The sequence below is a fragment of the Lemur catta genome, chromosome 10, assembly GCF_020740605.2.
Source record: "Lemur catta isolate mLemCat1 chromosome 10, mLemCat1.pri, whole genome shotgun sequence".
Taxonomy (NCBI): domain Eukaryota; kingdom Metazoa; phylum Chordata; class Mammalia; order Primates; family Lemuridae; genus Lemur; species Lemur catta.
In genome coordinates, this window is record NC_059137.1 from 15,111,197 (window position 1) to 15,224,141 (window position 112,945).

The window sequence follows — 112,945 nt, forward strand, 5'->3', positions numbered from 1 at the left end:
AGCACGATGACAGCAGGTGAGGTGGGCGCTGGGGTGGGGGTGGCAGGTTACTGGTAGGTGTTCCCCACCCTTACCCCACCAAGAGTGGGTCTGGGTGGGGTCATGTCTGCCTCTTGGAGTCATGACTGCCAGGGCAGGGACCATATGTGACTGGAGCCAGGCCCACTGCCTCAACCTGCTATTCCTATGTCTGTGTGTCTGTTGTCTGTCATTGTGCGCCATTTCTTTATATGAGTTGGTGTCTGTGGTATGTTTGCGACTGTATCTCGTGTTTCTGTGCACTGTGTCTGTGTGCGATTTGTTGTTGGTGTACTCTTTCTCTTGTGTGTCTGTTATGTCCATACTGTGTACACTGCCCCTCTCCCTGTGTGGCTATGCCTGTGGCCTGTGTGCACAGTGACTCCTTCATTGTGTTTGTGTCCTGCATATGATGTGCTGTGACTTGCGTCTGTGCTATGTGCCGTGTAACCGTTCCTGTTGTGCGTGTGCTGTGTCTCTGTGCAGCGCGTCCACGCTGTAAGTGCAAGGTGCTGTGTGCCTGTCGCGGGGGCGTGTGTCTGCGCAGCCCCGCTGTGTCTGTGCCAGCTGTGCGCTGCCTTGCGCGCAGAGTCGTGTGTGCGAGCCCGCCGCGGTCGCCGTGCGCGCGGGGCGCTGTCCGGTGTGTGGCGGGAGCCCGTGCCTCGGGGCCCGCGTCCGGGGGCGCCGGGCGCGCGGTGGCCGCGGAGGATGCGCGCCGAGGGCGGGCGGGGGCGGGCGGCGCTGCGGGGCGCGGCGGGCGCGGGCTCCAATGGCGAGGCCGGCGCGGCCCCCGCTAATTACATAAGCGGGACGTCAATAATTCGCGGGAAAACGCGAAAAAGATGGCGCCCCGCGCCCGGGGGGCCCCTTCCTGAGCGCCCCGGCCCCTCCCTCCGCCGCCTCCCCCTCCTCCCCGCGGCGCCCCCGCCCCGCCCCGCCCCCGCCGAGACCCCGACCCCGGCCCCGCGGGCGGACACTCGGCCGGGCAGCCGCGGGCCGAGCGCAGCCGCCGCCGCCGCCGATGCGCCTGGTGGCCAGACTCCAAGTGGGACCGGCAGACACGCAGCCTGGCGGTAAGTTCCGCCTGCGGGCGGCCGGCCCGGCCGGGGACTCCCTGCCACACTCTGCTCTGCCTGCGCACGTCGCTCTCCTTTCGAAATCTCCGGAACTCTGGCGGGTCGGACGCCCCGGGTTGGAGTCCTGCGGGGGGTGTGGATTGGGGGCGAACAGTGCCCGCAGGGCAGCGGGAGCCCCACCCGGGTCCCCGAGCCTTGGCAGGCGTGGGTGACAGGTCGTTGTTCCTTGCCCCGAATCTTTACTTTTGCTGTTGGGGTGGGGGGAGGCCAGACGGGCTTTGGCGATTTTGCTCACGTCCGAAGTCCGGCTGCGGCGGGATTGGGATGGGGGGAGCGCGGCGTCGGCGCGACTGCGGAGCGGAGCGCCCGAACCTGAAGGGTCCTTGTGCAATCTTTTTTCCCCCTCCTGAACACCCTTTTTAAAAAGCCAACGGCCGCCCTGGGAGAGGCCCCGGCGCATGAATCATCCTCGCTTCCTGCCCCCGCCCGGCCCCGCGCTCCGGGTGCCGCGGATTTGAACTGGACGCGGACGGGAACCCGCAAACAGGCATTTCTTTGCAGATGGGTTTGAATCAGCCAATCACAGCCCGCGGGGGCCCGCTCCGGGAGGACAGAGGCGGGGGTGGGGGCCACCAGCCGGGGGCCCCCGCCCGGCCGGGCTGGAGCGGGTGCGGCGACCGGGCCCGCTCCCAAAGGCGCAGCGGGGGAGGAAGTGTCAGTTAGTGAACCTGCCGCCGCCTCCGCCTGGCCCCAGGCCCGGCGGGCGGGGACCTCGCAGTGCCGGGGGAGCCAGGTGGCAGGGAGAGGGCAGGGGTTCAGACTGCATCCCCTGCCCGGTGCCTGTGCGCTATGGGGGGGTGGGGAACAGGGTGGATGGGGACGTGGCCAGCCGTCATCTGTGGAGCCCAGACCCCTGCAGTGCCCTGCTCACCCGGGCCACACACGCACACGCATGTATGTGGTTTCACATACGCACTGGCACACTGCTGTAGACGCCGTCCTGCGCGGTCTCACGGGAGTGCACGCACGCACTCCCACGGCAGCAGGCACGGGACCGTCTCCTGTCAGCAGATAGTCATAACGCCAGGTGCCCAGGGCCGTGCGGAGAGGGGGGAGACCAGAGTGGCCCGTGCAGGGAACAGAGGGAGGCTGTGTCTGGCCGTAGTGGAGTGTGCGGAGGGGCATGGAGCCAGGTGAGCCCGAAGGGGGAGGAGGAGGAGAGGATGTTGGGGGAGGCTCTGGCCACCACTGAAGGCACCGGGGAGCCCCAGAGGCTTCTGGAAGAGAGTTGGCGGCCTGATGAAGAGTGTGGTGAGAGGTAAGAAGGCAGGAGTGGCCTGTCCAGCGCTAGGCCTGGCGGTACCGTTCCCAGCCCAGGTGTCTGGCCGAGGCGAGCACAGGCCCGGGGAACGGTTACTGAGCGAGTGGTGAAAGAATGGCTCTAGCAAAAGATGAGGCCTGAACTGAGACCCAGACAGGAGGATGCACGAGTGCCAGAAGCCATTGCGCTTGGAATTGGCAGGCCGTGGCGCTCCTTGATTGGAGACTCCTTGGTACTCCTGCCGGGGTTTCCCTAGCGGGGAGAGAGGAAGGGATGGGAAAGCCGCACACCGAATAGCATGGTGAGAGGTATGGAGGGGCTGGCGTGGGGACGACTCCACGGCTTGGAGCAAATGTGCATCTAGGTGAAAGCATAAGTGGATTTAAATGTCCCAGAATTGGTTTCCATTAAATCTTCCCATAATTGAGAACAGGAAAGGGGATTACAAAGACACAGATGGCCCAGTCTACACCAGTTCACAAGCCGCCCAGGAGTTTTCCTTTCTAGGTGACTTTTCTCTAGACAGATCTCAGGCAAGGGGTGGGGGGTATAAAACCGCGCAGTGCCTGTGTGCTGTTGTGTTTGGGGGGAGGTGGCCCACCACCACCTGGAGAAGGCCCTCACCCAGAGAACACGGAGTGTGTTTGCTTAAGGGATAAAGGGATAAAGCCTCCACCTCCTGAGGCAGGGAGTGTGGCTGAGGCCCCCGGGGAAGGGGACGTTGCTCTGTGTTGTTGAGAGACCCATTCTTTATGGAAGGCAGCACAGTGAGGGTGAGAAGAGACAGGACTGAGCTCCCTCAATTATGAACCGTGGCTCTGCCTCTGGTCCATGAGCCTCTTCTTACCAAACCTCGGTTTCCCTTTCTGTAAAATGGGAATACTAATGTCTTCCTCATAGGTTGTCATGAGTATTCAGTGAAATAATAAACATGTCTTGTACCTAGCACAGGTTACAAATGTGGACGTTTCTTCCCTTCTCGTGCTGGGCTTTCTGGAGCAGGGGAGCAAGAGGTAAAAGCTCCGTTCTCTTTCTCTCCCAGTGTCAGCGGAAGCTGATGGAGAATCGAGCTCTGGATCCAGGGACTCGGGACTCCTATGGTGCCACCAGCCACCTCCCCAACAAGGGGGCCCTGGCGAAGGCCAAGAACAACTTCAAAGACCTGATGTCCAAGCTGACGGAAGGCCAGTATGTGCTGTGCCGGTGGACAGACGGACTGTATTACCTCGGGAAGATCAAGAGGGTAAACCTTTCCTCTCGGGCCCCTGCCCATCCTCCAGCCTGGCGCTCAGACCGGTGATGGGGGGATTGCTGGGGAATTCCTTCTGGTCCCTCACCCGCAGCCGCTGGCAGTGAGAGAAGCCAGAGCCTGGTTTCACAGGTGCCGTTCTTAGAGCCAACGTCATCCAACCAGCTCTTTAGAAAAGTGCTCTGAGGGCCTGCAAAACAATGAAATCAGGTTGGAGAGGATCACAGATGACCACCTGGCCTGTTCTGTCCTCAACATTCCCACCAAGTTGGCATCCCCAGTCCCTGGCTGGATGACTCCAGTGACAAGGAGTACAGCACCTGTAGGAACAGCCACCCCGCTTACCCCTCTAGGCTCGCCCTGCTTTCTGGAGCCCAAGGAGTCAAAAATGGGGGAGGGAGACCATGTTCCAGTTAGGCTTTCCCCAGCCCTTCCTCACATTGGCCCCTCTCTGTTCCCCAGGTCAGCAGTTCTAAGCAGAGCTGCCTTGTGACCTTCGAAGATAATTCCAAATACTGGGTCCTGTGGAAGGACATACAGCATGGTGAGTTTGCCTAAAATCCTGGGTCCCCCACCCTCCCCAGGCCCTCTCGCCTCCACCGCCTTCACTTTTTCCTTCTCTTACTCCTGGCATCTGCCCCTGTCCGTGGCCCCCAGGCCCACCTGAGATGATGATCAGGTGACCAGTTGTGTGTTTACTCGGCAAGGCACTTAGGACATCTGTCAGCCCCTTGAGTGCTTAGACTTTGTGACTGGGCCAGGGCAGGTGGGGATGTGGCTCAGAGAGGTGCTAGGCGGGTGGGACTGGGTCTCAGGCCTGTGTTTGCTTCCTTGCTGTGTGGCATCTGCTGCCTCAAAGCTCTGGGTGTCTGGCTCGGAAAGGGGAGGGCCCAGGTGCTCAGAATTGTCACCTCTAATTGCCAGCATGGCCCCGATTAACACATGAGTAAAACTAGTGGAGGCGACTCTATCCATGGGGCAAGGAGTAGGGGAGTGGGGGAAAGACCCCGAAAGCAGAGATGGGCCAGGCAGGGTGAGGATGGAGAGGCCTGGCTGGAGCTAGACAAGCTTCAGGGTTGAAAGGGAGCAGAGTCAGGTCTCATCTCTGCCCTCAGAAAGCTGGCATCTTTATCTTACAGAGATGGCAAATCGGGGACCTTCTTTCCAACATTCTCCTTCCCCATGCACACGACAGGCATTAGTCGTCAGTCACAACACTCATATGCTTCCAACATGGAGCTCCAAGCGGCCAGTACCCGTCAATTAGAGTTGGCATGAGAGGAAAAACCTGTTTGTTGTTTATGCTCTAACAGGAAAAGAGACACAGCCCTAGCAGAGGGAGAGGCTGGCTGTAGGGTCAGATAGTTCCAGCTCTGCCACTTACTAGCTGCATATTCTAGGGCAAGTAACGTGACCTCTCCGGGTCTTAGTCTCTTCATCTGAAAGGAGATAATGAAGGCACCAGCTTCACAGGGTGGTTGGGAAGATTATTAAATGAGATAATCCACGAAAAATGCTTAGTTCAGTGCTATTGAGTCATAGAGAAGTAGTTCATCAAGGATTTGTTACCATAAGAGATGATTCCAAGAAGCCTGCCAAATAGAGGCTGCAGAACCCAGCCAGTTAGTAGCACTTTCAAATTGCCCCTTTCTCCAAGAACTTGTGGCCAGTGTAGAGTGATTCTTCTCCAAGCCCCTAAATTTATCATATAAAGACCCAAAGCAATGAGGATCTCCTCTCCTGGTCTTATAGAAAGCATAGGAGCCAGATGGAAAAGAATGTTTACCTTAGCAGACCTTGTGCAAAAGCCCACCGTGCACCAGCCTGTGCTGGGGACCGGCTTGTCTCCCAGCCAGATGACTGCTCCGCCCAGACAGAATGATGGCCCCCTGGCATCTCCCAAGAAGAGAGCAGAAGGCTGGGCACCACCGTAGTTATTGATCCATTGCTTCATTAAGCCAGTGAGAACTTACGGAGACCCACTCTGGGCACCAGCTTCCTGGGGACAGATTCAGGAGTAAGAGACAAGGTTCTTTCCTGGCCACGTATTTAACCAACATGTCTTGGAACACTTGTTACACGCCACACTCTACATGAAGTCCTGGGGACACAGCGATAAAGGGATACCATTTCTGCCCTTATAAAATGTTTAGTCTGCTGGGGAAACATTAATAAGACAAAGTGTTTAATGTGTTTAATGTATTCATACAAACTTTTCACACATAGAAACATATTTATTATTCAATCAAAAAATGCAAAGAAAAAAAAAAGAGATGGAGAGGGAACCTGTAGATTAAAAGCAATTTTAAAAACATCAGCCAGTCACCATGTGTGGACTTTATATGGGTCTTGATTTAAAAGAACAGACTTAAAATTCTTATGACATTTTTATTTAGGGGACAGTTAGAAATGTGAACACTAACTGAATTTGTAGATGTTATTAAGCACCTGCGTTAATTTTTAGGTGCAATAAAGTTGCGCAGTTATGTTTTTAAAAGAGAGTCCCAGTCTTTCAAAGATGCGTACTGAAATCTTTATGGAAAAATAATTGGGTATCTGGGACTTGATTCAAAATAATTACAGGAAGGAGAAGTGGGTGGGAATATAGTTGAAACAAGATTGGCCATGTGTTCATAATTGTCGATGAGAACATGGGGTTTCATTTTAACATCCTATTATTGTCCCATAATATAATTTTTTAAAATTATTTAACATAACTGTTTAACAAAACAAATTAAATCAGGCAGGAGAGGCAGTACGATGTGGTTAAAAGCACAGAGGATTTGATGTCACACAGCCATGGGTTTGAATCCCACATCTCCTACTTACTAGCTAAGCAAGGTACCTAACCTCAATTTCCCCATCTTTAGAATGGGCTAAAGGTAGGTTGTGGAGATGCAATGAGGTAGCACAGGGGGCCCAGCGCTAAGCCCAGCACACAGGAGCGGCTCAGCACCTGGACCAATTGTAAAACTCTCCTAATTCCCGTGAGCTGGACCTGACCCTACAGGGCCTCTCTTTCAGCCGGTGTTCCAGGAGAGGAGCCCAAGTGCAACATCTGCCTGGGGAAGACATCAGGGCCGCTGAATGAGATCCTCATCTGTGGGAAGTGTGGCCTGGGTGAGTGGAGGGAGCAGGGCACTGAGAAGGCCCTGACCTGTGAGTTCCCCCCACACTAGCCACTAAGGGCACTGCTTCTGACTGCTGGGGCCTCGGCTGGCTTCCTGTTTCTCTTGGAGCTCTAGGATAAAAAGGGGCCAGTCTGTGTGAGTCAGGGCCGGGGAGGAGACCTTGGGGAAAGCTGGGAAAGTACAATGGGGGTGTGCAGTTTGGGGCCCCCCTAGGTGGAGAGGTTGGGTGGGAAAGATGGGACACAGGCACCGAAGCCAGACCTTGCTCCCTCCCCCACTGGCCAATGCTGTCATTTAGTCCCCAGCCAGGACACCGATTTGGCTGCCTTGGTGGGCCTCACCAGCCAGTGCCCTGGCAGCTGGCAGGCAGAACTCCCAGGATTTCCCGCAGCCCTCCCAGCCCTGCCACCTTTGGGCAGCCTGGCCTTGGGCCACTGCTTCCTATGGGCACTCACTACCCGCTCCTCTGCCGTAGGTTACCACCAGCAGTGCCACATCCCCATAGCAGGCAGTGCCGACCGGCCCCTGCTCACACCCTGGTTCTGCCGACGCTGCATCTTCGCGCTGGCTGTGCGGGTGAGCCCTCCGTCCCTCCCAGCCCCTGCTCCTCCTGCCTCCTCCAGTCGGGCAGCCCAGAGAACCCCTGTGCTCAGGCCCGACTCCCCATCACAGAGCCTGAACTCCAAGCCGAAGGGCCACACCTGGGCTTTGGAGACAGAGGGCGCCTCTGCCACTTACCAGCTGTCTGTCCTTGGCCAGGTTCCATTGCTTCCTGAGCCTATTTCCGCATCTGTAAATGGACACGGATTTGGTGTCAGAAGTAGGAGGACCCCAATAAATGGTGTTTTACTATTAAAAGAGAAAACCCATGTAATGTCCACCCTCAATACATATTGAAAATTGTCACCTTTCTGTGCTTATTACTATTAATACTATTATTAATATGAATGGAGATCTTTCAGGGATAGAGGGGATGGTTTGGAATTGGTGAGAAAAAGCTTTGTGTCTCTGACTACATTGGAATATCTGCGGGTACCCCCAAACCCTGGGCAGCATTTCCCTTGATAGCCGTGTGCCCGGGCGTGTGGCCCGGCTGGGACCCGACAGTTGACTCAGGTCCTCATCTCCCCCCAGAAAGGCGGCGCGCTGAAGAAGGGCGCCATCGCCAGGACGCTGCAGGCGGTGAAGATGGTGCTGTCCTACCAGCCCGAGGAGCTCGAGTGGGACTCGCCCCACCGCACCAATCAGCAGCAATGCTACTGCTACTGCGGCGGGCCCGGAGAGTAAGGCCGCGGGGCCGGGGCCCCAGGGAGGCGGGGCAGGGCCGGGAGAATCAGGCGGCAGGGCCGGCCCGACAGAAGCCAGCCGGGAGAGTCAGGCCTTGGGGACTGGGACTGGGCCTCGGGGGGGCGGGCCTGGAGTGTCAGCCGCGGGGCGGGGCCTGGGGGAACAGGCCTGGAGTGCCAGCCCTGGGGGCGGGGCCTCGGGGGGCGGGCCTGGAGTGTCAGCCGCGGGGGCGGGGCCTCGGGGCGGGTCTGGAGCGCCAGCCACGGGGGCGGGGCCTCGGGGGGCGGGTCTGGACTGTCAGCCGCCGGGGCGGGGCCTCGGGGGGCGGGCCTGGAGCGCCAGCCACGGGGACTGGGCCTCGGGACCTGGAGTGTCTGCCACGGGGACCGAGCCTCCGGGTTCGGCCTGGAGTGTCAGCCGTGGGGCGGGGTCCGGGGGGCGGGCCTGGAGCCCCAGCCTCGGGGGCGGGGCCTCGGGGGGCGGGTCTGGACTGTCAGCCGTGGGGCGGGGCCTGGGGGACAGGCCTGGAGCGCCAGCCACGGGGACCGGGCCTCGGGGGCCGGCCTGGAGTGTCAGCCGCCGGGGTGGGGTCTCGAAGGGTAGACCCGGAGAGTCGGGGCGGGCCTGGCGGGCCGGAGTAGGGCCCCAGGGAGGCGGAGCAGGTTAGAGAGCATCCGGTGGCGGGGGGAGGGGGTAAAGAGGGAGGGCCCGGAGAGTCGCCCGGGGAACAGGATCCGAGGAGGCGGGGTCTCAAGGGGAGGTCCCCTAAGGTAAGGCTTACGGGGTGGGGACCGAAGGAGCGGGACCTCACGGGGCGTGGGGGGCGAACCGAAGATTAAGGCCCTAGGGCCGGGCTCCTGGTAGTGTCTGTCACTCTAGAGCTCTGAGGGTAGAGGGCAGAGGTGTGGCCTCGGGGCACCGTGGGAAGGGAAGAAGTATTGAGTGGTTAAGAGCTTAGGCCCCCGATCGGTCCAGATCCTCCCAGGACGTCCACACCCTGGCTCTGCCCCTCAGCTGGCAACCCGTGAGCCTCAGTTCTCTTAATCGTTTCTCCGTCTTGTGGTGGTTTGTGAGCAGGGCGTGAATTATATAATTCACATAAAGGTTCACACAGTACCCGGCACTTGGTAAGCACTTTAAAAATGTGATGGTGGTCGGGCTACTAATGCATGGAAGTCAAGATAATCTTTCATTGTCAAAGCAATGTAACAGGCTATTGGTGAAATATTAAAATCCTTTTCCTTGGAGAAGTGCAAACAGGGGCTGGGGATCATATATTGGGGATGCTGTGGAGGGGATCCTTGCCCTGGATGGGGCAAGAGTCTTTGATCCTTCCGTGCCAACTGGGCCTCCATGTAGCCATGGACAGTTGAGCCTGCTCCCTTGGGCTGACTGCACCAGGCATTGTGGAAGGAACCACAGATGAAAGAGGTAGGGTCTTTGCCCTCAGGAAATGCAGCCTTCGGGACCCTCTGAAGTCCTGAATCTCAGCCCCAGGCTCTGTGGATAACCAAGGGTCTGGAGGCAGGACTTATAGCCCAGCTGAGTAACTTGGGTAATCACTTGGCCTACCTCATCTCTCACATGGGCTTAATTACCTCAGCTCCATCAACTTCCCAGAGTGTTGGGAGGCCTAAGAGATAACAGATGGAGAAATGCTTTCAGAAACCTTTGCAGCCTTAAGGCAGTGCTTCTCAACACTTACTGGGCAGAGTTGCACAGGGTGATTATTAAAAATGCATCCCAGAGGCTTCCCCAAAGATTGAATAGGTCTGGAGTGGACCAAGGAATCTGCATTTTAACCTGTCAAGGAGTGAACAAAGCGTTGATAGTTATCAAGGGAATAACTTTTTACTCTTCATTCATATTCAGTGAGTAGTTTGCTTGATGGCCATGGTAAGGTAGATTTAGTCCCAGGTGGGAAGCACCAGATGTCCTGCCCCCACGTAGCTTTCAGGAACCATTATTCTCCCATGAAGTCTCCTGGGCAAACCTTTCCCTGTCATTGGTGTTTGGGAGGCAACGTGTCCAGAGATGGGGCTCCAGTGTGGCATGGCAGGGGAAGTGATGGCTTTGAAGTTAGGAAGACTGGAACTCAAAGCACCATCCTCCACTTGCCTTCTGAGTGACCTTGAGCAAGGCATTTAACCTCTGACTCATCTGTAATATGGGTACAGTGGCCCATCTTTTGCCAAATAGTGAGATCAGAAGAGATAGTATGTGCCCAGCTCCCAGGTCCTCCCCTGGCACAGCCTAGGTGTTCAGTAACTGTGAGTTCTCTTCCTGTTCTACTGGGGGAGGGCAAGTCTATAGTGGGAAAGGTTGCTGAGGCCCACGCTTGCCTGGGAGTGTGGTCCCAGCTGATCCTGGCTCCTCTGTCTCTCAAGATGGTACCTGCGGATGCTGCAATGTTACCGGTGCAGGCAGTGGTTCCACGAAGCCTGCACCCAGTGCCTCAATGAGCCCATGATGTTTGGAGACCGGTAGGTGCTAATTTGGTCCAGTTGAGCCTTGGGGAATGGGATGAGGGGCCAGGGATGGCAGCAGCAACTCTTTCAGATGGCCTACCAGGCCCCAGACAAGGAGGGGTCTATGGTAATGTTTACCTACCTGTCTATGGGAGGCAGTTCAGGGTAGGGGAGCCCCTGGCTATTCCAGGCAATAAAGAAACATGCAGGGCTACATTCCCTAGTTGCCTTGATTAGTGGGGTACCTTAAACAAATCCCTGCCTTCCCTAAGTCCCAGTCTCTTAAGTGTGTGGGGAAGGAGGGGAAACATAGTCCCCACCTCACCCCTGCCCAGGGTTGCTAGAAGCCACTGGGGAACTGGATGTCTTGATCCAGCTTCTAACCCATGGAGCTAATGGAGGCATTATGTATGTCAAACCAGATATTGTATGTCTTTTGGTTGATGTCCCAAGTCATTTGTGATTGTGTGTGTGTGAGTCTGTCTCAGAGGGGAAGAGGGCGACCACTGCAGCCAGTCTAGCTCAGCTCACTCCCTATGAACTTAGCCATACTTCAGAGCAGTATTTGGGAAGAGGGTTGGGGTAGGGTTTAGAAGGGATAGGGGAATATTTCTTCATCCTAGTCCTGCCGGGTCCTTACCCACTAGAGGCCACCAGTCCCAGGAGTGAGAATGCTGACTGAGGGAAGGCAGGTCGGCAGGGAAGGGTTGGACCGGGGTGGGGTGTTAGAGCCCCTCCTACCACAGGCCCCCTCTCCACCCACCCACAGGTTCTACCTGTTCTTCTGCTCCGTGTGTAACCAGGGTCCAGAGTACATTGAGAGGCTGCCCCTGCGATGGTGAGAGAGTGGGGCTTGGCCCCAACCCACCCTTCCCCCTCCCAGCTCTTGCCCTCCCACTTCCCTCCTCCCTCCTGGAACAATTCCATTTCCAGCTGCCTCCCAGCCTGACCCAGGAGGCTCAAGCCCTAGCTGGGCAGGCTTCTGCCTCACCTTGCCCCACCTCCTTACCCCCTTGCCCAGGGTGGACGTGGTTCACCTGGCCCTCTATAACCTGGGGGTGCAGAGCAAGAAGAAGTACTTTGACTTTGAGGAGATCCTGGCCTTTGTCAACCACCACTGGGAGCTCCTGCAGCTTGGCAAGGTATGCAGGGCCATGGGATGTCAGAGTGGCAGGAGTCAGAGAGGTGTGCTCAGGGTTAGGATCTAAGTTTCTGAGTTCTCATCCTAGAGTTGCTGCATCCTTGAGTCCAGGCCTCTGAGCCTGTGCCCTCTTAGGGCCTTCCTGAGCCCAGATTTCGACAGTGGGCGATTGGGGACTCACTGACTCAGCTGTGGGGAGCTGGGGCCTTGGATCACATCTGGCTGGAGCAGGGCTCTCTGCTGAGCATTTGACCCACTCCAGATTTCCTGGCTAGGATGGAGAGTGGAGAAGGTCTACCCCTGCTGAGCCTGTTCTGAACAGTGGGTCACCAGGGGCCTGGGAGCCCCGGATCCATGGAGTGAAGTAACACACCAAGACTTTCTCAGAATGTCAGAGGTCGAGAGTGACTTGCCTGTGCTCAGCAGAGCTCTGGGGCTGAGCCAGAGCTGGAGCCAGGCTTTCTGAACCACCCCCTCAGCACAGCTCTGCCCCTGTCCTAAGGACACCCTTAGAATCTGCCCCACCACATACAGAGTGATGCAGCTTCTCCACTGACTGCCCCAGATCCCTGTTTGATAAGACAGGGATTTTTGTTTCTGCTTTTGTTTTGTTTGTTTGTTTTGTTTGTTTTGAGACAGAGTCTCACTCTGTCGCCCTGGGTAGAGTGCAGTGGTGTCATTGTAGCTCACTGCAACCTCAAACACCTGGGCCCAAGTGAGCCTCCTGCCTCAGCCTCCCAAGTAGCTGGGACTATAGGCATGCACCACCATGCCCGGCTAATATTCAAATTTTTTTATAGACACAGAGTCTCACTCTTGCTCAGGCTGGTCTTGAACTCCTGACCTTAAGCAATCCTCCTGCCTTGGCCTCCCAGAATGTTAGGATTACAGGCATGGGCCACTGAGCCTGGCCCAGGGATTTTTTTTTTAAAGTAATCTTTATGCTTTGCAAAAGGTTTTATATATAAAATGTCTTCATTTACAGTGTTTGATAATTTATAAAAGATATACATAATATAAAGTCTTAAAAGATTGGTAGAGTTGGTATTTTTTAAAATAACTTTTTTGTGTGATTTATTAAAAGAAAAATCATACATGTTCCTGGTAGAAAATTTTTAAAGTATAAGGAAGTGTACTTTTTAAAAAATCTGTATTCCTGTATCACACCACTCAGAAATAACTAGAAATAACACTAGAAAGAACAGAAAGGAAATAGGTACATTTCCTTCGATTCTTTTCTATGCATATGTTTTCATTTTACATGCTTTAGATGATACAGCATATACAATTTTCTATCATTTTTTTGAGTTTACATTATAGGATACTTTTCCATATTATTATAGAATATTCATAAACATTTTTAATGGCTGCACTGGTTTCTACCAGTTTACTTGTTTCTTCCTGTTGGGCATATACTTCCTTTGCCATTTGTCCACCATTAGAAACAATGCCACAGGAACATTTTTGTAAGTGAAGTTTGTTCAGGTTTCATATTGTATCTGCAAATACAGATTCCATGATGCAATCCATGGAGTGCGTTACTGGGTCAAGGGTATGGACATTGTTAAAGCTCTTTGATACACTGAGGTCAGGAGTTATTCTCCCATTTACAGATGGGGAAAATGAGCTCAGAGAGGTGAAAAGACTTGTCTGAGATCATGGAGTGAGTCAGTGGTCCTCGCCTGGAGGACCAGAAGCGTCAGGAGATGGAGAGGAGGGAGGGACAGGGGCTGGGGCTTCCCCCACGCCTCATGCCTGGGTCTGACTGTCCTGCTGGCCTGTTCCCCTCAGCTCACCAGCACCCCCGTGACAGATCGAGGACCGCATCTCCTCAACGCTCTCAACAGCTACAAAAGCCGGTGCGTGTGGGGAGGGGAGGGAAGGCTGAGGCCCCCCCACAGGTGGGATGTCAATCTAAAAGTTCTTCCTACCTCTTAGACTTTGCACGAACTGTGCTTCCTGCTTGGGTCCCCCTCTCCTTCTTCTTGACTCCATAAACCCTTCCCATCCTTCAAGATCCAGGGAGCCCCACTGCCTTTGTGGAGCCTCCCTGACCACCCCTGCAGCCTGGCACATTTGGCTCTGGGCTCATCTCCATAGGGGGGTGCACCCCTGCTCTCTGAGGGCCCCTCCTGCTCTGGCCACCTAGGGTTCTGGGCCAGGCACTGAGGGATCAATGCATCGTTTCTCAGGTGGGCTGCGGCCTCCTGACCCGTCCCCCAGCGCATGTCCTCCTATCTGGGGTTCTCGGCACACACAGCCGACAGCGTCCCTCACCACCATCACAGCGGGGTACCAGGCTCCTTAATCTGGCATTCAAGGCCTTTTAAGATCAAGCCTGGCCCATGTCTTCTGCCACTGTCCCTTTGCTTTATTTATTCTGGGTGCCAGCCACACTGAGCCCTTGCCCACTCGATGCTTTTGCTCGTACTCTTCCCTTTGCCCAGGTGACTCTTTTATTCACCTGTTCCGTCAACAAGCATTGAATTGCTGCTCTGTGTCAGGCCCTGTCTAGGTGCTGAGGCTGCAGTAGGAAATGAGAAAAGGTCCCTGCTCCCATGAAACCTTTCCAGACGCTTCTAGGCAAAACTGCTCACCCTCCGTTCCACATGCTCATGGGTTGGGGCCCAGACTCTTCAGTACATGAGGCCTTCAGCCCTCCCAGTGGACTGTCTCCTGAGGGCAGTGCTGTGTCTGAGTCACCTCTGCAGTGTGCAAGGGAGGAGGAAAATGCCTGGAGGTGCTTTGGGTCTTCTGGGGAGAGGCGAGAACAGAATGAGGTAGAATCTAGTATCAGTTCTGCTGTGAGCTGGAGGAGGCCTTCCTGTAGGAGGTGGCCTTGGAGTTGGTTGAGGCAGAGAAGGACAGGGACCAGAGCAGCAAGACCCACAGTAATGCATGAGGGACAGGGGAGCCACCAGCTACAACCTCAGTTACCGGCTGCGACTCCTCATCCCAGCGTCTCCAGAGGCTACTCTGGATTTTAGCTCTGGATCCAGGGAGGCAGGGGGCTTGTTTCAGGCTTGCTCCACTCCCTAGGAGGATGCGCTGACACACTCCAGAGCTGTCTCCTCCCCCTGCCCACCCTCAGGTTCCTCTGTGGCAAGGAGATCAAGAAGAAGAAATGCATCTTCCGCCTGCGCATCCGCGTCCCCCCCAACCCGCCAGGGAAGCTGCTGCCCGACAAGGGACTGATGCCTAGCGAGAGCGGCGCCTCCTCCGAGCTGCGTAAGAGAGGAAAGAGCAAGCCTGGGTCAGTGCTCTGGGCCCGGGGGCTAGGGCTGTGGCCCAGCTTGGTGTTTTCTCTGCTCCCAGCTCCCCAGAGAGTCTATGGCATCCAAGGAAGCCAGGAGGACCTGGGCCCAGCTAGCGCAGCGGCAGGCACCCCGAGCGCTAGTTAGTGGCTGGGCGGGACCTGGTCCCAGACCCCGACTCCTTCCACCACAGCCCCTTGTTGCCTCAGGGAGGGAGACCCAGATCGTGGGGCCCAGCCTTGCTGGATGAGGACTTGGGCACGGAGGCGAAGGGGAAGGCGACGTGTGTGAGGGGTCCCTGGCCCTCCTGGCGGAGCAGAGCCCCTCATCCTGGCTAGGGGGCAGGGCGTCTGGATGCACGCGCGTGGGGAGGCAGCTTTTCTTTTTCTGCCCACTGTGCCCCCCACGACCCCCCTGCGCCCCAGGCCTCCCTGGGAGGGTGCTGCTGTTGTCTGGAGCCCTGTCCTGCCACTCCTGCGGCACCTCCCTCTGGGCCCTCAGGCTCTGACTGGGCCACCCTCTCCCTTTTCTGTCTCCACAGTTTGTTGCCTCACGAATTCCAGCAGCAGAAAAGGCGAGTTTATAGAAGAAAAAGGTCAAAGTTTTTGCTGGAAGATGCTATTCCCAGTGTTAGTTCCTTGTTTTCTTACTTTCCATACTCGCACGCAGGGTCAGCACATATCAGGGATTCCTGTGCGGAAAACTCCGACCCCCAGGCCCAGGGGACTCTCCCACGTCCCTTCAGGGAGAAGCCAGTTCCTATTACAGCTAAACAAGGGAAAGCCCGGCACTCCAAGACCTCTCCTTTATCTCCCCAAGTTCTCCCAAGAACCCAAAGTGGGGGGGGCAAGAGCAGGCAGAATTCTTTCCCTCACTGTCCAGATGGGGAAACTGAGGGCAGGGTGGAGCAGTGACTGTCCTGAGTCACCAAGGCTCCGGAACACTTTTTTTCCTTCTTCAGTAGCCCTGCGTCCTGACTGGAGCCCTCCCTGTGGGCAGAAATGCTAAACACCACCTCATCTCCCAGCACGCTACAGTCTGCAAGGCACTTTTACAATTATTAAATTTTACGTTGCTTCCCGACACCTCTAAGAGTGAAGCAGGACAGGGGTTATTGTCCTCATTTTGCAGTTGAGGTGACTGAGGCCCAGAGAGGTGAAAGTTATACAGTCGACTAGAGGCAAAGCCAGGACTAGGACTGGGGAGACTTGGCTCCCTGGTGAGGACTGGGAATAACAAGGAAGTGACAGGCCTTACCCTCAGCCCTGGCTGGACAGCAGGCAGCCTGTGTGGCCCTCAGCTGGGTGCTCGTGGGAGGCGGACTTGGTCCACACTAGCTGACCACTCCCCTCTCCTTCCTGTGTCCACAGAGTGACTTCACCTCTGCCTGGAGCACCAACCACCACCTCGCCAGCATATTTGACTTCACGCTGGATGAAATCCAGAGTTTAAAAAGGTATCAGTGAGGGACCTAGTGGACAGGTGGCTCTGGAGACTGGCATGGAACCACATGGGGAAGCTACCTCCATTCCCCAGCAGTGCAGGAAGGCTCTGGAAGGGGCAGAGCAGAAAGCCTTCTGAGGGGGTGGGAGCACCCGAGGGTCATTCTGAAACCCCCAGTTAGAAGGGTCCTTGTGGCATGGGTCTGCCTGAAGGGCCTTTTTACACTGGAGCTTTCAGTATAACATCCCTGGGCCCAGGGCAGCGATGAAGGCCTGCCTTGCCCCGCCCTGCCGCCCCCATCCTGCCCCCATCCTGCCTTACAGTTTCTGCCCAATTTGCTGTGGTCACTCCACACTCACTGTGCTGCCTGATGCCTCCTCACCTTTGCTCATGCTGTTCCCTCTGCCTTGAATACCCTTTGCCCCACCTTACCCCATCTAAAAACTCAAGATGACCCTGGCTCATCCAGGAAGCCTTTGCTAGCCCCCCAAGTCCCTTCCAAGGGGAGGGACTGCATCTTCCATCATTTTATTTCCCATATTACTAAAGGTCATTCAGTGCTTTCCTGAGGGCTTGGAGGAAGGAGCGAGGGCTTTAGTCATACAGACCTGAGCTCCAGAACCAGTTTATCAGTGCTAGCTGTGTGGCTTTAGCTCAATTCCTTAACCTCTCTGAACCTCTTCATCTGTTTTCCTCAAATAAGCTATGCAAATGAAAGTACTTTTAACTTGTAAAGCGTCACACCAGTGCCCCAGATCCTGCTCATTAGTTGTCACCAGTGCTTCTATCAGCACCAGGGGAGGGTGGTCAGGGAAGGCTTTGGAGGCTGGATGGGTAGGAAATGGACAGGCAGGTGTGGCAGAAAGGCGGCTGATAGCTCCCAAGGGCCCCTGAGGACCAGCTTGGCAGGACCTTGCTGGGTGGGCCAGCGGCAGGCTCACCCTCTCCCCCTTCTCAGTGCCAGTTCAGGCCAGACCTTCTTCTCGGATGTGGACTCCACAGACGCCGCCAGCACCTCTGGCTCCGCCTCCACCAGCCTCTCCTATGACTCCAGGTGAGCTCCCTGGAGGTCTGGCCTTCAGATTTTACAAGTACCATCACTCCTCCCAGCCCCTCCACCTCCCGCTTCCATGACATGTGGCTCATTCTGTATATCTGAGTCTCGGCAGGGGGACCTGGACTTCTGTGACTGTGTGAATCTGGCTCTGGGACCCTGTGGTTCTGAGTCACTGGGGCTTAGATGGGGGCTAAATATAAGCATTCAGTTGCTGCGCTTCTGCCCCTATAGGGTGCTCTTCACCTGCTGCAGAAGGTTGTATGACACCTCTCGCTGGACAATTCCAGTTCTGGGATTGTCTGACCAGAGGTTCTTTCATTCCGGGGTTTTTGGCCTCTGCATGCCATGCTTTTGCATGTCTGTGCCTCTCAGACTGCAGGGTCCCCTGACCTTGGCTCTGGGCTGCCTGAATCTGGTATCTGTCTTCTGGGGACTCTAAGGGAAAGAGCCATTTATTTGGAAGCCAGATGGAAGGAAGATGGAAGATGCCATTGTGTAGGGTATAGGGTCTGGGAGAGGGGACAGAAATCCCTGGGGGGGGGCCTGGCCAAGGGTACAGCAATTTGGCAATAGCCGGTCCTCATGCAGCACGGACGGGGAGAGCGGTGCTGCAAAGCATGAGGATTTCTTCTGAACTCTGAGGCTCCTCGAATTGTATTTTAGGATATGTGAGGCACTTACAAAGGTAGAATTAAAAGTATAATGCTGGGTACATTTTCTTGGTGCTTCTTGAACACATGTGCTCCAGGTCATCAGTCACATACGCTCGGCTCTTTGAATTATTTTGCAGAGTTTGAGTTTTTTCCGTTAACAGAGCAATGGGCTATACTGTATAGCCTAGGCATGTAATAGGCTGTACCATCTAGGTTTGTGTAAGAACATGTTATGATGCTCACACAACAACAAAATTGCCTTTTCTCAGAACATATCCCCATGTTAACGGGAAAAAACCCAAACTATGTAAAATAACTGAGGGAGGTTTAATCTTAGCTGAGTGTGTGTGACTGACAACCCGGAGGACGTGTTTGCAAGAGGTTCTGAGAAAATGTGCCTTAGTAGCTGGGCTGCAGTTTGGTTTTGTGCATTCACGGAGACAGGAATTACACGGAAGATCGTGGGTCAGTATGTGGAAGGTGGCATTGGTTTGGCCTGCAGGGGTGGGACATCGCGAAGCAGGGGGCCTATAGGTTATAGGTGGGTTTAAAAAAAAACCATAATGCCTATAGAGGTATGTCTCAGAGTCCTTCCGAATCCTGACATCTGTCTATGTTTCTCTGTGGTTGCATCTGTATTTCCGTTTATTTCTTCCTGTTTCTTTGGCTCTACTAGTGCTTCAGGTCTTGGTTGCTGCCCCCGGGCATCTGTGAATGTGCACCTTGTCTCAGGTGTCCATTTCTGTAACGCCTCTGCCTGTGTGTGTGTGTGTGTGTGTGTGTGTGTGTGTGTGTGTGTGTGTGATGTCCGTCAGTCTCTCTGTTCAGGCTCTGGGGTACAGGGTCCTTCCATCCACAACCCGCATGCCTATCTCCGTGTGACTCATCTGGCTCCACGTGAGCTCTGGTGAGGGGCAAGGCGGTGTAAGCAGGGCCTCTGCACTGCACGGCTTTGGGAGGCTCAGGGAAGGTGCTCCTGTGCTTGTGCGGTGCTGGGGTCCTGGCTGTGAAGAGCACGTGGCTCAGAGTTGGACATACCTAGGTTTGAATCTTGGCTCAGTGTCTCCCCAGCTGGTTACTTCTCTGCAGCCTCAGTTTCCCTCCTCACAGGGCTGCTGTGAGGATCCAGTGAGATAACCCATGGCCAGGCTTGGCACAGTGCCCGGGACCTGCGAGAGTGCTTAGGGAGAGGAATTTATGATCACTCGTCTCATTCCATCACTGTCCCCTCCCCCTCCCGACACAGACGGACAGTGGGCAGCCGCAAGAGGAAGCTGGCAGCCAAAGCATACATGCCACTGCGGGCAAAGCGGCGGGCGGCTGAGCTGGGTGGACACTGCCCCTCGGACAGCAGTGCAGAGGGGGCTTCAGGCCCCGAGCGGCCAGAAGAAGGCATTGACAGCCACACGTTTGAGAGCATTAGTGAAGATGACTCATCCTTGTCCCACCTCAAGTCATCTATCACCAACTACTTCGGCGCAGCTGGGCGGCTGGCCTGTGGGGAGAAGTACCAGGTGCTGGCGAGGAGGGTCACGCCTGAGGGCAAGGTTCAGTACCTGGTGGAGTGGGAAGGGACCACCCCTTACTGACTAGCCCTGGGGGGAGGCCAGGAGCCCTGAAAACCAAAGGAGGGACAGCAGAAGCCATAGGCTCCAGTTTTCTCCGGGCTGGGGTGGGAGAGGGAAGCAGGACAGAGCTCCAAGTGCATGGCCAAGGCCCTGCCTGCCTGTCTGCCTCTCAGGCCAAGGCCAAGGCCTGTGTCTCTGCTGTGCCAGTTCTGCTCTAGGGCCTCCTCAGGCTCGTCACCCCTTCGCCTGTGTCCCTAAGGTTCCACTGGCTATTTTCCAGTGTCTCCACACTCCACACCCCCAACTCTTTACGCGTTCCTCTGAATTTGTGTCTCCCTGGCTCTGTGACCCTTTCTCCTGAGGCCCGAATCTTTGTCACCAGCTCTGTCCCTTAACCTCTCTCTTCCCTTTTGGGTGTGTTTATACATCCTATGTGTGCACACTGTCCCTCCAGTGGGTATCTTTACATCTGACCTGTGGGGCAGCCGGTCCTTCTAGGACTACGTTATGAGGACAGGAACCTTTGAGAGAGAATGGGAGGAGGAGGATAAGAGGCTGCCTCTTGGAGCTTTTCCCTCCCACTTTCCTGCCCTCGGAGAGAGGTGGTGGGGGTGGGAGAAGGGCCCCATGAACACCTATGAGGGGGGAGAGACTCCGAGACTCTCGGATGTGAGGGGCAAAGAGCTGGGTCTGCCTCCGAAGGCCGGGGCACCAGGGCCCAGGTATTCGGGCTGAGTGAAGGCTGCGGGAGTCAGCCGTGGAGCTCCCAGAAGTTCTTGGTTCTCTGGCCACACCCCTCCATTGCCACAGACCTGGGCCTAGCCTTGCTGGAGTGGAGGCAGGAGGGAGGGCAGCCATGTCGTGCTACACCCAGACTGTTTCCGGTGCCTCCCGGCCCTAGACCCACCACGGACGCAGCCAGACAACACACATCCACTCACACGGAAGTTTCCACACACGCCTCCACACCACATGTGCACGCGCGGCACACATTCCCTGTGGGGCCAGCCTGGCTCCCGCCCTTGGCCCTCTGCAGGGCCCTCGTGCTGCAACTCAGTGTGCGAGCTCGGCTCCTGCCCCTCCTTCAGCCCCACAGGGAAGCACAGGGGACTCACCCTCTTCCATATCCCCTGCCCTGCCCAGAAGTTCACCATCACTTTTTGGGACAGGCTGCAATTTTTAAAGGGGCTGTATCACTCAGTTCCCTCAAAGGGAAACCTTTGCCAGTGGGGGTAGTGTTCCCTCATCTGGAGGGAAACCAAAATTGGGAGGGGGAAGGGGACCCCTCATTTTTGCTGCTTCCAGAGATGTTAGAAACTGACTCACTTGATTGGAAAATGAAAAGAAGTGCCTTGACTTGGGGGGTGGGCACCAGATGGGGACCAGCCTTGCCAACTGCTGCTGTGGCCTCCAGCATGGGTGGGTTCTGCGGGCCGCCAGCGGGAAGGCGAAGGTGGGTGGAAAAGTGAGAGGTAGGGGGACCGAGGCCTGAGAAGCTGGGTTTTCCATTACTAGGCCTGAGTCCCCTCCTCACCTGTGAGCATTCACGGGGTCCCTAAGGTAGTTGAGATGCCCCCTGCCTTAAACCTCTGCTGCCATCGTGCCTTTCAAAGGGACTTCACCCTCTGTGTACAGCCCACCTGCCTCCCTCTGCTCCCCTGGCAAGGCCCAGGCAGGGACAGGCTGGCTTGGGCCCAGTTCTTCCCCCTCTCAGCCCCACAGCTGCTGCCACTGGGGCCTCCAACTGGGGCCAGGTGGAAGGGGAGCTGAGAAGCCAGCCCCCAGCCCAGTAGGGGTGTGGGGCCTGGGATGCAATCTGTGGCTTCCTGCCTGGCTTCAGAGCACACAGCAGCCTCCCAGGCCTCCTTTCCAGACTTCTGAGAAAGCCCAGGATGAGCATGGCCTGTTACAGTACAGCTGCACCTTCCCTACTCAGGCTCCAGAGGGCTCTGGGCTTCAAGAGAGGAAAGGAGGGAAGGTGGTGTCCTCCCTACCTGGGGAAGCAGGAGCCCTAACAAGGTGGCCCCGACTCCCCACTCCAGCATTTCATTCATACCAGATCATAGCTGCATTACTGCCAACTGACCCCGTAACCCTTTGCACCTTCTAAAAGATTCATGGTTTTGAATTGCTGCTTTTAATAACATTTGTTACATTAAAGTTATAATTAATGTGTCTGATTTACAATTTAAAAGCTCCCTTTAAAAAAATCACCTATCTTCCCCAGAGTGAATTACCAGAAGAAACTGGCTCTGGCTTCTGCTCTGGGTTTCCTGGAGGTTGAGGAAGAAGAATGGTGGGGCCCATCCTCTGGCCACCTTGCAACTTACTCTTACCACTGCCTAGAACATTCTCTCAGCAATATTCTCACTCTTACTGCCAGAAAGAATGGGGAACCTTTTCTCTACTGTATGTACCTGATCCACGGGGGTAAAAAACAGCTGAGGGCCAACCAGAGGTAAAAGATAGGAAATGAAATCGACCCTGTCAAAATACTTAAATGCAGGTACTAGAAAACATTACTCAGTACACATGGGCACACAATTCTAGAAACATGAAGTGAGCTCCACACCTGGCTCTGTTAGTTATAACCTGTACCACTTTGGTCAGGTTCCTTTGCTTCAGTTTTCTCCCCCTTCAAATGCCAGTAATAATCCTGCCACCCCCTGCTCCCCAAGTGTCGGAAGGGAACTTTTCATGTATGTGACTGATTATTACTTTAAACTTCTCTAAATTCAGGGCAGTTTGGAGAGGAAAAAAAATAGATGTGAAGGGACAGGAAGAAGGTCAGCTGTATGGGGAAGACCATGGGTTCAATTGAATTCTACCGTTTCAGGGGTAAAGTGTAGCCTGTTAATCCCCCGAGTGAAGGGCTCAGTTGTGTTAATGTCTGCCCTTCATTTACTATTAATACTTTCTTTCTACTGCTCCTTCTGCTTCAACCTTTTAGCTGCCCTTGGCATAAAAACACAATGGGAGCCCAGGGTGGGGGTAGTGTGGGCTATTCTCTGGGCTGAAATAAATGCAATGGTATGAAAAGTAAATGGCACTAGGTGTGGAAAGACAGGGTTCTAGCCCAAGCTCTACGGTGAGTGCAATACACTGGCCGGCCCTCCTAAGCTCAGTGGGCCTCCTAAGCAAGAGAGTGTCTGGTTCTCTGCAGTCTAGGTTAATATTTCCAAATTCACAACAAACATTTACCTTTAGAGTTTAGGAATAAAAAATCAGAATTCTCAGAAATTCCCCAATTCATAAGTTATTCTTAAAATCATTCATACTCTTTTTCCTCATTATTATGGGTATCTGGAAAATTTTTAATAGGCATATTAAGCATAGTAGTATTTAAAAAGAACTGTAGCTTATACGGAATAGTTAAAGACAGGAAAATGCCAGGGAACATTTATTGGATATATTCAATTAACACTTGAATATCCTAGCAAGGTTAACAATAGTACACACAATCACGTGTCTAAATTGCCAACTTAGAAATGTATTTTGTTTCCAAAGTTTACTTCACAGAATACCACAGTATTTGTATAAAATATACTATGTTTATCAAATTATTTGCAAGAAAAACTCACCATTAGCAGCAGACAGGAACAGACACACTTATAACATGGCAACAACCAAAAGCAAGACTGACTCATTCAATGGTGACCATTTCTCTTTTATATTCGCCCGTCTCGGTTCTTTTAACCTTCAACTTGGCATGTTAGTGTGTTAGTGTTTCCTGCTCTTATTTTTTATTTGATGAAGTTGGGTTTCTTTAAACCAGAAATGTCTGTAGTCACAAACTTTAGTATTAACAGGGTATTTACAAATACCTTTCCTCATTTCCTCAGCTGATTTTTCTAGGAATTGTGGAGTCAAAAACCATAAATATGCTAAGAACTGCTGGGAAGGACTTCCCACACGGAAACACTGGTCTAGGTCCTAGCCCTAGCTCCCACAGCATCACTGTGGGAGGACAGTTTGGAATAGTGCCCAGACCATGAAAGATGGAGTTATACAGACCCTGTGGATCACTCAACTCCTCTAAACCTGTTCCCTTATTTGTAGAATGGAGATACTGTCACCAACCTCCAGATCTGTGGTGAGAAGAAAACAAGACAGTAAGTTTTCAAGTGCCAGATCAACTTAGCACACAGATGTTTTAAAAACTAACAACGCTCTTCCTTTAGAGTTGGCCACAGCAGCCAACACTCTATAGGATCTGTGGCCTATAAAGGGACTTATCAAATGCAAGGGAGGTACAGGGATTTGCAGCGGACCAGGAGGCAAAGACAGGAGGCATACAAAGATAGAGGCTGTGACAGCTTGGCAGAGGGCACCATATGCCCAGGTAATTTAGGGGCACCAAAAGGTGGAACTGCCGCCGGTGGGTGGGCATCTGCTGGGCGGGCACCAAGGGCCACCTGCCACCTGTGGCCTGCCCCCTTGCCCTACCCACCCCACCCCAGCCAGGCTAGCCAGAAGGACTGGCAGTGGAGGGAGAGGGAAAAGAGAGGGAGGAATTTTCACTGGGCACCCCTTTCCCTTGAAACATACAACCCAAGCAACACACCAGACCGAAAACACTTGCAAAAATATACTATTTCCCCTTCCCATTCAAATATACAAAAAATCATAAAATCTCCAGAGACGTCCAGATGAAAAGACATAAATTTTTCTTAGAAAACAAACCACATACACAAAATTCTTCCAATTTAAGGAGACTCAACCCACCAACAAAAACAAGTGACACACACACAGCTGTCTCTCTGGCCCCTACAGCACCCATTCCTCCCAGGATCTCCCCTCTAAATTCTCCTTGGCTTGGAACACTCTTGCTTTCTATTTCTCTCCCCAGCAAACCCATTCTTTTCCCCAGGATGGCAGCCCCAAGCGGCCTTTCCCAGAGTTACTCCCACAGTGCTCTTCCCCGAAGGCACTTTGCACACACTGCTGTGGTAGCATTTAACTTAAGCTGCAGGGAGCTGCAAACAGGTAAGAAAAGCAGCAAATTAAGTGATTGTTGCCCTTCTGGAATGCAGACTCCACTGTGGCCAGGGTTCCCAAACTTTTAATTCAGCTTTTTAATGCAAAGTATCCCAATTTTAAAATGATGACAACTCTTGGGGTGAGGATAGAGAGAGGCACAAGTAAACTGTTTAAGGAAACCGTTGTATATTTTAATTGTGGTGGGAGTTAGAAAAGTGTTAAAAAATTCAACTATACACTTAAACTGGTGAATTTTATTGTATGTAAATAGTATCTTAAACAGAAAAAGAGAAGGTGAAATGCTGGAAACCCATTCAAAATTGTTTTAAACTAGGCAGACCAGACAAAACACATCTGTTAACCAAATCTGGCCTGCAGATTGCCAGCTCACAGCCTCTGTGTTCATTGTCATTACCTGTTCACCTATTTGCCATTTGGGATTATAAATTCTAGAAGGGGTGATATACTTCTTAGCAAAGTGTCTGATAAAATATAGTAATCAGTTTTAGCCTTAGTCCTGTCATTTACATAGGCAAGTTACTTAACCTTTCTGTGAGCTTTTGGGGTTTTTTTTGGTAAAGGAAGGGCTAACATCTCCTTCGTAGGTCTTAAGTGAACATTAAAAGAGAAGATGAATGGTAAGAATGCTTATAAAATATAAGGCCATGTCACCATTTCAAAAGCAAGTAGTCTCTTGTCAATTACCAAGGTAAATTCAGAAAATTTCCATTTGTAATTGAAGATCTGTAGAAAAAATATGGTTAGATAAAATGAGGTCGAGTGGTCCTAACAAAACCTTTACATTTTAAGTTCACTAAAACCAAGACCATGATCTTCTCCAGGGGTCCCCAACCTATGGTGAGTTGTATAATTATTTCATTATATGTTACAATGTAAAAATAATAGAAATAAAGTGCACAATAAATGTAATGCACTTGAATCATCCTGAAACCCATACCCCCACCCCCACCCCAACCAACCCTCATACATGGAAAAATTGTCTTCCATGAAAATTGTCCCTGATGCCAAAAGGTTGGGGACCGCTGTTCTATACCTATTACCTATACATATACCTATTACCTATTACATTAATAAGTACTGTTAATGACCATTTACCTCAGATCCAGAGATGATATCTTGAGATGATGGCCCCAAGTTTAGCTCGACTCTGCATAATTTAAGCTCAATGTTTGTTGAATGACTAAATGATATGGATGTGTGGCTGGTGATGATTAGGATGATGGCAGTGATGAAGGTGATACGTTGGGGTAACAAGGGGCAGGAGATGAACTATTATTTGGAAAACCAGCCTCTGGAGAGTAGGAACCTCTACTCTCTCCAGATTCAGTTTCAAGGTTAGAGTCCAAAGTTCAATTCTGTATTCACTGCTTGAGCATCTTCTTCAGATATATCAAGATCCTGAGTGCTGCTGCTGGAGGATCCAAGCGCTTCTTCTTATCGTCTACCTTCTCCTGTCCCTTATCCGATTCTGATCGGGACTCAGACTCAGATTCTGTATCCACCTCCTTCACCCACACTACTTCCTCTTTATCATTTGTCTTCCTTCTTTCTTCAACTCTTTTGCTTTATTTATGACCAAAGATTGAAAATTGCGTAGCTCATTAATTTCACTTTCCTTGATACTGATGAATTAAAAAATCTGTTTTGCAAACACTGTGACTTTTCAACTTCTTCATCAGTTCTAGAAAAATATGCATAATCACTCACAACATCCTCTCAAAGTTTCCACCATGCTTTATTAAGAGTAGCTGGCTCTCTACCATCCATTACCTCTTTTATCACTACCAAAGCAACAGTAATGTAATGTTGCCATGTTTCTTTCAAACTAAGGAGAGGGTTTTTTTCCAACACAGTTAGCAAGTGGTCAAACATACATGCTTGGTGTAGTATCTCCTGAATGCTTCAATTATACCCAGATCCAAGGGCTGGAGAAAACTAGTGCCTTCCTGAGGGAGAAATACAATATAAACATTAGAAAGAGCAAAGAATAATGAGTCTGGATGATTGGGACCTCTGTCCACAATTAGCAGCACTCTGAATTCCAGACTTTTTGTTAAATAACTTCAGACTTAATAGAGAAAACAATTATGAAAACAACCCAAAAAGAAGGCAGCAGTTACTGATACTATGGGGTGTGATCGCCAGAAAACAGGAAGGTATTTTTTAGCTTTTTCCAAAAGACAAGTGGGATTATGGTCTTTGTAAAGCAGCAGCAGTTTTATCATTTTGTCACCTGAGGCACTGGCACCAAAAAATGAGGGAAATCTTGTGCTTAGCTTCCTCTAGTCTTTCCGGATTTTTGTCTTTTTCCCTAAAAGTACGCGAAGGCATGCATTTCCAAAATAGGCTCATCTCCTTGGCGTTGAAGATCTGCTGAGGCGCAGAGAGCCTCTAGTTTCTCTGATCAGTCTCTCCAGCTGCTTGGAATACTGGGATGCCAACTCAGCATTTAACTGTCCTTCCTACCTCATCAATCTCGTCCTTCACAGACAGTAGCGATGTTTAAAGTTCTCAAGCCATTCCTTGCTCGCATGTAACTCATCTGGCTTGCCCTCCCCAGAGATTTCCACGACTTCCTTATAGATGTTTGGTCTAGTTGCAACTAGCCTTTGGGGTCAGATGCCGGCCTCCCACCCCCACCCCCAATGGTCTGATGGTACACCCAAAAAGTTAACGGAGTCTCCATCTTCTCGATGTTTACATCACAAGGAAAGCACAGCAGCTTGGAGCAAATGGGTGACATTCTCTCCACGCTGGCCCGATGGTCCTCTCGTTTTTCTAAATGGTGCGCACGGTCGACTGATTAACGCCAAAAAGGCAGTACACTTCCCCCTGACTCACGCCTTTGTCCAGCTTCTCGAGAATACTCATCTTGTCTTCCAGAGGCATGACCCTCCGCCTCCTCTTGATACGTCTCTGGCCCGGGATCAAGATTCCACCAAGGCCTCCGCTCCGCCTACGGTGGTCTAAGTTGCTGCCCTGGCCAAGGCAGCCTCCGCAACTGCCGTTGTCGCCGCAGCTGAGAGCTCGGTTTTGGAGCTGGGAGGCCGCCGGGGAGGCCGTTGACTTCCGACTCACTCTCGCCGCTCCGCTTGCCGGGAATTTGGCAAGGCTTCGACTGGAAAACCACACCGTGCGACCAACTGTGCGGCGCCCCAGATGACGCCACACCGAGGAACCTTCAGCCACTGGCTACCGTTGTCTCGGCCCTAAATGGACCTTTCTCGCGAGGCTTGCAGCTCCGTAGCACTCTCGGGGTCAGGGAGGCTGGGATCAGCAGATCTCGCGAGACTCGAAGAGGCGCCCCAAGAACTGGGCCGGCGGGTCAGCCCTCGCGTGGGCGGGGGGAGGGCAAGATGGCGGCCCAGGCTTTGGCGCTGCTGAGGGAGGTGGCGAGGCTGGAAGCGCCCCTGGAGGAGCTGCGTGCGCTTCACTCGGTGCTGCAGTCGGTGCCGCTCAGCGAGCTTCGCGAGCAAGCGGCGGAGCTGCGCCTTGGTCCGCTTTTCTCCCTGCTCAACGAGAACCACCGGTGAGAGGACCCTGGAGCTTGAGCGGGGACAGAGCGGCACCCCTGTGTGTGGCCAGGAGGGTGGTTGGGGGCGAGGGCAGTGCTTTCCTCAGTCACAGGGAAGTTGGAAAATAGCCGAAATTGCAGAGAGCGAAGGACCCTGGGCTGAGAGACAAGAGACGGGTTTCAGGCCGAGCCTGTGAGGGTGCCCCTGGGTCAGTTTTCTCCCGTCGCCTGGCCTTACTGCCTTCTCCTTGAAATATGAATTGGAGGAGGATGGCAAGGTTGTCCACTTACAAAAAAGACTCCACATCCTTGCGTACAAGTTCTTGACTGTTTCTCTCTTCTAAAGGGATCCTACCCTGATAGTGTGGCAAGAACCATCAACATTTTAAGTTCGCATACCTTTTGATCCAGTCACTCTTGTTACAGGGATTTAGTACAGGTATTCTTACACAAAATGTACAGTCTTGTCCTTTGGAACCTGCGGCTGGAATCGCCCCAAAAGCGGCGGCAGGGGCGTTCCCACCAGGGAGTGCTCCAGACCTTCCCTTGATATGGCGGCTTGGGGTTCTAAAGAAAAAAGCACTAAACGCCAGGGTGATCAGTGCAGAGCATTTACTAAAGGAACTTACTAACAGAGGGCTGCAGCAGTCCTCGGGACAGCGAGAGAAAAGTGATGTTCTGCCCTGGTATGTCCGCAGCGAGGGGGAATATGGAGTTTATGTGGCCTTAAAGGCATTTGGCTTAGGGCTGGGGCCAGTTACTTTCAGTGTTTTGAGCAACAACCCAGATACCTTTATTAGTGCCTAGGAATGTTCAAGGCCCAGGTTTGGGCTCAAGCTTGCTGGCTGTGTCCATAGTAGTCAAGGCACTCTGTAATTTTCATTCAGGACACAAAGAGGAAGGGGACTAGGGGACCCTACAACAATATATACAGGAATATTCATAACAGATGGTATGTGACACCAAAACACTAGAAACAATCTAAAGATCCGTTAACAGGGGATTCTAAACAAATTATGGGATATTACTATGTAGCATGATGCAGTTATTTAACATACTGAGGTAGATCTATATATGTTGACATGGAGAAATCTCTAATATATGTTGAATGAAAAAAGAAAATTGCAGAAGTTTATGACTCTATAATTTTATCTTGGAATTTTTAAAAAGGATTATAATCCTCCACCTTCACACAGACACACAGAGGCATGTGTAACATTGGGAATACCTACAAAGATACACCAGAAACTATTAATATGGAAGTGGGTCTTAAACTGGTAGGAGAGTAACTTTTACCTTTGATTTTTTTACACATCCTTAGTGTTTGATTAAAAATACTTTGTATTTGATAATTTGATCATTTCAAAGAGTTTTGAAATATTTCTGATCCAGAAATTTTAAAATGACCTTATTACTTGAAAAAATAATGAAACGTTGGATGATTTCGAAGGGCTTTCTTGGGTCTGACCTTCTATGAGTACTTCCTTTGTCATAAGTGTTCTCCATTCATTAAATCTATTAGTTAACATTATTCAGATCTGCCTGTGAGATCTTTATTTGCCCCCTTTTTATTCAGGCCCTCATTCTTTCCCTCTTGCTAGTTGCATAATATTAGTCTGACTTCTCATTACCTCTTAGGGTCCTTTTCAAGTGAGTCTTTCCCACCCTGCAACCACAAACTTCTCAGGTCAGGTGGCACACATCTTTTCCATGGTTTCCCGTTGCCTGTGGTGTAAAATTATGACTTTTTAGTCTGGCATTTGGACCCTTTACAGTATATTCCATCCTACTTTTCCAGCCTTATCTTTTTCCTCCACTCCACTTCTTTGCATCTGCTCCAGCTACCATGTGACATCACTTACTTTGCCTTAAGTATGATTTGCACTTTCCTAACTTTATTCATACCAGTCCTTCTAACTGAAGTGCCCCCCCATCTATCCGTATTCTATCCATCCTTTTAGGCCCCAGTGATGTGCCATACCCTCCAAAAAGTTTTCTCGATTATTCCAGTTGAAAGTACTACTCCTCAGATCTCTTAAAGAACATTATCATTATTTCTGTTGATGATACTTGGCACTATTGTCTTGCATTATAGCTTTCTGTGTGTTTATTTCTAGTTTGTAAATTCTGTGAAGGCAGGGGCACTTTCTGTCTCTATGGATGTCTATTCTGGACATTCCATATAAATAGAATCATTCTAAACGAAGCCTTTTGTGTCTGGCTTCTTTCACTCAGCATAGTATTTTTAAGATTTGTTCATGTTGTGGTATGTGTCAGTACTTCATTCCTTTTTATGGCTGCATAATATGCCATGGTGTGGGTATATCACATATATTTATCCATTCATGAGTTGGACATTTGGGTTTTTTCCACTGCTGTATTAGTGTACAAATTTTTGTATAAACATGTTTTCCATTATCTTGGGTGGAAAAACATCCTTAATATTCCCTTTGGCTCAGTTATGCAATGTGGAATCCGTAAGATAAAAGGATATGTTCAATTTTAAGGCCTTTGATTTGTATTGATTAATCACCTTCTAGAAAGATTGTACCAATTTAGTTGTATGCTCCTATTAGCAGTATATTAGCGCATTTGTTTGTACTGTCTGTTAAGAGACAAGGAAATTGTTCTTTTTTTGTTCTTTTTTTTTTTTTAAGGAAATGGTTTTTTCTTTTATTCCGACTTCAACAAGCATCAGAAGGGGAAATGGTTCTTGAAACATCTGTATCTACAACTAGTAGTCATCAGGTTCTCTTTAATAGCTTTTGAATCTTTTCCCTCTTCTTCCCATCCCCATTGCTACTCCTCTGCTTCTCTCTTTTATCACCTCTCACCATTAACTGTCTTATAGTTGAAAATTCTTTCTCTAACATTTATGCAGAGTGATTTCTGTAAGTCATATCTCATCATTTTACTTCTCTGTTTAAAACCACTTCATGGTTTGCCATTGATTTTCTGGAAAAAAAGTCTAAATTGCAAGCATGACATAAAAGACTTGTCAGAATCTGGCTTCTGTGCATCTTTCCAGTTTCATTTCTTGCCATTCATCTCACTCTTTCACCTTCTCCCCCCATCTCCTTCATTCTGACCCCAGTCATGTGGGTTCCTTGAAAGTATAGTACTGTGTCTCATTCCTCTGTGCCTTTTCGTCTGCTTCTACTCCCTTTACCTGGAATACCTTTCTTCTAGATAACTGGTACTTTTTCTTAAAATTTAGCTTAGATGTTACCCTTCTGGGAAGTCTTCCCCATACTTTGTGTTCTTTTTTTCGTTGTTCTTTTTTTTTTGGAGATAGGGTCTTACTCTGTCACCCAGGCTAGAGTGCAGTGGTGTTGTCATGATAGCTCACTGAAACCTCAAACTCATGGGCTCAAGCGATCCTCCTGAGTAGCTGGGACGACAAGCATGTGCCATGACACTCACCTAATTTTTCCTGTGTTTTGTAGAGATGGGGGTCTCACTCTTGGTCAGGCTGGTCTCCAACTCCTGACCTCAAGCTATCCTCTCGCCTCCATCTTTCAAAGTGCTACGATTATAGATATGAGCCACTGTGCCCAACCCCTTATCTTCTTTTTTAAGCTCCCATAGCTTCTAGCCCTAGCCTATAGCATTTATCTACCTAGAGTACAGTTACTTTTTTTACTTTTCTATATTTTTCATTAGACTGAGCTCCTTGAGGCTAGAGAATATATCTTATTCTTTGTAGTCCCAGCATAGGCGTGGCATGTAATAGGTACTTAGGGAATGTTTAATAAGTGTGTAAAGGCTGCTGTTTTTAAAAGAAGTCTGTATGGAGGAGATCCTCATTGAGCTAAGCTTCAGATATTATTAGATTGTTACTTCCTATCTGGCAGGGCATGAACTAATGAGATCTATGGTGTCTCCTTTAGGGAAAAGACTACTTTGTGTGTATCCATTCTGGAGAGACTGCTCCAAGCTATGGAGCCAATTCATGTGGCCCGGAACCTCAAAGTTGACCTGCAGAGGGGATTAACTCACCCCGATGATTCTGTAAAGATCCTCACTCTTTCTCAGGTATGAAATTTTACTAGTACATACAAGAAGGAATCAACATTGATCACCTGCTGTGGGCCAAGTTCTGTGCTGGGTGTCAAAGACAGAGAGACGAAGAGAATACAGTCTCTCTCTCTGTCCCTGTACATAGCTGACTATAACCTGGGAGATACAAGCTGAAGTAAGAAGTTCCATTAAGTACCATCTGAGTTCCTTTTACATGCCAGGTATGCTGCCATATGCTGTTGGAGTTGCCAAGATAAATAGAATATTTTGCTTTCCTTCAAGGAGCTGCTAGTCTAGAGGAAAAGATTCTTGTATATTCAAACAGCTACTCTGCTATGTTAGGTCCTCTTACAGTGGCATGAGCTAAGTGCTTTTGGTCATAAAGTGCTAAAGGTCAGTAAACCAACAGTTAAGACAGTAATTCTTATCAACCTGGTAACCAAAAACATCCTACTATTTGAGTGAAGAACTGCTGGTAAGGATTATCTTGTTAAAATGTTAGGTGCTAGGCAGTTAGTTACCCAGTAGATACTGAACTACTGCTTTTCCTTTTCTCCTCTAAAATGTTTTCAATAAAAAGGTGGAAAGTATTGATTTATTCATTGACCATTTATGTGTCGAACACTGTAGTACTTGCCTTACCTATTCAGTCTCATTTAATCTTCATAGCCATGGTCGAATTAAGTATTGTATTCTGATTTTACAGATAAGAAATTAGCCTCAGTGAAGTTATTTAATTTGCCTAAGGTCAATGCAACTAGAAATAGACAAAACTAGGGTTTGTATTGTTTTCACTCAATGAGCTGTCTCACCTCTTTACCCACTTTTTTTTTCTTTCCTTTTAAAAATGTAACTACACCACATGTGTGTTTGGCTTAGTAAATTTGGGTCATTTTGAATTTTTAATGACTTGTCTTATAGCTGTAATCACTAACTCCTAAAAGAACTGCACTAAGGAAATCTGACTACCATGTGTTCACATGTTGCCCTACTTTGGAAGAATGTTTCTGATTGATTTTTTTCTTTCAGGTTGGAAGAATTGTTGAAAATTCTGATGCTGTTACTGAGATTCTAAATAATGCTGAATTACTAAAACAAGTTGTTTATTGCATTGGTGGAGAGAATTTATCAGTTGCTAAAGCGGTAAGTCTGCTAGAATCATCAACTTGAATATGCAAAGACCTCAGTGTCCTAAAAGACATAGAAAGGTCTGCTGAATTGAGGTAAGGGTTTAGAATGAATGGTTTGTGTAACTGAATTTGCAACCTCATGTATATGGTATCAAATAAATAAATGGTTGTCAAATTTTAATAAACCCCTTCTATTTTCTAGGACATAACATATCTATAGTATCCATGATAGGGCGTACATTGGATTGCTTGATAAGAGGCAAAACTTGCATAATCTATATTCTGTCAGGAATACCTGTATCTTGTTCAATTATAAACAATAGCTAAAACATAGTGAATGCTCATTGGGCAAGGTGCATTCGTGCACGAATTTTCATATCAATCTTAAGTAGATATTAATGTTCTGTATTTTTGTGACTTAGGAGATATTTTCTTTCCTTATAAGGCCATCAAATCCCTGTCAAGAATATCACTAACCCAGGCTGGATTGGAGGCTTTATTTGAAAGCAATCTCCTGGATGATTTGAAAAGTGTAATGAAAACAAATGATATTGTTCGATACAGGGTATATGAGGTAAGACTAAAAGCGTACTTTCTGTTGCTTACAAAGCAGTTTTCAGTAGGCTTACATTGGCAGGCAAGACGGCTCGTTTAACATGCATTCGTTGAGTATATGATCTGTGTTAGGCCCTATGCTAGGTACTGGGAATATAGGGATGCATTCCCAGCTTAGTGTGTGAGATAGTCATATAAAAATATTCACAGCACAGTATAAGTGTTACAACAGAGGAGATAACATTGAAACCAGACTTTGAAAAAATTAGTAGTAGTAGTAGTAAAAAGAAGAAATGGCTCTTGTTTGCACCCGCTTTGTACTAAGCACTATTCTAAAATCCTCACATATATTGTCTTTAATTCTCACAGTAAACTTTATGTTATAATCATTAACATCACTATTGATGGAGCAATTGACCCAAGTCTGAACACTTAATAGGTTGCCTATTCAAACTGGAACTCTCTGCATTCTAATTCCCCCTTTAGAATACTTTCTTACTTTGCATGTCTTGATACCACACTACCCTGGTCTTCCTTTTTCTTCTGTTTCTTCTCGGTCTCCTGGCTCATTATCCTTTATTGAACCTTTAATTGTTGGAGTTCATGAAGCGAAATTCCAAGCCCTGCTTTCACTGTACTCTATACTCACTCTTAGGCAATTTTATTCATCTTAGGATTTCAGTTCCCACCTGTGCTGATGATTCTCAAATGCAAATTTCCAACTGAGACCTTTCCTCTGAGCTCAGACCTTTATATCCAACTGCTTACTCACTCTTACCCTCTTGGACCTATTCTAGGCCCCACACACATGTTCAAAACAAATTCCTGATCTTTCCCATTCACCCTGTGCCTCCAATAAAAAATAACAGCAACAAACTGGCCGTGTCTTACAGTACACGTAGTTGGATATTAGACCTTGTCCTCATTCTTTCGGAGGCTTTGTTTTTCTGCCACATATCCATTCAGTCATCATGATTTTACTCAAACCCATGCGTTTCTCTTCATTGTTATAGCTACCACCACCCTAGACTAACCTACAAGTGTTACTCACCTGGATACTGTATTTGCATCCAAACTGGTCTCCCCTTATCCACTAAGATAGATCTTTAGTCTGTCTTCACGTGCAGTCAGAGTGATCTTTTAAAAATCCAACTCTGATTCTGTCACTTTTTTGCTTAAAACCCTTTAGTGTCTTCCTATATTTCTCAGTAAGCCCTCAGGCTGTGCTTGCTGAGTGAGTGAGTGAGTGAGTGAGTAACAGAATGCATGAATTAATGAACAGTGATTGAGTGAGTGACTAACAATGCATGAATGAATGAATGGTAATTGAGTGACTTAACAGAATCCATGAATGAATGAATGGTTTTTAAAATCGGTTTGTTGTTGCTGATTCAGTTTTTTGTACCCTGATTGATGGTTTCTTGGGGGAAAAAGTGCTGATAAACCCAGATATAATGCAACATTTCTGTGCCAAAGTAATTTCTTACGTGTTCAGTGAAGTGTTTGTACTTGAAGAGACAAATAACAGATTTTTATTATAAAAATTCAATTATATAAAGTATTAATACCTAGTCCTGCATTTAACTTAAAATGAGATCTATCAGATGTGGAGCTGTTTTGACCTTTTTTGCTTTTTCTGTTCTTTTCCTTCAGCTAATTGTAGAGATTTCTTCTGTGTCACCAGAATCTTTAAACTACTGTACCACAAGTGGATTGGTAACCCAGCTCCTGAGAGAACTGACTGGTGAGGATGTGCTAGTCAGGTATGTTGACTTAGAGAGCTCTTAAAGCAAAATGTCCTCTTTTGAAGGGTCAGGAAGCAACCTTGGGACTTACCATGGTTTTCCCTATTAGAGCCTGTGCCTGGGTTGTCATCTCATGACTGATGTGTGTCCTGAAGGAGGGACCTTTAGAAAGTTGCTCAAGTTATATCATGACGACATATTGGAACTTGGGAAAAACCCCACAATTCGCTACTTTCAAGTGACTGTGTTCCCTGTCCCTAGACATGTGTGCTCTTAAAATGTTGCAGTCACATAGTAGATGCGATTTTATATTACTTAACATTTTATCATGCATTTTTTGGCATTGTTAAATAGCAGCACTATAGCATGATAGAAAAAAACATGGGCTTTTACAAACGAGAAAGACTTGGGCTTACATACCTCTCTGTTACTTATTAGCTGTTTGACCTTGAAAAAATTATTGTAATCTTTCTATACCTTGGTTTCCTCATCTCTCAGATGGTACAATAACAACTCTACAACGAAGATATTGTGAGGATTAAGTGATTTGACCATAGAAACCAATACAATGGCTAACATAAGTCCTCAAAGAAATGTTAATTCCAATATCTTCCAGCGCTTATTCCCCTACCTCCCTAAATCCCCTGTAATATCTGCCAAATATTTCCTTGTTAATATAACACAGCTTATTAATACTTCCTCACTCCTGAACACTTGGCTTGCTTCAAATATTTTGCTGTTATAATAGCGTTATAATAGTTACCTTTATGTATATAGTTTTTATTTTTCTTAAATGGTTTTCGGATTATCCTATGTTCTTTACATGTGGCTAATTTGTTAAATCCATATGCATAAATCAGACACTAGTTTACATTGTTTCAAAGCATTTGAGTATCTTAACCTAATGAGAAAATTAATTTTGTCAATTTTTTTTAGCCTTATATTAAATTTTGTGATATAGGAAAATACCTGCAAATGGTCAGTTAAAATGCTCCAGGATTAACTGTAAAAATACTTTTTAAGATCATTATATTTGATCATGGATGTTAGATATTAGATGATAGTAAAGAATTGTTATTTTCTAATATGTGATGGTGGCATCATAATTATGTGAGGAAATATTTATGGTTTTTAGAGATGCATACTGAAGTATGCCGGGGTAAATGAAGTGTGCAAGATGACTAGGATTTGCTGTAAAATAGTTCAGCACAAAATGGGAAAAAAATATGAAAGAAGTAAAGCAAAATCTTGATATCTATAAAATCAGGGTTATGGGTACATGGGGCTTATTGTACTATTCTCTTTACTTTTTCATATGTTTGATATTTCAAAATAAAACAAAATTTTTTTTAAATCTAGGAGGCAGCTGGGTTATAGTGGAAACAATACTGGGCCTCAAGTCGAAGGTTAAGATTTAGGTCTAACCTCTGTCTATAATAACAATGTGATTCCAGATAAGTCACTGCAGCTGTCTACCCTTATGTCCTCATGAAAAAGTAGAGCCAAGATTATTGACCTTTCAAATTTGGTGGGAAGAATTAAATAAGACAACCTATATGAAAGCAATTTGTAAACTATGCTAATCATATGCAAAATCCTGTTTTTGTTCTTCTGACATTTTAGAGCCACCTGTATAGAAATGGTGACATCACTGGCATATACTCATCATGGACGACAGTACCTTGCTCAAGAAGGAGTAATTGACCAGATTTCTAATATAATTGTTGGGGCAGATTCAGACCCTTTCTCTAGCTTCTATTTGCCAGGTAAGAAACACTGATGCCTGTGTAAATGATGATGCATGTTTTATTTCTGAGTTATCTCTGATAGGGGAGGCCAGGGGTTATTTGCCTTTGAGCCGATTGCCTTTAAAAGATATCCATAGCTACCAATTCAACAGCACATTAAAAGAATCATTTATCCTGATCAAGTAGGATTTCTCCCAGGGATGCAAGGATGGTTCAACCTATGCAAATCAATAAATGTGATACACCGCGTTAATAGAAGAAAGGACAAAACCATATAATCATCTCAGTAGATGTAGAAAAAGCATTTGGCAAAATTCAACATTCTTTTATGATTAAAAAGTCTCAACATATTAGGTATAGAAGGAATGTATCTCAGCACAATAAAGGCCAAATATGACAAACCCACAGCTAATGTCATATTCAATGGTGTAAAGTTGAAAACTTTTCCTCTTCAGGAACAAGACAAGGAATGCCCACAATTACCACTTATATTCAACAAAGTACAAGAAGTTCTAACCAGAGCAATTAGGCAAGCAAAAGAAATAAAAAGCATCCAAATCAAAAAGGTAGAAGTGAATTTGTCCCTGTTTGCAGATGACATAATCTTTTATATAGAAACCTAAGACTCCACCAAAAAAACTGTTAGAACTAAAAAACAGGCCGGGTACGGTGGCTCATGCCTATATTCCTAGCACTCTGGGAGGTCGAGGCAGGAGGATTGCTTGAGCTCAGGAGTTTGAGACCAACCTGAGCAAGAGCGAGACCCCATCTCTACTAAAAATAGAAAAATTAGCCAGGCGTCATGGTGTGCACCTGTACTCCCAGCTACTTGGGAGGCTGAGGCAGGAAGATCACTTGAGCCCAGGAATTTGAGGTTGCAGTGAGGTAGGCTGACACCATGGCACAGGCAACAAAAGCAAAAATAAGCATGGGATTACATTGAACTAAAAAGCTTCTGCACAGCCAAGAAAACAATCAGCAGAGTGAAAAGACAACCTATGGAATGGGAGAAATTATTTGCAAACTATATACCTGATAAAGGATTAGTATCCAAAATATATAAGGAACTCAGTAGCAAGAAAACCCAATTATAAAAAGCACAGGGATCTGAACAGACTTTTCTTGAAAGAAGACATACATATAGCCAACAGATATATGACAAAATGCTCAGCATCAATAATCATCAGGGAAATATAAATTAAACCATCCCATTAGAATAGCTAATATCAAAAAGACAAAAGATAATAAGTATCAACAAAGATGTGGAGAAAAGAGAACGCTTGCACACTGTTGGTGGGAATATAAATTAGTACATAGCCATTATGGTAAACCGTATGGAGGTTCCTCACAAAATTAAAAATAGGACTACTATATGATCCATCAATCCTGTTACTGAGTATATATCCAAAAGATATGAAATCAGTATGTCAAAGACATATCTGTACTCCTATGTTTATTAGAACATTATTCACAATAGCCAAGATACAGCATCAGCCTAAGTGTCCATCAGTGGATGATGAATGTGGTATTCACAACGGAATACTATTTAGCCTTATGAAAGAAGGAAATCCTGTCATTTGGAACAACATGGGTGAACCTGGAGGACATTATGTTAAATAAACCATGCACAAAAAGACAAATACTGCATGATCTCACATGTGGAATCTAAAAAAACTGAACTCATAGAAGTAGAGATTAGAATGGTGGTTACAGGGCCTGGGTTGGGGGATACTGGATAGATGTTGGTCAAAAGATACAAAATTTCAGGTAGGAGGAATAAGTTCAAAATCTATTGTACAACATGGTTACTATAGTTAATAACAGTGTATCATATTTTTGAAAGTTTGTAAGAGTAGATTTTAAATGTTCTCACTACAAAAAAGATGTGAGATTATGTATATTTTAATTACTCCAGTTAGCCATACCACTATGTATACATACATTGTACACAGTAAATATACAATTTTTTAATTTGTTGATTTAAAAGATTAATTTTATAAAAAAGAGGATAACCCATAGCCCCTTCATGAGTTAGAATCTATTGCCCTGGGAGCCATGTGCTATTGACGCTGATTTTCTGGAAACCTAAGTACCGTTTAGAGCATTAGGGTATTTTTCTTTTGAAGGTCACTTAAAAGAAATATAAATAATACTACTAATGACATTTACAGTATATTTCAGATTCATCAAACTTCTGAGTTGGAATCTTTAACATAGGAACTACTCCAGCCATTCTATTCTAGGATATGCTTGAGATTCATCTTTCTTGAATACTTCCAGAAATTGAAGATTTATTCCTTCCTTAGGTTGCCTAGCTTATTTTATTGATGAACGTATCTGTTTAAAAATTTCTTCCTAATAATGACTCTAAACCTGCCTTTCTAGAATTTGTATCCACTGGTCCTTGTTCTTTGTTCTCCCTCTTGCCTATGACAGTACTTCCATATTTGGACCCGGCTCCATTGGCACCCCGGGATTTCTGTTCTTTTAGGACCACACATGACAGGTCCTTCATTATCTCCCAGTGGTCTCTGATTTTCAGGCAACACAGTATTTTAACCTTTCTTCTCCTTCTGATCTGCAGCTTATTTCTATTCCTATGAAGACATAAGGCCTACAATTTGTGCTGTCTTGCTCCTCTACTAAAATATATTTTTGTAAATATCTTTAGGTTTTGTGAAATTTTTTGGAAACCTGGCTATCATGGATAGTGCTCAACAGACCTGTGAGCGTTACCCAGTCTTTGTGGAAAAAGTCTTTGAAATGATGGAAAGTCAGGACCCCACCATGATTGGCGTAGCAGTAGACACAGTTGGAATCCTAGGATCCAATGTTGAAGGGAAACAGGTTTTACAGAAAACAGGTTGGTATGACTTGTCTTGGTTTTATTTAGGGGTATCTTAATTTTTCACAAGGGTTCAATATATAAATTTATTTGCTGGTGGGTTAACTATATTGTGGAAACTATTTTATGGGTGGCAATCTTCTTAACCATGGCCTTGGACCCATCTCTAAAAGTCTTCTAATTATTACTACTGGAAACCTTTTCTTGTTACTTTTCACTGTTTAGGGTTCTACCAACCAATTTGGACCAAACACTATTTCCCCTTTATGTCTTCCTTGAGTAGTACCCATGGTACAGGAGTCGGAAGATTGGATTCATGACTCAGGTCTAACACTAGTTTTTGTTTTTATTTTATTTTTTTAGTGATTTTTGTTTGTTTGTTTGTTTGTTTGTTGGAGATAGAGTCTTGCTATATTGCCCAGGCTGACCTCGAACTCCTGGGCTCAAGTAATCCTCCTGCCTCACCCTCCCAAGTAGCTGGAACTACAGGCGCACACCACCACGCCTGGCCCTGACTTAGCTTTTTGAACTTCATTTACTCCACTTTTCTAGGCCTCATTTTTGTCATTTATAAAAAGTGCATAACAACTACTTCTCAGGGGTGTGAATATTTAATGAAATTTTGTTTTATATTTGTCATGTCAAGGAAGGAAAAGAAACAAAAGTTTGTAATAAGATTTTATGTTAAGAAAGACACTTTCATGGCACATCTGTGACTATCTTAACAGTATAATGAATTCTACATACAAAAAAAGTACATGCAGCACTATTTTTAAAACTCTTGTGAAATATATGTTGAAGATTAATATGCTGTTGTGTATCACATCTAATATTCTTGTTATATGCACTTGGCTAAGTGCTTTTATCTATGACATATAATCCTTTTACAGTCCTGCGAAGAACATACTATTGTCAATCTCATTTTACAGATAAGGTAGATGAAACTCAGAGAAATTAAGAAAATTTTCTAATATCATACAAACAGGGCAGCTGCTACTCAAATCCAGGTCTTTTGATTCTAGTTCTACATACTTTTGCCTTATATATGCTGCACTGCACATAATTTTGTGTTTTAGGCCTGTCACTTTTTCTCTGACTACATGCTTATTTTTGTGTTGATGTAGGTTAATAGAGATCATAGTGTATGAAAGCATACTTCTAAAAATCTCATTTTCACTTCACACCCATTAGAATGGTCATTATATTTTTAAAAACAACATAAAGTAATAAGTGTTAGTATGTGAAGAAATTATAACCCTTGTGCTTTCTGGTGGAAATGTGAAATGGTGCAACTACTGTAGGAAACAGTATGGCAGTTGCTCAAAAAATTAAACATAGGATGACCATATGATCCAGTTATTCCACTTCTAGGTTTATAACCCAAAAAACTGAAAGCAGAGACTCAAACAGATGGTTGTACTCTATGTTCATAGCAGCATTCATTATTGACAATAGATAGAAAAGGTGGAAGCAACCCAATGTTCATTGACAGACAAATGGATAAACAAAATGTGGTGTATACAAACAATGGAATACTACTCAGCCTTTAAAAAGAATGAAATTCTGGCACCTGCTACAGCATGGAGGAACCTTGCCAGCCATATGCTAATTGAAATAAGCCAGACACATAAGGACAAATGCTGTATGATTCCACTTAGATGGGGTACCTAGAATGGTCAAATTAATAGAGACAGGAAGTAGAATAGTGGTTACCAGGGGATGGAAGTAGGGAAGAATGGGAGTTATTATTAAATGGGTACAGAGTTTCACTTTGGGTTGATGAAAAAGTTCTAGAGATGGATGGTGGTGATGGTTGCACAATAATATGAATGTACTTAATGCACTGCACTGTATGCTTAATAAATGGTTAGAATAGTAAATTTTATGTTTTTTTTTACCACGCACACACACAAATCTCATTGTTATCCTTCAAAGGAACTCGCTTTGAACGCTTGCTCAAGAGAATAGGACATCAAGCAAAGAATGCTTCGACAGAGCTAAAAATTAGATGTTTAGATGCAGTTTCATCTCTTCTGTACTTACCAGTAAGTAGATTGGTAAATTAATGAAGGACGGTGGGGTATGTTTTGGGGAATAAATCTGTATGAGTCAACATAATTCTAGTTAATATAAACATTGACCAGGTGTCATCTTTCTTTTAATAAAAGAAGATAACCCTCATATATCATTAGTGACGTGACAATTTTAAGTTAAAATGGAATCATAAAGTGTTAGAAGTGAAGAGATCCTAAAGATTGCTTAATCAACCTCACTGGAAAAAACTGGGAAAGGTCTGGGCTGGGTTTGAGGAAGAGTGCTCCAGACTTAGCCAAGATCACACAGCAAATTATTGACAGAGTGTTATCAGAACCCAGGTTTCCTGACTTCCACATGAATACTTTTCTCCAGATAAGTTAACCTTGTGATAAGATGTTCCTTTTCTTTCCTGTAGCCTGAGCAGCAGACTGATGACCTACTGAGGATGACAGAATCCTGGTTCTCCTCTTTATCTCAGGACCCACTGGAGCTCTTCCGTGGCATCAGTAATCAACCCTTCCCTGAACTGCACTGTGCTGCCTTAAAAGTGTTCACAGTAGGTATTCTGTCCTCATCCATAGGTCCTTCCGGGACTCTGCCAGTTCAACACATGAGTACTTACAGTGAGCCCATCCCCGTGCCATGCTCTGGGGATACACATGTGCGTAAAGTATAATTTCTGCCACCTCAGAGACTAATGAGGGAGTCAGTGTGTAAACATACTGTGTCAGTAAAAGATTAGTTGCTGTTGGAAGTTTGAACAGGGTGCTGTGGAATCATAGAATTAATTCCAGACTCCTTATCTGCCACCCTCTATTGACCCAGCCCTGGTCATCTTCCTGAGCCTTAATTCCTGTCATTGCCCCCCTGGCACTTAATGCTCCAGTGATACTAAACTGCTTGTTTCATGTCTCTGGACTTCTGCTGTGCTCTCTGCATCTAACGCTCTTCCTTAACTTTGCTTTTTAGCCTCATTTATTCTTCCAGTACTAGCTCAGGTATCTCTTTTGCGTGCTTTGCCCAAACTGACATGGTTGAGTTAAACAATATTGCCTTTCGTATGTTGCATTTCTTCATTCATTCAGCAAATGTTTGTTGAGTTTCCCTTCCTGCTCAGTACAGGGGATACAACAGTGAACAAAACATATAAAAATCTTCCTTTCGTGTAGCTTCCTGTCTATTGAGGGAGCCAGGCAGTGAATATAATTGCACAGTTCCCTTACATAATTATAGCTGTGGTAAGGATTATACCTCTGTGTTTTATTTATTATAATATGTTGAAAATGTTTATTTATTGACCTGTCTCACCTGTTAAGCAGAGTTTGTTGAAAGTAGGAACCATATCTGATTTATCTTTCTAGCCCCAGCACATAACCATGGTGCCTGGGCTCATAGAAGTGTAGTAATCACTTTAGTAATCTTATCAATAATGGGATCTCGGGCAGCATACTTGGCTTAGACTGGGAGGGAACAAGGAGAGTGGCAGGGACAAGAGCGAAGGCTTGCTGAGGGTGTGATACATGGGTCTTGAAGGATACAGATATTTCTATCATCTTCAAAAACATAGTTTTTTTAGACTGCTTCAGCCTTGTAAATAGTCATTGTGTGAGGTGGCTATTTGGCTCCTGCTTGGTATTTTCATTATTAGTTTACTTTGTTTTTGTTCTTCTACCTTATCCTCTGCTTAGTTGGCTGCAGTTACAGAGATAATTTTTTATTTTGGGTTGGGATGACTATTTTTATTTCAACCCACCCTTCACCCGTGGCTACTAAGTAGGCCAGTGTTTCTCAGGCATTACTCTTAGAGATCTTGTTAAAATGTAGATTCTGACTCAGTAGTTCTAGGATGGAGCTTGAGGTCCTGAATTTCCCAAATTTCTAATTTGTAAATAGTATCATGCTCTTCATATCATCCTGCAATTTGCTTTTTCTTTTTGACGTTATATTTTTAAAATATATCTATATTCAAGACGCAATTAGAAAGTGAGTGTTTCATTGATAGCCACAATGTATCATTCTCCTATAAATAAAGATTTAGATAGTATCTCACAAATGATACTATGATGAATATTCTTGAAAATATCATCCTGTGCACATGTATGAGAATGTCTTGAGGATAGTCTTTTCTACTCCAGTATTTGTTTTTATTTTTCCACTGCTGTAATCATGCCTTGTATTTAACTTGGATCTGCTTTATTCATATAACAAATGTCTTTATTCTTTGTAAACATTATTCTTAATGTTTGTTTATTTTTTATGGCTATATACCATAATTTACTTAACTATTCCCCCATTATTAGACATTTATATTGTAACTTTCATACTATGATGAACATCTTTGTATACAAAGCTTTTTAATATTTAGGTTTATTTTCTTGAGTTAGATTCTCAGGAGGGAATTAACTTAGACAAAGTGTAACATTTTAAAGGTTCAGTTGCCACCTTTCTTTCCAGGTATTGTGCCATCCCACTAACACACTTAACCTCTTAAGACTCAGAGAATTGTGTTTTTTCTGCCTTCCATTTCAGGCCATTGCGAACCAACCCTGGGCTCAGAAACTTATGTTTAATAGTCCAGGTTTTGTAGAATATGTGATGGACCGGTCTGTGGAGCATGACAAAGCTTCAAAGGATGCCAAATATGAACTGGTGAAAGCACTTGCCAATTCTAAGACAATTGCAGAAATCTTTGGGAACCCAAATTATTTGAGGCTCAGAACTTACCTAAGCGAAGGTCCATACTATGTGAAACCTGTTTCTACAACAGCAGTAGAAGGAGCTGAATGATTTCTTCTAGAGTGTGATATAGAGGACCGTGTTTTGACCAGAATGCCTCCTAAGGCATTTGACTCCAGAATTATCATGGAGTGTCTAATATAACTTTTATCACCAACATTGTTGTATTTCTACATGGAAACACAAAGTGGAACCAGGAGTTTGGAATACATTAAGAGCAGGCAAACTTAGTCATAAAAGTACCAATGTTTTTCAGATTCCTTTGACTGTCTTAATCTTTGCAACAAGATGTAAGTTTTGTTCTTCTCTCAGAAAATTTTTATGGACACACGGTCTTATTTAAAAAATCTACTTCAAATAAAGTGGAACCAAATTGTTTCCAAATTCTCTTTATCACACTTTTTTTTTCTTTTTGGTCCTTTTTCTGTTTCTGATTCTACTCTCAAAGTCTTGGATATAGTCTTTAAAAAATGAATAGTGTGGAATCTTAAAATTATGTTCTCTATACTAAGAATAATCTTTTTATAAGGTCTTTTGATTTTGTTGTTAATATTATTATTTTGAAAAATAAACATAAAATCTCTAAAAAAATGTTTATAACGTTCATTTGATGCCATTTTTTTTTTCTTTGTCAATGAATTTTACCCTGTTTTGGTGGTTTGGGAGAAGAGAAAGTGATAACATGCTAACCAGAAAGGTTTTTAAGCTGTCATTTTATTTATTGGTGTGTTTTTACCTTTAATTTTTCATATCAATAAAGTCACTTTTTTTTTTTTTAAGAGACAGGGTCTCGCTCTGTTGCCCAGGCTGTAGCATAGTGGTGCAATCATATCTCACTGCATCCTCGAACTCCTGGGCTCAAGCAATCCTCCCACCTCAGCCTCCCAAGTAGCTGGGACTACAGGTGTATGCCACCATACCCAGGTAGGTTTTTATTTATTTTTAGAGATGGGGTCTCACTATGATGTCGAGGCTGGTCTCAAACTCCTAGCCTCAAGCAATCCTCCTGCCTCAGCCTCCTGAATCACTGGGACTACACATGTGAGCCACCATGCCCGGCTTCATAAAGTCAGTCTTGAGTCAATTAGAGAGAGGGAAACTTACTCCTGTTAACCAGAGTCAGAACAGGAGGGACAATATGTATAAACCAGGATGCCATCTCATTAATTTACAAAGGATGATCTTTCACTGACAAAAACTATACCCACCTCTGCATACCAGATCACCAGTTCAGAGGTTTTTGTGTGAACATGTTGTCAGAGTGACATGTTCAGAATTGAGAGATATTTCTTTTAGGCCATGATGAAGTTGACAAACCATCCCTGCTCTGTAACAAAATCGTTTTGAAGTGACTGGAATTATCTGATCCCAAGACTGATCATCTTTCCTCTGCCATCTCTAGTAACTCTGAGTCTCCTTTTTTTGTGTTTCAATATTGACTTTTTCCCTACTCTTAATATCACTAATTAGGCCAGGTCTTTCATGGCCTGAGAGATACTCTATCTCTTTAAAAATGAATTTTGCTTTAATCTCATTTATGATGTTGATTTTTTTGTCCATTTTTTTCAATGTGTTGAAATATACATAACATTAAATTTGCCATCTTAACCATTTTTAAGTGTACATTTCAGTGGTATTAAATATGTTCATAATACTATACAATCATCTCCAGAATTCTTTGCACCTTTAAAACTGAAACTCTGTACCCATTAAGCAATTATTCCCCATGCCCTCTTCCCCCCAGCTCCTGGCAACTAGCATTCTACTTCACGATGTTGATTTTATTCATTTAACATCAGAGTTCAGAGGGATGCCCTCTCCTATGTATCTTGATTATAATTGCTCATTCAAATATAATATCAAAAGTTAAATCGTGTTCTTGTGAATGCCCTCTTGCCAGGGCCACGAGGACTATACGTATTGTCAAAGAAGGTGTTATAAATTGTAGTAAGAAATAGGATGACAACCCATAAAATAAGTAAGTAAATAAGTAAATCTCTGGGCAGACAGATAATTGAGATCTCTGAAGGCTAGTTTGACAAGTCTGGGAAAGGCAATTGTCTTATCTAATGCACAGAAATAATCAAGGGAAATAAAGAAACAGGAAAATACATTCTGAATAAAAGAACAAGATAATTCTACAGAACCTAACCCAAGTGAATGGGAGATAATGTGCTTTAACTGACAGCAATTCAAAATAATGGAAATAAAGATGCTCAAGGTCAAGACAGAAATGCAAGAGCAAACTGAAAACTTCAGCAAAGAGACAAAGTATAAAAAAGTACCAAACAAAAATCATAGATCTAAAGAATACTGTAACAGAAGTGAAAAATTCAATAGAGGGGTTTAACAGCAGACTAGATTAAGCAGAAAAAAGAAACAGTAAACACTTTAGGAACACTTGAGGAATAAGATCAGAAGATCTTTTGTACATTATGGTCATGGTAGTTAGTAGCAATATATATTTGCAAATTAGGAGAGTAAATTTTAAGAGTTCTCACTATAAAAAAAACAAAGATATGTGAGGTCATGCATATGTTAAAGAGCTTGATTTAGCCATTCCAGAATGTATACATATATCAAAACATCACATTGTATGCCATAAATATACACAATTTTGACTTGTCAGTTAAAAAAAGATATGGTTATAATGAAATGTAATGTTCTCTCTTTTCTGAAAGAAATATTTTCTTTTGAAAAGAATCATGCTACACCAACTTAAATTTCTTAAAATTGGTTCTCAATAAGATAGAGCACATCAGAGCACTAAGAACATTTTGTACCTTTGCTAAGTATGATTAAAGATTCAGGGAAACTACATAAAACATGGGGAAGAAGGGATGCTTTCTATAACAGGGTAGAAGGTAACTTTAAAATAATAGATTCATAAGGAAAATCAAAGAAATTCTAATCAGCAAAATACATAGCATTGTTTTTTATGGTGTCCATGTCAAAATGTTTAAAGCTGTCAATGTATGTCAGAAGTTTGCAGGAAAGGAGCCCATAGTAAGTCTCAAACAGTGTACATTCTTTCCCATCATTAATTTCTTTCCATGCCAGGGGCATTTCAGCATCTGTAGTTTCTGAGGATGTAAAAATGAACTTATAGCAACATCTGTTGTATCTGATGTGCTTTTTCCCAGAAAACCTTGAACTGTGGATAGGTATAAGGCCAATGGACTTAGCACAAATTCCTACAAATACATCAACAGGCACCATAATGGGTACTTCTTTGAAAACCACATACATCATCCGAGCCACATCTTGGGATATTATAAAGGCTTCACCACTGCAGTAATCTGGGTAGTAGTTTTCTGGGTACTCACTAAGAGGGACAAATTCTTGGCTACGAGGATCTCTGTTGGGTGTAACCTGATGGATAACTCTTCCTACATAGATATCTTCGAGGTGTTCTTTTAGATTGAGAAGATAGTCTACCAAGCTTGGTAGATTGACAAACATCTCTTCATCCACCTTGAGAATGAACAGGGCATTAGGGCAGAAAGTCACAGCCCACTGTGTCATTACGATAATCTTCAGGGTTTGGTTCTCAGAACTGTCCAAGAAGATTCCTTCAATGATATCCTTATTCTTATGGGACTCCTTGTCTATCTCTTTCTGGGTAGGTACCAAAACAGGCATTCCCAAAGCAAACAATGTGAGAATGGGGTGCCCTCGGACACTGGTCACATTACCCCAGGTTTTCCTGATGAGGTCCCGTCTTGTTCCATTTCCTGGGCTACTGAAGATAAGAGAGAGCAAAAAAATGTTCTTCCCTTTACATACCTCTGGCTGGCTTAGGACATAACATTTGGAGAGATTACTTCTTAGGGGCTCCATGTTCAATTTTCTTGCCTTATCCTTAATTTCAAGAACTTTCATATCTATATACGGCAAAGAATGAAGAAAGTATTCTTCCACAAAGTCAGCCCCAAAAAGCAAGGCATGAAATAGGATGACATTAAATAGAATGAAACACCACTGGTGGGTCCGAAGTCTGCAGAAAGTTACCTAAGTAAGAAAAAGACACATACTCATTCAAGCTTCATCCCCATTCCTGTTTTGTTCCCCACTGAACCCTATTTGGACCTCATACAGCACTTTGCAGTATACTCTATGTTTCTTTATTGTTATTATCTATCTCTTCTAGATTGTAGTCTCCTGGACAGCAGGCATCATATCTCTGCCTTCTCAAGTGCTGCTGATTCCAGCATTTGGCTCAAAGCGAACATTGAGTAAAATGTTACTCAGTTGTTTTCTTGCTTGTTTGGATTAAAGCCTACTTACTACATACACGACATTGTATTAGACACTGGGGGTACAAAGACGAACCAGACAGACACATGGATATAATGTAATAAGTGGTTATCATTGTGATAAAATCCTGTAGGAAACCTATATGATGTTCTTTCTTGAACTGAAGCACTTGGATCAGTTTCTTCTCTAATTACAAAGGTCAAGGGCTATTTTTCCATGAAGTGGTTACTTTTGTTGGCCAATGCACACTGCTATTATCAAACATTTAAATTCTTGTAGCATGACTTTCCAAATTCAACCCAATAGTGAATCAGAGTCTTTTTTGACAGTGTCTTTTAATTTATCTGACATGTCTGTCAATATGAAGCACCTCTTCAGGTATCTAGGATGGACCTATGCCAAGCTTACTTCACCTCATTAAAGCAGATGGAAATTTTCTGTCTCGATGGGGCTATGCAGAATTGCAATATGACAGAGGTAGGGAATATTAAATGAACTAAATTCCTATTCATTGGAACTTTGATCAGCAAAGCCTCTCATAATAATAGTTAACTCTTATTGAGCATTTGCTGTGTGCCAGGCACTGTGCTAAGCACTTTACATGTCTTAATTCATTTAACCTCATAATATCCCTTTTAGAGAGGTTATCTTCAAAATGAAGCTCAGCATCTGAATGGTTTAGTAATTTGCCCAAGTGTCCGATTCCAAAGCTCACTCTTAACCCTTGGAGAATTCTAACTCCTATCTTTACTTATCCATGTCCTTTGAATAGTAAAAAACAATAAAACAAAGTCTGGCAATTATAATCTAAATTCCTTTCCATTTTCTCACTGCTAATGATTTACACATAGGAGAAACTTTCTTCTTTCTCAAAGTCTATTTTAGTAGATATCAAATGCTTCAAAGATTATAAGAAACCCACCTGCATCTTGTCTGCGAGCAATTTCAGGGCCTTGGAAGTTACTGAGTCCAGATGCCAAGCTATGCCCAAATGTATCTCAGGATCACTCCAGTCTAACAGCAATTGCAGTAAAGTACTCTGTGCCTCAAACTTTAAGGATAAGGTTTCTTGCCAATCAACCTGAGCTTTTGTCCCAGAATACCTGCTGACTGCATAGGAGAGTGGGTGCTGATCTTATTACAGCTCGAGTGAATCCAGAACAAAGAATAGAAAAAGCAAACCTCTTCAAATGCTTCCAACCTTGTGTACCTCATGAAACTGACCCCTTGTCTTTGTGCTGAGTTCCTGGTAAAGTATGTGTGGGAGTTCAAAGAACAGTTACTCACATCACCTCTCACAGCATCATTACTCAAGGAGAAATATATAGTGGTTTTTGGCATGCATCTCAAGAAACTAAACTCTTGGCGTAATGCCTGCTCCCTGGTATATGCATATGCAAAAACTGTTCTAAACATCACATCAAGGAATATTTGTCATCTCTAGTGGGTGCAATTTTTTGCTTTCCAAGGAAATATACATGGTTAGGTCTGGTGTATATCTCATTGGGAAGGATTTGGAATTCCTGGTATAAGCTATGGAAGAACTTTACCAAATCAATTGTAAGTCATCCAAACTCCTCCCCCATACAAATTTATCTCAAAAGGGAAAACAGCATATAGTCCATTTTAGCCTAAATTGAGGAAACTAAGCATTTGATGTTTGCTGTTTTCCTGGAGCACGTATGTGTTGGAATTATTAAACACCATTCTACCAGCAAGTTTGTTTTAAGAAAAGAAACAACAGTCAACATATTTTCATGTTCCTGTCACATAAGTAGTTATAGTGAGTATTCTGTTCTCATGCCAGGCTGTAGTTCATCTTTTTCCTTTACGTGTTGATCTTCCTACCTGCCATTCACAGTAGTTTTGTGATGATTTGGCTAGGAATAACTCTGTACAATTAAATTTGGCTATGTTTTCTCAACAATCATCATGAAATCTTGGAAATTCTTACAAAGTGGGAAAATCTAACCTCAAAAAATTCAAATGCAAGGAAATTTTAAAACTTTTATTATAAATATGCTAAATTTAATAGTTAGATCTTGTATTTAATTAAACATCACTTCTATTTTGCAATTAAAATTTTTTTAATAGTTATGAATTGTGCTCCTGGATCTTCTCTGGCCTTAAATTTACACAATTTAGTTTCTTTGTCTATGAGAGGTGCAAACAGTATTATCTCCAGGGAAGCTCCATTTAGTCTTTTCAGTTTGATTTATCTAGCTCCTACCCTACTGGAGCTGAGACTGTTTGCTGCAGAGAGATATGGGTGCTTGCTTTTCTTGATTACCCTGGTACTGCCTTCCCTTTCTTAGAAGTTATCCAATCTGTGTATCCATGTCTTCGTAAATGCCTTATAATGTTCTCAGTCACTCTCTGGCTTATAATTCTACAGTGGCTTCTCATTGCCTAACAAATCAAATTTTCTCTCTTGAGATTGGACTTTTAGGACACCATACTTGACTTCTAGCCCACATAATCAATTTTTATTTCCTACATTTCAAATACTCTAGATAGAGTCTGGATGCTTGGAAACTTGGCCGTGCTCTACCAGTAACTGGGTATGTGCCTGTCTTGTTGTCTATGTGTTATGTCTCTATCATTGGACTGTGCTATTCATTTTGGTAGCCATGAGCCACATGTGGCTATTTAAATTAAAATTAAATAAAATTAAGATTTTAGTTCCTGAGTTACATTAGATACTTTTCAAGTGTTCAATAGCCACAAGAGCCTAGTGACTGCCTCATTGGATAGCTCCAAGAGAGAACATTTCCATTATTACTGAAAAGTCTTATTGGACAATTCTGGCATAAGATACATGTGAATGTGTGTGTGTATGTACATGAGGTTTATGAGCCAATACAGAGAGACAAAGATAACTTATGCTCTGAACTTAGTTTGGGTTGAAATCCTATGACAGCCATTAATTATGCCCCTAGGCAAATACCTGAACCTCTTTTGAGCTCAGTCTCCTCATCTCTAAAAATGGGGCTAATAATAATAACTACCTCATAGGGCTGTTGTGGGAATTGAGTGAGATGATACATATAAAGTGTTTAGAAGAATGTGTGGGACTTAGCGCAGTTTTAGTTCTTGGCGCTAACAAATTTGCATGCTTCATCTCCAATCCTCAGAGCCATCACATGAGGATGGTACTCTAACTGTTAAACAGATGAGAAAAAAAGTCTGAGAGGTTCAGTAACCAGGCCACAGACACAGCCAGAGAGCGTAAGTGCTGTGATTCAAGTCTGCATCATCTATTTTGTTGTTGTTGTTGTTCACCAACCTCCTTACCTTGCTTTTTCTCCTTAGCACTCACAAAGGTTTGCACCATGCCTTGCTTAGTTATTTGTTTATCTGTCTTCCTCTTCCCAATAGATGTAAACCCCAGGCGGTCAAGGATTTTTGTGTTTTTGTTCTCTAGCCCTATACCCTAGAACAGTGTTTGGGATACAATAGGTGCTCAATGGATTGTATGAATTTTGACATGTCTCTCAACTTCTCTGAGCCTCTCCTCCGTAAAGGGAGGATAACAAGAAAAACTGCCGCAGCGTCGGTGCAAGATCGGAGTGGATGAGGGACATAACTGTCCTGGGTAAATCCGGACAAACGTGTGAACGAAAGCTTTGGTCGAGCCTCCACCACGTCTAAGCGCAGTGAGGGTCTTACTGCGCGTGCTCCGCCTCCCTCTAGTCTCTCCTCCCCTACCCCCGCCTCCACATCCCCCTCCGGGCGGGGCCGGAAGTGCGGCCGCTTCCTCCGGGCGCCGCGGGGCGGAGGGACGCGCGGAGATGACGCAGACAGCACCGGAAGCCGCTCCCCTGTGAGGCTGAGGCCAGGGAGCGGCGGCCGTAGGTCTAGGTCTGTATGCCAGGCGGGGCCGGTCGGGGAGGGGGCTGTCGGGCGCCCGCGCTCTGCTGACCCGCTGGGCCTCGGGCTGTTTGTCTTTCTCTCTCTGCAGGCGCCATGGCTGCGGAGCGGACCCGGCCGCTGCGAGGCTCTGGCGGCCCGAGCGCGCCTAGTCGGTGTGAGCCCGGCGCGAGGTCCCGGGCCCCGGGGCGCTCGCTCAGGTCAGTGCCGCGCGGAACACGGCTCAGGGAGCGAGGGACCTGGGAGCGACGAACGGGTTGAAGGGATCTGGAGTGCATTTTAGAAATGGGAAAGTAGGGTTTCGGAGTTACTACCGCCTAGTGCCTCAGTTTCCTTAGCTGCAAAATGAGTTAACGATGTCCCAGGGCTTTCGTGAGTCTGAAAGATGATGAAGTGTGGTGAGGTGATTTATGAAGTACAAAGTGCTGTACAGTGTGAGGGACTGCTCCGTAATTGTGGTTATGCCATGGAAACAGGTGTGTATGTGGGGTGCTGTTTGAAATAAAGCAAAGATAACAATATTAATGCTAAATAATGATGGTAACATTTATTGTAGGCTTACAGTGTGCCAGGTACTGTACTAAACGCTTTAAGTGCATTATCCTGTTTAATGCTCACAAAAACCCTTGTAGGTAATGCTGTTCATAGCTACATTTTTGCAAGTGAGGAAATTGGGCTTGAGAAAATAGGTGAAGTGTTTTGCCCAGTGTCACCCAGCAACAAGTGGAGTTGCAGAACCCATATTTTATAAATGTTATTTGTATTCTTTAAAAGTTTTAAAAAATTCATCTTAAAACCAAAGGCTGTTTTTTAATAATGTAGTATATTCACATGGTTTGAAATTCAAAAAAGTTTATAATAAAAAAGGACCCCTCCTGTTTCTCAGCTTCGAGTTCTCTTGGGGGGTAACCAGTGTCTTCAGTTTATTGAATACTCAAAATGTATTTTATGCATATGTTACTTTATGGATATATATACATTTTCAAAGCCTCTGTGCTCTTTAACTGATCATGCTTGATAAGGGGAAAGATGAAGCGTCTTCCTTGACAACAACAAGAAATATCTTGCTTTCACTCTCAACTAGGTTAGGGTCTGGTGAAATAGGAGGGGAAAACACATTCACTGTTTTATCCAGAATGTCTTGTCTCTCATAAGGCCTAGAGGTATAGGTTTGGTTTGGTTTTGGGATGGTAGGGACTGGGCAAGATGTTGAACCTGCTACTTCATGTGCAACTCTGGGAAAGCCACTTCACTTCTTGAGCCATAAATTGCCTCATTGGTTAGTTAAGGGCAGTATTATTGATACTTCCTTGAGGTTGAGAAGATCAAATGAAGTAATGTTTAGAGTAATATTTTAGTCTTTAAAACCAACATAGGTGTGAGAGTTGCCTAAGGGAACATAGGGGGATAATGGCAGAACCAGAGAACAAACCCAGGCTCCCATCTCCCATCTTCCATGGATCACATGGTCCATTTCCTCAGAGCTTTGTGATTGTTAATATTTAGAGTGGGAGGGCATTTGTAATGTTTACTCTGAGGTGGGAAAAACTCGATGTGGGTAGGGTAGGGAGGAAAAGGCACCTAGTGAAAAATCGTAGCCTCAAGACAATAACTGCTCTTAATTATACAATTAAGCCCCTAGAAAGTTTGAGCCCTTGAGTTTTTCTTCCAGATATTTTTAAGAATAACTTTGTAAGGTGATAGTGTTGAAAGGGATGTTAGTGGTCATGTCCATTCTAGCCTCAGTGCCACAAAAAGCTTTCCTGCCAGATATTAATAAGAATAAAAGTAATAAAAAGTACCATTTAAATTACCCTAGTCCGGCCACTGTGCTAAGTAAGCATGTCACTGCTTTATTTCTGAGTGTCACAATCCTCAATGGGTGATAGCTTCCATTGTACAGATAACAAAACTGAAGGTTAGAAGTTTGTTGAACGTGCTTATGATCACGTAGGGAGGGGCTGAATCTGTAGAAGGTTTGACTGCCTTCCAGAGCATTTTCATTTATCACATTCTGTCTCTGTGTACCACTGTCCTTGACTATTCACAGTAATGGGAAGCTCACCGCTCTGAAGGCAGCTATTCCATTGTTGAAAGGCTCTGAAATTGAAAAACTGCTTCTCGTGTTGAATTGAAATCCCACTTCCTGAGGTTTCCCCCTGGGGACCTTGTGCTACCAGTACATACTATTCCTAGAGGCTCTGTAAAAGAGTTCAGCTTGGACCTATGACCTTAAGAAAGTCCCCTCCAAAGTCAGTTGATTCTTTTAGAAGAGTAAAAGTTGGTGTTTTTCAATAGTGCATTCTGCAGAGTTAATGGAAACTGCTTTATTAAAAAAGAAGATGCCTTTTTCATAATCAGAGATGAACTAGAAAAAGCCTCCCATTAGGGGTTAAGCAGCCTGAAGATCAATGTAATGTAAGAGTTGGAAAAAAATTTCTTTTTTTTTTCGTTTGAGACCATGCTTCGCTCAGTTGCCCAGCTGAGATTGCAGTGGCATCATCATAGCTCACTGCAACCTCAAACTTCTGGGCTTAAGCTCCTGCCTTAGCCTCCTGAGTAGCTGGGACTACAGGGTGTGCCACCATGCCTGGCTAATTTTGTTTTTATTTTTATTTTTTGTAGAGACTGGGTCTTGCTATTGCCCAGGCTTATCTCAAATTCCTGGCCTCAAGCGATTCTCCTGCCTCAGCCTCCCAGAGTGCTGGGACTACAGGCATGAGCCACCACACCTGGCATATGAAAATAATTTCTTAATTATGAATTAGGAGAATATATAAATTACAGAAGTGGCTGGGCTTTTTAAAGGTGCTCACTGGGAAGCTTGGCCCATAATCTTCAGTAAATGTCATGGGTACATTAATTTGGCATGTTGTAGGATGTCTGTTAGATATTTGTGAATAATGGGAACCTGATAATGTTGTAATGAGTATTTTAAATTTGCCATGTGGCCATTTAAGTAACAATTCAGCTTACATAAAATATAAGCATCTGTACGACAGATGTGTGTTGTAGTGTTTGAGAGCAGATGTGATAGAGGAAGTCTCCCCCACTTTTCACTGTAATATATAATTCCAGGGCAGGTATTTTGCTGTGTGTTTTTAGTTAACCAGTATTAATTAACTAGCTGTTGTGATATTGTGCAGATGCCCACAGAAAAGGGTTGTTTTGTCTTACTGTGAATGATTAATTTTAAAGTAGAGATTTTCCAGACATGTTTTATAGAGGGTTTTTGGGATTCAGAGGAAGGAAGGGAAAACTTTTAGTGAACTGATTATATTTTGGCAGCCATGTAAATCCTTAATATAAATTAATAAATTGTCTCTAGCCCAAACCCTTCAGTTTCAAGGATATTATCTTGAAGTCTAGGGTTCCAGAAACCAAAAGTAGTAGACAGCAGATGATGTGATTGGAAGGTTTGGGTGCGTCTACTAATACATCAGACGGTTTTTTTGTCCAAGGACATTGTTGGCAAATTTGATATTAGAAACTTAAGATTTTTACTCGCCTTATATTAATGAAGTTGGTGGATGAGATCTTGCTTCTTGTGTAGGCCTGATCTAGGTTACTTGTCTGGAAAGAAATTAATTTTCCTCTTCCACATTAATTTGGACATAAGATTTAAAATGAGTATGTCAGTCTTGTGAGAAACCAAGTAATCAGAATAGAAGGAAGGATTTTTTTTTTAAATCATGGAAATGTTGAAATATGTGAAAATAAAGAGAATAATAGACTCCTATATACTCATCACCCAGCATTAAATTCTGTCAGCACAGGGCCAATCTTGAGAATGGTTTTTAGTGGTTTGCTTTAGTTTTTGTTCCCTTTCATTAGTTTAGTCCCCATTGTTAAGAGTGGGTTGACACCTGTTGACACTAATGCAGGATACTTTAAAACTTTTTTGTCACAGTTAGTTCTGGAGCAATTAGTTATTCTCCTAAAGGGGAAAACGGTCTAATCAGATACAGATAGATACAGTACCCCTAGATCACATCACCAGGTTGTATTCTCCTAGTTATCACTGACTTGAGAGAGAGAGAGAGAGGGAGCAAGCGAGCTTGGTGTACTGATCTGGAGAGAATTGACCTCCAGTCTCTTCTGCTATTTAATAGCTCTTTGTAAGCAAATCACTTACCTTCTCCGACCTGTAGTTTTCTCATTTGTAATGTGAAGATGATGATACCTGTTTCTGGTGTTTTGTAAGCATCAGGATTATTAACTTGTCTTATTTATGCATGCTTCCAGGACCTTCATGGCTCTCTGGGGCACGTGGTTAAGAGTGGTTACTAGCTCATATGAGGCTTATAGAAACAGACTGTTAGGCAAAATAAGGTCTTTGGTAATTCCTGTTCTAAACAGGCTGGGCCATAAAGGAGGTAGAAGAACCAGAATACTCGAAGCACACAACTTCCTACACTTGCTTATCTTTCTGCCCCAAACCTTTTCACCGGAACATCCATTGCAAAAGCAAATAGTTCTTTGATTTTGGTGACAGGTCAGATTGTGCCTAGCATGGTAACTAATGTGTCAGGTTATTGCTCTGGTGACTTGCTTTCTGGTTGTCACATCCTGGTGTTTATTTTTGTGATTTTAGTGCCCAAACAGATTCATTAAGGAAATAGTTTTATAATGATTTTGATGAGGAAGGGATGTATTGAGAACACACTGTTTTATAATGAATGAATACTTTTTATTTTACTGTGAAGATGCATGTAGCATGTGGTAGACTTCGAAACGAACAAGTCACGCGCACCAACCTGTTTCACTGACTTATGTTTTGGAGGTCATGATTTGTTAAAGTATGTTTTCTCAAATGTATTTTCTTTTGTGTGCATGGAAAATTTTCAGATAAATATAGTGTATTAACTGTAAAGTTGTAATAACTAAGCATAAAGTTGTAATGCCAAGTTTTTTACACTAATTTTTAATATTTCATTTGTTAGCAGTCTTGCTTGAACGGTCTTTTTGAGCAGAACTAATACAATATTTTGATGTGCCACAGGTAAATTTTTCCATAACCTTATGGAGAGAAAGGACTTTGAGACATGGCTTGATAACATTTCTGTTACATTTCTTTCTCTGACGGACTTGCAGAAAAATGAAACTCTGGATCACCTGATTAGTCTGAGTGGGGCAGTCCAGCTCAGACATCTCTCTAATAACCTGGAGACTCTCCTCAAGCGGGACTTCCTCAAACTCCTTCCCCTGGAGCTCAGTTTTTATTTGTTAAAATGGCTCGATCCTCAGACTTTACTCACATGCTGCCTCGTCTCTAAACAGTGGAATAAGGTGATAAGTGCCTGTACAGAGGTGTGGCAGACTGCGTGTAAAAATTTGGGCTGGCAGATAGATGATTCTGTTCAGGACGCTTTGCACTGGAAAAAGGTTTATTTGAAGGCTATTTTGAGAATGAAGCAACTGGAGGACCATGAAGCCTTTGAAACCTCATCGTTAATTGGACATAGTGCCAGAGTATATGCACTTTACTACAAAGATGGACTTCTCTGTACAGGTAAGAGACGTTGGAACTGTTTTTTTGTATTTCATAGGGTGCAAACTTAAGAATAAACTACCCCTCAGGTTTGAGAATGGCAAGTGTTGATTATGTGAGGTATCTACAATGGCATTTTTTTCCCCATCCCTGAGTGGATTTTCCTCCTTTATCCTCTTTTTTCCCTCTAGAGAAGACAGTCATTGTAAAGTTTTTTCTTTTACAAGAAAAAAACTTCAGACATTCTTTTAAACATGTGAATCAGAAAGCTGTAGATTACTTTTTTCTATGCTTTTTCTCCATGTACAGTTCTACATGTTGGTTAATTTTGTTTTGCTATCAGCAGTGATTTTGGGGAAAAAACAGTGGAAAAATTGGTGTTAATGGTAGCAAGTAATTAGATCATTTTGGATAAATTATTTGACCTCTCTGTGTTTATTTCTTTGTCTGTAAAATATGGAAGGGAGATATTTCTTCCTTGCTCTGAAATCCTGTGATTCTAAGGAGAAATAGAAGTTGAAAGTTTGGGCATGGGAACAAAGAGAGTTGGATGATTTTAAACTAGGCAATTAAATAACTTTATAAAACAGTATAATAATCATTAAAATTTAAGAATTATGTATGCTAGCTTTCATTTATTATGGGCATATGTTTCTACATATGCTTATGGTCCATGGGCTTAGTGCCCATGTTTTAGGCAATACATTTTGACAGGCAATATAAATAATTCTTAGGCAGTGTTTAGAATGGCTCCAGGCAGTTCTTATCAGTGATCCCAATGCCTATTTACTTACATTCTGTATGATATAAAGGGATACTTGATGTTCTTTTTTTCATCCAAGATAACTTCTAGTAAACATTTGTGTATTACCTAAACTACATAGTTGTCATTTTTAATAAGTATAAACTGTTTCTGTGTGTAATCAATCATCATTATTTAGCCATTTCCATATTACTGCATATTCAGGTTGTTTCTATTTTTATGACTGTCTTTATTTGCATTACTTATTTCCACCTTGAATTATTGGGGATAGATGCCTAAAAGTGGAATTGCCAGATCCAGAAGTATGAATGATTTTATAGCTCCTGTTAGTGTCCTTTCCGGATAGATTGAATTGATGCCATGCCCAGGGCAGACTTAAGTAACTTGTTTCTCCCTCAGAGTCTCAGCAGACTCAGTTTTAATATTTTTAATAGTTAAAAGAGATGTATCATTTCTCAAGATTGTTTTTTGTTTGTTTGTTTGAGACAGAGTCTCACTCTGTTGCCCGGGCTAGAGTGCTGTGGCGTAAGCCTTGCTCACAGCAACCTCAGACTCCTGGGCTCAAGCAATCCTCCTGCCTCAGCCTCCCGAGTAGCTGGGACTACAGGCATGTGCCACCATGCCCGGCTAATTTTTTCTATATATGTTTTTAGTTGTCCATATAATTTCTTTCTATTTTTAGTAGAGACACAGGGTCTTGCTCTTCTTGCTCAGGTTGGTCTCGAACTCCTGAGCTCAAACAATCCACCCGCCTCGGCCTCCCAGAGTGCTAGGATTACAGGCATGAGCCACTGCACCCGGCCTCAAGATTGTTTTAAAACTGCATTTCTTTATTCATTAAGGGTATATGTTTTCCCATGTGGTGATATGTTCTCTGAAATGCTAGACCCTTTGCCAGTTATAGAAAATAAACATTCTTTTTAAGGCATTTCATGATTTGGTTTGTCATCCTGAAGTTACTTCACTCTTACATTATTTTTCCTGTCTTACAAACCTGATTATTGCAGCAATGTCATTGGTTCTTCTGTACTTTGCTATACTTTTCCCAGTTCTGGTGATGGCTTTTCCATGTCCTTTTTGCCTCATGATCTATGGTGGGTATTTTTAAAGATTAAGATGCAGTGTTGTCTTGGAACTGGAGCTCTTTCCCACTTAGGGAAATACTTGCAGTTGACTCATTGTTTTCACAACCACTGTTAGCTTTTTAAAGTTTTTTCCTTCTCTCATCAAACTTTACTTTTGCAATGCAATAAATCCCCCCGTGGAGCAGAATCAAATGGGAAATATTCACTGAATTCTCTAACTACCTGGAAAGGTAATACCTACAATAAGTGGACCCAATCCTGCATTTTAAGTTTATTCGCTAGATGGGTCTGTATGTGATGTGATTTTTATTCTGATTAAATTCGTCAGGTTTGGTTTTTGAGAATTATGCTGTACTGTGGCTATTGAAAATAATCCAAAGCGTTAGTTTAATTTTTCTAACAGCAGCATCCCTGGGACTGTTACTAATGAGAGATATATTCATCACAGAATTATACATGTGTTTGTGTCATCTTGTTACTTAAGAGATTGAATTTTCACTGTGGTCAAATTGGGAAATCCGGAATTTGGCAGTAAACTTACAGTGACTCAGATTAGTGCCTTGCAAGTGATAACACAGGACTACTAAAGAGATTGATGGCTAATGCTAAAAATTGACATGGTGTAGATTGAGGTAGTTATTGTTCTGTTCTGCAGTTTATTTCTGAAGTGGTAAGCAAGGAACAGAACCTTTGTGCTGTTCTACAGATATTTATGAAATGCCTACCATTTGAAAAACAATGTGAGGGCCTACGTAGATGAATTGGAGCAGTTCTTTCCTCAGAGATTGTACATGTTGGGATCAATAAAGTGACCTGACTTATGTAAAAGTCTCTGCATGGACTATGGCAAATCAGAGAATACTCTAGTTGCTATTCCCGTGTCGTAAATTGTTGGCATGTAGGATTCAGGTTGCCAGATCTTTCTAAGAGAAGCCTCAAATCTAGATTTTTGTGAAATAGTCGGAATTTTTAAAACGTATTATTCAGATTTTTTTATACAGTTTTATTTGGAATTCATCATTTTGAGATTCCGTGAGAATCAAACATAGACTGAATTTGACTTTCTTTTCTCCTATTTTTGGGGAAAACAAAAGGCATGCTAAGCAAATAATAATATGTATTTTAGCTAAAAAAAAAAAGGTGTATTTCAACTTCATCAGAGTTGGAGTTTATTCTTCATTTTATCATAAAATGAACTGTCAGAAAAACCATATTATATGGAAAACTAAGGCTTAATACAGTTTTATTTGGAATTCATCATTTTGAGATTCCATGAGAATCAAACATAGACTGAATTTGACTTTCTTTTGTCCTATTTTTTGGGGAAACAAAAGGCATGCTAAGCAAATAATAATATGTATCTTAGCTAAAAAAAGTGTATTTCAACTTCATCAAAGTTGGAGTTTATTCTTCATTTTATCATAAAATGAACTGTCAGAAAAACCATTATATGAAAAACTAAGGCTTAATACAGTTTTACAGATTTTTAAACTATTGTGGTTTGGTCATAGTCAACCTGTGAGCTACTGGATTGTGACCTCTGGCTTATAGTTAAATAACAGAAACAAGAGCTATGAAAGAACTAAAATAAAATGATACAGTTGAACGGGGAAGAAAATCATGGTTGTTCAGAGAAAGGAGTCATTTCTTCATTTTGGAAAATTGAACAGTGTTTATGTTGGGGTTTAAAGAATGGTAGACTTTAGAGAAATGAGATACTGAGTAAGGGCTTTCCAATAAGATGATCAGCATTAGCAAAGGCATGGAAGGCACTAAGCATGCAGCATGTCGGAGGAAAATAAAGGAAATTCATTTCACTTGGACTCTTAGAGTATAAGCAGGAACTCCTATACTATAGGGACTCAGAATATAATCAGAAGAAATGGGCCTGTGCTATGTTAGTACCCTTGAATGCTGGGAACATGAGTTTAGACAATTTTCTGTAAGCAGTAAGAAAGCCATCAAAGATTTCTGAGCAGAAAAAGGGCAAGGGTTAGAGTAGACCAGTGTTTCTTCTTATTTCTGTCAAACCCAGGTCCTCTTTTTATAACATATTTTACACTATCTTCTTACCTTGAATTCATAGAAATAACTTATTTACATATACATATGTTTTCGAGATTGATATAATGCCTGACCTCTGATCCAGAGGGGAAATAAGGGGACTATAATTTAAAATAATACACATTTAAACATATAGTGCAAAAGTACGGCTATGTTTGAAGACAGTAATCAGATGTTTGCACATACATGTAGTGTCATAGTGAACATGACAGCTATAAATGCATGTTGTATTTGTGTCATGGATACCGTCAGTGATATGATCTTCTCAACTGGTGGAAAACTCTTCACAAAGTTCCCAACAAAGCAAAGTACATTTTTCCTCAATTTACCTGATAGTTGCACTTAGAATATTCAGTATATAATTAAACTGTAAATATGCTTTCTAAAACAAATAGGCTTAGATAACTAAAAATAAGCTTTTCATTTATGAATATCTGGTAGAACGATCAAGAATGTCATACAAAATGTAAGACAATTCTTTTTTTACACTGTCCCAAATATTGCAGGTTATCTAGCATTCCTGACCTCTCTGCCCAATAGATGCCAGTAATGCCCCCAACCTCCATCATTGTGACAATTGAAGCCACCCCCACAAATTTCTAAAATACTCCCTTAGGATATGATACTACTCCTATTAAGACCTTCTGACATAGACAAATTAGAGCTTCCAAATTAAAGTACTATCCAGTAGGGACAAATAGGTTTAGACTTAGGATAGTAAGGGTAGAGATTTTAAAAAAGACTGCAGTTCCATGGTGAGCACTCTGGACTCTGAATACAGAGATTTAAGAAAAGAGCAGTTGAAGAACAGCCATTAAAGTAGAATTGACAGGATTTGGCAATGGAGTGTATACGTGGCAAGAAGAGAGATTTCAGAAATGGCTTAGGTTGCTAGCTTTCTATGTCTGGGAAGATAGTAGTACTAATAACAAGACTAGAAAAGGAGGGAATAAATTTGAGAGGATAGATGGGGTTCAACTTGTGATGAACTGAATTCAGTTGCCTATTATATTTCTAAGTGAAGGTTCCCACAGTATTTGGAAGTGGAGAGTCAGCTTTGGAGAGTACTCAGGGCTAGAGAGAAAGTCATCATCACAGCTATGGCTGGAGCAGTGAAATTTTAAAAGGAGATTTAGAGAGGAAAAAGAATAAAATCTAGGGTAGATCCTTGAAAAGTGTACTTGAAGAAGGGAGAGAGGTGAAGGAAACAGGACGATGATGAAGAGAGTTTCAAGAAGGAGAATGATAGCCTGTTCTAAAGAGGCACTGGTAAATGTTTATTCAGTTGGCCAACAGAGTCAAATGCCTCAGAGAAGTGGCTGAGGGTTGAGATATGATTCTTCCAGTTAAATATTTAAACTTAAGTTGATAAGATAGTTTGCTCCATTTGGGTTACAGCTCATTTTTCTGCCTATCTGTGTTACATACCCATCCCCGACTTTTTTTTATGTATCAAAGTAATGTTTTCATTATATTTTCTGAATTGAGAGAGATTTTTTTTCTTTCATGAAATGTAAAGAGTCCACATTTATTTAGTCCTCTTTCGCTTCAGGTTAGTCTGTGCAGCAAATGGGAGTCCAGAGGGGAGGCTGACATAAAGCAGGAAAGGAGCAGAGAACAGTGGCTCCTAAAGTGAACTTGTACCACTGTAAAAGGGAACTCAACCTGATTATTTTTTGATATTTCTTTAGGTTGTAAAACTGAATGGCACAACATTTTCCTGTATAAACTAGTTTAAATAATTAGTTTGGATAATCTCTCCTCTAGTTTTTGTTTTTTTTCCAAATTGTGGTAAAACATACCTGACATAAAATTTACCATTTTAACCATTATAAAGTGTGCGGTCCCGTGCCGTTGGGTACATTGACATTGTTTTGCAGCCATCACCACCATCCATCTCCAGAACCTTTTGCATCTTCCCAAACCAAAACTGTATCAGTTAAACACTAACTGCCCATTCCACCTTCCCTCCAGCTTGTGGCAGCCACCATTCTACTTCCTGTCTATGAAGTTGACTACTCTAGGAACCTCATATAAGTGGAATCACCCAGTATTTGTTCTTTTTTGATTAGCTTAATTCACTTAGCCTGTCTTTAAGGATCCTCTGTGTTGTAACGTGTCATAATTTCATTCCTTTTTAAGGCTGAATAATACTCCACTGTATGTATATACCATATTTTGTTTATCTTCTTCCCTAGTTTTTACCTAGCCGCCTTCTGTTAATAGTTTTGCCCTGCTTCAAACCATTTTTCCATGATATAACCATAGTGATCTTTCAGAAATGCAAATTAGGTCATAGTTAAACATCCTCCTGACCCAGTTCTCTAGCCTAACCTTGCCACTATTTCCCACTCAGACTGAAGTGTTTTTATAACCATGTTCATGTTTTAGGGAATGCATTTTAACAAGCATTGTAAATGATTCGTAGGCAGTTTTTAGAATGTTTCCAAATAGTTCTTTATGAATTGGCCCCAGTGGCTATTCACATATTTTTATGTAGTATATAGAGATACTTAATGGTTACTTCACTAGGTATATACCAGGGATTGGCAAACTATGGACTGTGGGCCAAATCTAGCAGAATAGAGTAATTGCAACAGAGATTGTATGGCTCGCAAAGCCTATATTTACTGTCAGGTCTTTTACAGAAAAATTTTGCTGACCTTTACTATACATTGTTTGTTCCTTATTTTTTTTTTTGGCCTGATTAACTTGAATTTCAACTAGTTAAAACTTAAAAGTATTTTTAAGCCATGAAATCCCTTCTTCAAACAATCCCACGCCAAAGCCCAGCTTCAAAGCAAATAAAAGGGGGATATAGTTGAGAAACCAATCATGCTGCTACTGGACGTGTTCACAGAACACCCACATGTTGAGGAGCACAATCATAAACTCAATAGAGCTTTACCTGAGACATTTTCTCTTTTTATCCCTTCCTTGTATTTGCTATGGGCTTTTGTACTCCCTACTACTTACTGTGCCAAATTGTTATTGCTTATTTAGCCTTTTTGTCTTCCCAAAGTCAAAAAGACTAAATAAAGTAGGCCTGAGCAGACTAAGTGCTATGAGAGAGCAGGAGCCCTGCCTGACACAGAAGTTCTATAAATAACATGTTGAATGAATGAGACCACAGTTGAACACTGGTAATAAATCAGAACCAAGCTCATATAGGACCTAAAATGATTTCTTTTGCTACTCTAGTTCCTTAGGAATACAGTCACAAAATGCCTAATCCGAAGGACCTTAAAGAATATCTAGACCAGTGCTGACCAGTATAGTAGCCACTATCCCCATATGCCTTTTGAGTACTTGAGATGTAAAATACTGGATTTCAAAGACTAAGAATGTGAAAGAATGTAAAATATCTCATTAATAATTTTTATATTGATTTTATATTGAAATGATACTTTTGAAATAGTTAAATTATTTTCACACATTTCTTTTTACTTTTTTAATGGAACTATTAGGACATTTTAAATTACATAATGTGGTTTGCCTTGTTTCTGTGGGACAGAACTGTTTGAGACCACTGGTTCTCAAAATATTGCTGAGGAGGTAGAATCACCTTGCAAACTTTTAAGATTATTGCACACCACCTCAAATATTCTAAATTAGAATCTCTGGATACAGAGCCCTGCTTGTGTGTTTTGAGAAAGCTCTCCAGAATGATTCTGATGTCTCACATGCCCATGTCTACCAACCAAGTCCTACCCCACTTTTGATACAGAGGGAAACTGAATCCTAAATATTAAAGTGAGAACAAATATAGTTATGCTCTCATAGAGTTTTCCCAGGTTAAAATTCATGCTCTTTCTTAAATTATGGCTATTTCTCCATTATCTGAAGTAGTGTCTCTTGGCTAAAGGTGGAATTGTAACTGGCATTATTTATTTAGTCATTTCAGCTTTTTTGAAAACTGGTCATTTAGTGCTTTCCTGGGATACTATGTCCTTATCATAGTGGCTGTATTTAGTCTGTTCTCAAAAATGTCTTTTTCTTTATAAAATCTTATTAAAGGAATATTGTGAGACATGAATTAATTGTGATTTTAAACTTAAAGCAAAGTTCTGAATTTATCACCATGATTAGTACTGAATTTTCATCAGAGGCAGAAATGAAACCTACTTTTTCCTATGGAATCTTAAGAGGCTTTTTACAAACTCTTTGTTGAGTTGTTGTGACTGTCTGGGGATAATTTATCCCTGATTTTCTTTGGGGTTCTTTAATAAATTTCAAGATGGCTCAAAGATTAGCAGTTAGCTTTTGCAGAATTTAGCTCATGATCTGAGGTTTATCTTTGACTTGCCTTGGAGTGGAATACATTCCAGACAGCTTTACTACTATTCAGCGTTCCTTACTTGTTCATAGCTGTTGGGTAATGGACAAGCATGTAAGTGTGAACATGCAATTATAGATAATATCCATCAATTCAAGCTCAAATCGGAGAGCTGTTGATAGCAAAGGATTTATCAAAATTTTCAAGTGGAAGCACCAAGGGATGCTTTAGTGTAATACACTTCTATAACCTGGAAAGTTAAGGGAAAAGGACTAACCAAAAAGCTTGGATTCTGTCCCAGTGCTTTTAATACCATTTTGGTGACTGAGCAAGTCACCATGCTTTGGTTTCCTCAGCCGTAAAGTGGGGGTGCTAGAAGAAGGGACCATTAAGGTTCTCCTTGAAGAATACCATGGTTTACGATTGATTTTCCTTTTACTGCATCTGTTTTCTTATTAACCTCCTTGTTTTTCTCTTGAAGGGTCAGATGACTTGTCTGCAAAGCTGTGGGATGTGAGCACAGGGCAGTGTGTTTATGGCATCCAGACCCACACTTGTGCAGCGGTGAAGTTCGATGAACAGAAGCTTGTGACAGGCTCCTTTGACAACACTGTGGCCTGCTGGGAGTGGAGTTCCGGAGCCAGAACCCAGCATTTCCGGGGGCACACAGGGGCCGGTGGGTTGCCCTTTTTCAAGGGTTTTTATAATTATTTTAGCCACATCCCTTAAAGCCTGGAGCCAAGAATGTGAATTTTTTTTTTTTTTTAATTTAACCTGCCTTTTTCCCCCTTTTTCACAGTCACTACACTTATTTCCCTTTATTTCAGTTATTCTTATTTGGAATATTTTCCCTAATTTTGCTGCTTCTTGGCCCATTTTAAAACTCTTGTATGTACCTTTATGCTGAGAGGGGTAGTTCTCCTCTCCTATTTCATTTATGTCCTGTTGAAGTCAGTCCCCTTTTATCAGATTCCATACCTCCAAATTGAGTAAGGCCTTTACTTTTAATTTAGTTAATTTTATTTGTAGAATTAGGACTGAAAGCCCTTTGGAGTGATGGTGGTTTCCAGATTGTGTGGTCTATACAGATTATATCCAATTTAAGCTTGGTCTATAATTGATTAAAACAAGCTACCACTTAGAGATAAGGTGAAAGAAACAGTTTCCTGATAAATATATAGCAGCCTTATTTTGCAGAAAACTGGTCATTTGAATATAGCCTTGAGACTTGAGCATCTCCCTCTGTTGTGTTTTATTTTGGAGTTTTGTGTAGAAATTATAATGAGCTATTTCTCAGCCTCTTGTGCTGCGGCTCTCTTCCTCCTTTCCCTGTTTACCCACTGCTTTAGCCTCTGAGAGTCATAGTCTCTGCTGTTAGGCATCACACTGAGCAGCCTTCTGGGACTCCCTAAACAGGTTGGGTCCCTCTGCTGTAGATTTCCCAATAACCTGTATTACTGTCATACCACTCATCATACAAGTAAGTGTGATAATCTTACTTCCCCACCAGACTGTAAGCTCCATAAAGACAGCAATCTCGCCTGTCTTGTTCACCCTTACGTCTTGAGTTCTGTGCACTGTACCTAGTACGCAATAATTCTTTGAAGTAAACTTAGCTGTTTTGCTGATAAAAACAAATATTTTTCATTTCATTTTATTTGTCCTCCTATGTGTTCTTCTTTGGCCATTGCTGTCTGCTATCATTCGTTTATTTTAGAAATTTAGTATTTGAAGGTGCATGATTTAGTATGGAACTTAATATATTAAACTGAGTGTAATATTCCACAATGTCAAGATGTACCATAACTTCTAGTTGATTTTATTCCTGATCAACTTTGAGAACCCTGCTCTAAACAATTTTTTCCTTACTGTTCCATGGATGTTGCTGTGGTTTTTCTTAACTTCATGCCTTTGCTGTTCCCTCTACCTGCATTATTCTTTTTCTTTTCTTGATAAACTCTACTCATCCTTCAGGGCCCATCTCCAATATCGCCTCTTCCCTGAAGTCCTCCCTGATACCCCTGGGCAGAGTTAGTCATTCTCCTTGGTGTTCCCCTAGCAAGAGGTAAACATTTATTTTTTCTGGACTTCTTCCTCCACCCCACACTTAGACTGACTTCCTTAAAAGAAGGGTCCCTGCCTTCATCGCTGTGTCCTCAATGTTCCTTTAGAGCTTGGCATATTTGAGTACTCACTATACTGTAGACATGGATTTAGGTGTTGGGAATATAGCTGTGAAGAAATTCAGACACTATTTTGAGTAAATGGCTTAGTCTGACCTTTGAGATTCTTTGTTTTTTTTCCTCTTTACACTGGCTTTTCTTGAGTCTGGATACTGTTTTGCAGGTTACTTTCTTTACGTTTGGTCTTATTGTTAGTGCATATCTGAACAAGGCCACATATGTTCTGTTTTCTGCGTAAGCTAGATAAAGTTTTGTATTAGGCAATCCTAAGAAGGAATGCCATTATCTCCGACGCTGGTTTTGCCTCTCATTCTGAAGCTATCGCAGATAAAAGATGTGGTATTGTTCTTGGTACTTTCCAACCTTAGAATAATCTATAATGATAACAATTTTGAAATAGTTTTTTCATCATAAAATTGCTGGTTGTGTAGCACTGTTCTCAACAGTGTCTCTGTTTGGAAAATTACATAATTGGGTAGCTAGGGAAAATAGATGTTATTGAACTCTATTATAAAAGACCCACTGACAGAGACAGGTTTTAACTTTCTGCATGTTATGTATACTAGTGTTTAGTGTGGACTACAATGATGAACTGGATATCTTGGTGAGTGGCTCTGCAGACTTCACTGTGAAAGTATGGGCTTTATCTGCTGGGACATGCCTCAACACACTCACCGGGCACACGGAATGGGTCACCAAGGTAGGAAAACATGAAAGAAATCTTGATGTCACGATTTTTGGGGAGGAGAGGTGGAGCATGGTAGACAATGCCTACTAAGTGGTAGATGAGTCATAAGATGTAATAGATATGATACCAAGCGTGATGGTGTACAACAGTGACCAGCGTGTAGAGGTACATAGTAAATAGTTTAAAATGAATAACCAGTGGACATGGAAAGATGCCCCCAATATATTAGGTGGGTAGAGGGGGCAAATAAACAGGACACATACAAAAAAATATGTAACATGTGATACCAGTTTCTGAATGTGTTTATGCATCAAAGTTTTGAAGGTTGATTATTTCTGGTGGGATTGTGGGTGTTTTTTTCCCTTTAGAATGAACATCTTTTTAAATCAGAAAAGCAATTTTCATTTTGAAAAAATAGTGCTTGCAAGGTGAAAAATGTACAGACTCTTAAAATACTGTGATGTTTTCAGAACAAGATTGTTGTGAGAATCAAATGCAATATTAATAATGGATATGCCATGCAGAAGCACTTTTCTTAAGTTTATCATGCTGTTCTGTGAGGAGCTGAGGATACAGGAGTGAGCAAAATAGACCTAGGCTTTACCCTTATGGATGTTAGTCTGGAGAAATAGTTGTTAAACAGTAATTTCACAAATAAATATGTAATTACAGATTATGCCAAGTTCTGTGAAGGAAACGTACAGTGTTGTATCAGAAAGTGTAAGAAAATAATTCATTTAGGGAAAGTTTTTTCAGAAGGGGCAGAGCATGAAGAATGAATAGGGTAGCTGTGGAAAGAGTGGCAGAAGGAGAGTTTCAGAGGGCATGGTTTATACACAGGCCTGGGATAGGAAAGAACTTGAACATTTGATGATCTGGAATAAGGACAGTGGAGTCATGCTGTAGTTGGGGGAGTTAGGTAAAGGGTGGTCATCATGTGTGATTTATGAGGCCATGATAAGGATGGTGGATATCATAAGTGTACTAGGAAGCAATCGACAAGTTCTGAACAAGGGTCTGGTGTGATTTATGTTAAGAAAATACCTGCTAAGTGCAGAATACAGCGGGGCACAAGTGGTGACCTGTTAGCCTTTGCAGCAGTAGTCTAAACAAAAGATACCCATGACTTGGATTGAGGTGGCAATAAAGAAAGAGAAGGGCACCAATGAAGGGTATATCTTTAAGGTAAGCTACCTGAACTTGCTGATTGATTGTGGGAAACAAAGAAGAAGAGAGAGTCAGAGATGACGGGTGCGTTTTAGATTGGGTAGAAAATTATGTCTTTTTTTGAAATAGATGATGCTAAAAGGAGAGCAGTTGTGAGATGATCAATAATTATGTATTGGGCACATTAAGTTTTTAAATAGAAAAGTTATAAGGCAATTTGGTGTTACAGGAAACCCAGTAAACCTGGGGCCAGGACACTGTTATGTCTTGGACAAGTTAGTTACTCCTCCCTTCAGGACCTGAGTTTTATCATCTGCTAAATGTTCCTGTGAATATTAAATGAGATGTTGGGATAGCACCCACTAAGGTGCCTGATACTTAGTAGCAGGTCTCTCTATTTCAATTGAATGTGCAATCCAGGCTTTTGAGTGAGTGAACCCTACCTCCCCTTTCACTTTAGCTGATTTATTACAAAAGTAACTAGAACGTAGTGTTTATAGATATCCCAAGTGCCAGTGGAATGTTAGCTTGTATTATGTTACTATTACTATTATTTACATTGTTTTATTTCATCTTCACTGCAGTTATATGAGATAAGATGATAGGTGCCTTGTCTCCTATTTTAAAGATGAGGAAACAGAAACAACGAGTTTAGATGGTCCTGCCCAAGATTGCAAAGGAAGTAAATGGCAGATTCTGGTCCCAAGTCCATTGCTTTTTCCTTTATATAATGCACATGTTTATGGAAGCAGATCATTTGCATCTACTTCAGTGTCTATGGACTTTTTTCTTTTCAGTTCATTTTATTTCCTGTGGTCACATTTTATAATTTTTTAAATCATCCTAATGTTTGCTTCTAGACTAAAGCTAAGATTAATGCTGCTAACATTGGGCACTTTTAGATACTGTTAATAACAGATTCTTGTAGTAAAAATCTTAGTAGAGATTAACTTGGTAATAGAGTTATAGCTTATCTGTTCTAGCATAACATCATTTCAACCTCATTTAATTAAAAAAATAAAATCAGGACAGCAACAGCATTAAAAGAATCTTTCATAACATGGATATTTATATTTGTAGGTGGTTTTGCAGAAGTGCAAAGTCAAGTCTCTCTTGCACAGCCCTGGAGACTACATCCTCTTAAGTGCAGACAAATATGAGATCAAGGTGAGTCTTTTCCTTCACTAATTTGCCTCATCAAAGAAAAACTGGCAAATACAAGAAAAAGTGGTATGGCAGAGGGAGAATATTTCAAGAGGAGAACAGGAATGTCTTAGTCCAAGCCGTCTTAAACCCATTGGAAGAGGAGATGATTTGCTAGCTCTGTGTCCTATGCAGTTTCTAAACTCTGATTTGTAAATGAAAAAGAAATCCACAGAAATTTATTTTCAGCCCGTTCTTATGATTTTCTTAAGACACATATCTCCTGCCCTCCTCAATTCTTAGATCTAAACTATGAAGTCATAAATATTCATTTGTTACAATGATTTGCAAAGAGATTACAGAACACTCATATATATTCTTGTTGCATGTTTTAAACTGTCCCTTGTGGTAGGCATTATCTTCATAGTAGGAACTGAGGTTCAGAGAGGTTAAATATTTTACCCACAATTGCACAGAAGAATCAGGACTTAAACCTATGGTTCTTAACTGTAAAATGTGTGGTCTTTCCAGTATCTGACTTCAGCAAATGTAGGACACAATGTGTAAGGACAAGGTTTTCTTTTCTTTTTTTTTTTTGAAACAGAGTCTCACTCTGTTGCCTCGGCTAAAGTCTAGAGTGCTGTGGCATCAGCCTAGCTCACAGCAACCTCAAAATCCTGGGCTTAAGGGATCCTTCTGCCTCAGCCTCCCGAGTAGCTGAGACTACAGGCATGTGCCACCATGCCTGGCTAATTTTTTCTATATTTTTAGATGTCCAGCTAATTTCTTTCTATTTTTTTAGTAGAGACAGGGTCTCGCTCTTGCTCAGTCTGGTCTCGAACTCCTGAGCTCAAATGATCCGCCTCCTCGGCCTCCCAGAGTGCTAGGATTACAGGTGTGAGCCACTGCACCCAGCCAGGACAAGCTTTTCTGTAGTGATGTGATCTGTTATCTTTCCTAATTTTTTTTCTGTAGATTTGGCCAATTGGGAGAGAAATCAACTGCAAGTGCTTAAAGACATTGTCTGTCTCTGAGGATAGAAGTATCTGTCTGCAGCCAAGACTTCATTTTGATGGCAAATACATTGTCTGTAGTTCAGCACTAGGTCTCTACCAGTGGGACTTTGCCAGTTATGATATTCTCAGGTAATGTTTCCTTAGACCTCATACTTTACCTTTGAAAGTCAATAGTAAAGACAAGACTAGATATCTGGATATCCCTATCTATAGCTTGCTTTGAGGAAATGTTTACTAAATATTCACTGATGTTACTAAATGTTCAGTTATAAACAGGGTTATACATACTGAGCATTCACACAGGAAAAATATTTGAGATGTAGTAAGCAAATGAGAAATAGTTATATGCTGGAATCGCCCTTACCTCTGATTCACAAGGCACTTCTTTCAGATTTAACAAGGTTTTCTGGAAAGTGAAAGGCCTGGGTGAAAAGATCCTTCAGATCTTTTCTAGTTGTAGTATTTTAAGTTCTATTTCATAGTCAGTTAAAATTCTGCCTTGTTTTATAAGCCTGGTTAGCTTCAGTGGGGTCTAGAGATCAAATGGCTTTCTATTGACTAGTAGAAAGGCAGAGATACTTAGAGAAGAATACAACTTGTAGGGTTTTCCTGCAAAGAAGTAAGAAGAGGTCCATGGACAAATAATTAGACCCCCCTTGGAGATTGGCAGTTATCTGATAACATATTCAAGCCTGGTGGAAGCCAGTGCCGTGTGGTAATTAAGAGAACTTATTTTGGTGATAGACAAACCTTGGTTTAAGACCTGGTGCCATCTCTTACAGGCTGCGTGATTTTGTGGAAGTTTCTTAACCCCTCTGTGCTTCAGTTTTCTCACCTATAAAGTGAGTACTAAATGAAATGCTTGTGAAGAGGACCTGGTACAGGACCTGGCAGTTCTTTATTACTAATAACTCTAAGAAGCCCTATACAAAGAAACCTGTTTGAATTTGTTTAACCTACTGTACTTCACAACTATTGTGCACGCACCTATTAACAACTCATAGAGTTATTGTTCTACAGAGTGGGTCAGGATATGCTGACTTGGAGGAGTACAGAATATTGAACATTCTCTTCATTGTTTTTATGCATGACTGTTTGAGATCATCTTGTACGGGATCTGGTCACACTAGCCAACAGAACTTTGGCGGGCCCCATCTCTCTGGTCACAAAGTTAGTACACCATTTATGTCTTCCTAGAGTCAGACCAACATTTCTAACCAGTTAGGTTTCAGAGCTGTTAGGTTTCAGAATCAGTCATAGAAATGATTGATGATTTGATGCTTTGAAAGAAAAGACTGAAACAGCCTAGAAAACATCAGTCTAAGCTTTTCATTTTATAGATGGGGAAACTGAAGCTAAGACAGGCTAAGGTCCTTGCCCAGCATTCCATATCTCACCCTGGTCCAACACTCATCCATCCATGGCTGGATTATCCAGAAGACATATACCTAAGGTACCAGGAAGCCAGGGCACCAAAAAACAAGAAAAGAAATATTTCAAAGTACTTGATATTTTGCAAAGAAAAAAATTCAAATAGACACCTTGGGAAAAAATAGCATCTTTTACAGTTTAATATTGCTTTTATTTTGAATTAAAATTTTAGGGGGGGAGGGTGCAAAGGTACAGTGGGACAGAGGTATCATAATCGTTTTAATGCTTGGAGTCCCTAAAGGCTTTAATTTCATCCTGCATCTACCTTTCTCATGTATACTTCTGACTCAGAATGACACATAGAGACTCGAGTCCCAGATAAAAGTTCCATTTGTTTTTAGTGTTTGGATACACTAGCTTTAAGTAATCAACCTACAAGGTTGTTTGCTGGTAGGAAGTGCTAGGTTCAGATTTTTCATTGAAAAGGGGCTATTTTGTGTCTGCTTTTTTCCCTACAAACACAAATAACCAACATCTTTTGAAACCCTAGTACAAATCCTGTGGCATCAGTTGCTAGGAGCAGGTAGGGCTACTTAAGCTTTGAAGGTAATTGAAAAGAAGCAAAGCATAAATGACAGCATGTTATTCCACAAGTCTGAGGTATGATGTGATCTCTGAGCTAGGTTATCTCAGTACAGTGTGTAAGGTTACTTAGGTTCAAGGGCCCAGACTGCACAGCAGGAATGTCTGTTTACAGTTCTGAAGTGATCAAAGTGAAAGGAGCCAGAAGCCTGTAAGACCCGTGCTCTATTCTGCAACATATTTGTGTTTCATTCTTTGAAATCAGCTCATCTTTCCAGATCTTAAGCTCTATCCCCACAGCCACCCAGTTTTCTTGTTCCTGTTTGTACCCTGCTTTACATTGATGATGTGGGACCTGCCAGACTTTCTAGCTGTTTCTCAGATTTCTTTGGATCTCTTTTGTAGGAATTTGTATTTGTCTATGTTCATTGCATCACTGCTTTATTTGTTATATATTTATTAAGCACCTACCTTCGTGTCAGGCATTGTGATGTACACTGGGAAGTTGCAGAAATACTTACCAACTCATGGAAATTACTAATGAGCAGGAGGGAAGACTGACATTAAACAGCTAATTACATACACATTTTTTTTTTAATGATTGAGATAAGAGGAACCTAGTACAGGGTACTTTGAAACCCTACCTACTTTGTAGAATAAAGGAAGGCTTCCACGAGGAAGAGAGATTCAGGCTGAGCTCTAAAAGGTGAGTGTATCTGTCTTAACTAAGTGCCAGGGGTGAGTGTGTAATGAGGATTCTGTAGACTGAGGATTTGTCTGAAGGTCCTGAGGCTGAAGGAGCCTGGTGCATTTGAGAAATTGAAAGAAATTCCTCAAATGCATCAGTGTGGCTGGAGATGGGAGGTGCAGTAGGGAGCTGTCAAAGAGTTTAAAAGTTTAAACAATGTGGTAACAGGATCAGATGTTAGTGTGAGGTTAACTGATTGAAAGGGGCTAAGAGTAGAGGCGGGAAGTCGATAGAAAACTATTGGCAATAGTGCAGGCAAAAGATGGTGTCTGGGATCAGAGCTGTGATAATGGAAAGAATAGTGAAGAAAATTTTTAGAGAAAAATTTAGGGGGTAAAGTCAATAGAGCTTGGTGATTGAATTTGTGATTTGAGTGAGGAGGAGAGTTGGATGGTTGCTGTGTTTCCTAGCTTGAACAACTGGGTAAATGAGCAAGTGAAGAAATAGAAGAACAGGTTTGGCTGATAAATTCAGTTTTGGATAGGTGGAGCATAAGGAACTTTGTCTTGTTCACTACTAACTGCCTGGAACCAACAGTGGCTAGCTCACTTTAGGTTCTTAGTATTTGTTAAGTGAATGAACATGAGGTATCCAAGTGGAAAATGATGAAATGAGCTGTTGGTTATAACTCATCTGGAGCACAATGATTGGGACTTCTGTTTCCCCTTTACTTGATGTTAATCCTAACTCACTACTTTCCCTGGGATCAGGCTCCATCTTGTAGACCTGTTTATAAAACCTCATACCACAGAGAGTGTTCAGTGATTGATTTGGGATGAATGCTGTTCTTGAACATATCCATCTGGTTACCTCTTATAGCAGGGGTTTCTTCCATGTTCAGTCTAGCAAGGAGAGCTTATTTTCTGCTCTGCTTTTCAAGCAGGGAGCCAGCACTTATTAACTATTTTCTTAGTTTTGTAGAAGTGATGCCTTATTGATATTCTTAGTATCACAGAATTTTAAGAGGAACACATGCTCATGATAGAAAAATTGTAAAATTTAGAGAGCCCTTTAGTATTCTCTCAGTTTGGAATGCCCAGTTGTATTTCTTCTTCAAGAAGGAGAAAAAATACTCTTCTAGGTCCAGCTGATAAAAGGTAGAATGATTCGTTCACTCCTTGGTATTCCCATCATCTCCACTGGAGTGCTTGCACTGAGCCTGTTCTTGCATACTCTGACAGCTACATGCTGTGCCCTCCCATTCTTAGGGACAGAGACTGTCCTGCTTATCTCTTTTCAGGGGCCCAACTGGCACTCAGCATGTATGACATTTAGAAAACATTTGTTCAGTTGAAATCCATTCATTTATGCACTCATCCATTCATTTAGGAAAGAGTTGTGCTCCTCGACTAGAGATGCTCACTGCCTTCCTCACAGAAGGCAGTTGGAAGTAGAGGAAAGAGCTTAGGTTCTGGAGTCAGACAGATTGGGGCTCATTTGCTAGGTCTGCATCATATTAGCTGTGTGACCATGGCAAGACCTTTTACTCTTAGCCTCAGTTCATTCAGTAGTGTAGTGGAGATAATACCTCTACCTCACTGCAATGTGAAGATTGAGATAACATGTTAATTTTGAACTTCAGTGCCTGGCGTGTGTTAAATGCTTGATAAAAAATGAATGTCTCCCCCTTCGTAATAAGAGACTGAAATCTACTTTATAACTCTTTGCCTTTGATCCTAGTTCTGTCTTTTAGAACTTGTAATGTCTGGCCTTTCTGTCACACATCCTTCACTGTTCAGAAGTAATGCTCATGTATAGTTTTCCTGTCCCTGCTAGTAGTTGTTTTCCTCCTCATCTCAGCTAATATCCTTCAGCTGTACTGGTTTCCAGATCCTCCCCATTCTGGTTGACCTCTTGGACCTACACTAGTTTGGTGGTGTCCTTGTTTATAGGTTAAGCTCCTCTCCCACAGGATCCCGATCATATTGTTGTGGAGCATTATTTGTATTCCCTGTATAGCTGTTTCCCTAGTCCCTCCAAAGAGGACATCAACTTTTCATGTTAACCTTTTGCTTCATAAAGGGTGCAGAAAACAGAAGCTAAGTTTTTGTTTGTTCATTTGTGCTGCTGTTTAGCTAGGTCTCTCTTAGCTGTTGTCATTGATGTTTTAGAAACTGCCCCTGAGAAGGTTAAGTCTGTTCTCCCAACTCTCCCAGTTACCTCAAACATGTTCTTATGAATCTATTATTAATAAATGTTTCTAAATTATTTTGGAAACCTTTAATATTTTCAGCCACTAGTATTTTTAGAGAGAAACCCATTTGTTTGCTACCTGCTGAGTAGAGTAGCACTTGAGTTCTTTGGCTTTCAGATTTATTCTGGACTTCAGGATATTCCAGTATTCTAGGATTTCATGATTAAGTCTTTTTACCTAGTGGTAAGAGTTGACTCTTGCATTCTATTTCTGAATCCTTACTCAAAGTATTTACTCTCCTGGGCTTCAGTTTTCACATCTTAAAAATTAGAATGTTAAGTTAAATAATCTGTAAGATCATTTCTAGCCTAGAAGGATGTTTTGTGCTTTTATAAACTTTCATCAGACACTACCTTTCCCTTACATGCCATTATTCCATTATTTTCAGACTGAAGAATTCTCTCCCGTTTTTTATGGGGCAGAGCTTTTTGTCTTCATATTTTCCTTTTTATCAAAAACTTTTGTTTTCTTCTAAATTGTCTTGACATTTAATTGGTTTTAAAGGTCTCCAGAAAAGATTACAGTAGCATAAACAGAAGCAAAGTTGCGTTCTGGTTCATGGTCCCTAACTCTCATCCTTGTAGGGTCATCAAGACTCCTGAAATAGCAAACTTGGCCTTGCTTGGCTTTGGAGATATCTTTGCCCTGCTGTTTGACAACCGCTACCTATACATCATGGACTTACGGACAGAGAGCCTGATTAGTCGCTGGCCTCTGCCAGAGTACAGGAAATCAAAGAGAGGCTCAAGCTTCCTGGCAGGCGAAGCGTCCTGGCTGAATGGACTCGATGGGCACAATGACACAGGCTTGGTCTTTGCCACCAGCATGCCTGACCACAGTATTCACCTGGTGTTGTGGAAGGAGCACGGCTGATGCCACGAGCCACCACCGCTGACTGACTTTGGGTGCCGGGGCTGCGGGTTTTGGGTGCAACCTCTGTGGCAGCCGACTGCATGAACCAAAGTTCTCACCTAATGGTATCATCACGCAGTGCACAATCATTTATCTATGTTTGCCAGGGGGCCAGGGCTCGGGGTGGGGGTGGGCTTGTTTTATTGACATACAGCGCAGCATGCTAATGGGGTACACCATTGACTTCATTTGTACTTAGTTATGTTGGTTATTATAAGAAGATGCATTTGGGGTTCATCTTTCTTGAGTGGAATATTGGTTTTAAGAAAGTTAAATGGTTCATTAATCTGCTAATTGGTTGCCTATAAAATCACATTCAGTCTGTTATTAAAGCTTTTTACCATAGCCTTTTTTTCTCTTGAAGTTGAAGCAAAGGTGCTATGATGTTGTTACAGCAACTTCTCTCACATGGGGCTTAGCTTTTATAAGAGCCAGTGTTACAAAGACCATCTAGTCCTGTGACATTCATAAACTTTCCACCAAATACCAGTTCTAAAAAAGTCTGTCTTCCAGTGCAAATCTGATTCTATAAATTGACTGTTCACAACTCATCCTAAACCCTAGTTTTTGGCAGAGTCAAGGTTGGCCATGTTTCGGATGTGAGAGAGTTGTGTAGTTTTTGTTTCCATGTAGAGGAAGCTGGCCTCAGCCTGGATGAATGCACAGAGGTGCCATGGTATTGTAGAAAGAGACCTGAACTGGAAGATAGGAGACTGGTTCTGTTACCTAGGAAATCTGCAACCTCGCTGGGCCCCAGTTTCCTTGACTATACAGCCAGGTATTAAACTAAGTGATTTCTAAGATCCCTTACAGTCCTTCTGCTGAAGTGTCCAAAGTTGATATTGTAGTTTTGTCTAACCCTTGATTCATTGTTTCTTTCAGGTTGGAGATAATATTTAAATGAAATCACTGATGCAAAGTTGTTTTCTATAAGGAAGTCAGTTATATGAAAAGGATGGATAAAGGGGGAATGTAGAAAATATAACTGATTCAATTTAGAAAATTTAAGTAATTGCTGGAAGAAATGCTGATAGGAGTCATGGTTCAGTAGGGAGGCAGTGTGTTATAGTAGAAAGAAAGATACCTGAACCTGACTTATCTTCCTCCTTTGCCTCTAACTAACTTTCCCTCCCAAGACCATGATTTTCTTCGTCTGTAATATGAAAGAATTGTCCTAGATTAGGGCTCACAAGCTCAGATGCCTAAGGAAGCCATGCAGGTGACATAAATGAGTAAAACATGCTGGGTAGGATTGTGCTGACCCCTGGAGAGTTTATCTGCCAGGGCAGTTACTCAGCTCTAAATGTTTTATCATTAGCAGAAATAAGCCCAATGTTGATAGGTCTTCAGATTTTTTCAGGAGGAGCTAGAAGTCCAGATTTTTATTCAAAATCCCTGATTTTTAAAATGTTACAACTGATTCAAGATAATTTAAAATAAGGTGGGCTAAACAAAACATGTCCACAGGCTGCCAGTTTGTGTCCTCCACCCTCTCACTCTAAAGCTAGGGAATTCTGTGGTTCTGCAGTGGAAATGTCATAACATAATTGTCACAAATATTAGGGAGAGAGTAGAGGGAGCAAGCAGTAGAAAAAGCTCAGCTTTGCTTCAGCTGTTTCTGCTTGTGTTACAGGGGGGAGTGGGAAGGGGCGTATTTCATTCACAGACCAACAGGAAAGTAGTTTGAAGATGAACGTTAAGAACTGGAACCTCGGTGAAAGCCTCTGCCTGGGCATGTGAGTTATTCCTTCTTGCTGACTGTAATGTAAAGCATATCCATTTTCCAGGTAGGAAAAACAGGTACTGGCAGCTCTTCCAGAATCTGTATTACCTTAGAGCCCGAGAGTGGACCTTTGAATGATGTGAAGTTAGTAAAAAATCAGTGGTTAGTTTCAAGGACAGGTATATTTAATATATCCATGTTGAAACCCCAAAGGGAAGAATTAAGTAAAAGATCAGTATCTTCCTCCATCCCCCCAAATCTGGGTTTAATCCATCTCACATTGAGGTCTGCGCATGAGCTCTGCCTAATCCTAGAAATGGAACCGGAATTGCAGCTGGAATCTATTTTGCAGGAGTGTCAGGAGACTTGGGCAATCAATCATGAGGGCAAATGACTTTTTCCTTTTCACCCAGCCTGAGCAAATAACTGAGATTACTGATCTAATGACCATCCCCACACCCTGCCTCACTTTCAGATAGCTTCAAAGGGCAAATAATTGTAGTCATTAGTGGGGAAAGTTTTATTAAAAGTGACTAAGGCAAAACTCGTATGAAATGTCCCATTTCAGTTTTTGGTGGTGAATACAGAAGTTGTCATCAGGGCGGTGCTCGGTACTGCTGGGTTTTGACATCTGTACTTACGGCAGTAGTTGGAGTCCTAACTAGAGTTCCTCCTCACGTATGCCTTCATTTCACCTGAGCATTTTACTTAACTTCATTGATGATGCTGGATTTATTCATATGATTGCCAGTGTTTATAACAAATGGAAAACTAGCTTATCCTTTATACAAAATAAAGCAAAGTGGGGAGTCAGAGAGAGGAACAGATAGGGGATAACTGAAGCTGTGGTTCCTTAGTCTCCTTTCATTGAGTTTGAGGGCTATCTTGTGTACACACTGACTTTGGCTTTCTTAGCATAGAGGTGAGGGACTTGCCTTTCTCTCTTTTGTGGGTATTCTCACTTATGAAAAATTTTAAGTCATGAGTGGGCAGACCCCATCCTTTTTTATGAGGGTTGGATTTCTTGGGTGACACTGTTGTGTGTTGAAAGCAAATGGCTTGTCTCCTCTCAGGTTTATAAAGGGTACCGTAACAACTTCAGGCTCCAACGTGAGGACAGGGATCCAGGAGAGCTGAGTAGATGTGTGAGGTTTTTAGAGACTCTGTTCCCATTCTAAAGGAATGTAGTTTCCTACAGCTCCGTTATTGGAAGTAATAAATGTTGTCAAATCTGACTCTAACCTGACATTGAGACCTATCAGGGAAATAGGAAGAAAGACCCTCCAGTGGAAGGGCTAGACTTGAAGTTCCACAGGAGGGTGCACGTATTTGGATAGCTTTTCAAAAGTGGAACGTGGGGAGTATTGCTATTTTAAGGTTTGCACTTCATTTTTCATAATTAAATAATTACTCTTCTGGCCACTGAAAACACTTGGTAAAAATGCAATGAGGATTGTATAATCGTTCTAGTGTTTGCTCACAGGAGAATGATTACTAGTCTTCATTTGTAAAACAGGGAGAAAAGAAATATCTTTGGAAATAGTATTGTTTTAGACACGAAGAAATTGTTTCTGTTAGGGTAGGCATTTTGACCTAACAGAGCAGTTAAGGAGCCTGGCTTTATACATTGCTTTGGCCAAACCCAGCCAGCAACTTGAAGTTGTCAGTGTGTGTCCTGGGAGCCTAGAGATGAATCTTCCCACCATTGCTCTTAAAGCTTTCTGTGCCTCCTCCTCTGGGCCTTGGTGTATGAACCACTTGCCTTTCTCTGTAGGGAAACAGGCAGAATCAGATCGTTACCCACAGATGCAGTCTGGGGCAGGGCACACCATCACTTGTGCCTGTAGGGACACAGAGTTATCAGGATAGAGTAGAAGCCCTGTAGGGCTATCCCCTTGACACCGCCTTCCTACCTGGTTTTGCTGGTGCTTTTGCCAAGATGTTTAAGACAACCGAGACACTTGAGAATTGCAGTCCCCAGATACTGATGAAAAGCACAGGTTAACATTCTTGACAAAATGCCCATTAGCCATCTTTGGCAGTGTCTCTGATCAGAGGTTCCCCATGCCTCCTCTAGGAAAGTGAAAAATTTTCAGAATATATCCTCAGATGGATTACTGGGTGGTCTTTCCACTACTCCCATCAGCCTACTCAGGCTGAATGATCATGCTCAGTGCAGAAAGTTGTCTTCCTGTCAAGTTATTTCGATGTTTCCAGTCTTTCCTGGAACAGTTCAGTTGTTTAAAGTTGGTATTTCAATCTTGACCAGTGTAAACCCACATAATTATTGCAACCTAAAGAATCTAGCTACTGAAACTTGTCATTAATGTGCCCAAATAATGATGTATTTTTGTATATTTGATCCTGGCAAATTATTAATTCAGATGATAAAAGCTCATAATTTGGGGGGATCTTTATACTCACATTATGAACAGACATATTTTGCTGATTTAGACTTTGCACTCTTGAGGAGAATGCTGAGGTTGTAAAAGGCAGGTCTGTCACCAATCCAACATCTATAGCAATATGGTAAAAGTCATCAACTCATGTTTGATTAATTTGATATGTGTTGTGATCTAGAGGGAATGAGGTAAGATTTATATCTGAACCGTGTGGGGTGGGGGGAATAAGGGATTATGTAAGCAAATAGTGGAGTGATATGGAACAAGATGTCTCTATAAGATGAGAAGTTATTTTCTTGCGTAATAGAATGATTCTTTTGCCCATGAGTGATTGTGCTAACTATTAAATCATTTATATATATACATTAAAGCGGATTCCCTCTCAATTAGGCAACATTTAGTTAGCCAGGCCCAAGTTATTGTTTGTACTTGAAAGTAATAAAGCTGCATTTCCTTAAAAATATGTTCTGTATTTAAGACTTTTCTTGCTTTTTCCCCTAATCGAATTCAGACATTTTTTCCCCATCCAATTCAGGGACTTTCCAAAAGTGAGTATGTTTCAGATGTGTTTTTAGAAATGGAACTGCCCTTCCAGTGATCTGAAGTGGTTCTGTGCTTTTACTGTTTCTGCATATTCTAGGATGTAAACTCAACCATATAACAATTTCTCAAGGTGATCCAAGAGGGAAAACAATAAATTTAAAAGTAAAAAGAAAAGTTTTGGCAACCTTCAAGAATAGATGCAAATGGGGGAGGGGGGTGGCTAAAAGCCCTATTTTGCTGATTCCAGACGTTGGAATCATCTTTGTCTCTTGTCCTCTTATCCAGCACATCCTCACATGAGGTCATTCTTCTTTATTTAAACACGTAGGGTTCCTTGTCATTTGCTTAACATGGCCCTGTACCTTTGATCCCCAGACAGCACTGTTGCAGGGTAGATTGTCTTTCCTGTTTTACAGACAGGAAAGCTGAGCCTTCAAAAAGTAATTAATTGCTTAGGGGAGTAGTAAGTGGTAGGGTTGAAGCTTTGATTTTTAGCCTCCACAGTCCTAGATTTTTTTACCGTATTTCCTTTTTCATTTTCTTCCTATTTCAAGTTTCTTCAATTCAAACCTGGACTGCTGCCTTTCCCCTTTGCCATCTGTGTGCACCTTTCATCCTGCCTTATGCTCTGTGTCCAGGGGGTCTTCCTAACTGTTCTGTTGAGCACTTGGCTTTCTCTTTTTCAAACAACCTCTGACTCCCTATCACCAACAGGATGTGTCTATATTCCTTAATGTAATGGAGCCCCAACTCATCTCTTCAAGCAAACAGTTCTTGCTGTTGTGTTCCCGCCCTTGCACTTTGGGTCTTATTCTCCCTAGCCTCATGGGAAATCCTCTGTGTTCCTTTCCACCAGTCCTGGGGCCAGGCCCTGAGATTGCACTGACCTCCCACTATCTGTAAAGCCTCTGATGACCACCATCCCCCACTTAGCCTGACTAAGCATTTTTGTTTCGAGTAGTTAGTTGTGCGGTTCGTTTGGCAATAAACCACGTAGTACCTTTTGTAGTAATTTTTGATCCATAAATTTTTCAAAATTCAGGTGAATTACCTTGTCTCCCAAGCAACATTGTATGATTGAGAGTAGGAACTTGATGTTCAATAAGTTCTTGAAATTTAGATAAAGGTCATGGATTATCTTAAGGATTATCTTAAGGAAGAAAAATAATGGAATATCAGAGCACTGAAAAGTCAGAATAAAATATCAGAAGCAAAATGAAAGACCAATTCCACCCAGCTCTTCCTCTCTTAGACTTCCCTGTTCTGCCATATCCTATAAACATCCAAAGTGTTCTGGGTACATTTGAACAGAATATTTGATGATTATACTGTGATTAGACATGAATAGTCCTTGCCAGTGTTCTATCCTTTGCATTTTAACTACATGTTCTGTGCTCTTTGCGGTAAAGGTCATATAATAATAAAAACTCATGGAGAAAATGATCCAGAGATCCTTTATCATTATGATTTTTAATATTTTCTTCTAATCCTTAGGCATATGTGTATAGAGTTATGCCACTGCGAATCATTGTTTTGGAGTATGCTGTCAGAAATGTGTTTTAAGTCTTTACAACCACCATAATATTTTGTAATTTTCCTTTATTTCTCTAATTTGTAAAACATTCCTCTTTTTGTGGATAATTAGGTAGTTTCCAGTTTTGCTTTGTAGATAATGCTGTAGAGAAGTTCTTTGTGCATATTTCCTTAGAACAAGTTCCCAATAGAAGACTTACTAGTAAAAACAAATTTTTTTCTTAACATTTTTTGTTATGAACACTGAAGAGTGCATAAAACACAATTTCATCAAATAGTTCTAGAGTGAACAGCTGTCTAACCACTACCTAAGAAGGAATATTTCTGAACATATTTGCCAATTTAATAGGTATAAAGAAGGTATCGCAAGGTTGCTTTAATTGACACTTTAACATTTGAAGATATGTTTTCGCCTGTGCTTGTTTGTGTTTCTTTTGAATTCTTCTGCATCTTTTACCCATTTATTTTTATTACATTTCCAAATACTTGTGAAAGCCTTGGTTGAAATGAATTATGGTCATAAATAAAATCTCACAAATGTAGTTATCACTGATATAGAAATAATTGTTGAACCCGAGCCATGCATTGAAGTTTTCTTTCATTACCTAAAAAGGATTTGTGTGAAGTAAACCTATGAACATTTGCTATTTACATACCATTGATTAATGTGATATATCACAAATTATGCATTATCTATTAAAGTAGATCTAATAATACCCAGTACTAAAGAATAGAGCTCAACAACAATACTGTTTAAAGAAAAATATGGGCAGTCATGAGTCAAAATGTTTTTTCCCAAAATTAACTGTATGTAGTATGTATTGCATTTTACAATGAGGAATTCAGAAAGCAACCAATGCATATTTCAAGAATGTGGTAATCCTGGTGTTTTATTTTTACTTCTTAATGCAGACTCAGGGAAGGTGTTGTCAGGTGTGCTTTTATATCTCAGGCCTCTAAGTTCAGAGATTTCCCCTCTGAAAGTTTTCACAAGCTAGCAAGCATTCCTAAGTTTGTTAGTTCAGCAGATTTAGCCACTTAAGGTGACTCATGAGCTAGTTGATCATTCAGGCTTTAACGGCACAAGGTTTGAACTCTATTTGAGAGGGGATCAGAAAAAATTAACACTTAGTCTGTGTATCAGAAGAAATGTGACAGCCTGAGCAAGAGCAAGACCCCATCTCTACTAAAAATAGAAATTATCTGGACAATTAAAAATATATATAGAAAAAATTAGGCAGGCATGGTGGCACATTCCTGTAGTCCCAGCTACTCGGGAGGCTGAGGCAGAAGGATTGCTTGAGCCTGGGAATTTGAGGTTGCTGTGAGCTAGGCTGACGCCATGCCATTCTAGCCCAGGCCACGGAGTGAGACTCTGTCTTAAAAAAAACAAAACAAATAAAAAAACAGAGGTAGAAATATTAGACTGAGTTATTTTTTTTAATTTTTCTTCTCCCCCACCAGACTATGTCTTGAGAACAAGAACTGTGTCTTACTCTTTCTTGTGTTCATATGATCTAGAACTGGTACAATGTAAACCCTGGAGGAGGGGATGGATAGATGTGTGGGCCTTGGGTTGGTCTCCATTGGCTTCCTGTAATCCAGTGGTCTCAAACCGTGATTCCCTTCCAGCACATCATCATCACCTGGAAGCTTGTTAGAAATGCAAATTATTGGGCCCCACCCCAGACCCAAGCTTTAAGGCTGGAGCACCACAGGTGATGGCAATGCCCACTAAGGTTGAGAAACGTTGCTATTAGCTAAACCTGTCCTGCCACCTAGTGGAAATTTTGGGAGTTGCATCTGGTAATGAATTGGAGCCGGATTCTGTTGCTGTTGAATACATTAATTATACCAAGGACTTTCTTGTATCTAAGGTTACGGCCCATTCTGAACGTGTCCTATACTGTACTTGCCTCCTACTTTTATTTCTAGTTATCATAGCGCATGTCATCAAGACATCAGCAGGCAGTCTGAGTAAACTCGTCCTTACTGTTTTAGAAATGCCTTTAATTTGGTGTTGGAATTGCTTTTATCACACTCTGGAATGATACACAGCTATTAAATAATGACACTAAAGAATAAGCACAGGGAAATGCAAAAACATAAGTGGGAAAAACAAGATTAAAAATGGTATACAACGTGATTCAAATTAAATGGCTTAAATATACATAAGAACAAAATGAAGTTAAATACATCAAAGGGGCAATAGTGGCACTTTGGGAGGCTGAGGCTGGAGTATCACTTGAGACCAGGAGTTTGAGACCACCCTGGGCAACATAGTGAGACCTTGTCTCTACAAAAAAATTTAAAAATTTAGCCAAGTATGGTGGCATGCACCTGTAGTCTTAGCTACTTGAGAGGTTGAAGTGGGAGGATTGCTTGAGGCAAGGAGTTTGAAATTATAGTGAGCTGTAATAATGCTTATCTCTTAAGGATGAGATAGGTAAATATTTTCTATATACTTTTTTGTGTGTGTTTTCTAAGTTTCCTACAATAAGCATGAATTTTTAGGAATCATTAATTTTTTTCTAGTTAGATTATACAACTGTAGGCATATTTTAGCCCAAATTCCCTCTTTCAGGAAATATTAATATTAGGTCCCTACTCTGTATGAGGCATTGTGCTAGCAGGGCCACAGGTTCCCCACTCCTGTTAGGGCCTAGGGATACAGAGATGGATTGTGTATGGTCTCTTTCTGGGAGCTCATGGTTCTCTGGGATGGTACATACATGAAACTCAAGCGGTATAATGAAGGGAGCACAAAGATGGGAGTTCTACTTAGGGTTAATAACCAAGGATTCATAGAGGAAGTAACCCTCCATAAGTTCCTAAGCTGATAGTAGGGTTCTAGATACAGACATTCTGTGAATTGCTAGTCTTTGTTAGCTGGTCCTAGGTTGCAAACAAACCTAGATGCATGGTTGGTGGGACTGTATCACTCATGGTAATTTTGATAGTGTCTTATTAGGAATATATAAGACACTACCAGAATTTGAAGACAAAATCATTAAACAACTGAAATTTAACATAAAAGGAACAGAATGGTGGTGCTGGCAGCATGGTTTTTCAATCTCTCTGCATCCCCACATAACAACAGCAACTAAATAGCAAAACCAAAGCCAATACTTACAACAAAACTAGGTGACAGGGTAACCCAATGAACCCCCAACATAAAGTGGGTGGCTCCACTGCCACTTACTGCCACAAGAGCAACACTTGTGTAAGAGGAAAAGAAAGGCAGACACAGGGGTAGTACGTGGTGGGCCTGAGAATAGGAGAACCCAAAATAGGCAATAGGTGATCACTGAAGAGCTGTGCGGCCGATCTGATAACGTCACCTGAAGCTGGGAGAGGTTCTGTCCTCTCCAGCAGTAGATGCGTGTGAGAGCCTACGGTGACAACACCTGAAAAGGCTGAGGCGGTGTAGCCCTTATAAACTCTTGAGACTGACCTGCTCTCTTCTAGAACAAGGCCCCCTATGGGGGAAAACTGGGACTAAAAGAGAAATATTGTATGTTCTTACTCATATGTGGGAGCTAAAAAGAAAAATTGGAGCTCATGGAAGTAGGGAGTAGAATTGTGACCGGGAACGGTAGCAGGGAGGGGATGCTGGGGAGAGGTTGGTTAATGGATTAATGGATTCAAAATTATAACTAGGCAGGAGGAGTGTTCTCCAGCATTATAGAGTCAATATGGTTAATTATAATTTATTCTATATATTAAAAAAGCTAGAAGAGAGGATTTTGAATGTTCACAATACAAAAAAATGATAAATGTTTGAGGTGATGGTGCTAACTCCCCTGATTTGGTCATTACACACTGTATACACATATTGAAGTACCACTCTGTAACCCATAAATATGTACAGTTCTTACATGTCAACTAAAAGGAAAAGGAAAAAAATAGAGTTGCAAGTGGAAAAAGAAAAAAAGAAATGTAGAAACTTGGGCCCTTCCCTGACCTACCAAATCAGAATTTAAGTTTTAACAATATCCCTAGGTAATTCATTTGCACATTAAAGTGTGAGAAGCACTGGTGTAGAGCAGCTGTCCCCAGCCTTTTTGGCACCAGGGACCTGTTTCATGGAAGACAAATTTTCCATGGACAAGGTGGGTGGGGGGCAGCAGGGAGGCTGAGCTCAGGCGCTGATGTGAAATTCATATAACATAAAATTAACGATTTTAAAGTGTATTATTCTAACTTCTAGTGACAGAAAGCAGATCAGTAATTATCTGGCAGGGAGGTGGAGGAAAGGATAATTTCTTGAAACCTTAACCCTCAAGGTGATGATATTAGGAGGTGGGTCTTTGGGAGGTATTAATAATGAGGTCCTGAGAGCAGAGCCTCTGTGAATGGGATTCTGCCATGTGAAGTCACAGTGAGAAGACAGGCGCTATGAAGAAGCTGGCCCTCACCAGACACCTTGATCAAGGACTTCCAGCCTCCAGAACTGTGAAAAATAAATTTCTGTTGTTTCTAAGCCACCCAGTCTACGGTATTCTGTTATTAACACCCTGTGCAGACTCAGACAAAGGAGCATGAGGAACATTTGGGGGCAATGGGATGTTCATTATCTTGATGATAGTGATGGTTTGACAGGTGTATACTTATGTCGAAACCCATCAAACTGAATGTTTTAAATACGTGCAGCTTATTTGATGTAATTATACATCATTAAAGTTGTAAAAAAAAGTGATTTCTTATTCTTGTTACATATTTTTAAAATTCTTATTTCCCTAAGTTTATTTACCATGCATATTCTTGTTTGGTCTATTTCAAGAATTTTTCTTCAGATGGTAGATGTTTTTCATCCTTTTACAGTGGTTATATTCCTCAGGTGGCTAATTAGTTTGGTCTGTGAGCTCCTGTTCCCCTGGGATATCAGCTACTCTGTATGGTAGTGTTTGGGGGGAAGAACTGAGGACCAGGCTGCAGTCTATGTCCCTCCCACTGGGTTTAAGGAGAGGGGAGGGGACAGGCACCAGGTCACAGAATCCCCCTTGATCTTTCTGGTCTAATCCATCTTTCTAGATGAGACCCATCCTCTAGCCAGGGATTTGCCCTTAAATTCATAGGAAGCCCCAGCATTGGGAGGAGGCATTCTCTCTGGAGTGTAGTCTGTAGCTACACTTTATTTTTCTCCATATTAGAGCTTTTTGCTTCCTGGTAGGCTGACCCATGTGGCCGGGCTGTGCTGATGGTTTCTAAGGGGAAGGGGTAGGCAATCATTTTCCCATGACAGTGCCTGGGTGAGGCAACAGACAACCTTACAGGCCTTTCCTCCTGTCTGTCGTCTCTCTGTCGTCTCTCTGTCGCCTCCATCAGCCCTTCGCCCAGGCTGAAGGCACCTCCCTCCCTGCTCCCAGGTACACACTTCTGTTCCACACAGACTTCTGTCTCCCCAGAGGCTTCTTATGTTTTCCTTTTAGAGTTCCTCAACTCCATCCTCCCATTTCACTTAAATAATTTCTCCAGAATGGATTTTGAAGAAGGAGGAGAGCACCCAGTATTTGTTTACCATCTTAATAGGGACCCCATAATTTATTTTATCTTACTTAAAACCATCTAATATTCTTTGAAGAGGTGGTCTAGATCTGAACATGAGGTTCTGAACATCATAACACTAAAGACAATAAGAACTACAGAAAAGTAAAAAATAGTTTTCTGATTCAAAAGCCAGAAAAATAGAGAACTTTTAAACATATTTTCACAAATATTTTAGAGTGATGTCCATTTGACGTTAGCATTTAGTGAATGTGAGTGGCTGACATTACACTGTTCTGAGCAATGGGGAAATTGAAATATAAGGAATTCTAAGTAAGCTAAAATGTTATCTTATACCAATACATGTTGCATTGAACAGATCCCACTGGCCTTCAGGCCATATTCTGAGTATGTAAGATTTTTCCTGGTGTACTTATTGTTCCATAGGCTTGAAATATACTCTCCCAGATCTTCATAGGCTTTTGCTCCTTCTCAGTACTCAGGACCTAGCCTCAGATTTCACCTTCCTAGAGAAGATTTCCATGGCTACTCTATCCTAAAGGAACCCATCTGTAACCTCAGTCCCTTTTGAACACCTCATTTGCTTTCTTTTTCTTCACAGCACTTACCTTTGTGTGAGATTATTCTGTACCATTCACCTATGGGTTACTTATTTATTGTTTGTCTTCCCTGATATGTGCCTGGGGGCTTCTATTTTGTTCTACAAGGTACAGATCACTAAACACATGAGATAGTATAATATTTGGTACAGAGTAGGCCCTTAGTAAATAAGCTAAATAAATCAAAAGGCCCCTGTGTGTTGCTGCTTCTGTCAGTTATGTATTGCTGTGTAATAATCTACTCCAAAATTTAGTGGCTTAAAGTAACAGTTTATTATCTTTCACCATTCAGTGGGCCGACTAGGTCTGCTGGGCTCACCCCGGCAGCTGCAGTCAGCTGGTGGCTGGTCTGGGGATGCCTGGTCTGAGATGGCCTCTCCCTCAAGGCTAGAGCCTCAGCTGGGACAGCAGGGCCTCTCGGCATGGTCCCTCAACCTAGGCCTCTGTGCTCAGTGGCGGAAGTTTTCCAAGAGGGCAAAGGTAGAAGCAATGAGACTTTGAGGTCTAGGCTCCAGAACTCCACAAGTCACTTCTACCATGCTCTCTTGGTCAAAGCCAGTCACAAGGCCAGCTCAGAATCAAGGGGTAGGGAAATAGGTTTCTACCTCTTAATGGGAGAAGCTGCAAAATACGGTGGCCCTCCCAGCTTTTCAATCTACCAATTGCTCCAAAGCAGCTTTCCTAGTTTGCAAATAGCAGAATTATTACAGGAATCATCCACTGGTGCCCAGCCCAGTGCCTGGCACCTGGCAGGCCCTGACTGATTCCGTTCTCTCCAACGTGTTGCTTCTCCAGACTTACTGGCCTTTGCTGTCCCCTAGTGGAATTTGAGGATTGTTACTTCTTGCCTGACACCTGGGGATAGTTCTTTTCTGGGAGATTGAATTGTAGCCTTCTGGGTTATAGATTCGGGCAGTCATCCCTAAACTTTACCGCAGATACAGTTGGAAAGGGATAGGTCTAAGTTCATTGAGTCCTAGGCCTTTATTTAGGCTCTGTAATGTGTGGGTGCTACAGAGTGACGCAGGGAACAGGGCCCGGCATTTAAGGGTGTTGAATGATTATTAAAAACCAGCTCTGCCACTTACTATCTGTGTAACCTTGGGAAAACTATTTAATATCTCTGATTCTCAGTTCTCTCATGTATGAAATGGGGTTAATGAATCTATTTGATAGGGTTGTTGTAAGATTAGAAATAGTGCCTAGTTACAGTGCTTAACAATTAGACCCTAACTCATTAAATGAGGGCTAATATTATTGGTGTAGTACAACAGGCAAGGGTCTGTGAAAATGTATAGTGTATAGTAACTGTTCCACAGACGTTATGAGAATTTAAATACTAAGCACCAGATGAGCAAAAATCGTGTCTGTTTACCATCGATTACCAGTGTGCCAAAAACAGAACATAGTAGGTGCTCAACAAATATTTTTTGAATGAATGAATGAAGTGCTCATACCCTGTCTCTATCAATGTGAATCTTTGTTTTACCAAGGTATATTTCCTTATCAGCACTAGTTGTACCAGAAATTTGTGAGTGTATGTTTGTTTGTGTTTGAAGTTGTTTTAAGTCCTCTGAGGACTTACACTTTATTTTGTATACACCTCAACACTGACTAAGCTGCCAGGAATCAAGCTGTTATTAGAAAAGTTCTTTTTAGTGTCAAATAGTGATGAGAATACTAGACCTGAAGACAGACTACCTGAGTTAAAATCCCAGTTCTGATTGGTCATGTTACTTTAAACAAGTCGCTCACCGTCTCTGGGCCTCACTTTCTCCATTTTTGGAACATGAGGGAGTTGTGCTAAAGATCCTCTCCACTCTAACTTATTAGATTTATGTATGTCTAATTCAATGTTTTAAATAACTCTTTTATTATAAAAATAATATATGTTTATTGCAAAAAATTTGAAAAATACTAAAAAGAATAATAAGAAAGTAAAAATCACTAGTAATACCACTCCCCTGGAAGAACCACTGCTAACATTTTGGTGAATATTCCTCTAGTCCTCTTTATATCTATGGATAATTTTTACCAAAAACTGGGATCAGAACATATATACTATTTTGTAATGTGCTTTTCTCACTTGATATATTATAAGAAATTTTTTGTCCTCAGTGTTCTTCAAGAGCATGATTCTGATGGCTAGTCTATCGTATAGATCATAATTCACTTAAACAATTCCCTGTTGGATATTTAGGTTAGTGCCATTATAAATAAATCTGTGACAACTAGCCTTTTACATAAATCTGAACCTACATCTCTGAATTTTCCCTTCTAAGTTAAATTGTAAAATTTTTACAATATATCACCAAATTGCCCTCCAGAGAGTTGCTCATTAGTAACATTTAAGAGTGGCCATTTCTCCATGATCTCTCCAGAGTTGGCTACTATGGCCTAAAAAAAAAACTCTGCCAATGTCACAGATGAAAAATAGTATATTATTGTTTTAATCTAATGTTATTGTTGTCATACTATTTTATTTCTGGTAGAATGTAGAATTGCATATACATTATTTTTACAACTTTATAAAAATACATGTAACACATGTACATATCAAGTGTGGGAGAAACAATAGGGAAATGTTGCTAGTTATATGATGGGATTGTGCTATAATAATTTTTATGTTATAAAATTTTTAAGTTAAAAAAGTGTGTGTTACACAGGGGTACTTGTTCTTCCAAATCCTTTCTTTCCCTCTTCCTGGGCACAGTTGCCCAGCTAGAGACTACATTTCCTAGCCTCCCTTGCAGCTGGACATGGCCCTGTGATTAAGCATGGAATAATAGAATATGAAAGGAAGTGATGCAAACATTTTCTGAATCATCTCCAAACTTAAGCTCCTTCTCTTTCTCCTTTCCCAGGAGTAGCAACCCAGCTTTGATTAAGCAAACAATGACACCCTGAGGGATGGCAGAGCAACAGGGAAACTCTACTTGTTTGTAGCAGCGTCACCTCACCAACCTAGCCTGGCTGTTCTGTTTTGTAAGAGAGAAATTAATCCACTCATTCATTGGTGGGCACTTGGGTTGTTTCCACATCTTTGCAGTTGTGAATTGTGCTGCTATAAACATTCAAGAGCAGGTGTCTTTTTTACAGAATGTCTTTTTTTCCTTTGGATAAATACCCCGTAGTGGATAGAATTGGAAAGCATTCTTCTAAGTGAAGTGTCACAAGAATGGAAAAACAAACACCACATGTACTCACCATTAAATTGGAACTAATCGATCAACACCTATGTGCACATATGGAAATAATATTCATCAGAAATCAATCAGCTGGGAGGGGGGAGGAGGGGATGGGTAAAGTCACACCTAATGGGTACAATGCACACTGTCTGGGGATAGGCACACTCACAACTTTGACTCAAATGGTACAAAAGCAATTTATGTAACCAAAACGTTTATACCTCCATAATATTCTGAAATAAAACATTTTTAAATAAATAAAAATAAAAAACTAAAAAAAAAGAAATTAATTTTGATCATGTTTGGACCAGTATATCTTGGGGTCTCTTTGTTAGAGCAGTGTAGCTCTGGCCCCTAATTAATACAACCTCAAACTTCTCCCTAAGATGGGGGACATTTTGGAGACCATTTCACAGTTTGTGGAGCTGATTGGAAGCTGGTGGCAGAGCACTTGGAAGCCACTATGCACTTTACAGAATACCATAAAGTACTGGTCTTTTATATTCCTTCATATAAACTTTAACAAAAATTATGTATTTGCATATTTTTTGTTTATAAGGTTTAGAAACAAGTGTAATTTAAGTTGCAGTTGATACAAAATACAAAATCAGAATACAAAAATCATAACTGTAAGCATACAAAAAAATAAGCTGCCAACCAGTATGTTCCACTGGGGCTAAATTTCTCCTATTAATATTTTGAAGGGGCCAGGTGTGATGGCTCACTCCTGTAATCCTAATACTTTGGGAGGCTGAGGCAGGAAGATTGCTTGAGGCCAGGAGTTCAAGACCAGCCTGAACAACATAGCGAGACCCTGTCTCTACAAAAAATAGAAAATTAACCAGGTGTGGTGGCACACACCTGTACTCCCTGCACAGCTACTCGGAAAGCTGAGGCAGGAGGATCACTTGAGCCCAGAAGTTTGAGGTTGCAGTGAACTATGATGATGCCACTGCACTCTAGCCCAGACAACAGAGCAAGACCCCGTCTCAAAAAAAATTTCTTTTTGAAGGCTACATGTTTATTCATCATTGGTTTTGCCTTATTGTATAGTCTTAATAGCAGTGATTGTAGTATACATGATTATGACAATAGGAAGCATTACTTTTAAAAAAGAGGTCCACATGATTGGTTCAATTGAATGCACTTGCAGTTGCTGCGGTGGAATGTATTTGCCGTTACTACTGTGGAAAGTGCAGTATCAAGTATACTCTGAGAAGTCATCCTTTGTCCCCGATACTGAATCTGGCAAGAGACTCCAGCACAGCACACAGGGAGTTCAGAGGGTACCCATCACGACAGGTCACCATTACCTGCATGAACGACTGTTTCCGCAGCAATCAAGATGATTCTTATCACTGTTACACAGCTCAGCTGTGACCACCCTCTGAGGACCCAAGGAGTCAGGACCTCCAAAACCTAGGGAAGGCAACAGTGACTTCAGCTTCCCCTTGGCACTTGGGAGGAGAGCCCCCCTTTCTCATTTCAGGGGGCCCTCTGATGGCACCCTCCATGGGTACAGGGTGGCAGTGATCCCCAGCTTGCTCCTTGGTGAGGAAGGTTGGCTTCTGTTCCTCACGGTGATGTGGCAGGGGCATGGACGTGCTTCCCAGCCCCACTTCTTACTATTGTGAGAACCAGAATGGGTAAGTGACGCTATTTTGCATTTTGTTGTGCTGCTTTTTCTATTTAAGATCATCATTCGCAACTCACTTGTTGCTATATCTGCATAATTATTATTTTTAGTAATTATACATTATTTCATTGAACAATAAAAATTATCTAAATAGCTCCTTATTGTGGACACTGTAAGTAGCTCCCAATTTTGTCTTATTGTAAAAATTGCTGCAGTTAGTATCTTTGTCAATATAATTTTTTGCTTCCGTTGGATAATTTCCCCAGGAAATGGGGTAAGTTTTGACTAGCTATTATGGAAGACTAGAAGAATGTTGTGGCAACAGAACTATCCCTCAGTAGGAAGTGTTTAAATAAACTGCACTACATCCAATCAATGGAATACTACACAACTGTTAAAAAGAATTAGGATTATTTTATAATGGCCAAAAATGGAAACAATCCAAGTGTTCATCAAATGATAAATAAAGAAAATGTGGTGCAATATCCATACAATGGAACACTATTCAACTGTAAGAAGGAATGAAGTTCTGTTACATGCAACAACATGTGAACCTTGAAAACATGCTAAGTGAAAGATGTTAGATAGAGAAGGCCATGTGTAATACGATTCCATTTATATGAAATATCTAGAATAGGTAAATCCATAGAGACAGAACATAAGATAAGTAGTTACCCGGGGCTGGGGAAGCAAGGGATGAGGAATGAATGCTAATGGGTACAGGGTTTCCTTCGGGAATGATGAAACTATTCTGGAATTGAATAGTAGCGATGGTTGCACAATCTTATGAATATACTAAAAACCACTGATTTGTACACTTTAAGAGGGTTAACTTTATGGTATATGAATAACACTTTTTGGTATTAATTGATAATTATTTGGTATGGTATATTATTCATATACCATAAAGTTCTCAATAAAAAAAGAATGAGGAAGATCTCTAAGTATTGCCATGATGAATTATTCATTGAAAAAAGCAAAGTATAGAATAATACTATAATATGCCATTTTTGTGAAAGTCTTCTTTTCTGTCTTTTGTGGTTGAGATTGTGGGGCTTCTCCAGGAATACATCAGTCTTGCCCTCCCTCTGCAGTAAGTTCACGCAGGGGAGCAGCTCCTTTCTCTAGAAAATAGAAAGCACCTGCTGTGTGCTAGGCACCGTGACAGTGTATAATGATTTCTGTGTAATGTATAATTATTCCCATTTTTCAGATAACAAAACTGAGAGATAAGAGAGATTAATGAACTGGCCAAGGTTATCCAGCAAGGACAGGAATCAAACTCTAGCCTGTGTGACTCCAGAGGAGGTGAGTCAGAGGGTTGGGCACTTGGAGGCTAATTCTCAGCTTTGTTTGTTCCCTGTGGATTGTCAGGCCAGGGGCAGGGAGGCTGCTTCACTTTAGGGAGCATAGCTTATAAGAATCCTGCTTATGAATTTGCACTGAGGCGTTGTTTATGGTCCTTTATTTGAGGACAGTATAAGGTGGACTTTAGAGAGTCATCCTTCCCCGGGCTAGGCCCTTACGGCTTGATGGGAATATTTCAGTAGTTCCTAACCGGCCCACTCACGTTGCCTTGACAGTCCATGCTCATTCACAAAGCTGTCCTTGCTGTTGTCTCTAACTAGAAAACTCTTCCTACCCACCAGCCACTCAGCAAACTCTGACTTACCTGTCAAAACCCAGCTCATATGTCCCTTCTATTGTTTTTTCCTTAACAATACCATTTATAGATGCCCCAACTAGAGCCTTTATAACAGTAGCAACAGTAATACTAGTAGTTATCACTTAGTGAGTTCCAACTATGTGCTAGGCAGTTTTAGTTATTGATATACTTGGTCCTTTGAATTCTCATGGTAATTATGCAATAAAAGTATAATTATTTACATTTCTTCTAGATGAGGAAATAACCTGGAGAGGTTAGGAAATTTGCCCAAAGTCACATAACAGGACATGAAGAAACACATCTTCCGACTCCAAAGTTCATACTTTCCCTCTTACACCATATCCTCTCTCTCCTGCACCATTCACTTTGAACTACACATGCTGCTTGTCACTGTCGTCCCCGTTGCCCTGCTAGCCCTAGAATGTAGGTGGTGGCTCTAATTTCAGGACTGCCACCCCAGTATGTGGCCCGCTCCCAAGTGGTGAATCCTAATAGTTAGTTTCATAGGGGTGAATCATCCCATTTGCAGGGACACCGCCTGGAAAGTAAAAGCAATATGTTTGTCCTTTCCCTGCCGATGGAACAGGCCCGCTATCTCCCCTGAAGAGGCGATAAGGGGGCAAGTCTTGCCTCCTTGAGGACTTGCAGATGTTTCCTGAGGCCCTGAGAGCATTTCGGTTTCTGAGATGCCTTGGCTGCCACTGCCAGTTAATGTGGTCTCTGCTGGTGTGGATGTCAGCAACCTACTCTAGCCAGCCCTCTGGAAATCGCCCTGAAATATTATGGCCAGTAGAGGCCCACCAAGGATGGAAGCCACATCGCCAGCTTGCTGGATTCTCGCTGAAGCTCAGCAGGATCTTCGTTGTGGACACTATCCTTGTTGAGACCTAAACTTGGCAGTCAGCTCTAGCTTTGAAAACCGTTTCTACCACTTACTAAATCTGTGGTCTTTGGGCAAGTTTCTCAACTTTTCTCGGCCTCAATTACTTCATTTGTAACAGGAAGTAACTTCCTCCTTTTTAAAGTTGTGGATAAAAAGAGACAATGCCCATTGAATCCTTACCACTGAGCCTAGCACAGTGCCCACATATATCACCACCACCATTAATGATGATAATAACAATAATCATTGTTACTGAACTATCCATGGTAGATTTTTGTTGTTTGCAGCTCAGAATCCTGATACAGCTAGTATTATTGGTTGGGAGAGTGGAACAATTTCTCCAGGACAGATCGTTTTGGCCACATGGGTGGTTTCCTCAGACCCAAGTCCTGCCAGGGAAAGTGATCTCTCGTCCTTTGGGTGTGAGCATGTGCTGTACTAGATTCCTGTTCCTGGAGTAAGCCTGGGAAAGTAGAGCCTTGGTCCAGATTAGACCCCACTTTCCTGAGTCCCAGGCAGCAAACAATCATTTCTCTATCCTGTCCCAGGATCGAGCAATTAGCAGTTACTAAAATTATTTATTATTTTTTGAATAATAATTTTATATTGAACACTATTTAAAAGTTAGAAAGTATTTTCACAGGAATTATTTGATTTACATGATTTAAGCATAAAAGTATCCACAAAAAGAACATGGACTTTATTTAAATTTTATTTAAATATTTCTTGAGCTCTTCTAGTTTTCATATATAGGTCTCCAGCGAAAAAACTGACCAACTTGTGCAGTTTTGATTTCTAATATTTTCCCTGGACATTCACTCATATATACTTTTCCATGTTTTGACAGACTTCATATTGTTATCTTTAAACTTGCAGAGTATTCCTTCAAGTAGATGGGCCAGAGTCTGCTCATCCATTTGTCATTTGGCACCTGGGTGGTTCCCACTTTATGCTATTATATATTTAACCTTTATTACTACAAGGTTTAAAAACAATCTTGGGAAGTATTTCTTTCCTTAGGATAAATTGCTTAGAAGTATACTCAGGGGTCAGTGGATAGGAATAGGATTTTGTTGTTGTTTTTGTTGTTACTTAAGGTTAGATCTTCCTGAAAAAAGATAAGACAACTCACAGAGATTGTCCAGGCATTCACTTCTGGTCTGAAATGGGAAAGAAATACAGAAGCAGTGCCAATGAGATGACAAAGCACTCTTTGCTGAGCCAGGCAGCATTTGCTGGAAAGGGCTGGACTTTTCTTTTCCATGGGAACATTCTCAACTGTTATCCCAGTGCTCTGACTGTCAGTTTATTCAAGGCTACCCCAGCCTGCCTCAGATGCCTTTGCAGGAATTGTGCAGCGGCAGTTAGTACAGAACTGAGCATGCTCTAGAATCTCCCATAAACTTCCAAGAGTCAAATGCCTGTTGTGGGTGGGAATAAATGTTTTACCTGAACAAGGCAGCATGGCTGGGGGCTGGAGCACCACACGGACCAGGCAGGGCCCTGCCCTCAACACCAACCTGCTGACTCAGCAGGCACCCCCGCCCCCGTCCTCCACCCCCTACCCACCTGGATGGCAGATTACCAAAATTACACAATTTTAGATGCACAGCTTTGGCTCAGGACTTTGACTCGAGACCTCTCCTAGGAGAGGGCACAGTGCCATTTATATCCCAGAGGGAACGAATTTACCGGAGCTGACTCTGAGAGCAGGCCTGGCTGGGGAAGGAGGTGAAGAGTCCTCATGAAGACTCGGGGAAGACTTCCTTCCCCCCATGAAGGAAGCGAAGCCCAGAGTCTAGCCTGCTATATTCCACAAAATCTCCTAAAACCTAGGCTTCTCTAGTTGCCTCTGACCCATGGGGCTCCCCGAGGAAGGCAGTGTGCCTGGGGGAGCTGCAGACAAGCCCTCCTGACGATGTTGGGCCTAGACAGAAACCTGGGCTGGAGGTTCCTGGTTGGATTTGAAACCTAACTGAGTTGCAGGTTCCAGTGGAGTTGCCCCAGGAACCCGAACCCAGCCACGTGTGTGTGAGCACCTGGGCTTCACAGTTGTTATCTCGATGATGCTATGATTTCTGCATTGCGTGGCTCTGGTACTCTGGAAGTGGAATCATCATTAAGATTTAATCTTTAGCTGAGCTCATTGACTCAGACCAAAACCTCCTCTCAGATTTTATCTCATTTTCCTGTCTCACCTCATTTGCTGTGTTCTACCCATTCTGGTTTTTCTCTTCCTCGAACACGTACCGAGCTTGTGTCTGCCTAAGATACTTTGCATTCGCTGTGCCCTCTCTCCTTGATCCTTCCATGTCTTCCTCCTGGTCCTCATGCAGGCCTCATCTCAGTGGGCACTTTTTCTGGAATGAGAGGTCTTCACTGAGCACTCTTGTGAAAGTAACTTGCTGCCCCTGAGTCATTTTCTATCCTGTTATCACCCTATCAACCTGTGTTTTCTTCTTTGCACTTTCATTTCCTGAAATTATTTGTTGAGGTAACCATATGTTGTCCAACTCCTTAACCAGAACATAAACTCCACGAGAACAGCAACAGAGGCTTTCTGCTCTGTGCTCAGAGCTGAGAATGGTGCCGGCTCTTATGGGGGACCCATCCGGGGATCCTGGGCAGAGTTGCCCTCGCTCTTCTTCACTCAGCTTTATCATTTTTCTCCTAAGTGGGATATAGGTATCAGCTTGGCAGGGGACAGGGCCACAGGGCTAGGCTGGGCTGCATGCAGAACAGGGTTCCCATCTAACTTAACAGCTTCACTTGGGGTATGAGCTGGACTCCAGAGGGCTGAGCTGGAACCAGTGGACAGAAGTTAACAGGGACAGACTTTAGTTCAGCATAAAAAGAACTTTTTTATTTTTTTGAGACAGGGTCTTGCTCTATCACCCTGGCTGGAGTGCAGTGGCATCATCATAGCTCACTGCAACCTCAAACCCCTGGGCTCAAGTGATCCTCCTGCCTCAGCCTCCTGAGTATCTGGAACTACAGGTGTGCACCATGACGCCTGGCTAATTTTTCTATTTTTAGTAGAGATGGGATCCGGCTGTTGCTCAGGCTGGTCTCGAACTCAAGCAATCCTCCCACCCTTGCCTCCCAGAGTGCTAGGATTATGGGTGTGAGCCACTGCACCCTGCCTTAAAAAGAACGTTTGAACAGAGCTGACAGGAGACAGAATGGTAATGCGACTGCTGCTTACCTGGGCTAGCTCCACACCTCGCCCATCCCTTGTGGCCCACTCACCACCCTCTGCTTCTGTGTGGCCTGCCCACCGACCTGCAAACTGAGCTCACTGGTCTCTGGCAGTATTTCCCAGCAGAGGCTGGGGGTTCTGAATCAATGAGGGAACTAGACCAGATGTCTCTGTGGGCCATTTCATCTCCCATTTCAGAGGCTTGGCTGAGAGCAGTTTATTTCTAATCCGTATTCTGTGGACTGCAGGGCCTCCAGGGAGGAGATGGTGACAGACTGCGTTAAGCTATTAATGGTGTGGCAGGGTTAAAGCTCAGGGACCCACAGGGCCTGCGCACTGAGTAGTGACCACATCTGCCTACCTGCTGTTGGCTGAGCACGGAAAGCTGATCATCGGGATCAGGAAGGCAGCACCAAGGAGAAATACGAGTTCCAGGCCTGGTTCTGCTGCCAAGTTATCATGTGAACTTGAATAAGTTTTTTCCTTCTCTGTGCCTTGATGTTTCTTTCTGGAAGAATGAGAGTGTTTGGATTAGATCTAGATGCTTTTTAAAGCCCTCTCATCTAACTCTAACATGTTAGGATTCCACCAGTGAACATCAGATATGAAAAAAGTTAGGCCCATGGCAAGGGCTCATGCCCAGGCTCCAGTTCTCCAGCTGATCATCTTTCTTAGCTGACAGCCTGGCAAGGAACCAGGACCCCTGACCTCTGTCATCAGCAGCTCAAGCCTTCTCAGAGAGGCTGTGTTGGTTCACAGCTCTGGCTGGGCAGCTGACAGAAGCATGTGATCTGTCAGTGGACAGATCCTGAGCTGCCCATGGTGAGAGAGAGGAGCTGAGTCTAGTCCAGAGGCACCCCTGGGGACTGTCCCACCAGCACCCCTGACGGGCATACTCACCCAAAGGGCAGGACAGGGACGTTATACTTCTGCCTTTGAGAGTGTGGGAACTCCTCGGGAAGCATTTATGCCAAGACCTCCCTGCCTGTGGCAGCCCTGGGCAGGCCTCCCTGTGGTCCTCAACTCAGCGCAGGAAGGAGGGGTAGTGACAAGGACCCTCTTCATGGTGCCCCGTGATAATTTCATGATGTTGTAGTTTTACTGTGCTTTCCCAAAACTCATCTCAATTCATCTTCCGCGCAGCAACATAGGAAAATCGGGACAGCCTAACACTTTGTTCTGGGACCATTCTCCGTCCTGAGCCAGTTCTTTTTCTTTCATCCTGGAAGGTTCCTATAGGAACGAAAGGCTCAGAAAGCCCAATAGTTGAGTAAATATTTCCCGAGCATCTTCTCTGAGCTAACTCCAACTTGGGAACTGGGGATTAAAAATGAATTTATTAACTTTTTAATGCTTTGTGCAATATATATACCTACACAAACACAGGGTATAGATTCTCAGAGGAACAGGCTTTTCATGCAGCATAAATTTTTTAGATCACTGCTAAAGGGACTGATATACTGGCTTTAAGAGAAGGTATTTCTCATGTTTTAAAAAAAATACTAACAAAAAAATCAGACATGGTCAAAGAGTTTGGATAAATCCTTTCACCCCATTGAGCTCCAGTTCTACAAAATAGGGTTAATGATCCCTGTCTAGAGTTGCCAGATTCAGTGAAAAAAATTAAAGGTTACCTAGTTAAATTTGAATTTTAGATAAATAATGAATATTTTAATGTAAGTATGTTCCATGAAATATTTGGGACATACTTATACTAAAAAAGTATTTGTTATTTATCTGAAATTCAAATGTAACTGGGCATCTTGCATTTTATCTGGCAACCCTAGCCCTATCCAAACTAGTTCAGGACTTTTATGAGATATAAAAGGAATAATATGCAAATTAATAATGTATGAGAGTGTTTTACAGTTTACACAGTTCTTTGTCAGCTAGAAAGGTTGGGATTGTATGCCTTTGATGTAAAGGGATCTCTTGTGAGTCTATGATTCTGTTCTCACTATGGAGACCCCAAGACATGAAGAGAAAGACCCAATGCTGCATCCCACGTGAACACTTTTTATTTCCAGACAGTAGATCTGAAACCCATGGTACAAGATGGTGCCTGGAGCAGCACATGTGAGAAAGCCCTGGAGAGCTGGCTCATAGGAAGCTCTAAACGGGACCACCTAGGATGTAAGCTGCATCTGCATCTTCTGGCTGTGTCCTCAGAAGTATAGTGTCTAGAATACTGTCACTACTCAGACTCCCTCTGGAGCATAGGGACAGGAATGGGCTGGATGCAAGGGTTTGAAACTAGTGTCCTGGCAGGGACAGGAGGGATGAGAAGTGTTTGACCTGGAAATCTGTGGGTTCTAGTGACATAGGCATACATTTCCCACCCAGTATGGGCCATGGTTTCTGGAAGGTGCCACTCCCATCCAAAGTGGAATTTTGCTTTAGTAAAGGCCCCCAAGCAGACATTCCTTTTCAGTCACGGGCCAGTCTAGAGAAGCAGAACACCAACACCAACACCAACACTAGCAGCAATTGTTCAAAATGTGAAGGCTGAAAAAGCTCTTAGAATCCCCACTCTTCCCTCCTTCCATCTTAGAGACAGAGAAGCTGAAGATCAGGCTGGGGAAGTGACTCACCCAAGGCCACGTAATAAGTTAGATGCTTAGTCCTAGTTCATCTGTTGCTTCCCAACTCAGAGTCAGATTCACTTCATCCCATCTTCTCCTGGGACTCCCTCTGTCTGAGCAGGTGCCGCCTGCCCCTGCCCCCCTCTCCCAGCAGCCACTGTCCTCCCAGGCCAATAATCCAGAGGTGCTGCTGAGAATCCTTCCTTTCTCACAGAAGGGAAAGGCAGTTATTTAATAATAGTGATGATAATCTGCTTGGAGACAGTACCTTGTAGTTTGCAAAATACTTTTATGTCATTTGTCTTACCTCCCATCAATTCCCACCTTCCTACACCCTACACCTTCTGCACCTGTCAGCCCCTGAATGTGTAGTGCTCTCCCACGGAGAGGCAGTGTGTGGTGGTTAGAGCGCGGCCCCCAGAGCCAAACTGCATGAGGTTGAAGCCCGGCTCTGCCATTATGTGCTGCGTGATTTTAGGCCATTTACGTAACAGAGGCTAACTATGCCTCAGTTTGCTCATCTGTAAAGTGGGGATAATAATACTAATATCTACTTCAAAGGATTTATACGTGAGGTTTAAATGATTCATTTGTGTTTATAACAGTACCTAGCTCATTGTTAGGGCTTAACAAATACCACTACTACTACTACTACAGCTACCACCACCACCATTGTCACTATTTCAGAGTTCTGTTCCATGACCTCAAAGCCCTTCTCCTTATTCTTACTGCTCTTTCAGGACTCAGCTCAAATTCTCCTCCCCTCCCCTAGGAAGACTTCTTTGATCCTTTCCCTTCAGCAGAGTTAGATGTTCTCCAACATTTACTGCACTTGCTTAGATGCATTGTATTTGCCTATTTTTCTGATCTATCTCCCTGACTAAACTGTGACCTTCATCGCCATCTTTATCCCCAACATTGTGCATAGAGTCAGGCACATATATATGCTTAATTGATGTTTCTGGAATGAGTGAATGAAATGAATGAGTGAATGATCTCATTGATTTCCAAATCTAGCAGTTATTTTTTATTTCTGTCTTTCCTCACCCCACACCCTATCCAATAGCAAGTCTTGACAATTCCACTTCTAACACAGATTCTGAATCTGCCTCCAAGCCAGTCCAGGCTACCATCTTCCCACACCCAGACAACTCAGCCTCCCTGCTGATTTCTGGGCTTCCATCCCTGCGGTGCTATCATCCACCCTCATTCCCCCTGCTTAAAACTCTCCCTTGACTTCTCATTGCTCTTGGGATAAAACCTGGTCTTATTCCTTGGCTGCAGAGCCCTGCATTGTCTAGCACGTACGACTCTCTTCTTCACTTCATACGCTTCACCTGTCTGGTCTCTTGTCTCTTCCTTTCCCACCTCAGAGTCATGCACTTACTGTTCCTTCCAGTTTTTGCAGAGTTGGCTCCTTCTTTTGATCTGAATGTTGCATGCTCAGAGAGGCTTTCCCCAACCACCCGGAGGGGAAGTCTCCCAGTAATTCTGTGTCACAGCACCCTTTCTATCTCCTTTGTAGCATTTATCATAATCTATAAATGTGTTGATTGTTTATCCACTTACTTGTTAATTGGTGATCTCAATACTGGAAGCACTCCGAGTGTGAGTTACCTTTTTTGTTTTGTCTTGTTCACTAGGATATCTCTAGATCTGTGCTTAATGCATTTGTGCTGAATGAATGAATCCTCCTAGCAACACGATAGGTAGACCAGGTATTATATGCTCATTTTACAGATGACAAAACTGAAGCTTAGAGAGGTTGATTCCTGTCCTAGGTAACATAGACTGGAAGTAGTACAGCCAGCCCCACTAGATCAGACTTTTCCCACCTGATCATTTCACCTTGAAGGGAGATAGATTCTGGGCTGGGAACCCAGTTTAGCTGATTTATAATTACTAATTCTCCAACATGGGACCAGATGGCAGAGATTACAAGCTCCTGCTTCTTAAAGAGGTAGTGCTGCCAGTATGTGGCTAAGGATTACACCCATTTCCAAATTCCAGACTGCACTTGGGGCACTGCACACACCCAGTAAACACTCCATGATCATAATAAAAGTGCAGTGATTATTTGAGGAAGGAAATCAGACCCACAGGCCTAAGAAGAGGCCTGATCTATCAGGACCCCCTTCAGAGGCTGTTCTAATTTGGGCCTGATGAAATGGGAAAGATATTTCTAATTCCTTTGCACTAATGTGGCCTAATTTGGAAGATTTTGTCATTCCTGAGGGCCCCACTGCTGCCTGAGAACAGACCCTGATTCCTGTCATTATTTAAAACCCTGCCTTGGCCATTGACAATAGGCTGGCAGCAGGGTACCACTTCTGTGATTCTAGGAGGGAAGTTCATGGAGAAGGGACCTGGTGACATAAAGAGAGCCCTGGACCAGAAGCCAGAGGCTGGAAAGGCCCATGGGTGTCCAGCCAGATAACTTTAGGCTTCTCACTGGTCTGTAGCTGCCTCCTCTGTAGGGACAGATTTGGGTCTGATAGTGGCCTGGTTAGTCAGAAGGTTGAATCTGCCCCTGGCTCTGTCACTAATTTGCAGAGTGGGATCTTGTCAAGGCCCTTTCCTTCTATGGTCCTTGATTTATCACTGTACAAGGACATGTTTGGAGGGGCTGATGTCTAAAGCGCTTTCCAGCTCCACTGTTTGCTCTTTTTGTGGCTGTTTCAGGGAAACATTTTCTCTCCTAGAACTAGGTTTTATCTTCCAGCCCTCAGAAGCCAGCATGAAATCCACACAGCTATCTTAAAATAGTTCAACAAAGGGCATTTTGGTCCTAAAGGCCTAAGGATTTCTCAGGGGCACCTTAGATAGAAAGAGTCCAGTGCTCACTCCTGCCAAACACACTCTCAGTCCTAGAAACTGCCCTTTGACAGGTATACACTCTGATGAAGGATGCTTTTCAAGAGGGCTGAAGCCCTGGAAGTGGGGGAATATGACTTCTCAGAGATTCTAGACATTATGGGCATTGAACCCCAAGGAAGGATATTGTACCCTCCTGGCCTTGACCCACTATGTGAGAAGATAAGGTTTGGGAAAATCAGATATATACCAATGTCTTTTTGAGTGTTTATTAAGGGGCAGACTTTGGCTCAATGCTTTGTATATGTTGTTTCGTTTGATCTTGAGTCCTAAGAGACAAATATTATGATCCCCACTCTACAGAGCTGGAAATTGAGACACAGAACTAAAAGTAACTTGCCCAAGATTATACAGCTAGAAAGACCAAGATTGAACCCAATACTCTTTATTGCTAAACTATCGTCTCCCCTAATAACAACAGCAATAAAAAATAATCAAAGCTGAGGAACTGCAGTTAAGCAGTTGTGGAAATCACTCTGGACCTGAGGTCTAAGTAAATGACTACAAATCCTATCTGTTTAATTTATTATAATAGCTTGGTGAACTTGGGCAAGTCATTTGACTACTTTGAGTAACAAGATACTGGCTTGTAAAGTGGGGATAATCACCTTTTCTACTTCACAATATAAGACTGAAAGGGACATTCTATGTGAAGTGTTTAGAATTAATGCCTGGCATATAATAAGTACTCAGTAATAGTCACTATTATTATTATTATTACAACTGTCATCTTCTCTCCAAGGTTGTTGCCCAGCTTAAATGAGATAATGGTTGGGAAAGTTCTGTGTGCTGTGCACCTGTCAGTAATCCCCGTTATTACAATTATAGCAACCGAAGGGAAAGAGTTATTTGTGAAGCTCTGACCCTATTCCTCCCCCAAATGGTTCAAATTCTTTGCACAGCAGCCAGTACTGATGACGAGCGGAGCGAGGGTTTGACTTGGTGCCCACTGTGAATGACGTCCTTCAATAGATCTCCAAGAACTGCAGCAAATGCTTTTCTGGGCTTATTTTAGCATCAGAGGGACTTTGAACCAGGATTTCAACATTTAGCTTCATCGTTTGGTGATGGTGCTTTGCATTTAATGTGGGCTTATAATTTAGGTCTTTCTTCCCCTAATCATCTTAAGAAGAGATACGATGGGGGTAGGTCAGGGATGTTTTTGGCAGACATATCCTCAGATTAAAATCAGTTCTGCTGTTGATTATTACTGATTTTGAGAATCATATGTGCTCATTATGAAAATTTTAAATATCAATACTGCAATCACTCAGAAACAAAACATGTTAACATTTTAGTGTATTTCCTTTTAGTCTTTTGTTCTATGTATACATTATCATTTAAGTAATTGGGATCACAGTATAAATAGATATATAAACTATTTTTTCACAATTTTATATTGCAAGAATTTCATTCATGAATTTCATTTTGTAGATGTATAGTATTCCAACATACAAACCTTATAGAGCACAAAGTAATTAATCCTTTATTGTTAACTGTTTAGATTTTTCTAATTTTTGTTATATATAACACTGATGAACATTTTTATACATAAATATTTACATGTAGTTATTTCTCTTGGATAGATTCTTAAAAGTGTTTGAAATAATGGGTCAAACAGTATAAAAAGTTGTATTACTTTACATATTTATTAACAGTGGGAGACAATAACAAGTATCACCAGTTTTTAAAAATTCTTGCCAAATCAATAGGTTAAAAAAATGGCAACTCATTGTCTCAACTTGCAATTCTTTGATTACCTTAGTTGCATATGCAGTATTTCATGTTTCTTAGTCATTTGTATTTCTCTTTCTGTGAGCTGTCTCTTAGTGTCCTTTGCTGGGCAGACTTTGTTAATAGTGGCCCCAATAATCCTATAGTTGTCTGTAGAAGATGCCAAACCTTGCATTTAGCCACATCTGATACGAGGCCAGGCTCCTGCAGGATTAGAAATAGTCCATGTCAGCATTGCTGTTTCAATGAAACCAGAAAGGGGAAAGGTTTCCGTGTTTTATTGGAATCTGGACAATGAAGTTATTTTGCTGAGCCACATCTATCATATTATTAGGCCTTCTTTTATTTTCTTACTCCCAAAGCTTCTCTTTTTTGTAAAGGCTGCTCTAACAGGAGTGCTAAATTTGATGCATGTGTGTCCTTCCTTTCAGGATGTGTTCACTGACCTCGTACTATGTGCAACACACAGTGGCCACCTAATGAACTGTGGAGTATAGAGAAGAACCTGGGCTGTGGAGTCAGGCAGATCTTGGGCAAGTCCCTTAACCTCTTGGAGGCTCAGTTTCCTTTTCTTTCAAGTGTAGGTAATAGCCTGGCCTTTGAGGAATAGATGCATTATGAATACAAAACTCCTAGAACAGTGTCTACCACATCGTAAGACTCTGTTTAGCCCAATAGACATTCTTGAGCTACTTCAGTGTATTTGACACCATGCTAGGTGTGAGTATACAAAGAAGATCAGACTAGGCCATTTGCAGCATCTCCTTTGCCTAGGAGAAAAGTCAGGCTGCTTATCGGCTCCAATAAGGCCCTGACCCCTGCTATTCTGTGGTCCTTCCTTATACCCTGTGGCTCCAGGTGTCATGTGCAGGTTGACAGCTCTCTTTAGAGCCCTAGGCCTTAGCTGCAGTTCCGGGGCAATGGGAAAAATGCCAGTCAACATTCTGTTACACAGAGTGTCACAGCTATAATTTTTATTTTCTTTTTTCTTCTTAACATTATGTTAGAAGCATTTTCCCTTATAGTTAAGGGTGCCAGATGTAGCCAGCCAACCTTGGCTTCATTTCTGGTTCTTTTACTTAGTAAGTGACCATGGGCAAGTTCCTTAACCTCTGTGTGCCCTAGTTTCCTTATCTGTGCAATGAAGATAATAATATGCTATAGACTGTATGTTTGTGTCTCCCTAAAATTGATATGTTGAAATCTTAACCCCAAGGTGATGGTATTTGGAAGTGGAACCTTTGGGAGGTGATTAGGTCATGAGAGCAGAGCCCTTAAGAAGGGGATTAGTATCCTTATAAAAGAGACCTCAGGGAGCTCCCCTGCCTCTTTCACCATGTGAAAACACAATAAAAAGACAGCAATCTATGAACCAGGAAGAGGATCCTTACCAGACACTGAATCTCCTGGTGCCTTGATCTTGGACTTCTCAGCCACGAGAACTGTGAGAAATAAATTTCTGTTGTTTAAAAGCCATCCAATTTATAGTACTTTGTTATAGCAGCCCAAATGGACTAAGACATATTATTAATAGTACCTACTTCTTACGACTCTTAGGAATAAACAAAATGATTCATGTGTAGCTCTTAGCATAGCATCATAGTAAAAGCTCAATTATCTAATAACATTTGCTATAGTGTCTTCATAGCTACCTTTACAATGACTTTATATCATTAAATAGAACAGATATAATAATACCTTTCTTTGATGTCAGATATTTAAGGTGTTTCCAATTTTTAAAGTAAAATTTTATTCCTAAGAAATAAAAAAAGTTATCTTTTAAAGCAGAGAAACAAATTAAGGAATTAAATGTTGAGTGGATCAACATTAATATACTTAAATTATCTTTCAAAAAGATTCAATATTTTCTATACATATTACAGGCTAATTATCCCATCTTAGAAGCCCTGGTGTGGGTGATCCTTGCCTGAGGCAGATAGCTGGCCTGGATAACTTCAGCAAGGTCTTCTAGTCCTTTGCTCTGTGATTCTCCTGGCAAAGAAGCTGCATCAGCTTTTCTCCTCTATTGCCAGAGAATCTCTGATACAGCACAGCTCAGGGCCAACAAAGCGTTTTTCAGATTGCATTTGGGATATATGGTAGGGCAACTGTCAGGCCATGTTACCTGATGGGGAAGATACCTGATGGGGTTTCTGCTCTGGTTCTTCAGCCAACAAGGCTCACAGTTAGCAATGGTAGAACTTAAATAGGAACTTGCACAGATTGAGCACTCTCCTCAGCTCAACTAAGTGAGAGAGGATTTTTATTGGTCCCATTTTAGAGATGAAGGAAACTGAGGCTTGGAGATGTGAAAGTTTTCCTCCAAGGTCACACATTTGGCAGAGTCTTGACCTAGTTCTGTCTGGCCGTAAAGACACAAGCTCCTCCCATGGGCACCACAGGATCTCTTTTCAATTTAATTGACCTTAACCAGCATGAATTCTTGCTCATTTGTATTGCCCCTGCTAAGCACTGAGAACAGAAAGAATAGCTGAGGGAAGAGACAGACACATAAATTGCAAATTCTAGTATTAAGACTGATACATGCCTGTGAGAAGTAATAAAGCCATGTGGGCAGTTCAATTTATCATGTTGTATATATTTCTGAAAGCCATCCTTAATCCTTTTAGGAAGGTGCTGGGGAGAGGTAGATTGATAGAGCAGGGGTGTAATCAATGAATAAACAAAGGGCAGTGGGGAAATGGGGAGGGAGAGATTAATTCTCACTCAGAAATCCAGGAATGTCTCTTAGAGAATGTGGCATTTTGGTTGTGGTTTGAAGGGTCAAGAGAAATCAGCAAGAGAATACAGGGAAAGGGCATGACCTGTCCACCCCTTCCCAAAGACAAGTAAAAACAGAACCTTGGTTAGAACTTTCTAAATATTGGTCTCGAAACCAGAAAACTCACCCCCTCTTCCCACCCTCACCCCTCTCCCCGCCTCACATACATAGACCTATCAAGACACAACCACAAATAACTACAAGTGCAAAAACACAGAAAATACACATAAGACACACACCAGTACACACATACAGATTAAGACAAATAATATATGAAAATAGATACTAGCTCCCATACTCAATAAACTCACACAGATGTATATAATACTCATACACACAGACTCACAAAACGGGTTATGCTTTGACACACAGCAACGTACTACTCATGCAGGTAAAGAAATGCATGCTTTCAATAACATACACAGGTTCACACACAAATCTCATCCTGCCAGGCTGGTTGGAGGCCAATGACTGATGGGAAACCATGCACAAAGGCAAACATAGGGGAGGCCAGAACTGGGTTAGCGGTGAGGCCGGGATTAAGCCCCATCAGATGACAAACCCGCCCTGCTCGGCTCCCCCTGGAAGCTGCTGAGCCGAGGCAGCAGCGCCTGACCTAGCTCTAGCCTGCGCGGATGGTGCGAGGCTCCACGTCCGAATTCCAGCTTCACGCAGGGTTTAGTGTCATCCAGGGTCAAGCTCTGCTATCAGCCCTACCCCAATCCCTGCAACAGGCGGGGCCTCTAGGGACACAGTGGGGCTGTGGCCTGGGGCTGCTTTCTACTCCTAGGCTTGTCCTGACACAGTACCCTGAGAGTAGTTAGCATTAATGAGGGTTTACCAACAGTGGGCCAGGCGCTGGGCTAAGCCCTTTACATTCATTACTTAATTCTCACGACAGCTCCGTGAGGGGGCGGTGTCCTATCATCTCCATTTTAGTGGCCAAAAAACTGCGCTCGCTCGGGCCACAAAACCACTCAGCAAGAAACAAGAAGTTGAGGTTCAACCCCGTCCGATCCCATTCTTCCCGGGGTTCAGGGTAAAGTGTGCATGTGAGTTTGTCTCCCCCACGCAGGACGCTTGCACCTTCGGCCTCCTGAAGGGTCTCCAGCCCCCGTCGTCCAGCCCGGCACAACACCTGGCCCACAGCAGGTGCCTGTTGAGGGCTTGGGGTCTTGGTTCAGGGAGGCCCCCAGCAAGGGCCTCAGTTTCCCCATCTCTGAAATAGGAATGGAAGCAAAGACCTCGCAGGGCTGAGGCCAGGCTCTCAAACAGCAGAGGGAATG

General features: G+C 42.9%; 4 protein-coding genes and 1 long non-coding RNA gene across 13 annotated transcripts; 3 read left to right on the plus strand and 2 right to left on the minus strand.

The window, feature by feature from the left end:
• The first annotated feature begins 898 nt into the window (after window positions 1-898).
• Window positions 899-21,846, plus strand: PHF19 (PHD finger protein 19). Of its 5 annotated transcripts, none has more exons than XM_045562297.1 (15): window positions 899-1,091; window positions 3,458-3,658; window positions 4,127-4,208; window positions 6,689-6,784; window positions 7,271-7,371; window positions 7,930-8,078; window positions 10,470-10,565; window positions 11,320-11,388; window positions 11,572-11,692; window positions 13,483-13,550; window positions 14,783-14,944; window positions 15,487-15,574; window positions 16,316-16,401; window positions 17,347-17,442; window positions 19,345-21,846. In XM_045562297.1, the coding sequence occupies exons 2-15, from the start codon at window positions 3,473-3,475 to the stop codon at window positions 19,685-19,687; spliced, it is 1,743 nt and encodes a 580-aa protein (XP_045418253.1). In that variant the 5' UTR covers window positions 899-1,091; window positions 3,458-3,472; the 3' UTR covers window positions 19,688-21,846. The 5 variants fall into 5 exon arrangements, with proteins under 5 accessions (XP_045418253.1, XP_045418255.1, XP_045418254.1 ...); XM_045562299.1 differs by lacking the exon at window positions 899-1,091 and adding an exon at window positions 1,359-2,922; XM_045562298.1 differs by lacking the exon at window positions 899-1,091 and adding an exon at window positions 1,359-2,412.
• Window positions 2,859-27,826, minus strand: LOC123645811. The gene is made up of 5 exons (XR_006737713.1): window positions 25,763-27,826; window positions 19,137-19,278; window positions 7,534-7,585; window positions 5,451-5,663; window positions 2,859-3,854 (listed from the first exon to the last, which is right to left on the minus strand). It is a non-coding gene; the product is annotated as an uncharacterized LOC123645811 (long non-coding RNA).
• Window positions 27,827-27,993: 167 nt separating this feature from the next.
• On the plus strand, window positions 27,994-45,582 carry PSMD5 (proteasome 26S subunit, non-ATPase 5). Its single transcript, XM_045562789.1, has 10 exons — window positions 27,994-28,196; window positions 32,072-32,216; window positions 33,231-33,344; window positions 33,777-33,905; window positions 35,540-35,649; window positions 37,255-37,397; window positions 40,051-40,242; window positions 42,160-42,269; window positions 42,677-42,817; window positions 44,791-45,582. Exons 1-10 carry the CDS (start codon window positions 28,024-28,026, stop codon window positions 45,046-45,048), a joined length of 1,515 nt encoding a protein of 504 aa, XP_045418745.1. The 5' UTR covers window positions 27,994-28,023; the 3' UTR covers window positions 45,049-45,582.
• Window positions 45,583-47,668: 2,086 nt separating this feature from the next.
• B3GALT9 (beta-1,3-galactosyltransferase 9) lies at window positions 47,669-50,196 on the minus strand. The gene is made up of 2 exons (XM_045562432.1): window positions 50,177-50,196; window positions 47,669-49,008 (listed from the first exon to the last, which is right to left on the minus strand). The coding sequence occupies exons 1-2, from the start codon at window positions 50,180-50,182 to the stop codon at window positions 47,905-47,907; spliced, it is 1,110 nt and encodes a 369-aa protein (XP_045418388.1). The 5' UTR covers window positions 50,183-50,196; the 3' UTR covers window positions 47,669-47,904.
• A 2,201-nt stretch (window positions 50,197-52,397) lies between these two features.
• FBXW2 (F-box and WD repeat domain containing 2) lies at window positions 52,398-83,395 on the plus strand. Of its 5 annotated transcripts, none has more exons than XM_045562178.1 (9): window positions 52,398-53,115; window positions 53,216-53,600; window positions 58,127-58,636; window positions 67,285-67,479; window positions 69,553-69,686; window positions 71,922-72,008; window positions 72,960-73,129; window positions 73,783-73,842; window positions 74,021-74,548. In XM_045562178.1, exons 2-8 carry the CDS (start codon window positions 53,510-53,512, stop codon window positions 73,808-73,810), a joined length of 1,215 nt encoding a protein of 404 aa, XP_045418134.1. In that variant the 5' UTR covers window positions 52,398-53,115; window positions 53,216-53,509; the 3' UTR covers window positions 73,811-73,842; window positions 74,021-74,548. The 5 variants fall into 5 exon arrangements, with proteins under 5 accessions (XP_045418134.1, XP_045418133.1, XP_045418131.1 ...); XM_045562177.1 differs by lacking the exon at window positions 74,021-74,548 and adding an exon at window positions 78,480-78,563 and having other exon boundaries at window positions 52,399-53,115; XM_045562175.1 differs by lacking the exons at window positions 73,783-73,842; window positions 74,021-74,548 and adding an exon at window positions 78,480-83,395 and having other exon boundaries at window positions 52,423-53,115.
• Window positions 83,396-112,945: the final 29,550 nt, after the last annotated feature.

What these genes read in the sequence shown, in the direction of transcription:
- PHF19 (XM_045562296.1), top strand. Translation starts at nt 3,374, where the DNA reads ATGTGGACGTTTCTTCCCTTCTCGTGCTGGGCTTTCTGGAGCAGGGGA. An exon ending in CCCATGATGTTTGGAGACCG is followed by an intron (nt 10,566 to 11,319) that starts GTAGGTGCTAAT and finishes ACCCACCCACAG; the next exon opens with GTTCTACCTGTTCTTCTGCT. An exon ending in AGCCTCTCCTATGACTCCAG is followed by an intron (nt 17,443 to 19,344) that starts GTGAGCTCCCTG and finishes CTCCCGACACAG; the next exon opens with ACGGACAGTGGGCAGCCGCA.
- PSMD5 (XM_045562789.1), top strand. Translation starts at nt 28,024, where the DNA reads ATGGCGGCCCAGGCTTTGGCGCTGCTGAGGGAGGTGGCGAGGCTGGAA. An exon ending in TTCGATACAGGGTATATGAG is followed by an intron (nt 33,906 to 35,539) that starts GTAAGACTAAAA and finishes CTTTTCCTTCAG; the next exon opens with CTAATTGTAGAGATTTCTTC. An exon ending in GGTGAGGATGTGCTAGTCAG is followed by an intron (nt 35,650 to 37,254) that starts GTATGTTGACTT and finishes CTGACATTTTAG; the next exon opens with AGCCACCTGTATAGAAATGG.
- FBXW2 (XM_045562175.1), top strand. Translation starts at nt 53,510, where the DNA reads ATGATGAAGTGTGGTGAGGTGATTTATGAAGTACAAAGTGCTGTACAG. An exon ending in TGGTTATGCCATGGAAACAG is followed by an intron (nt 53,601 to 58,126) that starts GTGTGTATGTGG and finishes GATGTGCCACAG; the next exon opens with GTAAATTTTTCCATAACCTT. An exon ending in CAGACAAATATGAGATCAAG is followed by an intron (nt 72,009 to 72,959) that starts GTGAGTCTTTTC and finishes TTTTTTCTGTAG; the next exon opens with ATTTGGCCAATTGGGAGAGA.